At 30.8% G+C, this 144179-nt stretch overlaps 13 protein-coding genes and 1 long non-coding RNA gene across 25 annotated transcripts in view; 8 read left to right on the top strand and 6 right to left on the bottom strand.

The window, feature by feature from the left end:
* The window catches only part of LOC149883538 (lens fiber membrane intrinsic protein-like), a 6273-nt gene extending 4988 nt beyond the window's left edge, over positions 1-1285 (bottom strand). Inside the window, exons 1-2 of the mRNA XM_090098330.1 lie at positions 1006-1285; positions 780-929 (exon numbers count right to left, since the gene is read on the bottom strand). Of these exons, the coding sequence (XP_089954456.1) occupies positions 780-929; positions 1006-1246 (391 nt within the window). The 5' untranslated portion in view covers positions 1247-1285. The remainder of the gene's footprint in view (positions 1-779; positions 930-1005) is intronic.
* Positions 1286-5792: 4507 nt separating this feature from the next.
* On the top strand, positions 5793-7137 carry LOC149883537 (uncharacterized). Its single transcript, XM_090099268.1, has 5 exons — positions 5793-5964; positions 6248-6304; positions 6402-6549; positions 6681-6811; positions 6944-7137. The coding sequence occupies exons 1-5, from the start codon at positions 5809-5811 to the stop codon at positions 7025-7027; spliced, it is 576 nt and encodes a 191-aa protein (XP_089955394.1). The 5' UTR covers positions 5793-5808; the 3' UTR covers positions 7028-7137.
* A 4469-nt stretch (positions 7138-11606) lies between these two features.
* On the top strand, positions 11607-18922 carry LOC145186047 (mevalonate kinase-like). Of its 8 annotated transcripts, XR_016455869.1 has the most exons (11): positions 11607-11644; positions 12159-12244; positions 12515-12668; positions 12855-12990; positions 13405-13637; positions 13748-13793; positions 13923-14013; positions 15153-15234; positions 15461-15489; positions 18366-18696; positions 18873-18922. XR_016455869.1 is itself a non-coding variant. In XM_090098486.1 (10 exons), exons 2-10 carry the CDS (start codon positions 12170-12172, stop codon positions 18621-18623), a joined length of 1104 nt encoding a protein of 367 aa, XP_089954612.1. In that variant the 5' UTR covers positions 11607-11630; positions 12159-12169; the 3' UTR covers positions 18624-18922. The 8 variants fall into 8 exon arrangements, 7 of the variants coding, with proteins under 7 accessions (XP_089954612.1, XP_089954611.1, XP_089954613.1 ...); XM_090098486.1 differs by having other exon boundaries at positions 11607-11630; positions 18366-18922; XM_090098485.1 differs by having other exon boundaries at positions 18366-18922.
* A 5754-nt stretch (positions 18923-24676) lies between these two features.
* Positions 24677-25134, bottom strand: LOC145186105 (uncharacterized). The gene is made up of 2 exons (XM_090096774.1): positions 24926-25134; positions 24677-24808 (listed from the first exon to the last, which is right to left on the bottom strand). The coding sequence occupies exons 1-2, from the start codon at positions 25059-25061 to the stop codon at positions 24696-24698; spliced, it is 249 nt and encodes an 82-aa protein (XP_089952900.1). The 5' UTR covers positions 25062-25134; the 3' UTR covers positions 24677-24695.
* A 9786-nt stretch (positions 25135-34920) lies between these two features.
* On the top strand, positions 34921-37665 carry LOC149883536 (uncharacterized). Its single transcript, XM_090098963.1, has 2 exons — positions 34921-36782; positions 36867-37665. Exons 1-2 carry the CDS (start codon positions 35024-35026, stop codon positions 37520-37522), a joined length of 2415 nt encoding a protein of 804 aa, XP_089955089.1. The 5' UTR covers positions 34921-35023; the 3' UTR covers positions 37523-37665.
* Positions 37666-38944: 1279 nt separating this feature from the next.
* LOC145186025 (very-long-chain (3R)-3-hydroxyacyl-CoA dehydratase 2-like) lies at positions 38945-40156 on the top strand. Of its 2 annotated transcripts, none has more exons than XM_090096764.1 (2): positions 38945-39087; positions 39342-40156. In XM_090096764.1, exon 2 carries the CDS (start codon positions 39345-39347, stop codon positions 40056-40058), a length of 714 nt encoding a protein of 237 aa, XP_089952890.1. In that variant the 5' UTR covers positions 38945-39087; positions 39342-39344; the 3' UTR covers positions 40059-40156. The 2 variants fall into 2 exon arrangements, with proteins under 2 accessions (XP_089952890.1, XP_089952891.1); XM_090096765.1 differs by having other exon boundaries at positions 39011-39111.
* A 2277-nt stretch (positions 40157-42433) lies between these two features.
* On the top strand, positions 42434-51285 carry LOC149883535 (uncharacterized). 2 transcript variants are annotated; one of them, XR_016455807.1, is made up of 3 exons: positions 42434-42918; positions 48355-48608; positions 49318-51285. It is a non-coding gene; the product is annotated as an uncharacterized LOC149883535 (long non-coding RNA). The 2 variants fall into 2 exon arrangements; XR_016455806.1 differs by having other exon boundaries at positions 48355-51285.
* LOC145185485 (prolyl hydroxylase EGLN3-like) lies at positions 49007-55965 on the bottom strand. The gene is made up of 2 exons (XM_090098326.1): positions 52824-55965; positions 49007-51946 (listed from the first exon to the last, which is right to left on the bottom strand). Exon 2 carries the CDS (start codon positions 50407-50409, stop codon positions 49507-49509), a length of 903 nt encoding a protein of 300 aa, XP_089954452.1. The 5' UTR covers positions 50410-51946; positions 52824-55965; the 3' UTR covers positions 49007-49506.
* A 20541-nt stretch (positions 55966-76506) lies between these two features.
* On the bottom strand, positions 76507-78294 carry LOC145185864 (actin, non-muscle 6.2-like). Its single transcript, XM_080061900.2, has 2 exons — positions 77897-78294; positions 76507-77558 (listed from the first exon to the last, which is right to left on the bottom strand). Exons 1-2 carry the CDS (start codon positions 78149-78151, stop codon positions 76683-76685), a joined length of 1131 nt encoding a protein of 376 aa, XP_079918026.1. The 5' UTR covers positions 78152-78294; the 3' UTR covers positions 76507-76682.
* Positions 78295-82947: 4653 nt separating this feature from the next.
* LOC145185844 (ATP-dependent translocase ABCB1-like) lies at positions 82948-104058 on the top strand. 2 transcript variants are annotated; one of them, XM_090096777.1, is made up of 21 exons: positions 82948-83165; positions 83257-83465; positions 85365-85425; positions 85548-85909; positions 86196-86492; positions 87288-87404; positions 90629-90797; positions 90991-91101; positions 91423-91548; positions 92339-92545; positions 92837-93007; positions 98704-99243; positions 99357-99458; positions 99874-99951; positions 100442-100525; positions 100636-100940; positions 101031-101171; positions 102300-102456; positions 102610-103011; positions 103085-103231; positions 103590-104058. In XM_090096777.1, exons 2-21 carry the CDS (start codon positions 83278-83280, stop codon positions 103779-103781), a joined length of 3957 nt encoding a protein of 1318 aa, XP_089952903.1. In that variant the 5' UTR covers positions 82948-83165; positions 83257-83277; the 3' UTR covers positions 103782-104058. The 2 variants fall into 2 exon arrangements, 1 of the variants encoding a protein (XP_089952903.1); XR_016455284.1 differs by lacking the exons at positions 101031-101171; positions 102300-102456; positions 102610-103011; positions 103085-103231; positions 103590-104058 and having other exon boundaries at positions 99357-99463; positions 100636-100896.
* A 23878-nt stretch (positions 104059-127936) lies between these two features.
* Positions 127937-129962, bottom strand: LOC145186101 (zinc metalloproteinase nas-36-like). Its single transcript, XM_090099145.1, has 7 exons — positions 129807-129962; positions 129520-129663; positions 128967-129084; positions 128716-128834; positions 128506-128577; positions 128150-128370; positions 127937-128057 (listed from the first exon to the last, which is right to left on the bottom strand). Exons 1-7 carry the CDS (start codon positions 129871-129873, stop codon positions 128052-128054), a joined length of 747 nt encoding a protein of 248 aa, XP_089955271.1. The 5' UTR covers positions 129874-129962; the 3' UTR covers positions 127937-128051.
* Positions 129963-133502: 3540 nt separating this feature from the next.
* On the top strand, positions 133503-134923 carry LOC145185659 (uncharacterized). Its single transcript, XM_080061630.2, has 3 exons — positions 133503-133790; positions 133938-134239; positions 134349-134923. Exons 1-3 carry the CDS (start codon positions 133735-133737, stop codon positions 134711-134713), a joined length of 723 nt encoding a protein of 240 aa, XP_079917756.2. The 5' UTR covers positions 133503-133734; the 3' UTR covers positions 134714-134923.
* A 2759-nt stretch (positions 134924-137682) lies between these two features.
* LOC145184896 (uncharacterized) lies at positions 137683-140509 on the top strand. The gene is made up of 2 exons (XM_090098381.1): positions 137683-138051; positions 138305-140509. The coding sequence occupies exon 2, from the start codon at positions 138385-138387 to the stop codon at positions 140386-140388; it is 2004 nt and encodes a 667-aa protein (XP_089954507.1). The 5' UTR covers positions 137683-138051; positions 138305-138384; the 3' UTR covers positions 140389-140509.
* Positions 140510-140940: 431 nt separating this feature from the next.
* Positions 140941-144179, bottom strand: part of LOC145186139 (SOSS complex subunit B2-like) — a 9976-nt gene continuing 6737 nt past the window's right edge. For both annotated transcript variants that reach the window (XM_090098382.1, XM_090098383.1), the window contains 2 exons: positions 144121-144179; positions 140941-141440 (listed from right to left, as the gene is read on the bottom strand). The exon at positions 144121-144179 is cut by the window's right edge. In XM_090098382.1, the coding sequence (XP_089954508.1) occupies positions 141129-141440; positions 144121-144179 (371 nt within the window). In that variant the 3' untranslated portion in view covers positions 140941-141128. The remainder of the gene's footprint in view (positions 141441-144120) is intronic.

The raw sequence follows: 144179 nt of genomic DNA, 5'->3' as shown, positions 1-144179 counted from the left end.
ACAGATATTTTAAATTTTATTTTTAAAACTTATTCACTCTCCTGCAATATGCAAAACATTTTTCAAGGTTCTTGAAAAAGTTTGAAAATAGAGCTTTAGTTTAAAAAGAGATTTTAACAGTAATATCATTATAATTATTGTAATGTTATAATTATAGTATTAACAATACTGCAGTAAATAAAAATTTAGCAAACAAAATATCTATATATAAAAAAATATAAGAAAAAAAAACTTAAGTTGTTACATGAGCATTACTTTACTACTAGTTTCATGTATTTATGTTAAGGTAAATTTTATTCACAAGATATTTTTAAATAATTGCTTAAATTTTATTTTGCAACAAAAAGTCTTAAAGCCTTAAAAGAAAGATAAAAAAAAATTTCACATTTGTTAAACTGTTAAATACAAATTGCATCCTAAAAGTTATATTTAGCACTTGGTAGATTAACTTTTGCAAACATAATTAACCTTTATCATACGGATTAAATTTAAACTTGTTTATACATAATTACTAAAAAACACTAATTGCCACTTAAAACAACACTAAGTCTTATAAAATGCTGTAATTTCACAAAAATATGTTGTAATTTTTAAAAATAAGTATAGTAAGCAAATTATCATCAATATTTTTAATGATGCCATGTCAACTTTCGTTGGGCTAGGTATACCTGTAATGACATCATGTCAACTTTCAGATGATAAAGGTTAATGGACCAAAGTAAAAAAACTATTTTTAAATTAACTTTCAGCAAAAATAAAATATAACGTTAAACTTTTACCTCCAAAAAAAATTACTAGTGCAGAAGGCCAGTATTTGCTCCCAGTTTTCTTGGCATTATCTGTTATAAATGCCAGCAGAAAGAAAAAAATTCCGAAGCCAGTACCCATACATCCCAATACCATAAGGGCTCTAACTGCATTAAACCAGGCTAATAAAAAAAGTAGGGTTTAAACTATTGTATTATTTTAGAAGATAATTAATCTCTTAAAAAAAAAATTACTTACATGGTGGTTCGATCAAATAAGGACGAAGATAATCTTTGTCACAATTATAATATGATGGATAGCCAATTTCCTCCTTAGCTTCAACACTGATACATCCTCTCCATAAACCAAGATAAGCTCTAGTTCCTTTGTAAAAATCTATATCTTCTTTCCATCGAGTGGTACCAGAACTCACACATAAGAATATGAATCCCATTAACCCAAGCACCAGAGTTGATACCGCTAAACAATTTCTTAACATTTTTTTTGCTAGAGTATTTAAACAGCATCATAAGCTTCAGTTCAATAAAAGTAAAGATGGGGGTTTCTTTAAATAATTTTATATTGTAACTGTCAGGGCTTTTCGAATTTATTCAAAAACAAAAAACAAAAAAAAAAAACAAATAAAAAAAACAAATAAAAAAAAACAAATAAAAAAAAAATAAAAAAAACAAAAAAAAAAACAACACTAATTTGAGTTTTGAAAAGCTTTTATCAAGTTCATTAAAAAAGGTTTCCATCAAGTTCTTTAAGATATTTAAGGGGTCTGTAAAAATGAGAAACTTCAATTTAAACTTATTAAAACTTATTCTGTCTAAAAAACACAATTATATAAAGAAATTAGGGCAAATCCTTAGTAATTTATTACATTACATATGTAGAATTTTACAAGAACACACATAAGTACATTAGAAAAATGACTATTTTAAAATCTTTATGGCCATGTTTTACTGAAATGAGGTTTTATTTTTTTTACATTCAGAAAAAGTATAACACCACCTTTGGATCCCATGTTTACTGCAATTGTATTGCAAAGGATCACTCTGATAAAATCTTACAAATCAAAGTCATTCAGCAAACCACAAATACCAAATCTTTTTACAGTTTTTTAGAATTACAATTTGTATTTCTTTTCCTTCGACTCTTTTACCATCAAAGCAAATGGGCAAGAAATTTTCTTTCAAACCATTTTTTAAATTTTCTTTTATTATGTCTGCTTCTCTCCTTTGTAAATGACAAGTTAAGTTGAAGTTGTAATGCTAATAAATTTTTTTATAACTGTTGACACAACTTTTAACTTAATTGTGTGCTTAGATTCACTTTTTTTTTACCGGTGAAACAGCAACAACAGTAGGCTTCCTTTATTACTTATTTTTAATGGGGAACTGTCATCATCACTTTAAGAGTCTGAAAATTTGCAATTTCTTCTGGTGTATCATCACTTTATCTTTCAATAATTTTACATCTAACTACAGCTTTTTCTTTTAAGAATTGAAATTTTCCAAGAACAATAATTAGGTTAAGTTTTGAAATCTTCCAAGAACAACAGTTACTTTTGAAATTCTGACCAATTCATTTAATGACTTGTTTGTCTCAGGATAAGGTCTGCTTTGTTTCAATTTAGACTTTTTAAAAGGAATCAAATTATTAGTCCTATCTGAGCATTACTTTTTTTGGTGGCAGTGCTATTGCTTATTTTAAATTTCTGTCATGGTTTAAAAAATAGCCTAAAACTACAAGTTTTATGTAGTAAATGAAGTGAACTCCATTGTATTTTAGAAAATTTTGTTTATGGAAGATTTTTTTACCAAAGATACTAAATAATTATAACTTTTTTACATGTACCTCATCTTATGATTCCATGGCCATTTGAATGTAGTAAAAAAGAGAGAAAAAGTCATCAATCTAATGTATGTATATATTATGTTATTGCATGAACTAAACATATCCACATTACTTAAAACAGAAAGATTTCAGTTCTAATACTAGATTATACCAACAATTAGTTTATTTTGGACATTTGCTTTGAACTTTTTTGAGTATTCCCCTATTAAGCATTAAATCATTTAAATGTTTTCTATTTAGAGAGCTCAGATGCTCTCATGTGGCATTAAAAGTTAAGCAACTAAGTTTTAATCATCAAATAAATTAACATTAATACTTTAAAAAGGTTTCTCAACCAAAAAAAAACTTTTAGCAATTGGCTATTAAAACTACACCAAAAGACATGTTTGGCAGTTTAATCTTAAAATAACTTAAATGCATTATACTTAATTACTAATACTTTACTAAGCAAAAAATTAACAACTTTTCTAAAACCTATTACATTAACTGTTCTATTTTTATCAAGTTAGTTTTTTCTAGCTAAGTTAACTCTACATCATTAAATAAAACTGACGGTTTTTTAAGTGATACAGAGTTTATACATATATATATATATATATATATATATATATATATATATATATATATATATATATATATATATATATATATATATATATATATATATATATATATATATATATATATATATATATACATATACATACATATACATACATACATATACATACATACATATACATACATATAGATATACATACATATATGTATATACATGTATATATATCATTATCTAGGAAAAGCACTAACATACAATTTTTTATGGTATGAAAACTCACTGAACTTTGAACATACTTTAAATGATAGATGTACATTTTTTAAATACGTGCAACTCCATTTCTAAAAATGTCAAAGAGAAAAATCATTAACATAAACATCAATCTTTATAGCAACTATAGTAGCTAAGATCTATCGAACCCAATTTACAATAGCATAGCCAGTAAGAGTTTTCGTCATTCAAACACTACCGCCCCAGATTTTCATTAATGCAAATTTATCAAATGTTCCGAACTTCACAGCCATTAAAAGATATTTTTAAACAAAATAAAAAACTATTCTATTTTTTAATAATCTTTGATTATATTAACTTTTTTATCTATTTATGATATTTGAAAATGTTTTAAGTTTTATTTTTATGTTTATTAAAAAATATAAACAAAAAATAACGAAATTAATAACTCGTCTGTAAATTGTTCTTCAATACACATACTGACGAATATTGAATGACGAATGTTTATCGCGTCAGGTTTGCAAATCCTAATCGGAATTGGTATTTCTTAAAAAAACCGGATTTAACTATTATTTAAGGGTTGCATTACACGTTAAAAAGAAAATGACAAACCTCGTTTCCAGGTCTCTTATCTATTCGAACCTTTGTAAACATTTTTCAAGTGTTCCATTTTTTTTTTTTTTTTTTTGAAAAAGTCACATCTTATTAAAACCTATTTTTGTGCTAAAAATCAAAAAAATAAAATTTTTAACCATGCAAAATTTTAATGCTATTGCTAAACTTTAAAGTTTAGCAATAGCATTAAAGGTTTGGTTGGGGGGTGGGGATGGTATTTTACATTATGAATAAAGATGAAAAACAAGTACGGTAATAATTATTGGAAAAACTTCGGGAAAAGTGTGCTGAAGTAGATAAAGTGATAAATTTTGTTAAGCGCTGAAAAAAAAAAAGTTAATAACACGATCATCTGTGAAGGTCTCTATTATAAACTGTTGTGCATTTCTCTTTATGTGCTGCAGAGTGACATCTTGTTGGTATAGTGTTAATGCACGCTTTCGTTGGGCTTTCAAGTATGGAACCACATGATGCTGTAACATATACAGATAGCTGTCACCGTTAAGTGTCACGGTTTCAATGAAAAGTGATGGAATGATAATTTTTCTGTAAAAACCCATCCATGCGCACAATTTTTGGTGAATTAAGTGATTTTTTTTGCACAATAGTGCGGACTTGTTTCACACCAAACCAGAAGTATATGTTTTTATAGATTACATAGATTATGTTTTTGTAGCGAGTAATAGGACACACTGTATATATAAAATAGTTATTTCACGCTATTTTTTATATTAATTTGGTTTTCAAGTTTCAGTCTGTTTCGGTTTTAGTTACGGTTTTACTAAACCGAAATTTCGATACTTTCGGTTTCGGCTGAAATTTCGGTTTTGGTCGTTCATTAGCATTCATAAATCATGAAACTGGAAAAAAACGATTATTTAAAAAAAAATTAACGGTTTTTAAATTCATTTATCAAATACAATATTGTTTTCATATTTTTTGGAACTGAATAGAATTTATCATTTATATAAAAATGAAAAAGGGCAAATTAACGTTGCTAAAAATAATCAAAAGGGGTGTTTGGGTGTGAAAGACTCTCTACCCTTCCAGTTACGACAACCCTGTTTAAAAAATTTTTTTTAAATACGTAAGAGTTATAAAAGATGCATTTAGAAAATTAATCAAATTGTTAAATACAGTTTTTTAAGGACATTTGTAAAGTTCAAAGAAGAGACTCGAAGTATCTGGATTATTTCTAAAGTTTTTCAAGTTTTTTTTTTTCTTTAGGAAAGTCGCAATAGTTAATGACCCATTGTATAATGGCCCATTGTATAATGGCCCATTGTAGAAACGGAATTTATTGACAACGAAAGATGAGGTTTTAATTACTACTGAGAACTAATTATCCCATGAGAATTAATTAGTTTTTTTTTTTTTATACAGGATAAAGTGATCAGATTTACTTAACTTAAGAAAAGCAAACTTATAAAAATACACCAATTATTCAACTGAGAAAATTCTTTAATGCAGGCTCACATCAACTCAACAATTATAATAGTGTTGACTTAACATACTGTTTTTAACAAAAATTTTTATAACAGCATTTTTTTACAGGTTACTTTTGTTACGCTTTATTACTTTTATATAAAAATTAAAAAGAATTTATAAAGTTAAATCGTTGCTATAAAAGTTAAAATGATGCTATGCTGCGGTTAGAACATTTACCAATGCTTTTATTTAAGGCTTTAAATTTTACTGCCATACAGGTACAAAAATTTTTATAAAGGTTCAACAAAGATAGGAACTTGGCATTTTGATTACTTTTTTTGGCATTTAGAAATAAAACTTTGAAAATGTTGAACTTGATAAAGAGAAAACTCGCAATCGCTGTGTTAGTATTTGGTGTTCTAGAAGTGGTTTTTGGTCTAGTTATAACTATATGTTCCTTTGTGATTGTTGGGAAAGCATCCTCGGAGGTTCCCTTCGCTCCATATTGGGCAGGTCTTGCTGTAAGTTAAATAGTTTAAATACTTTTTGATGTAAAATATTTCACGTTGCACAAATACTATAACTTCGAATTTGTCTTAAGAAAACTATTTTATAAACAAATATTCGATCATGAAAGTGCTAATAGTAAGCTCTTCTTTTATGCATCTATGTATTTGAATACTGATTGGTTAACATCTTATCCCAAATATTTGCATGCTGAGACCTAAACTTCTATCTTGTAACATCAGACGATCTTAATATGATCCTCAAGTGTAAAACTTTTTATTTTACTATGATTTTTAGCTGATAATTCCAGGAATTCTTGGAATCGTAACAGGTAAAACGAAGAACCGATGCTTAGTAAGTTACATGTAAAACATATGCCATTGCACTTTTATTTTTTATTAAAATGAGGATTCCGATTTTTCATTTTAGGCGCTATACAATATATCTTTAGATGATTGCATTTATGATCCTAAACATGATCATATTTGTAGTTGAAGGGATGGGATCTATTTTAATTGCAATAGCGGTTTTACAGTGGAGAAATCACAAACCTTGGGAATCAAACTGCCTCTTTGATGGTAATCTACTCGAGATTCATGGTAAGTTTTTGATTTTTATCCCGGACAGAAGTAAACAAGCCGCCCTAAATTGTATCAAACTGACAAATCGTCCGACAGCCGGAAGAAAAGTTTCACTCTTAAGTAAATATTTTTTTATACTACGGCCGTAGGTATTGAAAGCTGTGATCAAATGAAAACGGTTTACATTTTACTACATGTTCTTATTGTATTTCTGGTACTAGCCGCATTGGTAACCCTTTCTTCATCCATTGTTGGTTGTGTGACAGTCTGCTGCACGAGTGTGAGTTAAAAATATGTAGCCAGCTGCTTCATTTTTTCCTGATTATTCTTATAAGTAAACCGATTTTTTTAAATAGTTAGAGTTTGAACAACACTATGATTCTAATTGTTAACAAGTTTTTTCACACCTTAGAAAATCCAACCTGGAGTGATTATTTGTCCACCAGTTGATACAACGATGATAAACCATTATTGCTCACCACCTCAATACCTGTGAGATGAACACATATTCAATGAAACCATCAAAAAAAGTTATAAACTTAAAATGCAGTGTTCTAATGAAAATTTACAGAAATAAAAGTGGTATGAATTCTTTAAGCAAGTATATAAAGCTTCTGACAATTTGTTGCTTGTAATAAAATACAAGCATTTTTTTATTTACAAATATTATTTCAATGTTTTTCATATAAGAAATTTAAAAAAAAGTATGTTGTGTCTTTTTGTTTGCTTTTCTTTCTAATTTCATATTAATTCTCGCTGCCTCCTCTATTCTTAGAGTGTAGGTCTTTATAAAAAACATAATAATTTATACATAGGCGCTACAGAATTAATTGCAAATCATGGTGCTTTTACTTTAAATAAAATCATTTTTCGATGAAAGTAGGGAAGAGTTGTACTAACTGCACCACAAACTTAGACTTTTTTTATAAACACGATTAATAGTTACATTGTGAAGAACTATGGCGGATTTATTATTTCAGAATACATGATTCATTTCTTATCTAACTATTCTTGAAAGCTATAAAACTTTGAGTAAATGCAATATTGTTAAAAAATGAGGTAAATATGACCCGTGCCAAATTGTTTAATGGTCCATTCAGTACAGTTGATTGTCCTAAATGGATCGATCTTGTTTTGAATAGATTAGCAGTAATTCGTTTTATGGAATGAATAAATTGTTAAATTATGCACAGCAGCTAAGGTACATTGGTGTTCCAATATTAAATGATCATATTGTTATTCTTGTAAAAAATGAATGAATCATGAAAAGCCATAATATTGAGGTTGGCCTTGAGTTTTTATTGTTTCTTATGGCAAAGGACTTTTTTTTAAACTTTTATATGCAAGAAAGTGTTTATAGATTTAAATCTATTCATCATCAGGATGATAAAAGGGAGCTTAAAAAAACAGTAGGCTTTTTTCTGACTACGAAAATAAAATAAGTTGAAATAATTATTCAACTTTAGACGTCTCAATTTGTTGGTCAAATTACAATAATCACAAACATATTGGTTTGTATTACCTGCACTTTAACATGTTTCTAAACGAGCTTTTGCAGTAGGGTAAGGACGTATATTTCTACTTCCAGGAAGTTCTTGCATTTTCGTTAACTTCGCAATTTCTTTTTATTTCTAATGAAATTGGATTGATGTTCAGTGTTACAGAACTTGATCTGTTAATTTCTACAGAAGCTGGATTGATATTGAGTGCCATAGGAATGGATCTGTTTGTAACCTGGAATAAAATAAAATCTTTATCCTTTTATCAAACTGGTTGAAATGGATTTATGCCAGATGCTGAAAAACTACTAATGATGTAAACTGGTGTTAATACTTTTGTTCAAGACTTTCAAGAAGTTCCTGCTATGTCAAAGATTTTTCTTGGAAATTATACCAACTAACTATCAATTTCACTGCTACGATAACATTTGAAAGGTCCATAAATTTTTTATATCCAGTGGATTTAGCTTGTGTGATGTACGGCATGAGGTTGTTAAAAAAAATGACACCATTCTTTGATGCTAAGTAAATGAAGTCAATTGAAATATGTTTCTCATGATTATCTAGCATTATAACTGCACATGGTTTGCCATAGATGATCTAATATTTTTTACAAAATGATTAAAACACTGCTTGATTTAATCATTTTATAAAAAAAGTTGGATCATATTATTGGATGCCAACCACTCTTTACTGCTGTTGCTTTCCTATGTCTCATAACGCTTCTGAAACAAAAAATTAATAAAATTTACATTTAATTTTACCATAAAAATTACTTTTTTGCGTTTTGTTTATATATAACATATATAAAAGCTTAAATGTAGAATAAGATGTATACTTTAAAATTTAATTTATTTTTTAACTACTTTAGTCATTTAAATCGAGTAAGTTACATTAAGTTATACTTTATTCGTAATTTTTACCCATTAGGTATAAGATCCATTCAGTACAAGGTCCATTTGGTACAACTTTCTCCTACAAGTCTTTTACAATAAAATAAACTCTATAAGTTGTCCCATCAACAACAAAAAAAGTCATAGAAATAAAAAATTAATAATAACATTTATAACAGCTAGATTTTTTGGTCCCACAGCCTTTTTAACTTTAAAAACTTTGAAAAAATCCAATTTTTATAAATATTGACCAGTCAAGTGGATGAAAGAGGCCCTGGCTAACTTACTCTTGCGGGAGAGATCTAGGACAAGATTTTTTTTTTCTCCCCTCTCAACGGGTCAGTTTAAAACTTACTGTTATACAGCTTAACAGTTAACTGAAAAATTACCGATAATAAATACTAATTAAATACCTAATTGCTAAACAAATTGTTTTAATATAAGTTCACTTTGCAAAACAACAAAAAAAAGACTTTTTCTTTAACTTTTACTAGTGTAACTTTCAGACCTGGCAAAACAGCTATAAAAAAAGCATTTTTAAAGGTTCATATACATGTTTATATATCACGCATAAATGATCATAAATTAGTATTTTAAAAGTAAATAAAAAGTAAACAAAAAACCTTTCATTCTTCAAAAAACTCAAAATATTACAAATTGCGATTATATGGTAACAGTGAACAGTAGTTATTGAGATGCGGAGAAGAAGAGATGAGAAGTGTGAAATGGTTAGTTTGGGAACTTGACATTGAAGTTTTTGTAATTCTAAAAAGTCTCCCCATTTACCAAAATCTGTTAAACAGATTTCTGTTTGGTTTTAAGTGCCATGTTTTTTGAAATGTTTTTTGAACCAAGTGTTTTGGTAATTTTCGCAAAAGAAAAACAAGTTATTAAGTGTGTTTTCATGTATAAAATGCATGAATGTGTGAAATCTAAACTTTTAGACTAATTTTAGAATATCATTTTAACAAAGGTTATTTTTCTGCCACAAAAATATTGGTACTGGAATATTGAAAAAAATAATATATGAGAAACTACCGTTTTGACACGAAAATTTGTTAGAATTGCAATAACAAACTTAACTGGCGTTGTGATAACATATAAATATGTCATACTGAATTTAAGTAAAAAAACTTCTTACTATGTATGGTTCATAAATAAAAATCTGTAATAGGTGTAAACCATTTTCTACTTTTTAAAGTCGCTTATTACAAGCTGTAAAAGTTATTGATTTCACATCTGGTAGTTGGTACTTCTAATAAGTTATTCCCTTTGGTTAAAGCAGTTGGTAATATACATATAACGCCGAATTGCACCCCTTTCTCTAATTTTTGGTTATGTAACATAATTGGGGTTTAAATAAACTTTGAAGGATTTACAGATGATGGCAATGGATGACAAAGTGATTTTTCAGCACAACAGCGCTCGTAACATTATTGTAAAAGTCATCAAGGACACTTTAGAGTTGTCCCACCCCAACCACCGTATTTACCAGATATTGCTCCTTTCAACTAACACTCATTCCAGTCAATAATTCATCGCCTAGCCGAGCAGCACTTCACTTCTTACAAAAAAGCCAAAAATTTGGTTGGTTCTTGAAACACCTCAAAAGATAAGTAATTTTTTAAAAACGCGGAATCTGTATGTTGCCTGACAGACGAGGAAAAGTCATAGCTATATAGTAAATAAATATACCCCCAGGGCCGGCGGTTGTTTATTAGACGCCCTAAGCAAAAATTTGTCAATACGTCCCTAAGGGACTACTTTTTAAACTTTAATATAGAGAAAATGCACTCTCACTTGCATACTGATACTAAAGTGCTCAAAAGTATTCTTAAAAATAGAGAGAAAAAAAAAAGAAATATATTACCAAGAAAACAAACAAATAAATAGGGATCAGAGTTGGAAAGATGGAGGGGTTGAATTAACTGATTATAAAAAGGTAATTAAAAAAAAAAAAAATTGAAGTGAACATTTAATAACAATTAATTATGTGCTTTTAAGTTTAGTTTAAGTTAGATTTAGTTACATTTAAATCATCGTGGTGGTTTTGCAATATTTCATATGAGATTTTAATTTCAAAAAGAATGTTGTACCATGAGACAAGGGACACCATAATCTTGAAATTGGATATAGAATTGGTACGTTCTTTAACTTCTATTCGATACATATTTCCTGTAGAGATATCTTCAAATATTTGCAGTAAAGCATCATAAATTTTACCAAGATGGTAACGAAACGGTTTTAAAGCACCAGTCATCCGGCTCTCCCATCTTTAATCACTTTATGGATTGACAGAAAAATTAGAAGTAAGTTTGGAATAAAGCTGGATGAAACTAGCCAATGAGCAAATTTATCTGTTGCTTCAAACCAAAAAAAACCACTGCATTTAAACAAGTTTTAATAGCATCATTAAATGTAAAATTAAATAAATGTGGACAAGTCAAAATTTACCATTACTGGGATTGTTAAGATTCTCTTTGGTACCATGGAATCCCTTGCTTTGTGTAGCAAGTATTATGACTAGATCTTGCGACTCTGATTATTTCGTGAGAAGATAGCGGTGCTACAATATTCTTATCTTTCAAGACTGAGCATTCTAAAATTGGCAAACTTTTTTTTTTTTCACTTTTCCCAAATTGTTTTGAACAATAACAAAAAAGCTGCATTTTTAGAAAATAAATCAACGGCGAGAGATTTCTTTTCAGTTCAGTACCGCTCGTAATATTTTGCTTAAAATCTTATTTTCAATTTGTTGTTTATTTTCTACCACAAATTGCTGAAAATTGTCACTAAAATGATTAGGCCAGTTTTTAGGACCGATATATTTCTTTTTTTTGCGCCCCAAACAGAATTGCGTCCAAATAGTTGCCTAATTCGCCTATAAACTAACGCCAGTCCTTGTGTCTCCTCAATATAAAAAAAATCAATTTGGGAATATTCTTACTATTTAATTCTATTTAAGAGAGAAATTATAAAATAAGGTCTGTCTTGTAATTTACTTAAGGCTTTAAGATAATATTTTTAAAACTCATTAAAGAAATACTTCGAGGTTTTAGAATTTGGTTGTTTGCTGAAAGAAATGCCTCAAATGCTTTGTTTTTATAAAGAATAGTATAATTATCAGCTAATTTGTTATGCTATGTTAGTCATGAAACAGTTTGAAAGTACACATTTACAAAAATGCTTAACAAACTTTTACATATTGTGTGTTTTTAACTTTTAAACTTTTTAGCTACAAAAGGTATGTTTAACAAAGTTGTCACAAGCGCACCTGGGAAACTTATTCTCTCTGGAGAGCATTCTGTGGTTTATGGAAAGGTAAGTCCACAATAGTTTATAACCATAAGTCTTTTGAGAATTATATATAAAAAGTCACTCATGTAAATACAAGAATCATGGAATTTTACTTGACCATGTAACAAAGTAAAACACCATTAAAAAAAAAAAAAAGTTAAAGAGTTGGATGTTTATTTTTAATTTAAGTTTGTATAACATCTTTTATTGCAATATAAAATGTTACACAAAAATTGTCTGATTGAACAGTAAAATTCCTTTTTTTTGTTGTTGTTGTAATTAAATTCTTATTAGGAAGCATTGGCATGTAGTTTAAATCTACGAACTGAATGTTCTATACAAGCTCTTAGAGAAAGCTGTGAGCTAAGTTTGGAGATTCCATCAGTTCACTTGACAGCTACTTTTAAAATAGAAGAAATTGCACAGCATGTATGTCAAAGTGATGTTGGTATATGTTAGATAAATATTACAAATGGCTCTACCTTGTAAATAATTGTCCTTTAGGATAGGTTTTTGTTTAATATTATTAACATATTTGATGAAGTAAAAACTGTCCCCTTCAGATCTAATGGTTCAATTGACACTGAAATGTTGAATGTATTACAACTAAATAATTTTATTGATTTCTTTATAGAACCTGTTTTCTCATCTACATGTGCAAGCCTTTTCTCAGAATTTCTAAATCATTTTGAAGATAAATTAAAGCAAACTGCTCTCCATATTGTGCTGTTCTTATTTTCTGGTATTGCTCTTCAGAGTGCTATGCAAAAGTAATTAGAGTAGCACTAAATTTTTTTTAATTCAAACTAAAGTTTTAATGCTAATTCTCCAATAATTTTTACTTCACAAGTTTCTATTAGTATTGTTAAGCATTTCCCCAAATGCAAGTCCTTCAAATCAGCTATTTTATAACTTTTATGTTTTATAATACAATTTTCGTCTTCAGAGTTACTTGCAATCTTAAGTATTTTCTGACAAGCTTTTAATTCTAATCAAATGCCACTGAAAAGCTTAAAAGTGACCTTCAGTTTAAAGAGTTTTTTTGCCAAATTTTTTAATGCTTTAAAACAAAATCAGCAAATACATTTTTAAAAAACACAGATTGTTTTTTCAAACGGCATTGTACTTTTGAAAACAACATTTTAAATAATTTAATACCTAAATTTTTTTCCTTGTGTATTTAGAAAAGTTGGGGTCAGCATTTGCATAACAACAGATCTGCCTGTAGCCTGTGGCCTGGGTTCTTCCGCTGCTTTAGCAGTTGCAATTGCTTCAGGCTTGTTAGTGTACTGCAATATCATTAGTGACAAAGGTTGGAATGAGGAAGATTACAAGTTAATCAATAAATGGGCATTTTTATGTGAAAAGATAGTTCATGGTAATCCATCTGGTGTTGATAATTCTGTTAGCACATATGGTGGGCTCTGTTTAATGTTTGTTTGTTGTTTTTTTTTTTACTTGTTTTGGTTTAAATTTTGTGCAAAAATTTTCTTAACATAACTTTGTTTAATAAATCTTTTGATACAGGTAACTGCATTAGTTTCAAATCTGGTGTCATTAGCAGGGCTCACTGGTAAGTATATTTATAGTATTTTAAAATAAATTTCTTTAAACATATTAAATGAATTCAGATCTTTTTATTTATACTGCATTCTTAGTTTAATTTCCCTTCAGAGTGAATGAAAAATCTGTGTTTTTCTAGTGAAAGTGGTTTGAATGTACTCATCATTAACACTAAAGTCACTCGCAACACAAAAGACATAGTTGCTTCAGTGCGAGAAAGAAGTGAAAAGGTAAGTTAGTGCATAATAAATAAACACAAAAAGTTTGAAATTCCAAACAGTTTAAGTTCTATAAGGTTGATTAAGTTGTAGACATTATCATGAGACTCCTGAAATTGTAATTAGCTTACAACACACAGTAAACCTACTGCATGCATCAAGCAAAATTTACCCATTAATAAAACAACAAAGTTTGAATAAAATTAAAGAATGCATAGTGAAAAAAAAAATTTTAATTACAATTACAGTATCAGGTATACTGTTCAAGATGTTTTTTCTTATTTGTCTGCTGAGAAATTATCTCCTGACTTCTTTATGGAAAGCTGGAGTTCAGTCAACTTTCGGTGTTGTTTAATACAAGCTCCTACTTTAGCCTATATAGAGAAGCATTATGGTAGAAACACAAAGGGTATATCCTGGTTTTTTCAGATGAAAAGTAATTTTTAAAAATTTTTTAACTGAACTTAGGCTCCAATATGATGTTTGACAGCCCTTCTGGCAGTCTTCTCTGACATATTTATGTTCCTGGTCATGGCCTTTATTGTCTTAAGGGAGTTTTTCTTGATGCAGGTCTTAAACTTGGCTTTAACAGCCTTGGTAGCAGCTAGAAAATTAACATGCTTCTAGGCTCTCTTTTGACATTAAATCACTCACCAGAAGTTTTTTTGGATGCATTAAATGTCTTCATTATGTCACAAGAAGTCATACCCATGTGAAGGGTCTTCACAATTTACAATTACACAGCTTACAATTTTTTACTTGTATTTTTAAATAGTAATTTTTATAGAAAAATTTTGTTTTCATGTAATAGAGATCAGTTAAATGAACCACATAAAAGTGAGATTTTCTGAATTTATTAGTATCAGTTGACCTAATTATACAAATTATGATGGGTAGATGGCGAGCTGCATGCACTATGTTTTGTAAAAATCATTAACAGAGATAATGTTTTGTCATATGATATTTTCATGAGAAATTCTAATTAATAAACTATTTATTTCATTGGAAGTTATAATCATCAATATTTTATTGCATTCAACTTGCATTTTTATATGAAAAAAATTGTTCCTTATTTTTCCATTCAGTGCATAAAACATTAATTTTTAAGATAAAAATGTTGTTTTCTTTTTTTCACTTTATTGATGTGAAAGCTGCCTAAGGTTTACCTTAGTTTGTTTGAAGCAATTGAACAAGTCACACTTGCTTTTAAAAGTTTGCTCATACTCAATGATGGTAAGTTTCAAATTAAGTTATTGCTATTTTGCAAGCATTTTGAAAGAAAAAGCTTTTTGCATAAATAACCTAAGAAATCAAATAATCTTCATAAGTAGTCTATGATGTATTAAAATGTTCCAGAAAAATAGTTGATTTATACTCATGTTTGATATAGAAGATAAATGATAGGAAACAATTTGTAGTTTTATATCAAAAAGTATTTTAAATTAAATATTATTTTTAGAAGAAAGCCACAAGTACGTTGATCTTGAGGTAATTTGATTTTGACTTAATTTGTTATTAAGTTTTTAGCTTTTGCATAATGAATTAGACTCTGATCAAAAGTAGAAATCCTCCTACCCCTCCCCCCTCCCCCCTCTATCTAATCTTTTAAAACAAATCTCTTTATTTATAGTATATTGTTAAGCCGATTCATAAACTATCAGAACTTGTCATATAGCTAAGCAAATTCTAAATTTTTCAATCTGTTCGGTTAAAATGATTTCAGCCATGGCCTACTTTATACATGGCCGGATATGTTGCATAAATAGGTCAAAAATTAGAAGGCCAGTTTTTCAGTAACTTAAGTTTCTGTGTTTTAAAACTTAAATAAAGTTTTAATAGTAAAGCTTAACGTTTCCTAAGTTTTTCCAATTTTAAAGTTTATTAAGCAGTCTTTATTTAAAATGTTTTAGGTTAATTCATCTGTGTTTTAAAATCTTATCAAATATTAAGTTAGTAAAACTATATTTCACAGTTCATTTCAAATAAATAATTTATAATATTTAAAGTATAACAGATGCACAGATGCTTTTACAAAATGGTATATATATTTACAGTTGATACACACACACACACACACACACACACACACACACACACACACACACACACACACACACACACACACACACACACACACACACACACACTACATTTCTTTTTTTCTTCTTTTTTCTCTTTGTCTGCTTTAAAAAGAGCAGCATCTTTGCGTTTACTGCCACTAACAATCCTTTGTTCATTGTTATAAAAAACATTTATTACTGTTTGATTGACAAGAAAAAGCTCCCACTCAAAATGATCATCACAAATAAAGTTTTGGTTCAAATTATATTCATATAAAATATTTTTTGCTAACTTTTCTGATGTCAAGAATTTCAAACGTAAGTAGACTTTGTTTCACTTCATCAAGCAAAGCAGCTAAACAACATGATATTCAATATATTCTCTGGATATTCAATATATTCTCTGGATATTCAATATATTCTGTATTTACGTCAATGACATCACTTTTTAGCAATAAAGTACATAATTCACATTTGAATTTTTTAAGTAACTTTCTGCATATATATCCAGCAACAAAAATAGCAACCTGACTACTGCCTTCATCTAACTCACATTCCTGAATATCATTATTAAAATGTTCTGAAATCAAATTCAGATTTACATCTGAATAAAAAAGTTTTAAATCGAATTCCCAAAAGTTCTCTTTTAATAATCATCTCATTTGTTATCCAACTAGAAACCTACCTCTACTTATTTGACGATATTTTGAAAAATGTCACCCTAATGGTCACATTGGAATCGTGAGGTTAGAACATAATTATATTCTTTAAATAGAAGATCTTCTATTAGACTAAAATTACTCTGCAATGTTATTACTATTGCTTTAGAAGTCTGAGTTGGGAGATAATATCTTTCAGTGGAACTGTACTGTAAGTTTTGTCACTTTTGAACCAAGTGAGCATGTGCACATAAAAATTGTGGCTCACCATTATCCATAACAGCTGCATTTCCTATAATATTATTAGAGTATTTCATTTTTGAGTTGGATACTACCCTTCATAAATTAATGAGTTTTAGAAATTTTGATTAGAAAAATATTTTTGAATTGCAGTTGAAGTTGTTTCATGAAATATATTTGATTTCAAGTTGGCATCTTGTTTGTTGTTGCCTGGGTATAGAATTTTTTCGCCTAATCTTTATGCCTTTCTTATGTTTGCTGAAAGAATTTCATTTTTTTTATTCAATTTCACATTTTTCATGTACTCTATGAAGCAAAGAGAAAAAGTCAAAAAGAAAAAAGTCCCTTGCAAACAGTTTCATGTTAAAACTGTAATCAGCAACTGTAAACACCAATTTATTTAAAAAAGATAAACTTGTAAGTTTACAATTGTTGATAGTTCTAAACCAATGAGGAATTAGAAGTGGACAACTTTTACAATGCAGTTTTACATGCAAGTTGTTATTAACACTTATTGATTCGACAAGAGGAGCGGAGTCTACAAAAAACAAACGATAATTTAAAACAAAACTTTCAACTCTTTGAAAACTAGTTTTATTTGGAGAGTTAGATTCACGAAGCATATCAATGCTTTTTATTTTATCCATTTCTTGAAATAAATGAATCTTATTTGGGATGGTAGAATCTCGCTCAGTTCGTGGTTTACGAAAGTTAAAAACTTTGGCATTATAGAAGATGGAATGCACATTTATTCGGAATAAATGAAACAAACTAAAAACAGCTTTTACTTGAAAAAAAAACTAGATTCACTTTTTTTAAATTTATAGCCAGTTTGACAATTAACCACTGTGCAATTGCTTACCATAATTCTCACAACTAATTTGGCAACTTGATTAACACGACGTCGCTGGCAAATGATTAAAACGCTGAAAACAGGCCTTCTAATTTTCAGCTAATTTATTCAACATATCACCCGTGTATAAAGTAGGCGATTATTCAGCTATTATTGAAATACTAAAAAAGGGTCTATCTCAAAAATATATCGAATTGAAATGAAGACCGCTAAAAGGTAAAAAAAACAGACTATTCAATAAAAGTTATATTTGCTTAAGTCAAACTAGCGGATTATGGAATATGCCCTTCTTATATCAATCAGTTACAAATAGCTTTTGTTGAGCAAAATAAATTTTGTTGTTCAGTTTAAAAAGAGTTTGTGAACAATTGTAAATCTAATTTGTATATCTTGTATAATCTAATAGGTTGGTTGCAGTTTAAATATTTTTTAACAAAATTCTTGAATGCAGCATATTACACCAAGCATAAATGTGGCTGTGACTTCTGCTTTTGGAGTTACAGCAAAAATAGAAAAAAAGTTCACTTTTGTAATCAGCTTTGCATATCTTAGCATTTAGTTGACATCAATCAGCATTTGTTGGAAGCAATCGGTGTCAGTCATCCTGTGATTAATGAAGTTATAGATAGATGCAAAAAATATGGACTACACTCTAAGTTAACAGGAGCAGGAGCTGGTGGTTGTGTTTATTCAATGTTGATTAATACTCCGCAATCTACTGTCGACACATTAGTTAATGATTTGCAAGAATTCGATTGGTGGGTGACAAAATTGGGAGGAGAAGGTGTTCAGCTTTTACTTGCTAAATAATTGCTATGTATCAGCAAAATCTTTTCAAAATGACTATTGTGCAAACATTACATTTTTTTTTTTTTCAATCATCGTAATAAATAAAAGAGCTGCGAAATTCGATCAACAAAGAAAGAATTTCTACATTAGTGTGCACTCTGAAATAAAACACTTAAAATGTATTTTTTCTAATAAAACTTCCTTGAGATCAAAACAAATTTTAATTAGTGATCTTAATCATTTATTTTATCTTATTATTTAATTCCATAGACGTTTTTTGCTCGAAAATTAAAAGTTATGAATAAATCTTTATTCGAGAACCCCCTCTCGTAATATTTCTTCTAAATTTCTTCGTTTGTTCAAATGTGAATGTGAAAAGCGAAATTACACGCAGAATTTTCATAGGTCTTATTCTTGCAATTGACCAATCTCAAAGTGTTATGCCAAATAAAGTATGGACGGTTCTCCGAATTTATTTTTATTGGATCTTCAAACCAGCTTTAAGAAAAACTCCCCTACTATTCCATTTGACGTCTGGCAAATGCATTTACTTTAATGTCAGAAAATTTTTGCAAGTTTTTCAAATTTCGCATTCCGCGAAATTAAATTCCTTCAAAAAAAAGCTTTCGATTCGGAAAAAAACTGTCTGCTTTCTGTGACTCAGTAATCTGCTAAATTTCGTGGTCAGCTCGATCCGCGAAAATTTCGTGGTCAGCTCGATCCGCGAAAATTTGATTAAAGTGATCTAATTGATTTCTTTAAATTGAAATATGAAAACAACAAGAATGGTCTCTTTAAAGCTGTGTTTAGAAATATTTACACTTGAATGACCCAAACAACGTGAAACTTTGTACAATAAAGAATTTTTGTTTGTCAAATAGCGTTTAGAAAGGCATTTGAATTCGTCAAAAGCGACTGGTGGTTGTGAGCATCAAGACAGTGCTGTTAGAGTCTTGTCTCGATCAGTTTCTGTCATGATTAAAAAATCATTTTTTTTCTTTTTTTTTTCTAGCTTTTTGTGTTTGAAAAAAAATTTTTTACTTTTTATAATTGTAGGTTGTTTTCACTTACTTCTTAGATCAGAATAAAACTAAAAAAACAACTTTGAAAACGAAAGTTAAAAATTTTTATCGAAAAAATGATTTTTAATTTTGCTTTCGTCTTTCTTCATGAACGCGTATTTTAATTAAAAATATATTTTAATTAAAAATATATTTAAATATATTTGGTGAGTAATGTTTTCAATGAGCATACTCTCTTCGATCTTTCTTAAAACCACAAAGATTATAACCAATAACCTACAGAAAAATGGCAAGTATTAAATATTAAAAAGCGATTGATAATTATAAGGATAAGTGATTGCTCCAAACAAACAAAAAAATATTCAAATTTTCTAAGCTGTAGATTCCAAAGTATATATCAAAATATAAATCATGTGGATTAATAAATAATATACATAAAGGTGGAAAACCGAGAAAAAGGAAATTGGCATTTAGACTGCAAGTTCGTTTTGCACCTGAAAAGTAATCTATTTGCCAGTGCAAAAAAGTATCTGTAGACGCAGTAAGATCGCTCAAATTGCCTGGAACTTTTGTGTTTGGAACTGCAAAGACGCCCCTCTGAAAAGAAAAACCCAGAGGAGTTTGTCAAAAAATACAAAAACTGGATGATTGATCTGGACGGTGTGTATTCTGGTCTGATGAATTAAAACTCAATATCAAGGGCTCAGTCAGTATAAGAAGACGTCTAGGAACCCAATCTTTGCACGGATGACGGTTAAGAAATTGAAAAGGAGTAAATTTTTTGTGATGTTTTTAGTGCTATTGCCAGTTTGTGGAATATCCATCATACAGTTGTGCACGTATTTATAGATGAGCTTAAACTTTTTTTATCAAATTAACTTACGTTTTCCATTAAAAAAAAAAAAAAAAAAAAAAAAACGATTTACTATCTTGGTTTTAATTTTTTATTTTTGTTAGAAGAAACACTTATAAAAAACATGAAAAAAATTTTTTTTTAGGTTAAACGAAAAAAAGAAAAAAAAAAAACAAATTTGGACTACAATTAAGCACTAAAAAAAACCACATTTTTTTGAAGACGAATGCTAAATCAGTACTTGAAGAAGCCATTTTTGGCAGCATAACAGGCTCTGAAGCAATTCGGCATCGAGTCGATTAACTTCATGCAGAGTTTTTTCGGAATTTCATACCTAACTCTCCCCAAATCTTGCTTAAGATACTCCACAGACGTTACCTTTGTTGATAACGTTTTGGTATTCATATATGACAAAATGTTCTCTATCGGGTTCAGATCTGGAGGCCTGAAGCGCACCATGGCAAAGTCTCAATTTGCTGCTTTTTGAATCAGAATTCTCACACTTGACTTCCACCATAAAAAAGTTCAACAGATCGTAAAAGCTAATTTTAAAGGGTGTCTTTGTAGGTAAAAATTGGTTAGTTCGGCCCGTACACACTTTGCAGCATCCAGTGCCCTTGTGGAACCCCATATACTACTTGAGCTTCCTCAGCCTTGTAACATTGGTATAACGAATCGGTTCACATATCGTTCGGAACTCAATCATTTTACCATAACTCTTGATTTTTGATTGAAAACCTCAAAATTCGATTCATCGCTGAAGATTACTTTTCACCAAAAAGGTCCAGTTAAGTCTTTCTTTATAAAATTCCTCCTTTTGAAGCGTGACTTTGAGCAATGGCTTTCTATTTTTTGAGCAATGGCTTTCCATCTGCTTTATAGAAATCGATTCCTTTTTTATCTAAAATCCTTCGTATTTTTAAACTTGCTATTAAACTCACTAGCTTACTGTTGTTAATTGTAGGATTTTTGACAAAATATTTACACGAAAGACTACTTACATCTCCACGTACCATATTTAACATGAGAGTTTTTAGAGTTCTTAAAATTCTTTTCAAGTCACTTAAAAATTATGGCTAGGGCAAGTTGCTTTAGATGTTTGTCAGTCATTACAATCAAAATAATTTTTTTTATTTATTTTAATTTTTTTTTTTATATATATATATATATATAATTTGAAAAGGATTGAGTTAATCTTATTAAGATTGAACAACGGTTTTAAATTTTCATTAGATTTTTTTATCTCCGTACAACAGGCTACCATGATGAGCCGTCTCCTGTCAGTTAAACTTTCTTCCTAGCGCCCATTCTTCTGAATAAAAAGAAATATTGCCCTCATTATTTTCAGGAATAATGCTTAGTTAACTTTTTTAAAGACCCTGTCAACTGCTCTCCACCATCCGCCATCTGCCTTAATTTGATACTTTTCATGATCTTTTAGGAACAATTTGATCCAAAATTTCTTAACAACCAGCAAATACAACAGTTTTGGGCATTTTACTTTCTTGCTTTCAATAAGCTTGATTTGAGCGTGGAAACATCTAAGAGTTTTAGGCTGTTTGATAGATGCTCTGGTAATGACAGGGTAGAGAAAATCTTCCCGCATTGGCACTTACCTTTTCTTTATTACACCTGTGAAACTGTCTGTATTCGTTTAAAGATTATTACAGATATTCTTTGTTTTTTTTTTACAGGTACTCATTTTATTTCTATATTTATTTAATAAGCTCTAAATATTTTTTTTATAATCCATCTAACAGTTATTAGATATAATGCATAGATATAATATGGCATCTGCGAAGCACTATTTGATGCAATTTAAGATGTCACCCTATTGGTTTGGCACTATATGAGGGCGGACCGATAGCATATGAAATAAAGGTTCGAACTACAGGTTCCATTTTGCAAATGGCTTAAATGAAAGAAGCTATGCTCGAAATATTATCATAAAACTGCTCTTGAGCCAAAAAATGACGGCAACAGTTAAACATGAAGAGGATTCCCTAATAGTTTGAGGGGGTTGAATGTTTGTTTTTTGTTGTAACAAAACTTCTTCGATGACGTCTTCATTAATGGAAACTGAACCAATCCACAAAATATCCTCGATTGAATTCTACTCTCAAAAGATGAAAATGGAATCAAATTTTGTTTGATTCAATTTTCATTATTCATGTTCATCATAAAAATGACCTTAAACACCTGATGCACGATGATGCACGATGATGCACCTGATGCATGAGATGCCAATGGTGGTTAGAAGATGGAAATTGCAAGTAAAGTTATCAAAAAAAAATAGGTAATTTGCTACAGAATTGACGAGCAGTCAGTTCCAGAAATAAGATGTTGGATTTTGCTACTTCTATGAACATTTTTGATTGTGAAATGTTGAATTGAGCACAAAATGCTCAAAAAGTCACGCTTTGTTGAATACTTTTTTAGCATTAAATTTGCACATTGTGGGTGTCATATTGATTAAAAATGCAATTATGCGTTAAAGTTGATTATGCGCTGTAGTTGATTTTTAAAAAATATATTTAGAACTTAATAAAATAAAATAAAAATTAATTTAACTGACTTTCTGTCAAAAGATAAGAAAAAAAAAAAAGAAAACTAAACTAGCGACCGAAAACATTTTGCGTTTCTTAATTCTTCATCAAGATTAACGCCAGTTTAGTTAGCCATCTTAGGGAGAATTTCCTTCTTGGTTCTTTTTTCCATGTTCAGAAAGCTGCAAAACTTTCAAATACCCTTTGGGTAAGCAGCATTTTAATTGTCTTAGTCAGGCGAATAGAGTATTATCGTGTTTTAAATTACTCTAGTGTATAACATTTTAAGATATAAAATTAATATAGAAAATGTTACGATTATTTAATAAAGAAGTTTACAGAAAATGGTAAAAAGTTAAAATTCAAATTATAATTTTGTAAGTAAATTCTAAAAATATATTGCATTACGATTTTATTTACAGTTATATATATATATATATATATATATATATATATATATATATATATATATATATATATATATATATATATATATATATATATATATATATATATATATATATATATATATATATATATATATATATATATATATATAATCGTAAATTAATGAATTAAAAAGATATTATCTGTAAATATTATCGTTTTATAAACTTTAACATTCTTGGTATGTTTTTTATGGTTCTGTATATTTTTTCGACTGTAAATATCTTAACCATAAGCGGGACTCACTGATAAGACAACCTTTTGTTTTACGGTTGCTCTGTCTGTCAATTTATTTTTGAATGTTATTTTGTAAATATCCTTTAACATTGAAATAAAAAAAAAATGATAAAATAAACAATATTTACCTATTATTTTAAATTCGAGGGTTTTTTAGTTGAAGTGCTTAAAAAATTTTTGGATGATTGGTTGGATGGGTAAGTAGACAAAACTGTATTTTAAAAATGTATAATATTGATATGTTTTAATTTTAAAATGTTTTGTAATAAGTTTAAACTTTTGACTTATTTAAACAATTTTGTATTTCTTCTTTAAAATGATCTCTAATGGCATGATAGGACTGAATAAAAAGAGGTTGAATGTCAGAAAACCATCAAATATCGTTAAATAACAATCATTATGTAAAAGGTGCTTAAAAGTGCTTCAAATATAAATTAGAGAATAAGAGGATGACAATGGAATGCTGTTATCATAATGAGTTAATCATGTAGTGAAAATTTAATGGTTATTTTTATATTAGTTTATCGTTTATCGGCCACAAAATCCGTATTTTCTTCCCTAACAAGAAATGTACATTTTAGACGAAAGGAAGTCTGATGTTTCTTATCCCCACTTTTGAGCTCATAGACCTGTAGAAAATATAGAAAATGGATACCAAAGCTTTTTTGGTGACGTTTTCATCAAACCTTTTTTTGGGTTCAAGAACACCGCGTGTGATTTTTAAACTTTGATAACCTTTGTTTTTATTAACAAATTATTTTAGAACTTTATATAAACAAAAAATTTTTTTTTTCTTTTTTTTTCCGTTTTTAAAATAATGTGTGCTTGCAAAATACAAAAGGTTTAACGTTAATATGTTTATACTATTTTATAGAACATATATATATATATATATTATTTAATTAAGCATTTTAGCTTCAACCTTTTCAATTTTGTTATTCTACCTAAAATATACATGTTGTTAAAAAACCGCCCGTTCTTGTTTATCTCAATCTTTTCTCTTTAATACTTGCTCTATTATCCATCTTTTAGACTTTCCATACATTCCGTGGTATCCACAACAACCCACCAGACATAAAGGTTCGCATCCTTTTCCAACACCTGCGCAATAAAGAGTAAAATGTTAAAGATGTAAAGTTTATAATTTATATGAGTAGAAATAGATGTTATAAGATAAAAAATAACAACATTTTGCACACAGACACACACACAGCTTACATTCATTTTGACATGGTGCTGGTTCTCCTGGGGGTCCAGGGGGACCTTGTATTCCGGGAGGGCCAGGTGGTCCTTGTTGAGCTTGAACTTGTGTGATTATTAGCAGAATTACTGTAGTGAAATAAACAATCTTCATCTCTGTAAATTCTTTTTTTTTTTTGTTTTTTTTTTTTTTTGCTTTTTTTTTTTTTGGGCTAAATATCAGATTTTTTATTAAATATGATGCAAATCTAACAAAGTATAAAACTTCTTCTACTATTATATATCACCAAATCTGTCAACTTCACAAAGTTAATGGAATAAAAATATATTTAAGATATTTAACAATAAACTAAATATTTTTTATTTAATTCCAACCCGACTCGTCTTGTCGAAGATGACTTGACAAGACGAGACGAGTCTTGAATGTAAAAAATATTTTACTGAAAACTTGACAAAAATGGTTTTAGTTTTTTTGTTAACAAACATTAACAAACATTGCACACATAAAAAACGGTTTTATGTCTAAAGTATTTCCCCTGGTAAATTGGTTTCAGATTTGGTGAGCAGAGAAATTATGTTCAGATCAAAAGATCAATGTAACGGTCGAGATCGCAAATTTAACACGGGTCACTGCAAAAAACAAGTGCCTCTTTGCATTACCGACGTGTCGAACAATATCATTTAGTCAAGTTTTGAAGTAAATTTTTTCTTTTTTCAAGCTCTGAAGTGTATTAATAAAAGTTGGTAGGAAATAATTGTAAAAATTTTTTAAAGGAGAAGAGGAGGAAAATAAAAATACTTAAAACTAAAATGATTTTTTCAGCTGCTGATCTCAAAAATACGTCTTTAAATGCACAATCATGTTCATTTTGCTCAGGCTCAGCATTTAACAAAGTGAAAAATGTAAAAATATAAAATATGTGCTAAAGACTGTAACGATGACAATTTACTAAATAAATTATTATTTATGATTTTAAAGGAGAGCGTTAAAACCCCGAGTTTCATAAATTGCCACAAGCTGTAAAAGAATCAAATCGCTTGAATATAAAAAATATTTTACTGAAATATTGATAAAAATTACAAATCGGCCAAAAAATATTTTACTGAACTTAGTAAATATTTTCTCGTAAGAAAAAAATTACGACCGAAAAGTATTGTCTCATTCTTCATACATCTGTACCTCTTTTGTTATATGTCTGTCTACCTTTTGTCTTATATCTGACGACTTTTCAATATTTACTCACGTTTGTTTGTATTTTTGTAGCAAAAATGTTATACCTTGTCTCGTGGATATTTCAAGAAGGCATAAAGAGAGTGACCTTATAATTTGTTACCAAATAATTTTCCAACAAACTATTTATACTTTTATAAACAATTGTTTAAAGTAAATCTAAACCTTAATTCTTATTTTATTTTTGCTTAGAAATTCAAATCTTTGATGTTATAAATGGTTGATCCGATGGTGATCAAAGAATAATGATGAATAGTTAGATTGTGTCAGAATTCATCAAATCTGGTGTTAAGATCAATCCTGAAGAGTATGAAAAAACATATAAAGTCATCAATTGAAGAAGACTAGATGCCTGAGAACAAAGCCGCTTCCCAGTTAAATGACTTATTTTCCCTGTCGATTTTCGATTTTCTTGTTGATGGGGCCACGCGTTCACATCAAAAAAAAATCAAAAAATAAGTTCAATGAAAATTTAATCTCGCGAGATCTTTGTATTCAATCGATTTTTCAAAATCTCCCATGTACTCACTCACTGCATTATTCATGCTAGTGTCATCATAGTTCAGTTTGTTTTAAGTGACTTTGTTTTATTTTTATGAAATATTTATAGTTTTATATACACATTTTTTTTAACAAATAAATTTTAAAGGGTTTAAATGTTCAAATAAACTTTTAATGCATTGAAAAAACGAAGCAAAAATATTTTTACGTTAACTGTGACATTTACGACACTAGTTGCAATTACGGCACCGGTTGGAATTTCGAGTGGTTGGAATTCACCATAATGTTTCAATTCAACGTTGTGAAATGAAATATTGTCTGACTTTTGTTAATCAATATTAAATGTTATTTGTATGTAATGCTGTAGCTGTAGCGTTAAGACGAACGTGGCACAAGGCAGATTAATCGGATTTTTTTTTTTTTTTTCAGCACTTTTTTATTCGCTTCACTTGCTCTTCCAAAAGCTGTCCAGGGGGGGAGGACTTGTGGGCAGGGGTGGATCGACTACAGGGATTTTGTTTTTTAAACTTCTTATAGTAAAAAAAGTTGCTTATTAGAAACTGCAACTTTTTTTAACGAAGCGCAAATTTTTTTAACGAATTTTTAAAAATTATACAAGAGTGCTTACTTGCTGGCCAAAAGTATTCTAGAAAATAATATTCATCGAACAAAAATATTAAAGAAAATGATAAAACCTTGATATAACCGAAACTTATCAAAGAAGAGTCATTTTCTCCCTCTCAAATTTATCACTCGGCTGAACAAGTTGCCTGTAAGAAAGATTGCAACCAAAATCTCACGTAAATTCATCTTCGAAGTAAAATCAACTTTTCACTTCGAAAATAAAACTTTCTTTTCTGATTATTTTATAATTGAACAATTTTTAAATTTTTATCTGGCGAGAATGTGACAAAAATTTACATAGAACATCTTATGAAGCAAATATTTTTAATTTAATTCAGAAACTTTAAATTTGCTTTAATGTAGTTTTAACCATTTCCAACATAAATCTGTTTTTAAGTTATTTATATATATATATTTATATATATATTTATATATATATATATATATAAATTTATATAAATATATATAAATATATATATATATATATATATATATATATATATATATATATATATATATATATAAAGCTGGTTTTTCTATATAAACCTTGTCTTTAAAATTGTTCCTCCCCCTTTATTTCCATATAATCACGTTGTAAAGACCTTGAACTAAAATATTTAAAATGAACGAAAATTTATGACATTATTAAACGTAAATGGATCCCTTTATTCTTGTATAGTAAAAAGCATCTCATGGCTATAAATATCGTAAACATGTGTTTAAGTTAACTATATAGTAAAAAGCTTTGATATTTTGATTGTAAAAAATAACGAACTCTTAATGGTGAGTGATCAGACGAAATGTCTTCTTCACTTCTCCACTTGTGCTTAATTTATTAATCTGAATCTGAAGAAAAACAACAAAAATTTATCCATCTAGAAATCATAAATTGATATTTTGGTTGTAGGTAAAGGTGAGGATATTCTGTTTATGATATTCGAACAATTAAAATAATTTTTTGATTAAATACTTTTTAAGTGTGTAATAAGTATTTAATTAAAAAATTATTTTAATTGACACTTAACATCATCTTTCTGTATAAAACATGTCCACCCGCCATTTTTTTAAACATTTCCAATTCAGCCCCAAGTTTGGAAGTGTAAACGGACCAAAATAGGCAGTCATAGGTGCAGGAGCTTTTTCCATTCTAACATTATAGAAAGGATCATCTTCTGGAGGTTGACCTTGGATTGCAGCATGTGGCCATTCATTAAGCAATCTTGTTGTAGCAACCCATTCCTAAAGAGATTTGGATTGAGTAATCAGAGTCTCTTAGGCTTCATTAAACCCACCCAGTTTTTTCAGAGCCCTTCTTTTGTTCAAGGGTTGAGCAAGTTGGCAACAGACTAGAAAAGGTTTTCGAAAAAACGAGCGTCAAGTTTTCACCAACCTTCGGTCAAACATTACTGCTGTGGGTGATGCCCCAACAGCTTTGATGAAATCCAAGAATTTCAGCCTCAGTGTGTGAATGTCTGAGATAACCCGGTGAAAGCTTTCTTCTTTTTCAGTCAGAATAGGCAAAATTTGGTCATAAAGACTGAATTCATCTTGTGAAAGAATGACTGGAACTAGTTTGGTGTCATCTTTTCCAGGATTGTCTCGAATTTTTATAATGTTTTCCAACATCATAAAAGTTGAATTCCAGCGTGTTTTCGCGTGAGTAATGATTTTCACAAATTTAAAATCATCCTTGTCAACAACATGGTTGTCATCAAGTAACATCTTTACCTAAAAAAAATATTAACTATTTATATGTTTTTACTTTTTAAGTTAACTTTCTATCAAATTTTAATGATAGATATCATTAAAACTATTTTGTCACATAAAGTGTACTGATAAGTTTATAGTGCGCTTGTATTGTATTAAGCTACAAACTAAACTGCTTTAAAAACTAAAAAGGATATTAAACTAAAAACTAGTGACTTTTTTTTTGAATTTTTTGCTCAGAAAAAGATAATTTGTGAAATCTTGAACTTAATTTAGTTGCTTTGGGTTGCTTCATGAAGATCCGAATTGTCAAGAATTTTTTGACTGCTGTTTCAACTGCCAAATTCAAAAGACGATTAGCACGCAAAAGAGATCCATTAACAAACTTGCACTTGTTGATTGCTGCCTTCATATTAGCGGCTAAATCATGGACACACACAACAGACGAAAATCCATTATTTCCGGCTCTGAGACTCTGAGAGCTCTGAAACATTCCTAAAAGAAAAGTAAAAATGAGTTGTTTGCTTTTTTCTTTTTAAAAATTCAAAGTAATTTTATTGTTATCTTAGATTACCTTTATTGTTATCTAAGATAACGACAAAAAATAATTACTTTGTGCCATTTGACAAATTAATTAAAATATTTATAAAAGTTAAAAAATATAATTTTAAAATAAATGGCGGGTTTTGCTTCTAAACAATTCATATGGTTAATTTAATTTACAGAAATTTTAACGTAATAAAAATAAAATACTAAAACATACTATCCAGACGAAGAGCAATGGCTTCAGCTGGATATCGTCCGGAAAATGGAAAAACTCCAATCACAAACATCTTCAGCCGGGAGTTGTTACTCACATTGTGCGATGCAATAGTTTGGTATTCATCATTGCTTCTGCTTTGCCAGAGGTCGGTTGAGAAGGCAAGTCTAGCGGTCTTTGGCGAATCCTCCTTAAAAATGTCATCCTCATAGGTTTTCACATTTGTGTACAACGACGGCAACCTAAAATTAAAATAAAAAGCTTGTTTTTATTGGTATTTCTCGTTATATATCGATAAGTATCGTTATTTATCGATATTGTCAGTTACCTACTAAGATATTAAAAAAGTTAGCGTGGACTGGTTTTAGAATAGTGGCTTTTAAAAATTTGGGTTATCTTAAATTTTAATTAAAAAATTTACCCAACCAAAAATGTCAATTACTTAATAAGGTAACAAAAAAAAAATGGATAAAAAATGGTGTGGATTGATCTTAAAAAAGTGGCATTTTTAAAATTTTTATTTCTCTTGGAAATCCCATTAAATTGACACCCCCGTCACAAAATTGAATTTACTTAAAACTATAAACATTTTGCATACTTGAACCAGGAGTATGTTGTTGCAGCCTTCATATTCTTTTTTGGATTCTAGTAGTGAACAAAATCTTTAAAAGCTTCATGTTCAATAAAAGAGAATGGAAAATTCAAACGGGCCAAAAACTTGACAATTTCAATGTCTCCTCTTAGCTGTACACGGTCTTTGGCATACATTTGACCAAATGCTCTATATTTTAGACCTTTTCTGCTGATGGTGGTGGTCCGGAAAGTCCGTCTTTGTTTAACTCTACTGCCCAAAACTATTGGCGCCTTGTCACCTCTGACGCGCTCACAAATCTCGTCTTCATTGTAGGTCTAAAAATTAATATGAAACCCATTAAAATGCTTGATATTAAAACATTCATCAGCATTTATTGATGTTTATCAAAAATTATCGTTATTTATCATTAAATCTCGTTAAGTCTTGGTACTTAAAGTCTGTAATAGTAAAAATAACTAATACTTATGCAAATAAAAGTCAACAGTTAAACTTAAAAAATTAAAAACATTTCAAGCTTTATTGTACTTGTTCTAACTCATCAAAAGCAATATCAGCATCAACATCAGTATCAGTTTCTTTCTTTCATGGTGGTCTTTCTCTAGGATGCTTCCTGGTCAAATTTGATCAACTTGTAAATTGCTGAACAATACCTGCATTTTGCAATAACAACTCGCTCTTCATCAGCTGTAGTACTGATTTGTTTCTAAAAGTGATTCCAAATTTTGGTCCTTGGCCTTACATGCTTCAAAATGTTGTTCAATTTCAATTTTAATACAAATACAAATTCAAACTAAAATTTTATTTCAAGATCTTAATAATGTACGTCAAAATACTTTGATGAGTATCAAAAACCTGGTTTTTTTAATATTTTACAAAAAAAGTAAAAATAACATTTTTAACTTAACACTTAGTTATATCTAATGCAAAATATCCTAAAATGTCCAAAAGTCTCGAGAAATATTGTCATATAACGGAAAAAAAAGTATCTTCAAACATTTTTAACGATAACTAAATCGATATTATCGTTAATACGATACAACAATTATATCGCTAATATTGAAACTCAAACGATATCTAACCGATTTCATATCGAGACGTATCGAATCATATCGAAATTCTTTATCAAAACCAGAAATCGATTAGCTTCGATATTTCGATAACGATACGCAGACGCTTAATAAATATTGGTTAATTTTTTTGGTAAATTTAAATATGCAAATTTATTAATACTCAACGCCGTTATTGCATGTTCTCAAACTTTTTTGTCTTGTTTGTTCTCGGTGATAACAATCATACTTTTTTTCCGGTCTGCAACATTTGTTTATAAACAATATGATATGTTAAGTTTTAAAAATTTATATTCTGCCTAGGGTTCATTATCGAAATTGCAAATTTCGAAAATTTTCGATTAAAACAGTACCGAAATACTTCTTTCTTTTCGAAATCTATAAAAACTTATGAAAATAATCGAACTAGCCAAATTAATTTCGAAAGAAAAAACGGAATTTCGAAATGTGAAATTAACTTCGAAAAAAAAAAGTGTATTTCGAAAAGTAAAATTAATTTCGAAAGAAAAAACAGAATTTCGAAATGTGAAATTAACTTCGAAAAAAAAAAGTGTATTTCGAAAAGTAAAATTAATTTCGAAAGAAAAAAACAGAATTTCGAAATGTGAAATTAACTTCGAAAAAAAAAAGTGTATTTCGAAAACTGATTTTAATTTCGAAAGAAAAAACAAAATTTCGAAATTTGAAATTACTTTCCAAAGAAAAAACAGAATTTCGAAAAGTGAAATTAATTACAAGAAGAAAAAAAAAGAATTTTGGAAAGTTAAATTTATTCCAAAAAGTAATTTTAATACCTTATATTTTATTTGCATAATAATATTAAAATAACCGGGTGCCTAAATAATTTACCGCGGGGTGTTTCGGCAAGTATACCTTTTATTATATATATATATATATATATATATATATATATATATATATATATATATATATATATATATATATATATATATATATTAATGTATATATATATTAATGTATATATATATTTATGTATGCATGTATGTATGTATGTATGTATGTATGTATGTATGTATGTATGTATGTATGTATGTATGTATGTATGTATGTATGTATGTATGTATGTATGTATGTATGTATGTATGTATGTATGTATGTATGTATGTATGTATGTATGTATGTATGTATGTATGTATGTATGTATTTATGTATGTATGTATGTATGTATGTATGTATGTATGTATGTATGTATGTATGTATGTATGTATGTATGTATGTATGTATGTATGTATGTATGTATGTATGTATGTATGTATGTATGTATGTATGTATGTATGTATGTATGTATGTATGTATGTATGTATGTATGTATGTATGTATGTATGTATGTATGTATGTATGTATGTATGTATGTATGTATGTATGTATGTATGTATGTATGTATGTATGTATGTATGTATGTATGTATGTATGTATGTATGTATGTATGTATGTATATATTATATATATATATATATAGTAATTTGCCATATATACATATATATGAATAATATATATAGATATATTATACATATATATGTATATATGGCAAAATAAATCTTGGTAAATTTAAGGTGGCACACAACTGAAAACAAGTTGTTTTTTTTAGTAATCAAAATTATGATTTTTTTTTTTTTGATGAGAATAAATTTATATTAAAATGAAATAAAAAACAGCTAATTTTTTTTTTTAATTTTACTATCCATAATGGCCAAAAATGTGTTGTAAAACACGTGTTTTTAGTAAATCTTTAAAACCTAATAACTTGATTTTGCCTCAACAACTCGAACTAAAATTTTGAATTATGTAACAAAAAGATTGCTAAGGTATAAATATAACTGTTTGAAATCGCTGTAAATCTCATCTAAATAATCCCAAGAGAGTAATTAGCCGTTTACGTTGCAACAATGGTTTCATACACGTGCGTTACAGGCCTTAAAGGAATTGCATATTATAACTTTTAAATTATATCATTTAGGAAAAGCGCACGAACTTTAATGTAAATTCTATAAAATTTTATAAAGTTCTATAAAATTTTATAAAAATTCTAAATCTAAAGTTTAAACTTACGTTATGCAAATTTAAAATTAAAAAGTGTTTAAATTGGTGTTGTTATCGACTTAGACTAAATCGACTAAAAGTCGAAATTAGTCGACTTTGAAAAATCTAAGGAGTCGATGTAATCGACTTTGGATTTTCTACTAATCGACTAAAAGTCGATTTAGTTAAATAGTAGTACTTATCCATGTATTTCTAATATCTTTTTATTTGATTGAACATTATAAATCTTTTTAATTTTATTTTGTTAACAAAAGCAAATATGACTGTTGAATAGAATGTAGTTTTTTCAGAGCCGGTGTCATGTTAATATTTTACTCCGTTGAAATTTTACTGCGCAGTAAATTTTTAACGCTATAATTTTACTGCGCAGTAAAATTTTAACGTTAAAAATTTACTGCGCAGTAAAATTATAGCGTTAAAAATTTACTGCGCTCGTTATTTTTTTACTGTCATCAAGAAAAGAAGAGATGTTAAAGTTTTTGGGAGGGGCGGGTAAAAATATACATGTTTTATAAAACTAAGGGTACTTCAATTTTTCTTTTAATGAAACTCTTATAATTTAATGCATACATTAAATGATAGTTTACTTTCCAGGCCAGATTTTGATTCACTTTTTTATGTAAAGCTATGCATTTTCCCTTATTTTTTTTTGCAATACATCAATTTGTTGTCTATAATTGCAAAGTTTTTACATTGCCTTTTAAAGTTTGCCTTTTTTCCTCTCTCATTTACACCTTCAGGAAACTTTTTGTCATTCAAGTATTTCCTGATATCATGAAAGTTAATATTTTTGTACATCTTGAAAACGCCAAAAAAATAAACGCCAGAAACTGTATATTAAAAAAGTCAGTAAAAAAATAACGATAGCAGTAAAATTCCAACGTTGAAATTTTACTGCGCAGTAAAATTTTTACGTTGGAATTTTGCTGCGCAGTAAAATTTTAATGGCAGTAAATTAAAAACGCTACACCGGAATAAAATATTTACCCCCTTTCCTTTCATATTAAATTAGAAATTAAAATATAGTATCTCCCTCCATCATATTAATTATTGAATGAAGATGCTTTTAAGCATCTTCATTCAATAGTTAATAAGTAAAAATTTGAATAGTAAAAATTTTAAAAATTCTACGTTCAAAATTTAAAATTTAAATTGTAAACAAAAACACTTAAGTAGCTTTTGCTATAGGTAGGTTTTATTCACTTTGAGAGGGCTAATATTTTATATGAAACATTTCACCGTGTAGACGTAAGTGGTCATTCGCAAATTATGTCACGCAAAAAACTTTTCAGATCCCCCTTCTCCCTTTTTCACAAAATGTCACAAAATATCAAACCCCTATCTTATCCTGAGCGTTCTAATCCCTGTAAAAGAACCTTTGGGGTTCTAATCCCTGCAAAAATATTTCGAAGCAAATTTTAGAATTTCGAAGGTAAAAAATCGTTTCGGTACAAGGCGATACTTATTACAGGCCTTCCCGTCGCGAATCCGTATTTTTGACTGGGGGCGGACAATGTTACGGAAAGTTTAGTCTTAAAACTTCGATTTGAGAGCAGTTGATAGTCACAAAATGGTTAAAAAGTGCTGTATTCCTGGATGTAGAGGAAACTATGACACTAAAAATAAAGTACGAGTTTATAGGCTTCCCTCGAATGAAGAAGAACGAAATCGTTGGATAAATTCAATTCCAAGAAGTAATTTTCCAAATAAGCCAGATACTGTTGTCTGTGAAAGACATTTTCCAGAAAATTTTTTAAAAGCTCGTGTCAATGGGAAAGATAGACCAATCGAACCTCCTTCAATTTTTCCTAATATTCCATCAAGTATTATACCAACTCAACCTTTAAAACCAAGGTCCACTACTAAAGTGTTGTCTTCTATCAGAAATGAAAAGTGTGATGAGTTGTCACAATATTTAAAAAGTGATTTGTTTACATTCATTTCTTTATGTGAAGATATTAAAAATCATAAATTTTTTTGTCCTGTAACAACTTTTGTTGTAAATGAAGTTTTGCACATCCAATCAAATTCCTTTTATGTTAACTGTATACCTATGTTTGCTGTTCATATCTCAAGCAATTTTAAATTTGAAAGTTTTCATGCTGGTGTTCGTTGCTTTATTTCTTCATTATCTAAAAACCATATTACCACTCTTGATTGTTGGTCAAGAGTGGAAGAAACAATTCGCTATCTGAACAACATTGAAGTTGATCATCAAAGATTGATATTACAAGATCATATTGCATCTATGAATGCATCAGAAGTAGGTAAAAAAATTTATAGTATAGAAACAATCATCAGATCGTATTCTTATTTTTCAACATCTCGAAGTCTATACAATCAGTTAAGAAAAGATTTTAAACTTCCGAGTGTAAAAACACTGACAAAAATTACATCTAGGACAAAGAATGTTTCAGATATTAGTTTTATCAGCACTGTATTTTCAAATATAGAGGAGAATCAGAGAAATTGTATAATACTGGTAGATGAGGTTTATGTAAAGTCTCTTCTTCTCTACCATGGTGGTTCTCTATTTGGAAAAGCTGAAAATAATCCTGAGTTGTTAGCAAATACTGTTTTGGGTATCATGGTTAAATGTTTAAAAGGTGGACCATCTTTTTTGTGCAAAATGATACCTGTCTGTCATTTGGATGCTTCTTTTTTGTTTGAGCAAGTATGCTATGTTATTAATTCAATCAAGTCTAGCAATGGAAAAGTTATTTCAGTTATTTGTGATGGAAATCGAACAAATCAAGCTTTTTTTAATTTATTTGAGAGAGTTGAAGAAAAACCTTGGTTAACAAAATGTGGGATTTTTCTACTTTTTGATTATGTTCATCTACTAAAAAGTATCAGAAATAACTGGATAACAGAAAAAACACAGGAATTGCATTTTGAAAAAAATCAAAATATGACTGCTAAATGGAGTGACCTTAAATGTTTATTTGATTTTGAGAAAGATCAGCTAATTAAATTATCTAGACTAAATTTTGTAGCTGTACATCCAAAACCTATTGAAAGACAAAATGTTTCACACTGTTTAAAAGTGTTTTGTGATGAAACTATAGCTGCTCTCAAAACTTATTCAAAAGTTATCCACCCTTGTAATATGAATGAAACCATTTGTTTTTTAGAAAAAGTTACTAAATTCTGGAAAATAGTTAGTGTAAAAGAAATTTATGGCGACACTCGATTTTTAGATTCTCGTAAAAGAGTTATTTCGGAAGAACTAGACATGAATTTGCAATATTTACTTGATTTCGGGGATATGGCTCTTAAAATGAGTGGTAAACAAGGGTGTAGAATAAAATCCTTAACTAGAGATACAGGTACTTCAATTTGGCATACTTGTTATGTGTTAGTAGAGATGTGTAAATATTTGTTAAAAAACAATTTCATTTATGTTATGTTAGGAGAGTTCTCAACAGATTATATTGAAAAAGCATTCAGTAAGTTTAGACAAGGTTCAGGCGGAACATATTTTATAACTGTTCAAAATGTTGTTGAAAAATTAAACATTGAAAAAGCTAAACTGTTATTGGAATTAAAAGTTGATGTTTCAGATTACACTACTGATATTGAGCATTTATGTCAAAAATGTGGCTATTTTAGAAGTGAAGAATCTTGTGATATAATTAATCAATTGCCTGAACTAGAAGCATCTTTGCCACTGAGTACAAAAATGGCTCTGTTTTATATTGCAGGCTATGTTACAAGAAAAGATGATGTCAGTGAAAATGAATTGTTGACTGACACTGCATTTTATTTTCAGTTGTATGGAGACTACACAAAAACTATGGACAGAGGTGGATTGAGGGTACCTCTGGATTGCTGTGTTCAGTGGGTTTTTTTTTGTTACATTATTTTTGAAATTGAGAAAAAAATGACATGCAGAAAGTCGTTGTGCGATATATTTATGATGATATCAGATATTTATAACTTAAACATGCTAAAGAAACATGGTGTTATATTGTCAAACATATTTCTTAAAAATTATTGTTTGTTTATTTCACCTAAATCCTCTAAAGAACCTGCATTAAAGGTTTTAAAATTATCTGTAAAACATTAAAAAGTATTGCTATGTACATTTTTCATAACAATTTCTAATATTTGATGATTATTTTAATAGCTTTTTTTGCATTATTTTAAAGGTTGTTTATTTTTCTTTTGTGATTTCGTTTTTAAATAAAACTCATTCATTATTCTGAAAAATGTTGTTTTTCATTACTTCTTGTTTTATTAAAATTTTATGACATTTAATAAAACTGCATTAGACACTTTGTGCATTGGAACAGTTCCTTTTAAATTTAATAAATTAACTGAAAATAATGTAGCTCGCATATTTTTTCAGCCATTTTTTATATTTTCCGTAAGATTGTCCGCCCCCAGTTAAAAATACGGATTCGCGACGGGAAGGCCTGTAATAAGTATCGCCATGTTTCGGTATTATTTTCAGAATTTCGAAATCGCAAAAACATTTCGAAGCAAATTTTAGAACTTCGAAGGTAAAAAATTGTTTCGGTAATATTTTTAGAATTTCGAAATCGCAAAAATATTTCGAAACAAATTTGACAATTTCGAAATGAAAAAATCGTTTCGATGCAAAATTAATCAGTTTGAAATTATTTCGAACTTACCGAAATAAAAATAGAGTTTCGAAAACTTTTTTTTTTTACCGAAATTTCAACTTTTGCTTCCGTGAAGAACCTTAATTCTGCCCGCTATTTTACATGTTTACATTAATAAATGGTAATTTAAAGACCGGAATTTTAGTTAAATAGTTTTATGGCATTATAAAATAGGGGTGGCACATATCACAGTAATGTTTAAATTTTAAGCTTAGACTTTTAAATAAACCTTAAGAGGTTTAACTTTAAAACTCTAACTAGTCGTATGTCAATTTGTGTGTTCTTCATACTCATATTAATAAAAACTTTCATATAAAATGGAAAAAACAGGTTTTAAACTTGAAATAACTAATTTTTTTCGACCTTTATTTTGTTTGCAGACATATGACTGGTTAGAAATTAAACATATAACTTAAAACTTGTTCGAAAAAGTTGTTTTCTCAATTTAATGTTTTATCTTCATTGAGAGCAGCACCATTTTAATACCAAAATATGGTTCATCAACTATAAAGCAAAATTTTATATCTAAACTTGAGTAATTTTAAAAAAATTTAACTTTGTTTGATTTTAGACAAACTAAAGCGCTAAGAGAGAAAAAAAAAAATAAAAAAAAAAAATTATTTGGGCTAAAAAAATACAGTGAAACCTTTTTATAAAAACGCAAAATTCGTGTATTTTCAAGAACATGCATTAACGGCGTTGAGTACTCTGTCTTTTTTTAAATTTCAACTTTTAGCAATATCTCAAAATAAAGTGAGCTTTAGCTCAAAACTAACAATACTTTTGATAACTACTTTAAAAAAAAAATTCACTATAGGACCACAACTGGATCTGATGGTTACTTTGGTCCACTTCGAGTGTTTATTTGAAAAACGTTTCGCTAGCGAAATTAAACCAATGTCTCTGCGATGGAAATTTTCCTATCTCCGGGAATTAATGCTTGAAGTTCCTAATCAGACGATATAAGAGGCGTTTGACATAAACTAGACTCTACATCTTATCTCAGGTGATCTTTTTACTGTTGTCTCAAGTATGATGGATATATTTTGATCTTTCTAAGTAGTTCTATCTTTATAATTTTTCATTACTTGTATAAGTTTTAATGCTGATTTTATATATATATATATATATATATATATATATATATATATATATATATATATATATATATATATATATATATATATATATATATATATATATAATCAGCATTAAAACATATATATGTATGTATTTATGTATATAATTTACATTTTTCAGTAAATGGCAATCAAAGATAATAGTGAGCTGGCTGCTCCTGTGGACAAAGCGTTTTTTAAGAGAAAAGTTTATCTTGTTGCTTATAACAGTATTTTAGTTGTGACGTGGACCTTGGTGCTACTAAAAACATTGGTTTATGTCAGTGAGAAAAAGAGTTTTTATGGTTTATATGATGATATCAAATTCTGGTTGAAATTATCTCAAGCTGCAGCTATTTTGGAGATAATCCATTCTGTGATTGGAATTGTTCATTCTTCTGCTCTTAATACCATACCACAAGTTTTTTCACGTCTTTTTATACTGTTTGTTGTTGTTGATGGTATATTAGTGAAGCATGCTGAAGGAAAAGATACATCCGGGTTTCCTCTGCTTCTTTTTGCATGGACAATAACAGAGATAGTTCGTTATTCATTTTACACTGGCTCTTTGTTGGATAATGTTGGACCTACATTGGTGTGGTGTCGATATTCATTTTTTATTGTTCTTTATCCAATAGGTGTTCTTGGTGAGATAATATGCATTATTGCTTCCCTCCCTCTAGCAAGGAAGACAGGTGTTTTTTCTATTACTCTTCCTAATGCATGGAATTTTAGTATTGATTATGTCTTTAGCTGTTATGCTATCATGCTTATTTATGTACCTGCCTTTTATCATTTGTACACACACATGTTCACACAGCGAAAGAAGGTGTTAGATAAGAGAATCAAAGAAGAATAGTAGTTAAAACAAAGAACTTTGATATTCATTTTTCATAACTTTAATTACATTTTATGGCTTGTAATTTGAAATGAATTTTTAAGATCATATTTAGGTATATATTAAATTCATATATATATATATATATATATATATATATATATATATATATATATATATATATATATATATATATATATATAAAATTCCTTAACATTTGATTTTAAAAGTTTCTTAAACTTTCATTAAAATACAAATTATGAATTAGTCAGCAAATTTATATATGCATTTCAAAACGTTTTGTGAGTTTTCATAAAATTATTTTAAAGAATGGGGCTTTAAAGTTATTTTGTTGTTGTTGTTGTTGTTTTTTGTTTTTTTTTTAATTCCTTTGAACAAAGCAGCAAGGTTGGCCACCAAACTGAAAATTAAGAAAAATTTGAGGAATAAATATTTTTTAAAACAAAGTCAAAAATTTTATTTAAAAATTCAGCAAGAAATGGGTTTATGAATTAGTCTAAAAGCATTTCACTTAAATCTCAATAGAGCATTGAAATGATCATTTAACAGAACAGCGAACATCAGAATGGTTTAAAATATTTTCCTGCAATCAAATAAAGTAACAAGAAAAAATCTCTTTATTTTATTTGCAGGAACTTCTAACCTTGTTTTGCCTTATCCCCCTCCTCCTTCCTACCTTTCTTTTTGTAGGTAGGATCTTTAAAGTTATGGCTTGGTGGTCTGATGAACGATCTGAATATCCGATCGTTGATATCGAACTATCGAACTTTTCAAATAAGCATTTTTTTCAAAAATATTTAAAGGTTCGGTATTTTCGGGAAATTTTTTGGACCTAGCGGAGTTCTTACGATTATCTTAAATTCAAAAATCATTATTAAAGAAAGTTATTTTAAAACAAAAAGTGATCCCAATTTTTTTAAGTTTTATTAATATTCTCCCTTAGTTTATGAAGATTAGCTTTTTTTAAATCCTCTCCTTAAAAATTCCTAAGATGTTGGTTAAAATAAATTTTAAACCCCACTTTTGAGCTACACAAATTACAGTTTGAAAGGCAGAAGAAATTAAAATAAGACGGTTTGGCCGGAAAACTTTTGTTGTTTAGCAAATTTTACGCAATTTTTACGTTAAATTTTAAAATATTGAAATTTAATAATGTGAAAACTTAACAATGGGTAAAATTAGCAGTAACAAAGTTTTCTAAATCATTGAACAGTTGCAACCAAACTAAATATTTATGTTACATTTTAAAACTTAAATATAGGTAATCAAAAAAGTAAAACAAATGTAAAATTCCTGAAAATATATAAGAAAGGTTTACCCCGCTGTTAAGGAACCATGGCGAACTATTTTTGAAAATGTTACTCTCACAGACAAAATGGTTTTCTTGTGGTTGGGTGTGGTTTCCTTTGAACGGGAAAGTTTTTCTTCTATGCTTGTAAATTTTACAAAAAATTAGCAATTTAAACACCATTCCATTCGCACAAACTAAAAGCGACAAATTATTTAGTTATAATGAATTGATTTAATGATTTCATAATATCACGAAAATTTAAGCAGCAAGACCTTTTTGAATATTCAGTTGTTGTCCTTAGATTTTATATAATTAGATAAAAAAAAAAGTATCAAGTTTGCAACCAGCGAACCATTTGCAATGCTGCTCAACTATTTGCAATAACTAATGCTTTTGAGTTTCATCTATGGTTGCAGGTTGTTAGTTATAGTTTATGGTCAGACTTTGAAACATTGAATTGAAAAAATGTCATTCATAGGTGCATCAACAGCATGCTAACAGTAACCCTGGGCTGAATGTAAGATCACAAGTCTGTTAAGATTTGATACTTTACAGCAGACGTCAACTCAAGTTCAATGTTGTCTCACAGCTCTCATACAGCAACTCTATATTCATTAAGTATATGCCCATTGAGAGTGCTCTATTCAGACCTTATGATTTTTTAAATTGTAGCCGTAATATTCAAATCAACCAGGTTAGGTTAAAAGTTCCTTGTAGTCCTCTTTTAAGGTAGTATCCAGTCATTATTTCTATTTTGTTATATTTTACACATAATAAATATCTTTGTAAATTACTAGTATAATAGATAAAAGTCTAAAATGTATTGCAAAAAATGTTTTAATTTGAAAAAAATAATTGCTGACTCAGCAAAAAAAGGTAAAAAAGTTAACGTTCCAAGAACATAAATATCTTAAGATTACATCATTATTGTGAGGAGGGAAAATGATAAAATTGTAAACATTATCTTTAAGTTTTACCCGACTCAAGCATATAATATTCGACAAAAAAGAGTGAGTCAACCAACAAAAAGTACGCACGGAGACTTATTGAATTTGTCATATGAATAAACGATAAAGCGAAAGAAAAAGAAAAAATAACAACAACCAAGAAAAGATGTACGCACGAAAACTTATTCAACCTGTCATATAAATAAATGATGAATAAGTAGCAAAACGGTAAACAACCGAAAACTATAAAAAGCTCAAAAAAAAGAAAAGAAGACAGTTTTTGGGAGGACAGTTTCTGAAGAGAGTTTTTAAGAGTTTTTGAAGAGGTTTTAATATGGCAAAGTAAGAGTTAAGAAGAGTAAGAGATTTAAAAGAGAATTTTATGAGAAAAGAGATTTAAAAGAAGATTTTATAAAAAAAGAGATTTAAAGGAGAATTTTATGAGAAAAGAGATTTAAAAGAGAATTTTATGAGAAAAGAGATTTAAAAGAAGATTTTATGAGAAAAGAGTTTTAAGAGATTTATAAGAGGAATTTATGAAAAAAGGATTTTTAAAGATTTAAAGAGAATTTTATGAGAAGTATTTACGAGGATTTTAAAGAGAAACATACGAGAAGAATTGGTAAGAAAAGATATTTGAGTAACTTTAAATAAGCGTTATTATCTGTATTGATTTATTGATATTTGCATGAGTTAGTTTTAAGAGAATATATATTGATGAGAATATTTGAGAATATTTATTAAGAAAAATAAGTAAGAGAAGAAGAACCAGTAGTAAGTACTTTTGTTTACATTTCGATTATTAATATTATTGTTGTTATTACTATATGCGTAAAATATTGTTATTGAAAAGTTTGATGCTTTACCGCGCACCTTAGTATATCCGCGCCATTACACTTACGTCACACAAATATAAGAGTGCTTACCATTACACATTAATAGAACAATTGTTGAGTTTTATATTATAGAATATACTGAGGACGGCGAATTTAAGTTAAGCCTTTTTGATTAGACCTTGCCCATTCCTAACCAAACTATTCCCAAACCTAGCCCTTTCCTAACCAAATACTACCCAGACCATCAACCTAGCTCCCAACCTCCATATACCTAATCCAACAATAACACTAAACCCAAACTTCCCCTTCCCCTTCCCATTCCCCTTCGCCTTTACTGCAAAAGAAGAAAATATAACAATAATAATAAAAATAAATAAATCCACCGCCCTCACATTATTAAAGGTTTAAATTTTACAAAATGCTAGTATACTAGTGCAGCTTGTGCCTAAACCAAAAATTTTTTGAAAAAATTTAAATGATCAAAAATGGCTTACTTAATTGGGTAAAAAACTATTTTTAGCAATAAAACACTCACTTGATATGGTATTTGTAGGTTACGTTTAACCTTTTTTTACTTTTTTTTTAGGTTCAGGCACTCAAAGCATTAATAATGAACATATCCTGAAAATTTGAAGCTAAAATAATGTTTTTTTCATTAAGATATCGTTGTTTTCTGACGACTTCTTATAAAAAAAAAAAAAATTGAGAAAAATCAATTTTAAAATTATAAATCACGTACACTACTCAGATAAATCATTAAAAACCACCAGAACAATAATCATTTGCAGTTTCTTATCTAACTTTTGTCCAACTTTGTTCAATTGTCTAAAAAACATTTTTTTTTTAATTTTTCTTTTTTTTTTTTTTTTTCACCAAAATAATCGGCTGGATACCACATTTAAACGGGTTTTAGTCTTCTTGAATGATGCATGATGGGTGTTTTTTCATTTTTCACCAAAATAATCGGCTGGATACCACATTTAAAAACGGGTTTTTTTCAGAAATTAATAGTTATAATCTTCTTGAACATGATGCATGATGGGTGTTTTCTACAGTTCGTTTTTATTATCAATAAAATATTAATGCGATATAACAGGCAAATTTTTTTCAGTATTTTGAATGGATAATTGTCAGGTCTGGGCTAGATGAATAAGCTCTAATTAGAACCCGATGGATAACCGCAGATAAGAATAATCTTCGATAAGAACCAAATGGAGTTTATTTCATTTTAAAGACCAGATTATTTGATAAGGATCAGATAGACGTCTTCTGATAAGAATCAGATGATTTTTAATCCATCAGATTGTAATGGGAAAGTATTAGTAAACTTTTGTTAAGCACCACGGTTACATTATTACTTCACGAACATAAAAAAAAGACTGAATCTAACAAAACAAAAGTTTTTTTTTTGTTTTGCTAGATCCAGTCTTTTTTACAGTCTTTTTTTCTATGTTTTTTCTAAGCGGCGCAGTATTCTCAAAATATTAGTAATTTCAAAAAGTAAGATTACTTTGTATAGTTAAATACACTACTTAATCTCTCGACGTTGACCAAATTGCGTTTAGATAAGAAATCTTGGATCACATGCCCACTCCATTCAAAGGCTTTTCCTCTTAGGTGACTCCCTCCATTGCTCAGTTGTTAAAAAAAGTGCTGGCATAAAGAACTTTTTACGAAAATGTTCAGTGTGTTCAAGCCCTAATCCTGTTTTCTGAAGTGTCAATAGTGTGAAAAAGGTTTTCAATAAATATATTGTAAATGTTTAATAACTCATTTTTGCAATTTTTACCCTTTGTCATGATCCAGAAATAAAAGCTGATATTCGCGGCGTAATTTTACGTTTTGAATGCGGATTCTTATTTTATTAAACTTTTTTTTTAAACAAAAATTGAATTATTTTTGAGAGTTTAAATCTCTATTTGATGGTTACTAAGTTACAATAACCTGAAAAAGAACCAAAACAATAGTAAAACAAAACTGTTTTAGAATTAATGACATCATGGGATATTTATAGCAATATTTATAACAAAAAGGAGTTATAAATATTGAGAGTTTTAAAATACGAACAAAAAGTTTAAAATAAAAAGTTTTGAGAATGGTTGCAATAAATATTTTTACTTTTTATTTTTATTTTTAAAATTTTTAATTTGATGGATCTTTCTATACTATAACTGATGCAATAAAAAAAATTCCGTTCATAAAGATAAACGTTGGAAACTTTGGCCAGTTTAACGCCAATTATCTTAAACTATTTGCTAAGGTATCCAAATAGTACCTTGTCAATTACTTTTTTGTATCTAACTTGATCAAGGAATACTGTAAATACGGCAAATTGGACCATTCTTTTTGCGACCGAAGCAGTCCTAAAGGATAGCGCTTACTCGGTCATTAGGAACAGCCGGAGGTTGATACTTGAAATTAAATCCTTGACCGAATAGTCTCAAAAGTGAGAAGTCAAACTTTACAACGTAAACTTTGACTCGTCACTTTTGAGACTATTAAAGCAATATTTTTAGTTCAGTGAAGTTGGCACTCGGCAATTCTTACAGGTGGCAATACGGTTCTACTAGGAAACCAATTGTTTCTTAACCGGAATATTTCCGAACAATCTTGAAGCATGCAAACGTTGTTTTACATTTCCAAAACGACGTTGATTCTGTAAACTTCTTACAATTCTGCGAGTAATTGAGTAGCTGGCTTACTAGAAACATCTTTTGAATGCTTTGTCTTCTCTTTTCTTTTTAACAAAATAACAGTTTTGATCGATATTTTTTTATTAATACACCATCTAGTGATAAAAAAAAAAAAATACAGTTTCCTTTTTTTTAGTCACTACTATAAAAAAATTACTTTTTATTACTTTAAGAAGTTTTAAGATGTTTTTTTTTTATTTTTAAATATGGAAGTTTTTTTGCTTCTCTCTTATGAACTTGTTTGAATTGAATAATTTTTATACTAATATACATATAAATTGTTATTGCATAATAGATATAAATTAAGTAATCTTAATTGTATTTTTAAACTATAAATAGAATTAAATAGGATTAAAGTTTTAAACACAGTTTCTCTTCAGATTTTCAATGAACTTTGATGGGTTAACTTTAGTGATCGACCGAAATTCGGTTCGGTTCCTATTCCGGTGTCATGTTAATATTTTACTCCGTTGAAATTTTACTGCGCAGTAAATTTTTAACGCTATAATTTTACTGCGCAGTAAAATTTTAACGTTAAAAATTTACTGCGCAGTAAAATTTTAACGTTAAAAATTTACTGCGCTCATTATTTTTTTACTGTCATCAAGAAAAGAAGAGATGTTAAAGTTTTTGGGAGGGGCGGGTAAAAATATACATGTTTTATAAAACTAAGGGTACTTCAATTTTTCTTTTAATGAAACTCTTATAATTTAATGCATACATTAAATGATAGTTTACTTTCCAGGCCAGATTTTGATTCACTTTTTTATGTAAAGCTATGCATTTTCCCTTATTTTTTTTTGCAATACATCAATTTGTTGTCTATAATTGCAAAGTTTTTACATTGCCTTTTAAAGTTTGCCTTTTTTCCTCTCTCATTTACACCTTCAGGAAACTTTTTGTCATTCAAGTATTTCCTGATATCATGAAAGTTAATATTTTTGTACATCTTGAAAACGCCAAAAAAATAAACGCCAGAAACTGTATATTAAAAAAGTCAGTAAAAAAATAACGATAGCAGTAAAATTCCAACGTTGAAATTTTACTGCGCAGTAAAATTTTTACGTTGGAATTTTGCTGCGCAGTAAAATTTTAATGGCAGTAAATTAAAAACGCTACACCGGCCCAAATTATTGCCGGAACCGAAATTCCTGTTTCGGCTCCTGATATATTCAAGATTTCGGTTCCAACCGAATTTTCGGTTCAAAATACTACCGAAAATAGATATTATAAATCTTTATTTAGCATTTTTGCGTTATTATAATTTTAACAAAAATAATTTTAAAATTTTTTTGTTTCACTAGATGTTTAACTTGAGAATTAATCTAAATAAGATTTAGTTCTGTTTGAAAACTAATTAATTTTCTTGTTTAAGTTAGTTTTAAACTAATATTCATATCTTGTAATGTCTTTCATCGTTATTTTTTTTCTAAACACTGTCAGCAACCAAACGGACAATTTTGAACTTTTTGAAGATGAATTAGCTCCTGAAACTCAAATTCTGTCTGGTGACAATGAAAAAAACCCATCTTTTTTGCACATTGTCAAAAGTTAATCTCAAACAGAGCCAAATGCGCTTTCATCTTCTAGAATGAAAGAAAAGTTAAACGATTTTTGAATTGTCAATACCTTGGGTTTTGGAAAAACTATGAAGAAAATGCAAATACCAAAATCAAGTAAGCATTTATTTAAGTCGCAAAAAAATACCTATCACCACCTCCAGCATCCACAAATGTTGAAAGACTATTTTCTATAGCTATACACTCTCTCAAACAAAAGAAACAGACTCCTTTAAAATTTGGAAAAACTTCTTTTTTGTCAAGAAAATCTTTCAGTTCTTGGATTTCGTTTTTAATTATTTTTATTAATTTGATGTTTTGTTTAAACTAGAGCTAACTTTTTTTAAAAAATTGTTGATTTTCGGATCCGGTTTTGGTTCCTGTTCCGGTTTGGGTTTATTTTCTGATCCGGTTCCAGTTAGGATTAATAAAAACTATTTTCGGGTTGGTTCCGGTTCTGGCGAAATACCAGTTCCGGTCGATCACTAGTTAACTTGCTCTAAATTACAAAAGTTTTAAGCAAAAAAAAAAAAAGAAAAAAACAATCATTAGACAACCAGTCGACTTTTTGACTTGAAAATTTGTCTTTGGTAGAGTAAATTTAACCCAATCAAATTTCAAAAAATCTGAAGATCTATTGGTTGAATGCTTAAAGTGGCTCGGTGTGGAAGTATATATTTTTTTAAAAAGTGCGATAAAACCAAACGCTTTTTATCAAAACACCCTTTTTTCAAATCTCTAGATCAATTCCTAAAATAGTTGCCAAATGAATGACAGGTTATAAGATAAGTGAATAGTGATAACCTTATATGAATTTTATTTATTTTCAAACATCTATTTATATCTGTATTCAATTGATTTTTTTATTTATTTTTTTATCATATATGCAATAATTGGATTGTTTATACAATGATTTCATATAAGATTTAAAAAAACAAAAAAACATGTTTGATAGCAAATTTAATTACAGTTCTAGGTATTGAAACATTTCTTGACGCAAAATTAAAAGTCTGCCAACATAAATGGTGACGTATCTAACATAAATGGTGACGTATCTAACATAAATGGTGACGTATCTAACATAAATGGTAAAGTATCTAACATAAATGGTAACGTATTTAACATAAATGGTAACCTATCTAACATAAATGGTGATGTGGTTTAACATGAATTGTAACGTGATCATAAGAATAATCTTGTAAATTTCAAATCACAGTTTCTCGTGTGAGGATTTTTTCCCATTTTATTGTTTTTGCTTTTTTACTCTGCTTCTATAAAAAAAATTTCTTTTCGTGATTTTTTAGTTTTTCTTGTTCTGAGGGGGAAAAGTTAGCTTTTGAGATTTAAATAAAAGAGAAATATTACTGAAAAGGCTGATGGGATTGAAATAAAACATCAAAATATTTTGGTTAATCAGACGGAAAAAGAAAAAAATCGAAAAAGGAAATAAGTGTCGGTAACCATGAGAACAAATTTTTATTTTCTAAACTTTTTCTGCGTCTGGAACTCTCCACTAGAGTTCTTTTTATTTATTTAAATTGAAGTCTACAGGAAGCTGGTTTAGGGGTATATTGCATAATTCATTCAGCAATAAAGGAAAAACGAAGAGAAAAGAAGTATTCAGCAAGAAATTTTTCGCCTTCTTTAAAAGTTATTATTAGTTGATAGGATTTTTAGGCAAATAAGATAAAATTAAAATGAATTTTATGTTGCCAATTTAGAACTAGTTACCAATATAATTCTTAGGATGTTTTCCGACATTTTCTTGAGTTATTTACCTTTATAAATCTTGGGTTATTTCCCGTCATAATCCTTGGGTTGTTTGCCTAGGTCTTAAGTGTTACATTTATAAGGTGTACACGTCATAAGGTGTTTTATTTAAAAATTATAAGTTTTTTGTGCTTGATGTAGTTTCATCTTCCAATTCCCTTAGGATCAAGAATATGTTGCTCTGAGCATTGTTCATATGTCGAAAAAGATTGCCGAAGAAAAAGAACTTATCTCAGTGTATCTTTTTTTTAGATTCCCTCAATTTCATGAGCATCATCTTCAAATGATGCTTTTTTTTTTGTTGCAATTTAAATTGTGACAAAACATTAGTGTAAATGTAATTGTTTTTTTACTAAAAAACATTCGTTTGTTTATTGATGAGAGCCCTCGTGCGAGGATGAGAATCTTCCAGCAGAGGAGAGTTGAAATACCACATTGTTATTGAGAAAAGAGGTATTTTTGAAGGAAAACATTCATGAATAATGCGGCTGTCGGACCAAAATATAACAGCTCGGTTGAACACTGGCTCTACGTCAATAACCTTGGTGTTGGTTTCAACGTAAAACCTATAGACGCCCTCATGTAACTTTCTGACATAATTTATGTTAGAAAAAAACGTGCAGGTTAAAAGTCGCCCGTTGTTGCAGGGGTTGTCAATGTGTTTTTTGTAACCAATGTTACCAGGAAAACTGCAAGATAATTGCATTTTTGATTTTTGATAAATTTTATAGTTAACAACCGGAAAACTTTTATGCGTCGTCAAGTTATGTATTAACATATCAAATGATCTTTCTACTTCCAAAAGTGAAGAACGTGAATGATTGACGTTATCCATCCACGCAATATAGTCACTTCTGTAGGAAAGTGTATTTTTATCCACTACTGGCAATTGAAACGCGTCAGGGCGTAAATACAATGACTCCAACTCAACAAGAATGCAGTGTGCTAAGTCAGTATGAAAATAGTTATCAATTACACAAACGCCAACTTTCACAAGAGAGTTTAAAATATGGCATATTTTTTCGTCGTAGTGTTTTAAATTCAATAAGTTAATGAAACAATCCTTCGGTCCTAATGCGCCGTTGCTTTTGAAGGATTTTATAATAATACACTCGTATTTGTGGGTATTCCAATGAAGGATCTGATGGGGTCGACTGCAATAAAAGATTTCTTTGCATCTGCTACATTTAAATACCGTAAAGCTCTCGCAAATAGCACAAGATGGCGACTGTTTCACAACACACGTTTTTGACATTATTTTCAAGCTAAAAGTTAATAACTTTTAATTCTCGATCAAATACTATTTACGACAATTCTTTAGAAAAATTTAATAACGTCAAATAAGCATGCACGTTCAGGCTATCTAAGATATATTCCGTTTTACTTATTTAAAAAAGAACTCAGCTATGCGTGAAGTTTATTGAAAGGCTGTTAAGCCAATCACTAGGATATTTAAAAGCCAATCACCAATGATCAATCGGTATTACTTTACATAATTTAAGCACCTTAAACTTCAGTTGTATTTTGTCCAGCGAAATTGTTTAAAACTTTTAATAGTCTAAAAGTATTTGAAAACTTTGTACTTGGGGCATTTTAAACAACTCGACTAGCATTTTTATGATGGGATTTTTCTTGATATACTCATAAGTTTTTACAGCTGAATAGGTTCACTTAAGTTAACGCCTATTTGTAAAGAATCTTGTTAGAGTGAAAGAAAATCAAAGAAACATAAAGAAATACAACACGAATTGAAATTCTCTAATTTCAAAATTTATCTTCCTTGAAATTGATTTCGAGGGTAAGCATTTATTACAAATCAAAAATTTCAATGGTTAACACTTTCTCAATAAATAAATACCAGCTCTTTAAAATTAACGTAAATCTAGTGAAAATGCTATAGAAATTTAAAGGAACATAGAAATAGTTGCAGAACTTAGAATATAAAACGGTTGTCACTGTATTAAATTGGTGAATATGAAAAAAGGTTGATGATGGTTACGGTTAATCATAACTTGGACTGTGTTATATAATCACAAGGCAGGATTATAGCATTTTGTGTTGGATTACTTTTACTTTTTTTTTTTTTTATGTGTGTGTGAAAAGATGATTATAAAAATCTCTATTATGTGAGGAATTTAATCTCTTGTGACTGCAAAATAAAATGTTAAAAACAAAAAGATTTAACGGTCATGTTAAATTGCAAGGTGATAGGTTATGAATTTTCAAATGAGGGTCATTTACTACAAGTTTCACAATAGGTTTTCTAAGGTTTATAAAAAACAATTTAAAAAGATTAAATCAAAAAATGTTAAACTTTAGGCTGATTATTGAAGTATTAAAAAACTTCAAAGGTGGATTTGCTGCTTAAATATTAGAATTTCAACTAGAGTAAATTAATTGATACATTCAAATAATAAAAATAATTTTAAAAGGTGAAATAAACAAAGCACATAATCATGGAATGGCTTTAATCTTTATCATAATGCTGCAAAACTTTAGTACAAAAAAAAGATAAATTGTTACAAAATATGTAAATTAATAAAAAATGATACTGTTTATCATTGTTAACAATTAAAAAAACCATCTGATAATGATATTTTAAATTATCAAAAGCTATTGCTAATTCTTCAGAAAAAAGTTCTAATTTTTAAAAATATCTAAATTTTCACAAAAAACTGTTGATTCTGCACAAAAATCTGCTAATCGTGATTTTTCACATTTTGACTTAAATATCAACATTAAAATCTAGAAATAACTTCAAAATTATCCACGTCATTTTCAGAAAATGTGACCTAAATTTGATGAAATAAATACAGAAATAAAGTAAACTAAAAAATGTATAAAAATAAAGTTTACTTACAAAAGCTAACATTGATTAAGTGTCAAATAAAATTTTGGAGAGATAAGTCACAAAACAAAGTGGGTGTTCTTAGTTGGCTCAAAACTGAACATGAGTTAAAATCCGATTATGGATTTCATTCAGTACAAGATTAATGTTCAGCAAAGTGTGTATTTTTAAACTAACCTACTAATAATGTGTATGATCAGCTTTCAAATGGAGATACTTAAACAATTCAACATTATTGCTAATTTTAAATTAATGTTGAAAAGATTTATTGTTTTTGGCAAAGACAAAAATATCCCTTAACATTCGGAGATAAGTTTCTGAGTTTGTAAAATTAATTTTTTACAAAAAAATTATAATACGTCCTATAAAAAACATTCTTTTTGATCAGAAAATTGTTTGCGAGACTGATTTTAGGTGATAGGAACAATAACAGTCAGCCTCAGGGAATATATTTATAATTTTTAACAATCTATTACTTTTCAAAGATATCTTGCTGAAACTTTGAACTTTCAGGATCAACAATAACTTTAATTTACTATATAATAACTATATAAAATACAATATATAATAGTAACTATATAACTACTACTTCTTTGAACTTTTCTTTTTTTTTTTTAAATGCAAGTCATGTGGAAGTTAATTCCATATTTCTAAATTGTATCATAGAAATGGATTGCTTTTACCTTTGTCAATATCATACTTCCCGAAATTTCTTGGTACAAATTATAGAAAATATCTTTTATTTGGTCTCATAAATCATGTTTCAAAAATTAAGAGTGTAAAAATACGATAGCATAAAATAAATGTCAAGAGAAGCTCACATTAATATTGTTGATAGACATTATGAAATGTTTTTTGTTGTTCTTTCCTTTTTTGGATGAAAGTTGGAAATAATGCATCTTCACTCTTTCTTTTACTAAATCTGTTTAGTCTAAAAAGGATTTGATTATAAAACAGTTTTCATCTTTCTTTTTCTGCTTTTGTGTGGAAAGTCATAAAAGTGATTTACTCTCATCAGCAGTTCCTCTAATTTAACATTAGACGACTCATCCTGTCAATCACTTTATAGAATCGCTTTTATTATCTAAAAGAGTATGCAAATTTTATATTTTAAAAAAAGTATAAAAAATTTTAAAACCACGAGACTTAATTTGCTCAACTTTATTCTCAGAGCTCAATGTCATTCTTATTTATTTCTTACATTAAATATATTTTTAAATGCTCAATGTTATTTCTTTTCATAATACTCTCCTCCGCTTAAATTCTAAAATTTATACACCAAAACTATCCTCAATGAAATTGCGTAATTAAAGGAAAGTAAAAATTAAATTTAACGTTTAAAAATGCAATAAAAAATTCTCATTCAATAAAATAAAATAAAATACAATAAAAATACAATAAAAAAAACAATTAAAAAAAAATCTGAAAATGCTTTTTAGAACATAAAATTAGGACTCAGCCTATTTGAAGATTTTTCTTTTTCTCTAAGAAAAAAAGCTTTAGTCTTTAGCTGTAGTTTTTTTAAAAGAAATGTGCAGAACAAAGGTATTTGTTACACTCGTACATATTATATTTATATAGATTAGTTATTTCATTAGTTCTGGTGAAAATGCATACCTTAAGCACAAATGTTGATTTGTAATCAACAGACATAAACTTTGTTATGTGATGTAATGTCATCAAATATTGAAGATTATGATTTGAACATTATTAGAATACTTATATTAGGGCCATGTTTAGATTGACTTTTAGATAGATAGATTCACTAGAAAGTAAATTATTTGTTTAATAGATATGGCGGCAAGGTTTTTTGGTTTAGCTACTGAACATCTTGGGTAAATGGTATTCGAAGTAGTTTAAAAGTATATATATATGAAGCATAATTTTTATCAAGGTTTTAGAATACTAGGCAGTGAAATGTGAGCGGATATTTAAAATGTAACTTTGAATGTGATTGATAATTTCTGAAATTATGTTATTTACTCGTGCACAGGTAACTAAAAAATAGTCAGCTGTTATTTTATCACACCAACTGTAATAAAGTGACATGACATGTGTACTGTGCAAAAAAGTTCACCAAAAATGTTGGCAACTAAAGTGCAAAATTAAATAGGGGAACTCAGTGCTGATTATATGGCTTGCATTTGATTATGGTACGTGTTTTGAATGCAATAAGAATATTCGTGGCATAAGATTTTATTTTTTCTCTAATAAGATTTAAAAAAGATTTGATGGATCCAATAGACAGTAAAGCAGATTAAGATTTTCTTAAAACAGAAACAAAAGCTTGGCAGTTATGGAATGTTCAAAAGCCATTTTACTGTTTTGTAAGAAAAAAAAAAAAAAGAAAAAGCTACGAATAGTGATAAAATACAAGAATTCGACCAACACATTTGGAGAATTTTTTTTTGGATAATCATTAAAAAAAGTTTCCTCATTCAAAAAATATAAAAAATAAATTTTTGTACTGGGAACAACAAAGAAAAATGACATACTTTTGGGGAGTGTTTAAGAATTTTATAGTTCAAGATAGATAATTAACAGGCATGGATTCAAGTTTTAATTATGATGATACTGGTGTCGGATGAGAATGACTTGGGTAATTGGAGCTAACTAAACCCCGCCCGGCCAAGTGCCTAGAACTACGACTAGAATTCCTTCAAAGGAAATGTAGCCCTTAGATTTCAACAGCTCGTAAGGAGCTGATCTAAATAATTGAGATATGTTGAGTTTAATGATTTTCCTAAATAACCATGGACTATTTTTTAAAAATCTCTAAGCTCTTGATGTATTAGACAGCGGGAATTTCAAGACACGACTCCTGAAAAAATAGCTCAAAGTTATCTGGGTTTTTAAGCAACTTTTTGCAAGAATTGCCTTCCAAACAAAGCTCCCCTTGGTTGGATAACAATATATATTGGCTAACAAATTGTAACCTACATTACTTGTTTTTAAAGCAATTTTTTAAAATCTCTTTTGAAACTTTGTCTACAACACCAAACAGAGTTTTATTACTTTTTTAATTTTTGTCTTTAAAATGAGTACTGTTTGTTTTTTTTAATTTAACACCATCAGCCACCTATCGTTCGTACAATCTGCACTAAGACATTCTGAGCATTCTGATCCGCTTTTTGAACTTTAGGAGATGAGGCCATGCAAAACAGATGAGGTCATGCAAAACAGATAAGGGTGCTTTGATGTTGCAGTTTGTTTTTCAACAAGCTGAATCTTCAGTGCTGTGTAATCTAAAGAAGAAATGTTCAATTTATCCAAAATTATCCGCAAATTATGGTATCATTTGCTCAATAAAGGCAAAAACCCCAATATAATAGTTTTGTGGACACTTGAACCTTTGAAATCTTTGCACACATCTGTGTCACACTTGCTCAGTTTCTTTGGAATTTTAGGATGGTGGAAAGGTCTGGATTATTTGCTAAATAATCTTTCCAAAATATAATTTTGATAAGGTTTTAGCAGTCTTTCATAAATCATTGATCTTAAATCCTTGCCTTTCCTAAAGCAGCAAATGTAAAAAATTTAACGAAGTCACCATGTTCTTTCGCATGATTAGGCATTTTAAACGAATGCTTCAAATAAAAACTTATAATATGGAATTGATAATATCAGCATGATATATCAGCCGCATCAATCAAACGTTAGTACAATGACCGAAAACATGCTTTTAGTTCGAACGTCAACGCGTGTGAGGAGTTATTATTTCAATTACTAATAATTAGCAATAAATTGAGTTATAAATCTTGACGTTTTTTATTTCAAACAACGGAGAATTTTAGGAGATGTTTCAAATAAAAGATCAGATTTTCTCTTTTTGGAGAATGCTACAGAATAGTTCTTGACGAAAATTTTTTTATTAATATATTTTTCAGCGTCAACAGCACGTTTTGATGAAATTATAAAAATTTTTTGTAAGTAATTTTGAAATAATAATAGTAAAAAAAAAGTTTCATCATACTCTTATCGAGGATTTATGTTTATAATTTCTTGTGTTTTCCCCCCTCACAATATAAAATCATCATGCTGATCGTTGTTCAATTTTCTTCTGAAAAAATCCACCTATTCTTTTTTTTTATTTTGTGTACGGGGGGTTGTATTTTTTTAAATTTTGTTTACGGGTGGCTGTATTTTAAATTATTGTTTCGTCGGGGAGTTGTTAATTTCTCAAGGGCTTATAATTTTTAGGGGCATATTATAATTTTTTAAGGGATTCATTTGCGAAGAATAAATTTGCAAAGGGGATTTTTCTTGGGTGAATTCTGATATGAATAAATAAAAGACGAATAAAAAAAATATTTAGTGAGCAAATGAACATTTATAATGAGTATTATGTTATGTTTTTTTTCTTTCTTCTTTTTCGCTTTAAAGAAATTTAAAAGTTTAAAACTTTATGAACGAAGTTTTATTATTAAATGCAGTTAACGCAGGAGTCCATTCTGGTATTACAACTTGTAACAGTTCTTACATTTTCAAAGTTTCCTCTGCAAAATGATTATAAAATATGAGCTACAATGTTTAGAAAAACCTGTAATATTTTTTATTCTTTCCATGGGATCAGTTCAATTTTTTTTTTAATTTGCTTTTGATATTAATGAAATCATTTTTTTTTTTTTTTTGTTTGTTTTTTATTTAAAAATATATATAATTGTTAATAACGAGTTACGTTCGTAAATAATTCCAGTGAAATATTAAATAAATATTTCTATTCATATTTTGAGGATTTCTTCCTTACCATATCTTCATAAATACAATTCCGTATTACTATTAAAGCCTAGTATTATTGACAAACGTAAATTCCCAGACATATTTATAGATGTTTAACATTTATTATGAGCAAATATCATTCAGTCAAGGAAAGCAGCTTCAAAATACAGCCGGTTATTAACATCCGCAAGCTTTCTTGCGTTTGATCCTGTTGTACCAAATTTAAGATTTTTTTTCTAGGATTCCGTATATCTTTTCTAGGATTCCATATATCTTTGAAAATTTTTTAATAACTTCTTTTTTGTAAAAAAAAGGCAAAAAAAAAGATATTTTGGAGACCCTTTGGCTTAATGTGATCCGGATTTTTTTAAAAAAAACTTCTTTTACAATCGTGTCTTGGTACAGCTTATGCCGAGATGATCCTGTCAAAATATCTTCATGGTAAGAATGTTGAAAAAAAGATATGGGTAGCTCCAAGAAAAATTGACGTAATAGGCGCAGAAAAATCGTGCTATATCTCAGAACCAAACCACTAAACAACAAAATTATAAGCATTGTGTAATGCACTAAAATAATCTTGCCTAGTTCTAAAAATTTAATTTAATCATATTAGAAGGTTTGTTATATATAGTCAAAAGGCGGTTCCAGGACATCGACCCCTTCCCATACTTAAGGATGCATAAAAAATGGTGAACACTTCATATCATGACAAAACCAATACTTAAGAGTCGTCTTTAAAAATCAAGAAGAAGTATAAAAATAATCATGTTATTTCTATACCAGTTCTTCAAGATGCCTGTTCTTCTTTATTGCCTTGTTTTGTAATGTCCGATAGCCAAGGTGTGAATTCCGTCTTCTAAGATGAATCTTTTGTCGTCGTTAGCACTGAGTGCGACTTTGTTGATTTCTTCGGTGTAGACATCGTGATGACGTGATCGGAAGACGTTCATGGTGGTGAGTTTTTCTGTCTTGTTCATTAAGCAGTCGTAGTAGTCTTGATGAGTGATGTGATTTTTAACAATGCACTTCTTAACACCTTTGCATTTTTTATGTTCTTGATCATCTATTTCTTCAGGGATGTAGTAAGAGTAGAGTTTGGGTCGAAGACCAACAAACTGCGTGATTTGCTTTCCACCGGTTTCATCTTTAAACTTGCCAATGATCTTTTTATTTTCGCCTACTTTGAATCCAGCGTTTTGAATGGCGGGATGATCTTTAGGAAAGTCGCTCGTGTCAAATTTTTCAAGTACATCGCCAGCAATGTCTTCGTAAAAATCATCTGTTTTGATTTCGTAAATGAGCGAGTCAGTGTCGGTCATGAGTAGTTTTGCACGATCGTCGTATTTAGGCTTGATGTAGTCATAGTGGTGTTCAAACATGAGAGTTTTGCTGATGTCTAGGATGCTCATTCCCAAGTAAACGGGTTTGTCGTAAAAGCATTGTGTTTTCTTCATATGAATTGCGATGAGTTTTTCATCAAAAAAGGTGTACCGATTATATCGAGGTTTTTTGGATAGTTTTAAGGCTTCTTTTCTTGTGGTGACCAGTTTAATATCGACATGCTTTAGAATATTCTCCATTGTTTTTCCAAACACGGAGTTGTTCATGAGTTTAAAGAATTCTTTTTCAAAGTCGTTTTTAGCGACTTTTCTTTTATTGGTGTTGAGGTCGATGTATTTTTTCATGAAAGGTTCTTCCTCAAAGGTGATACCACGATGAATTTTGGTGATGACTAAACCCAATCGTTCATAGAGTTTTAGGTTTTTGTGATGAACGACGTATTTTTCTTTGTTGTTTAAATTGGGAACGAGCTTATTCACTTTTCCAATGGTTAGTCTTTCAGGAGCCAAAGGATAGTCGTTGTGTAAATCGTGAAGCTCTTCAGGATAATCTAAATCAACTTCGAGAATGCAAGGCATGGATTTCCAATTTAAAAGTTCCTCTTCAGTCATCCATCTAAATCCTCTAACGGGAAGAGGTTTGCTCATGGCCCACCCATAAAGGTTATTAGCGTCTAAGTACTGAATGAATTTGGATGGTTGTGAAGGATCATAGTTTTTCATGTATTTGTTATTAGCGTTTCCAAGTCGGTTTGAGATCATGCATATTCCGCCGCGTATTCCTTTTTGGATCATGTTGAGCATATCAACATCGGTTATTAAGTCCAATTTAATTTTAGTTTCCTTTAACATGGCGTCCCAAGCCAAACCAGGAGAGGTGTAATACCAAAGAGGGTCTAGACCGTAATTTTCTATGCAAGTGTCTCTGAAATTTTCAAAGACATCAGCTAAAATGAGCACGTCTGAGATGTTGTACAGCTCGTGGTAATCTTTAAACGTTTCACATCCAAATACCTTCCAAACGTTTTGAGCATGTGCATAGTCTTCATCGCTGATGTGTTTATCGTCTAGTTTAGAGTAAAAGGCTTCTTTGGGTGGCAATTGTGTTTCAGAGAATTTTTCAATGGAGTCCACCCATTCGTAAGGGTAAACACCTTTTCTTAATAGCAAATCTCGTTTTGCTCCGCTGTGGAATGAATTTAAGTTTTTGCACATGATGTCTCCTTTTTTAGATCTTCTATGAGCGCAATCTTCACAATTGTCTTTACATTTGCATTTTTTACCTTTCTTAACCATACAGTCCTTTTTGCATGTTTTTGGATCTAATTTTGAGCACTCCTCGCACAAATCTTTAACAAGGTTGTCAGTTAAATTTTTTAAAGGGCTTGACATGAACCTGTAGCTGTCAACGAACCGTAAATCTCTATACACTATTTTTGGTTTACCTTTCTTATCAATAGAATCTCTCACTTTGATGCTTTTTGTGAAGCTGATATATTTTTCTTCGTTATTAGGTATACAAGTGATCTTTCCTTTTTTTCCACCTAATCTCTTGATGAAAAAATGGCTGTCATAGCCAGACAAGTTATGAAAGACAACGGGAATAAATTTTGGAAGTTTATAATCCAAGTTGCATTTGTTATGAGCAGCACCACGGTACTTTCCAGTCAAATGGCAGTGATCCCATACTTTGTCACCGTTAAGATCTTTTTTGCAAATATGGCATTGGGTAGCAGCCTCAAAATTCTTTTTATCCTCATTAGTCTCTATTCTCTTATTTTTCCATTGTTCTTGCCGTGAATAACTATCGTAACAAATCTTTATAAAGTTAGCTTCAAGCATGGTAACAAATTTTTGAGCCACGTCGTCATCATCACTTTCTGCTGTATACGTTTCAAGCTTTCCCTTGTAAATGGTTTCGTCGTAGCATTTGATATAATAGACGATGGAGCTTGGAACATGCTTTTGACATTTTTTGGTATATGACTCTTTATTATTATACTCAGCGTTGTCATCGATAGGCTTGACGAAACTTTCAAAGTCGGCATAGACGCAGTACGGAACTCTCATACTATTGTTGTAGTTTTTAAACTCAAGGGTCGACCCTTCTTTTGGAAGATCGATTCTCATAGGCGCGTTTTCATAGCAGTATTTTCGATGAATTTGGAGCTTTTCTTCTTGGTCATAGCCGTGCATGCACCTTCTGCAAAAATATCTTTTATGTTGATGTTTTGATGCTGAAGAACGAGCAAACCGACTGAAATTTTTAATGAGGCAATAATGGCTGTTTTCTTCGTTTGAAATATACAACAAATCAACACAGTGTTTTCGATCATGAAATTTGGATATTTGCATAGGTTGAGGTTTATTCATTTCGTAGTGAAAGACGTTCACGCTGATGTCAGGATTATTTTTCTCAAACTTTTTGACTTGAGTCACCTTTAAAGGAAACTCCATTCCTTCCCAATTCAACTCTTCTGATTTTAGAATCAAGTCATCATCAATTCGTTCGTTATGCGTATTTTTCATGTTAAGCGCTCTGGTGACGCACCACTTGAAACATTGATCGTCATCGTTTTTCATGTTGATGATCGCCTTTTTGTCTTTTAGCTCTTTAGACAGCTCCATGTAGGAAGAGCCCTTAAAAGGTTCATAATCGATAAATCCGATATCCATTTTTAAAATCTTAGACAAGACGCAATTGGATCCCATCTTGTTGTAATTAGCGCTTCGCTCCAAGATTTTTTCTTCCATTTGACTCACAACCGTTCTTACATCTGTACCCTCCAATATAATTTTCAAGTTGGATGAAAAGTGAGCCATCTGAGTAGTCTCTTCACCTGTTAAGATGCTTACGCGAGTCATTTCACAGATTAAAACAATTCTTACCTTTGTGTTTCTTTCTCCTTCTATGGTTTGAATGACCGACTCTCTCACCAAGTTAAAAAAAGTAACAATGTCTTGGTATTGAGAAGAAGGTGTGTAAGAAAATAGTCTAACAGTACGCTCTGCAGAATGTTCAGTCATATTAAACTTTACTGTAAAAGGTTTTGACACTGGCTGTTTATACACTGTTCTTAATACAAGTGATTTGATAGACTTTACCTTTTCATTGATTTGATCCATTGATTCGCTTACCTTCTTCTTGACTACTTCAGGAATGTAAGGATCTATCCATTCTTTAATATCATTAAACTTATTTGCAACATAGGACGTCACACTTTTTGCAACTGCTTTCAGACTTGAAAATAAAGGTCTTGGTGCTGGAACCGGTCTAGGTGTAATGACGTTTGTTGAATCGATAACCGGTGTGTTAAGAATAGAATGTTCATCTCTTGTCATCCTATTTTGCAAGAGAGCAGAAGGTTCGAATGAAATCAAGTCGTTAGTCCTTAACCTTGGAGGAGGCACAGGTCTTCCAATATTAGGATTTTGCAAATGAATTGGTTTCGGAGCAATAGGAGGTTTTACCACAGGTCTTGGTGGAATGAACAATGGTTTAGGAGCAATGACAGGTTTCGGAGCGATGGGTGGTTTTATCGCTGTGGAAGGTTTGACAACAAACCTTACTTTTGTCGGTTTTACAGAAACTTTTGTCGGTTTTACAGAAACTTTTACAGCTGGTCGAACAAACCTAACCACGGTAGGTCTTTCATTAACAGGCAAAGGTCTCGCCTCAGTCGTTCGTCTACGAGGAGCAGACCCATAACCAATGACAGGTCCTATAGCTTCAATGAGCTCAGCTTTTTTCATTTTATAGATACCTTTGATATCACCACGGTCTTTAGCCATCTCTCTTAATTCTTTCACAGTCATTTTATTTCGATCATTAACAGGCTCTTTGACAACAATGACAGGTATTGTTGTTTTAATAGCCTCAACAAGCTCTTCCCTGGTCATTCTGGTATAGCCTTTTATAGCTCTTTCTTTAGCATCCCTTCTTAATGATGCCATTGATACTTTTCGATCTTTAACAGTTTTACTTTCCATTTTTATTACGGAAAGATTTTTCTTTATGTCACTTTCAATTTTTCGCTCTTTGGCGGTAGTTTTTGCTTTTTGCTTTTTAGCATCAGTTTTATCACCCATTTTATTAATGGAAAGAAAATTTTTTTCGATGCATTCAAGTTTTCGCTCTTTAGCAATTAATTCCGGTTTTGAAGAATAGATACTCATTTTTATTATACTAAGATTTTCTTTAAGTCAATTCAATTTTTTAAATCTTGGCACACTTTCAGCATATTTTCTTCTTCGAAAAGTTTTTACCGTTTTTTTTAATTCTCCCGTGAAAAGAATTAAAAAATTATTTAGAAAGACGTGAATACATATTTTTAATCTCTCTAATATGTTCAGTGATTTTACGACAATTATTACGTCCGCTAGCATTTAGTTTCCAATTTGTTCCTATCAGGAATTTATTACGCAGATTAATGTCTTCTTTTATATTTCTGATCACTTCTTCAAAAGGTGCTACTTCAACCATTTCTTTGAAAATGATTCGATGTTCCTTTGGAAGTTTTCTTATGTTTTTTAGAAATTTAAGCAAACTTTTTGATTTAGCCGTATCAGAAGTTGACTCAAAGCTATCATCAAGGGCATTTAAAAGATCATCCTTTTGCATGCTTTCCATCTTTTTATTTATGCCAAGAATTTTATTTAAGTCAATTTTTTAACATGTTAAAAGTTAAAAAATCAATTTTGCTGCTTTTTACGTTTTTCAAGCTTTTCAGAATTTAAAAATTCAATCTTGATTCCATCATCCACCTTTCCATCTCGACGCTCTAAATATCTCCATCCACGTCCAGTCCCTTCCATCGCTTTGTAAAGAGACTTGTATTCAGTCACCTCACCCGTTTCAATGTTGGTTATTCTCACAGTGATGGGTTTTTTCTTAACAAAACTAAGCCATTCCCATTTTGGATCAAATGGTTTTTTTTCTTTTGGAGGAGGCTTTACTTTTTTTTCTTTTGCTCTTTCTAAAATCTCATCTTTACTGATCAAATTATTTTCAACCGCAAGCATCATCAACGTTATTAAATCATCTGCTGTTTTACTAACTCCGTTTTCATTCAACAAATTTTTCAAATACGATGTTGTCTATCTCATTTTATTATAACAAGATTTTTTTTAAGTCAATTCAATTTTTCCTGAAAAGACATCTTAATAAACTTAATAAACAGCAGTCATGTTGGTTCCGTCTGAAACAAATTTAAGCAGTTTGTCAGAGATCACCACTGCAAAAATAACGGTATTTGCAATAGTTGAAGTTCGAAATTTAAGGTTTACCACTAATTCAGCTGTTTCCGACGTCATTCTTTCTTTTTGCTTGCTGATATCTACAAAGAACAACGGATATAATTTTATATATTCAAGCAAGCTTAACCCAGATTGACAAACAAGTTCATTTGTACCATAATACTTTTCATCAAAAGAGAACGCATCTGAATAAGCCATAACCACTCTCTTTTCTCCAAAATTCAAGTCGTAATTGTAATTTGGATACTTTATTCCATTAACAGTAACGTAAAAATTGCTAACATCACAATGGTCGAATAGTGATGGATTAACTGTTTGACTGGAATTTCTGTTTGTCTGAAGTCCGAACAGGATAAATCTTGGAATGCTTTTGTCAGTGACTCTTCCAAGCGACCAGGTAAATTCTGTCTGACCAGCTGGAATAAGTTGCCTTTCACATTTGTTTGATTTATAAGCCACTTGAATGGGAATTTTTTGAGCCATTAAATTCATGAAATCAGTCTTTTTCGAAATATCCAATTCAACGCGAGGCATATAAAGTCTGAATTTTTTAAGGTTGATCATTCCTGCACTAACGCTCTCCGCTCTATAAATCGCATCATCACATTCTTTCTTTGTAAAGGTGATGGTATGCCTAAACCCATAAACAACTTTGTCATAGGTTTCGCAAAATCCAAAAATGTGCTTCAACGGAATTTTAAACGAAAAAGCGCCAACGGATGTAGTGTCTGCAAACAAGTGGTCTCGTCTAACATTGAATCCTGAATTTCCAACAAGATTTGACGTATCCATATACCACATTTTCTTTAATCCATCAGCAAACTGAAATCCATAAGGATATTTCATCAATCCAAGTATGGTGGTGGCTGGACCTGGATACATCACTCTTTCCACTTGCTCTCCCGACAAGTCATAAGTCACATCATTAAACAAATACATCAAAGCGTTGTTCACCAGTGCAATGTTGTCTTTAGCATCGTAAAAGGTTCCATCGCTCTTTTTCAACACTCCTTCAATAAGAATGTAAGCCTCTGATGGTACTGTTTGAATCGATTGACAGTCAATCTCAAAAGTAATCGTGCCTGAAGAATTTAAATCGAGATTGGTTGGAAGATACTCAAAAAAATCAACTTTTTCAATACCAATATCATACTCTGGGTTCTGAGTAACTCTTAATCGCTCAGTACTTATCATTTTTTTATATAATAAAAAAATTATTTAATTCATTTAAATGTCTCTCATTGCAAGTCATCGCAACAAAATGCTATCTTCATACTATTTTCATGCCCTGTCCCATTTTCACCAGGTCTTGGATTCGAATCGCGTTCTTTTTAGACATTTTCTTAATTTGAATAGATGAACCAGTCTTTAATTTCTCAATGGTCTTTTTACCTTTATCAATAGCTACATCTTTAGCAGCGGAAATGGCTGAAAGGGCTAACTCTGTCCCAGCAGATTTTGCAGCTGTAATCGCTTCTTGTCCAATTTTACTTGTTGCAGCATTTTTAAGCAAATTCACTGTTGCTTTTGACACACTTGACGCAGCTGCTCTTTTTATGAAATTTTTAATGATGTCTACAATACCACCTCCTCCAACAACGTTCTTTTTCACATATCTTCTTTTGTTCACAATGAGCATTTTTTAAATAAAACACTTTTTTTAAATAATTTTATCAATAGTGCTCATTAACGATTTATATTCCTCTTTATTAATCTCCCCCTGTCTCAACAGCTCATCGCAAATAGCAACAGCCACATTTCTTGAATCTTTATTCCCAGCATGCCATGCAGCTATACTCAATTCAAGCTTTTCCACCAACGCATTAGGATCGCTTGGAAGAATAATGACACCGCGACCTTTTTTACCTTTTTCAATACGCATCATTTTTTCCCAAATAGGAGCAATAAGTTGCTGATACTTTGGTCTTCTTGATGATTTCGGTTTATGCGGTTGCGAATCAGATCTTATAGCATCACTATCCATTAAAATTTTTTCATAATTTTGCAAATCTTCATCGGTATAGCTCTTTGGTATTGTTAATTCACTCATCAGCTCCCAAAGACCTTTTGTCCCTTCATACCTTTCACTACCGACAATGATATCATCTCCATCTATTTCAACCTCCATTTTTCCAATATACATTTTATCTCCAACTTTGTTCACTTCGAAAAGCCTTTTCTTTTTTTGATCGACTGACAGGCTCTTGATCATCTTTTCATTGCTTTCAATCAGAGGCTTGAACAGCTTGCTCAAATCAGTCTGAAGATTAGCATCTGAAATGTTGCCGTTTCTTCTGTCATTAATTTCTTTCACAATTTCATCCCTTTTATTCATGTCTTGTATTTTAAAGAAAAACATCTTTTTAAAATACGTGGAAAAAAACATAAATTGGTTTTACGACTACGTTGATCCTTTTTTAAACAAATTGTTAAACGTTTGAATCGCGTCTTCTCGACCTTTTTGGATCAAGTTTTCTTTAGTAACTTCATCTATTCCCTTTTTGGTTTTGGTTCGTATTTCCACCGTCAAGGATTTAAATTTTTGAAGCTCCCCAAGAATCAATTGAAACTCTGAATCGCTTATTTTTCCGTCTATCAACGCTTTGGAAATGTGCTCGCTGATGGTGTTCAATTTCGACTCAGCCAACACTTTGATCTTCTCATGCTTTTCCGCTTTTAATACCATCTTTTTATTCACTTGACCTCCAACAATCGATAAAAACCCCATGCCAATAGCCACACCTTCACACGCAATCGCTACTGGACTGGCAATAATGGTTGATAAAAGACCAATTCCAGTCGCACCCAATGCTATACATAATCCTTGCATCACATTGTCCACATTCGAAATGATCCTAAAGACACGATGGTACTTTTTGCTCAGATGAACTCGCTTTGCTTTTTCACTCTCTATCTCTTTCTGAATTTCGCTTATTTTATGAAGACGGTAAACATGCCCTCCTTCTTCTATAGGAGCTGATGGAAGAACTGGATAAAGTTTTTCATTCAATATTTCCATTTTTATTAAGCGAAAAAAACTATTTTAAATCAATGTAGTTAATCTTACAAAGTTTTTCTCCTTTTTTAACAATCACGTCCTGTTTGCTGTTACTATTCACGTCCATAATAACATCATCTACAGACTCTGAAATAATAACTTCGTTTTTTCTATAATTCAATTGATCAGTAATTTTATTCATTAATGTTATCACTGCAACACCTTTCTCCAAATTCAGCCCAATGGATAAAGCTATCATTGTATGTGAGAGAGCAGCAAATTTAATGTCTTTCTGGGCAAAAATCTCATATTGTTCGTTAACGTTGAAATAAGGTGGATGATCTAACGTTTTCGTAGACACAATAATGTTGTTTGGTCTTCTTTCCTCCAACTCTCTAACCCTATCTTCCAAAATTTTTAATTGCAAATCCAAACTATGAACTTCTGCTGAGGCAACATTTCTAAAAAACTTGTGAGGAGCATGCATTTTACATATTAAAAATAAATTTTTAGATCATTTTTGCAAACTTAACAATTCATTATTATCTACCCATGAATTAAACGAGTCTGGATATCCCAACCATTTGACTAACGACTTGCTCTTGGTTTTGCGAATGATTTTTTCAATTCTGAATATGTCTTGATGCGTCTTTTGCATCTCCTGCTCGTAAAAGGTGCCTTGAATTTCTTCACCGTTAGCGTCAGCGATTTTATACGTGGGTGGATTCGTATGCTGAACATTTGACACTGTAAAAACCTCTTCAGTCCATCTCGGCGTATACCCTTTTTCAAAATGAGACTTCTTTTTTACGATCCTCACTTGATCACCTATGAAAAATTTTGGTTTTGCTGGTAATGTTTGATCCTTTCCATACAGATTCCACCATACCCTACCTTTATTCTTTTCATCGCTAGCTTCCACTGGTGTCATTTTGATAGAAGAATGCTTTGTGTTGTTGTAATTTTTCACCATCTCATCCAATACGTCAATGTATTTATTGGTATTGTTGGCTGAAAAATATTTAAACATTCTCTCTTTCATCGTTCTGTTCCATCGCTCGACAAAAGAACTTTTTTCCTCGTTTTCAGTGGAATACAGTTGCACACCCAACGCTCTCACGTGCTTGTTGTAAAACTCTTTTCCTTTATCTACCCACAATTTAATGCATTTTCTTTCACCAAAAATCTTTTTCAACGCTTCAGCTACTTCAAGACCTGTTTTGCTTTTTAACGGAATAATCCATCCATACTTTGAAAACACGTCGATCACCATGAGCAAATATTTTACGCCATTGTTGAATTTTGAAAACGATTGCATGTCCACCAAATCAGCTGCCCATATCTCATCAATGTCGTTCACAATCACTTTTCTTTTTTTAAAATGATGAATCACCGGTTTATGAAGCTCCTCTGCAAGTTGATCCGTCCATTTCAAATCACTCACACCCAATCCGAATTTAGCTTTGGCTTTGATGATGGGTTCGATGATTTTTCGCTCGCTTATTTCTCTCTGAGTAGGATTTTGTATAGAATCCATTTCTTCAAGCATCATTCGATCTGCTAAATTTCTGTTTTGCTTGTCGTTAAAATACTTGTAAGCTAAATCGTGGTGATATGCTGCATTGTCCACTCTATCCACCGGTTTGCTCCACTCTTGATACATGTCTGTGGATGTGAGTCTTTTGTCTAAATTGGTTCCAGGTCCCGCAAAATTCATCCCTGGAACGTGCATTTCTCCTGGAAACTTTGACCATGGAAGTTTTATTTTTTTCGAAAAATTGTTGATCGATTCCACCAAGTCTCCTCCTTTTGCAGCTGAAACAAACTTGCATTTTGTTATCCCACAAGAGTTGCAAGTCCCTTTCAACATAGGTCTGTTGTTTTTTGTGATCTCGTTTTTCAAGTGAATGGTTTCAGTCTCTCTTCTACACTTAACGCAGTACATTTTAACATATATAAAAACTTTTTAAATATAAAAAATGGAAGTGATGAAATTGTCGTGTAAAATTGGGAAAACCAAAAGAAACAACAGCAAGCTTTTACCAAGAAGCATTCGAGGAATCATCGTTGGAAAGTCTGGATATGGAAAAACAACGTTGCTGCTCAATCTACTTCTCAGACCGGGATGGCTAGATTACAACCGATTGTATGTCTTTGGAAAATCCCTTTTTCAACCTGAATACAAAATACTCAAAAGATCCTTCGAAAATAAACTTCCTAAAAAGGATATTGTTGATTTGTTAACGGATGATGTACAAGACGAAATGGAAAAATTGAATTTAAACCCTGAAGATGTTATTAACAACCTTTCAAAAAAATATTCCGACAATGATGATATGGAGTGTCAATTTTTTGAAACAGCGGACGATGTGCCTGAACCTGAATCCTTAGACTCGACCTAAAACAATTTGATGATCTTTGACGATTTGCAATTAACTAATCAAAACAAGTGCGAAAAATATTACATCCGAGGAAGACACTCTAACGTCGACTGCTTTTACCTCGCTCAAAACTATTTCGAGATTCCAAGACATACCATCAGAGAAAATGCTAACTTTATTTGTCTCTTTAAACAAGACCAAAAAAGTGTTAATCACATTTATCAAGACCACGTTTCGTGCGATATGAAAATAGAAGATTTTAAAGCCTTTTGCAATCATTGCTGGAATGAACCTCACGGATTTGCCGTTATTGATCTCTCTTCTAAAAAGAACGAGGGAAAGTACCGAAGCGGGTTTGACAATTTTTTATTTTTCTAAAACAATTTAAAAAATAATTCTTATTTAAAAAAATGACAGGTATAATCATCGATGTAGATGGAAAATCAAGTGTTATCACCACTGATTTTTTGGATAAAATCGTTTTTGACGAAGGAAAAAGTTATGAAATGGCTTTTCTCGGTCTTGAGACTTACAACAGCATTCCAAATGTAAACAGTAAAAACAATTCTTTCAAATACAGCATGAACAATGGAGCTAATTGGGAGAACATTATCATTCCATCAGGAAGCTATGACATTAAAGACATCAATGAGTATTTGCAAAGGTCTATTTTAAGCACAATAAAATCAGCTCAACGTGGAAGTTATATTATTGCAAATAAAATTAATTACTCACCAAGCAACCTTCAAATTGGAATCAATCTTAATACTTTAAAATCAACCATTAAACTTGGCTTGAATTATTTGATTGACTTTAACGTGGAGAACAGCATCTCTTCAGTTTTAGGGTTTACTAAAAGAAAATTAAATTCCAATTCCGAATACGAGTCGGATCATATCGTTAGAATTTCAAGCATTAACACCATCAGAATCGTTAACAACGTTATCGGATCATCCTATATTAATGGAACCCAACTCAATTGCATCTACTCCTTTTATCCAAATGTTAGTCCAGGCTATAAAATCATCGAGAGACCAATGCATTTGATTTATCTTCCTGTTAAACTGTTTGAAATTTCAACAATGGTTACTCGCATCATTGATCAGAATGGAGATTTGGTTGATTTTCGTGGAGAGGATATTACAATACGATATCATATTCGAGAAGTGAAATAAATAATTTTTAATACATAAAAAAATGAGCAATTATCAAAATATCAAAATTAACATCTCGCAGAGCCAATCTGATAAAATTAAAAAAGCCATTCAAGACAAAACTGATACTAGCATTAAGCTTTCTCATCAAGACTTGAACGGTAAACATGTTCTAGCTATCACTAATGTGCAATTGAACAAAATTAAAAAAGCGTATGAAACTGGTAAAGGAGTCACTCTTAAATTGAGTAAAAGACAATTATCGCACAACTCAACAATTGAAGGTGGATTTATCGGCGCTCTTTTACCGTTATTGGGTATGATAGGAAGTACACTTGCAACAAAAGTAGTTCCAGCTCTAGCCACCGGATTGTTAGCAGGTGTAGGTTCTTCTGCTGGCTCCGCTATGGTTGATAAAATTGCAGGAAGAGGTGTTGTTTACTTGAGCAAAAATGGAAAAGGAATGAAGATAAAAACTTTAGGTGGAGAAGGATTGTTTATTACCCCATGGACTAAAAATGTTCACGGTGATGGACTCTTCATTAAAACTGGGAAAGGTTATAAATATGCTGGAGCCGGCTTATTGCTCGGACCTAACTCACCCTTCTCAAGCATTCCTTTTTTAGGCGCCATTCTATGAAAAGCTCTTGTTAAAAAATTCGGATAAACTTTTTAAGAAATTAAAAAAATGATCGACTTTCAATGGATTGACGTTGAAGGAATTGTTTTACCTAATGAAGCTTTGACTAACTTTCAATTGATAAAGGTTGCTAAACAGTTAAAATTAAAAAACTTTCAAGGTGTGTTTGTCAGGGATGAGTTACCGAAAAAGACAATGAAAAAAGAATGTGGGATCGTGAATACGGGCGATTCAAGCACTGGTGGGTTTCATTGGGTGTGTTGGTTTAAAGACGGTGACAAAAAGTATAGTTTTGATTCTTACGCTCAGCCTCCTCTTGTCGAACTTGTCGATTATTTGAAAAGTCCGGTTTATTACAACAGCGAGAGAGTTCAGTTTGGTAATACCTCTTATTGCGGTCACTTGTGTCTTTACGTTTTAAAAAAATTGAATGAAGGTCTTGACTTTCAAGAAGTTATTAATACCTTGTGGTGACTGCTTAATGACTAAACAAGAAAAACTCACCACCATGAACGTCTTCCGATCACGTCATCACGATGTCTACACCGAAGAAATCAACAAAGTCGCACTCAGCGCTAACGACGACAAAAGATTCATCTTAGAAGACGGAATTCACACCTTGGCTATCGGACATTACAAAACAAGGCAATAAAGAAGAACAGGCATCTTGAAGAACTGGTATAGAAATAACATGATTATTTTTATACTTCTTCTTGATTTTTAAAGACGACTCTTAAGTATTGGTTTTGTCATGATATGAAGTGTTCACCATTTTTTATGCATCCTTAAGTATGGGAAGGGGTCGATGTCCTGGAACCGCCTTTTGACTATATATGTTGTTCGTATAAAATTCACTTCATTGACGATATATCGCGAGCTTAGAATTATTTTGTTTTATCTTCCATTTTAAAAATTGGGAGAAAATGAGTTATTAATTTTAGTTAGTAATAATAACTTTTAAAAAACGCATTATTTTATAAATTTTTTTCTAAATAATTTGCTTAAACATAAATTATTTAAAGCATAAGTTATTATTTCTTTAAAAATAAAAGCTAAAACTTTAAACAATTTTTTTAAAAAAAAAATCAAAAACCTTCTCCCAACGTGTAAACTTGGAGGTAGAGCAAAATAATTCTAACCTCGCGATTATCTGAGAAAAAAACAAATTTAGAATTTAAAATAAAATTTTTCCGAAAGTACTTGATGGATTCGAATGGAGTTTTAGTTACTCTAAAAAAGTTGTCGGTTTTTCAAAATATATCTATACATTTCTTTAAATGGAGCAAAGTTAGTTAAAAATAAAAAAAGTATGAGAGGGTTTTGTAATTCACTGACGTAACATCACTGACGCAACACCATTGACATAATATCACTGACGCAACATGTGATTTTGAGAAGAAAAACATTCATTTTAAAATTTCATTTCTGTTCTAAAAGCTTAGGGAACAATCACTGAATTTCAACAGTAGCATTGATAAAGCAAAAGTAATGGTTTTTTTATATGCTCTTCAATCTTTTTGATGCCGGAATAAGTTTTTTCAAGCCAATATTATTATTACTCTGAACTTTCTCGTCCTCAGGAAACTACAAAGCACACACTTCACACGAATCGAAAACTTTTGAAAAAGTCTCTGCATCAGTTATCTATGCATTTTTCAGTTCTGACTTTGTTGCTTGTTTTCAAATCTTTTTCCATGGTTTATTGCGATATAGTGCCAAAATATTTTCATGTCGTATTTCTTTCCCAGTGGAACAATCGATGCCGTTGTGCTTTTGTTCTTAAACTGATTGCGTTCTCGCTATAAAAAGAAATTGATTTTACAGTCGCGGGAAAATATCTAAGAACCGTGTTAATATCAGCAAAGACTGACATTTTCGTGCGATAAAACGAATCCGAAACGATAGTGAACGTTTGAAATTGTTGTTGATACCATAATGTAACTGTAAAGATGGATACTTGATTTTAACTCAAATGAGCTGTTTGAGTTTTATTTTGTGTGAAGCGTTTGTAGTTCTTTGCCCGATTAATCTGAAGCACTGCAACGGATGAGTCAACTTTGGATTTCTCAAGGTTTCCTATAAATGTCTTCGACTGGTTTTATTTAATTTCGGAATGCGAACCTCTCGTGCAAATTTGAAATGCGATTAATTAAATCTGCAACGGTTCCTTTTGCGTAGATATTTCGATATTAAACTAACAGTTTTTATTAGGCTTTTTCCATTCCCATTACTCTGTTAACTTTGAAAATAATTGGATGCTCTTGCATGTATCGCATTGATTACACAAGTTAGACTGCGATTTACTAACAAAATTTTTCTGTTTCCAACATGATGATTCTAAAGTAAAGTTAGGTTTAATTTTTTTAGTAACTCGATAAAAAGTAGCACATTTTCATTTATCAAACAACAGCAAATATCATGTGCAATTTTAATTGAAGATCGGACGTGAGAAGGCTTCAACTTTGCAAATTTTGAGAATCCAATCTGATTGCCTTGATTATGATTTTAAAAATCTTGATAAGCTTCCTTAACAGTAATTACATATAGCGGAGCTTTAGTTTTTTTCGTCGCAACATATAGTAACAAATCCTTCAACAATTGGTGGTACATGAAATTTAAACTGTGTTGGGAATTTAAAGGTTGACAAGCATGTCTTCAAATAGTGTTTTAGTATAAATAGTGATAGAGGTCCACGACGTTGATCAGCATTCGTTGGTTTTTAACTTTCTTCGTTTCGATTTTAAAACTTTTAAGTTTCTTTATTAATTTTCCTTTTAGTTGCGCCGTGAAAAATGCTGACATATCGAGTACTGTATAACAAGAAAACCCCGCCCCTCACATTACCGAATTAAACCAAGTTCAAAAATCCGGCGCGAAAATTCAAAACATAGCAAATGTAACAAGAACATAATAAAGATTTTACAATATCCTTTCTTCAGAAATTAATTGAAACGACATCCTAGGTACCATAATCAGAGAACAGTCATCTTCTCATTAGTTGACGAGGAATTATTGCCTGAAGTTAGAAAAAATGTTGCTAAAAAGCTGTTTGACTCTGAATGTCAAAGATATATTTGTAAGCCAAAAGTCCTAGAGCAAGTCAAAGATTCAAATTCAAATAACTAGGCGTCATTCGTAGGAGGAATGAGTAGGTTAGTTTTTGAGAATCTTGGATTTACGAAGAAAAATCTTGAATGGTGTCAAGTTAGTCGTGAGAACTGGGAAAAGTTTGATTCATACAGAAGATTTAAAGACTGGGTTTATAAATTTTATTTAGAAAATGACCTGCCGAAAGAGCTGAAAGACTTATATAAGACTACTCGAAAGTGTGTGTAAATGAAGTGTTGAAGCAAAGCAATCTATTTTTTAAAAACGGAGCACAGAGCAAAACATTCAATCAACAACAACAAACAAAAAAAATGAACTTTTAAATCTACACTCTACTCAATGTGATATCAAGATTACACCTAAGTGATTGATTATACTTTTAAAACATTTTTAAATTCTATATTTGTGATTGAATATGTAAACTATTTAACAAAAACAACGTTTTGTTTTATTTTAAATAAATGAAAAAACAGTTAAAAGAAAATAAATTGTCAGTTTTTTCCAACTACCCCTATAAATAAAGCAAATATAATTTATTGACGAAACTTGTAAAATGTAGAGGTTTCCTGCCTATTTTTAACATGTTATGAGTTGCTGCGCAAATCGATAAAAAAAAATTACGTAGACTAAGGTTACGCGAAACGAGTAAATTTAGAAAAGTCTGAAAATAAAAACTTAGAAAAACTGGCGGAAATAGGGAAAACAAAATTTATAAAAGAAACTTCACTTTGTGTACTCATTTAAAGAAGCAAACAAGAAATTAAAATAAAAAAACAAAAAGTTTCATTATTAATCAAGAAGTCATTTTCTTGACAGCTTTGCACTTTCCAGAACTCGTCAATATACGAATGATGCTTTTTCTTTCTTTTGAAAATAGTTTTTTGAAAAAAACCTTTTTATTTCATTACTGATTTTCCTCAAAGTAATTGATATAAGTTGTAGGAAGAGCCGAAAGACTTATTTTGTAGGAAGAACTGGAAGAGATACTGGAAGTTTTTTTTGGCCATGTTTTCTCTGTTGATGACAAAAAAAATCCTTTCATTAAGATTAACTTTCATTAAGATGACAAACGAAATCAATAAAAAATGCTTCAAGATTTGTTCTTTTTAAGCTGGTAGTTAAATCTCTACACCGTGTTTTTAAAACGTGTTGTAACTGGTCGTTTTACTTCATTAGCTTCTAAAACTTTAAAATCTTTAATTCATTTCCTAAAAAAAAATTTCAAACTGTAGTAACATCTTCTTTGTTATTTACCTCAAAAAGAAAGTTAAGTAATACCTCTTCAACTTCGATATGTATATGCAAAAACATGACCAAAATCTTTGGTAAGTTTTTTTAACCCCAGTCCTTACTTTACATCTTTTCAAATCTTTAGTGCTATCACGGTTTTAAATAAATTCTTACGACACCCATCAGTAGTATTATAACATCAACAACATTACATCGCTTTATGGGTTTCGTCGAGATAATCAGATCACTTATCTGTGAAAATTTAATAAGCTTTGCTTCCAAAATCAATCAACTTTTTTTAACTAAAATACACTTAGCAATTTTATTTCTTAAGCTGTCTGAATCTCTAATTCTTGCATTACTTTAGTCAATCAACTTTTAATTAGTCAATCAACTTATTTATTTTGAAAATAAGTACTTTAACGGTACACTGATTGTACTTTGCACAAATATTTCTTTAATAATAGCATAAAATAGCTAAAGCTAACAAATACAAATAAAATTATGATATACAAATAGTAATATAAACATAAATAGAATATTAGTAATAAGCAAATAGCACTATGAATACAAACAGTGGTCGCAAAATGTTGAGTACAACTTATCGCTTTTCCAAATACTTCACAACATTGATATGTTTGTGATGGCGTTGCATGAACTTCGCCAAGATCATGAACGTTTGTATCAATGTTCAGGAAATTGATTTCCTTTAGCTTACCACTACGATGCAAATTCGTTAAGAGTTACAATGATAGGCATTTTGTAATCATCACTAATTCGACTGTAAAGTGATCTTAAATTTTTTCTAACATTAAGTTTCATAATGGAAGATTATACAAGAATTATAAAGAACACGGCGTAAAAATTATCTAAAAAAGGTTTGATTTTAACCAGCACATCTTCTTTGATATGCTTCCTATAACTTTTCAGCTTTAAAATATAAGGAGCGTGAGTTAGTGCAAGGGAATTCTTTTAAAGGTTTTTTTTTAGTGTTTTACTAGATTTATACCTGAATTACAAGGTCAGATATATTATTTTTGACAGCGGAAGTTAATGCAAGTAAAGTTAATTGCACTTCAGACGAGAAAACTTTCTTTTTTTAATCGAATTTACTCGAATTTACTAAAGTAAAAATGATTAAGATGGGAAAACAAGGCAAATTTGTCTTGCTTTTCTGTCTCTAACGAGTTCCGTCATGTATTCTAGTAACGTCCGCTTTTTGAAATTCACACTATTTCCCACCATTCAACTAAAACGTTTTTGCAATTATATCAGAAAATTTTGATTTTAGTTCTACATTCAATTTGACCCTAACGGTGTTTTACTAGATTTATACCCGAATTACAAGGTCAGATATATTATTTTTGACAGCGGAAGTTAATGCAAGTAAAGTTAATTGCACTTCAGACGAGAAAACTTTCTTTTTTTAATCGAATTTACTCGAATTTACTAAAGTAAAAATGATTAAGATGGGAAAACAAGGCAAATTTGTCTTGCTTTTCTGTCTCTAACGAGTTCCGTCATGTATTCTAGTAACGTCCGCTTTTTGAAATTCACACTATTTCCCACCATTCAACTAAAACGTTTTTGCAATTATATCAGAAAATTTTGATTTTAGTTCTACATTCAATTTGATACATTTGAAGAGAAAACGTCCCCGCAACTAAAAAGCATTTAATTGATATTTCTCATCTTTTCGTTTTATTTACAATGTGTTACAAAAAAAACTATGTAACTCAAATTTATGAGATCTTTTAACAAAAAATTCACAAGATATATATATATAAAGAAAAATAATTGTTAAAATAACTGAACAGAAGTGATGGTAATCTTAGTCCAGAAGGTTCGTAGAATTTAAAAGCATTTTCGGTGAACAATAGATGGGCCAGATTCATCATACTCTTGTTTTGAGATCCACATCTGCTGGAAAGTAGAAAGAGAAGCCAAGATTGATCCTCCAATCCAGACTGAGTATTTCCTTTCAGGTGGAGCAATAATTTTGATTTTCATTGTTGGTGGAGCAAGAGCAGATATTTCTTTTTGCATACGGTCAGCAATTCCAGGGAACATTGTGGTACCACCTGATAGAACAGTGTTGGCATAAAGATCTTTACGAATATCAACATCGCATTTCATGATTGAATTGTAAGTAGTTTCATGGATGCCAGCAGATTCCATACCAATAAATGAGGGCTGGAAGAGTGTTTCTGGGCATCGGAAACGCTCATTACCAATAGTGATGACTTGACCATCAGGCAATTCATAAGATTTCTCAAGGCTGGAGCTTGAGGCTGCAGTTGTCATTTCCTGTTCAAAGTCTAAGGCTACATAACAAAGCTTCTCCTTTATATCTCTAACAATTTCACGCTCAGCTGTAGTGGTGAAAGAATAACCACGTTCAGTTAGGATTTTCATTAAGTAGTCAGTTAAATCTCGTCCAGCTAAATCTAAACGAATGATAGCATGGGGAAGAGCATAACCTTCATAAATTGGTACTGTGTGAGAGACACCATCTCCAGAGTCAAGTACAATACCAGTGGTACGACCAGAGGCATACAAGGATAACACAGCTTGAATAGCAACATACATTGCAGGCGAGTTAAATGTTTCAAACATGATTTGGGTCATTTTTTCACGATTGGCTTTGGGATTAAGAGGAGCCTCAGTGAGGAGTACAGGATGCTCTTCTGGAGCTACACGGAGTTCATTGTAGAAAGTGTGATGCCAAATCTAAATTATAAGGATAATTTTATAACTTAATTTTTAAAACCTTTTTTTTGTAAAATGATGATGAAACTTAGACTTGATAATTGTCTGGCAAAACTTCACAATTAAACTTTTCCCTGATTATGTTAACAAAATTCTTTTAAGACTTTACTTAAAATAATAAAAATTTTTAATTTAAAAAAACTGAGACATGAAACATAGAAAATAAAATTGGCATTCTTTGTTGCTGTATCATGGAACAGATAAAAATTAGCTTTATACATTGTCAGCTATGAAAAATGAAAATACTTTAATTTTACATAGAGCTAACCCAACTATAAAGATTGAGGTTAAAACTTTACCTTTTCCATATCATCCCAGTTGGTTACGATTCCATGCTCAATTGGGTATTTCAGAGTTAAGATACCACGTTTGCTTTGAGCTTCATCACCGACGTATGAATCTTTCTGTCCCATACCGACCATTACTCCTTGATGACGAGGACGTCCAACTATGGAAGGGAAGACAGCTCTTGGAGCATCATCGCCTGCAAATCCAGCTTTGCACATACCAGATCCATTGTCTACAACAAGGGCAGCAACATCTTCGTCAGCCATTTTGATTTAGTGTTTTATTCAATGTGTTGAAGAACTCAAGTGTTAAGCTTGTATGTAGCGTTTGAGTGTGGGAGTTGAGCTGATTGCCCTTTTTATGGTCGTTCGCAACAGCGATTCTCTTGACCATATAAGAAAAAAATGCGTACGTAAAACGTTATTGTTCAAAAAGAGCTTTATATGGACAAAAAAATTAATGCTTTATTTTCAAAATAAACGGGGGATTTTTAAACAACTTAGTAACATTAAATTGATTAAAAAGAATCTAAATAGTTTTAAAAAATATAAGAGAGTAATATCTAACTTATTTAAGGTAGTTTATATTTTATAAAAAAGTTTTTTTTAGATTAACTTATATGTTTACACTTCTTTAAAAAGCAATTTAAGCGCCCATCTTTTATTAAAATCTGCCTTCAATTTTTAATCTTGAAGTAAAAACAAGTTTTTGACGGTTTTTACACACGTTTCTAAATATGCGTGTGTCGAAGCAGGCTGCATAGAAACCAAACTTTTCGTTATTTACTTGTTTGGACAAATGCGTAATTAGATAGGAGTGGCTGTAATTATAACACAAACCCATCGATCACAGCATAATGGGAAAACCTTTTTGTCACAGACATGACATAAAACACAATTTGCTGTTTATTCAAAAATAAAACTGTGTGAATACAGAAATCGAAAAGCTTCTTCAAAATCAAACTAAAAGTTTTACATAAATACAGGATTGTAGTTTTTATATAAATAACTCGCATGTATTTTTTTGAAAAGTAATTTGGTTTTACATTACAAATCGAGTGCATATTTTAACGTGGATACAATTTGAGATAATTGGTCATTTATAAGTTTTAACGTTACGTATTTTAAAAGATAATAAATAACTGCTCTCAACTTGGTAGTAATAATTATTTGAAGAATGTATTCTTTTAAGACTTTAAATTGAACGATTGAACGATAAAAAATTAACACTTTTGTTTTTATTTTCTTCTTATGATTAAATAAAAGTTATGATATGTAATTGTTCTTGTGCATGGGGTGTGTTTGTCGGTGTTTTAAAATAAATATTTAATTTTACAAATAAGAGCATATTAAAAACGAACGGTTTGCAAGACGCTTTAAAAAAACACACACGTGAACAGCAGTCAAAGATTTATGTGCGAATTTGGGAAATACATGCCTCTGTAAGTGTGCGGTTCAGTTTTAATTGCACAACAAAGGCTCTCCACACAGGCACTTCGCTTAGTGAAAACATTGGCTAACAATCAATAACTATTTCAAATTGAATCTGCCCAAATCTATGAACCCAATATACAGGGTTCTGAAGATTCTTCTTTGAGTAGCCCTCTGCACCCCTTGCTATGATATTGTTTATATAAGAGTTATTAAATATTATTATAACTTATTAAATAATTTAACATTTAAACTTGTTCATTAAGTCTTTGTTTAAATATTTCCTTCTAACAATTATTTTCCAGATTACAAATCATCTGAATCTTAGGATTACACTTGCGGTGTTATCATTGTTACTTTCTTTCATAATTTAGGACAATAAAGTTACGCCTTTACCATATGTACATAACAAGAAGTCCACAAGCTTAATAAGCTCCGGGTTTTTTCTATTAGTGCGGATAATTCTTTTTTTAAATAAATGGTTTTCTTCCTTTTAAGTCGTCAATCTACATGATCTTAATACCTTCAATAGAATTAAGATTTTTGACTTTAAAATAACGATACAAAAATGTTCTTTTATTGCAACAATCTTTTGCTGATTTGTTATCTGGTTTTTTAGCGTATATTTGATTATTATCTTGTCAATGACATCCATTTGCTTAACATAATCAAGGATATTGTCAATAGGGAGAAAAGAACCAATCATGTTTTGACTAAAGTAGTCCCAAATCATTGCGCCACCGTACTTAACTGGAAGTTAATAATTTGAATTAAATACTTGACCGACGGGTGTTAAATGTAGTTTATTACTGCAGACCCAACAGAATTAACTTTGACTCTTGCTTAAGAGAACATAAGCCCGATTTTTTTTTGCCCAAGGAAGAGAGCACTTTTGCCATTTTTGAATATGGCAATATGATTCCAAAAAATCCTTAACAGTTTCAACACAGTTGATTCTTAATTTTTCGCATTTGGTTTTTTTGGATTATTAGTTGAGAGCTTTGTGATGACCCAGTCTCCTCCCTCGTTAGAAAAACACAACGTTTTCTCTGCTTCATTGTAGATTAATGTCTTCTTTTTTTTTTTTTTTTTTTGCTCTTTCTTACTTTTAATGGCATTACAAGCTCCAAAAATATAAAGACACTGGAAACTCCAAATCGAGCTGCAATTTGAGGTTGAGAAAAATTTATGGAAATTTCTTGAAAAACTAGTTCCTCTTTCTCCTACCAAAAATCGTTTGAACTTCACATTCTTCAGATTGATAATTATAATTTAAATAATGGTTTAAAATTATTAAAATAATAAAAAAGGGTGCATTAGTTTTTTAAGTATTACAAAAAAAGGATGGTTGGAATGAATGGTTCTTTGTTGTAATATATTTAGCAGTAAATTTTAAACTTAAAAAGCAAAAAGAAAATCTTTTAAAAGTTAGAATATTAAATTTTTTCATTTTTTTATTTTAACAACTTTTCAAAATTAGCAAGGATGTCGATCAAATGAAGTTGCATACTATATGTTCATATGCACAAGTTTGCACTTCGTTAATTTAGCTTTTGCTTGAGGCACCATTTTTATTACTTTCTTAAAAAAAAAAAAATGTCAAGTATGAGAACCGAATAATTAACAAGGAAATTGTTAATTACTTAGATAACAAGAAGCAATAGGAGATCATTCATCATTTCTAATTTACAAAATATTTTTCGGCAAAGTGCAGTAAATCTAGCAAAGGATGAATCCTATTCTATTAACATAAAAGAGAAGAATTCAAAGTGTTTAATAACAAGTTGTTTAAAAAACATCATTACAACTCATCATAAAGATCATTATATTAGATTAAAAGTTATCATCCAGCACATCATAAAGATTTTATTTACCGGAAATAGAGAAAATACTTATTTTGCATTTTACAAGATATTTTCAAAATCAACAGATCTTTTTAAAAATCTTAATCAGTCTGCTTCTTTCATTTATGACGTTGCCAATCATCTTTTAACTCACCTTACTGGTACTTTTAAAAGCTGACAGAAAGACAAATAAACTGTCATTACTTATCAGTGTGGTTGGGATCAACAAATTTCATTAAAATCAAACACATCAACCTTTTATCATGAACAATTTTTTTCTTTTTTTTTTCTAGAATATAAACAGGTGAATTTATTTGTTTCTTCTTAAAAAAGTATGCACGTGTTGAAATATTTTCTTTTGTGAAAGGTACGTCACTAGAGTTCATTAATCTTCAAATGTAAAACTAGATCCTATTAACTAAGAGATCATCATCTCAACGAATCTTAAACGAAGATGACAACTCTTAGAATTTTCATCGGCACATAAAGATCCAAATAATTTTTTTTTTTCAAATCAAGTTTTTTAAAAACCAATTTTTGTAGGTTTTATTTAAGCGCCGTTTTTTATTCTTAAAAATTTGCAAGACTGCGAAAAAAGTTTTAATATTTCATACAACTGCCTCAACATTCAAAATTATACAAAATGAAAACAAGAAGCAGATCTAAAATGATAAACACTCAGTTTTGTTAGCCTTAAGATTAAGTTTTTGAATTTTTTTCTTTTTCAAAAATATTTTCTTGCGAACCATTTAAGCTTATGTGCCAAGCTATTACCCGTTTAAGGTGTTTTATTCCCTCAGTGAACTCGTTGAATTCTTTGTAATATTTAACTCAATTGGGGTTGTTTCAGCATTCATATTATATTTCTTTCATCTTGTTTCTTCTGCTAAGGTATGCAATAATATTGTTATGGTAAAACCAAGAGTTTCAGTTATTTACTTGAAGATAAATGCATAAATAGTTTAGATTTTAAACACTTCGTTGAAAACTTTTCTAATGTTGTGAAAAGAAGAAATATGGAATTCAGTATTCATTTGTCCATGCGTAACTTTACATACACTATAAATTTATGTTGGCTCTCTTAGCTAAACGTTGTAAATAGCTTTACATAAGATAGTAGGTATGCGGGTAGTTACATACCAGAGCAATTATTGTTGTTATGACAACATTCGCTAACTTACTCCTGCTTTTGATTTGATTTTTTAATTCTTTCTGAATCTCTTTAATACGTCAGCATTAATTATGTTAATTTGAGATAAACTAATGCAAAATGTAGACGGTCCAATAGAATTTCTAGGATAACCTAAAACGGCTTAATTTGCTCTATGCAAATTAAAGGTAAATTTACAGCTAAGTGCAGTTACGATGTTTAATTGCTTTAAAAATGCTCTTTTATAGTAGTCTGAGTAAGAGAAGGACGTAAGTTTAGTCATAAAAATGTTTAAGACTGTTGGATACTACAGCTATGACTGAATTCAAACGTAACTTGAATTTAATACCTCTCCGTATCAATAATATACTTATAGTTACTGGTCAACAAAATGCCGATAGTAAAATAAATGATCCATTGTTTTCCAGCTCCTTAAAACAAACAGGAAATTAGTTAAAGATTGTAACTTTTATGTTAACTTTTTTTTTTTTTTTTTACTATTTTGTTAAAATTGTCATATTAATAAACAGCAATTACAAATAAAGTAAAACGTGTTATTTCAAATTAAACAAAAACAAGACAAATTAAATTGAAAGTTTAACCCTCTAGTTCTCTAAATCTTCTGAAAGAAATCGATTGAAAAGAAATCAAAATGGCTTAAAATTCTGTTAACTACAAATCGTAAATTCATGATCCCAACTGACCTTTTTAAGAAATATTGTCATGGAGATCGCTGGTTGCAAAAAAAAACTGTCATAAATGACGTAATACATTTTTTTGATGACTGCGCTTGTAACTTTAATGTGCCTGTGATTGTTATAAGTCTGCAGTTTCATAACTTAAGTTTACTTGTAAGGTATCGTACAACTAATCTAAAATGATATATACATAAATCCATACATACTTTATTATACACGGTTATTAATATTTCTTTATGTTTATCATAGTCTATGCAAAAGTAAATTTAAATGGGGTTAGAGTCAGAAGTTTATTTTGATAAGAAGGATCGAGTTACAGACGACACTGGGGCTAATATTGATCAACACTATAAAAATGGAAAAGATTGTGAGGAAAACAACGAAGAGACAACACTTAAAGACTTGCCTGATGTAGATATTCTCAATAATGGGACAAATAGAAATGATGATGAAAATAAGTATGTATTTGAATTTCTATAACCATATATACTGTATGTTTTCATGTTTTTTTAAATAAATTATTATATGGTTTCTGTCAGGAAAACTTATGATTTTAAAGCTTGAGTTATCATCGATGAAAATATCAACATATACTGTAAATCTGTTATGTAAACATGATGCATATAGTGTAAATGTGCATGGTGTTAACGTTTTTTGTATGTGTGTGTTTAGATATTACACCTCTTTTATTTATGTCAGTATTCTGTTTTTCAAATGAAAAATAACATGTTAAAAATTATTTTTTAAAAATTTTTTAAAAGTTAACTTAGTTAACAGCAGCAATCTCTTTCACTTGGATTATACCAAACCAAACAAACAAAAATTTACCTGGCCATAAATATCTTTAAACTTGTTTAGCTGATCTTTTCTTCATCTAAAAAAATACATATTATAATAACTGGTCAATAGATAATATTTTGTGATACATTAATCTTCAGTTTTTTATTGTCAGTTTGCATGTAGTACATATGTTATCCAATACTTTCAAAGATCATTCTAAACATTTGAGTAAGTACCTGTACTTAACACTTTATACTCCTCATTGGATTATTTTTAAAGAAATATTTTAATCCAAACCCCAAAAGCAATTTTGCTAGTTATTTTCACAGGAAACAAAATTAAGGTTTTAAATTTATATTGTTATACACTAAAATGATGATTAGCATCAGGTAGCTTGTGTAAAGTAATGTAAATGTACTACTTACCTAATAATTTATCAATGTATAGTTTATCAGCTAATGATTTATTTTATTGATGCAAATTAAATTAAAATTCAAGATGTTGTGTTACGACCTGAGTAATTAAACTAGTAGACCAGAGATATGTAACAAGTCAAGTAGAGAAAGCTTAACGTTTTTAATATCACATTTATCACATTTATCTTTGAACTGATTCAAGCTTTTACAACACAAATTTTAATCAGACACAAGTTGTGAAGAGCTTCAAGAACTAAAATATTCTAATGTGGCTACATATAAGTATAATAATATACTTCTTGTTCAAAATTTTCATCACCATCTTTACATCATTTTAAAACTTTTTTACTTTTGGAAAATGTTTCTGAAACTTTAAATAGTCCCATGCAGGGCAATTTCTACAGGAGATGATGATTGAAGGTTGAGCATGAGAAGTTTTTTGGGCAAATTTTAGAGAGCATGGTTGATTGAATGTAGCAATTAGTGTGAGTGTCTTGTTTCAAAAGTGTCTTTTGGTGCTTACCTAGTTTGTAATAGTGAAAAATGCTTCTCTAATGTTATTCTTGGGTTTATACAAATTATGGATGTATCTCAAATGGACTTAGTGCAGAAGCTATTGGATTTAACTGCTTTTAAAATCTTTTTAAAAGACCTCAGAGAGCCTCTATTAATTTGTCTGGAGTTTCACTAAGTTTTTTTTTACATGTTGTTAAGTGGAGCAATTTGAGTATCCTATTTTTCAGTTTCTTACTCATTTAACAAGGTGTAATCATCAATATCTCCTGGTTTTGCTTCCCCAAAAAACATCTCCAATAAGATAAGCATGTGTGCATTAGACAAGGATGGAGGTTGTTTGGTTGTTATAACAAACCTTTTTATTGTTGTTGTTGTTATTATTATTACTATTATTACTATTATCATTATTATTATTATTATTATTATTATTATTATTATTATTATTATTATTATTATTATTATTATTATTATTATCATCATCATCACTACTACTACTACTACTACTACTACTACTACTACTACTACTACTACTACTACTACTACTACTACTACTACTACTACTACTACTACTACTACTACTACTACTACTACTACTACTTCTACTTCTACTTCTACTTCTACTAGTACTAATTATTGTTTTTTTAGGCTGGTTGAAGATGATGACAAAAAGAAGGAAGATATTGGAAGTGTTTCTATGCTCTCTCTGGTAACTTTGGATTTTTTTTCCTACTTTTTTTTCTTTACTACTATTCATTCTACATCTTTGATTTAGAACTTTATTTTACTAATTTATAATAATTTATGATGTTCCTTTTTTTTTTCTTTTAGTTTAAATATGCTGATGGCTATGATTATGTATTAATTTTTTTTGCAACCTTTGCATCCATTGGAAATGGGATCGCTCAGCCTGCATCATTTATTGTGTTTGGAAAGTTAATACAAGAGTTTATTAGTTTTGGTGCAGATCAAACAGTCAGCATATATCAGATCATGAGAAGATTTGCTGTGTATTATTGTATAATTGCTGTTGCCATGTTTGTTTGCTCTTTTTTTCAAGCTGCACTCTGGTCTCTTTCTGCTTCACGTCAAGTTCATAAAATTCGTCAGCAATTTTATGCATCAATATTACAGCAAGATGTTGGGTGGTTCGATGTTAATGAACCTGGAACGTTGACCACAAGACTTTCTGAGTGAGAATTTTTTAATGGTCAATATATTTTTGTATCAGTTTTTTTTATCTTTAAAAATTTTTCTTTTAAAAAAAAATATATATAAATAAAAAAAGTTCATAATATTTTCTGCCATTGAGCAAAAGTGCACTTGGAGTAAGTAAAAAAAAAAAATTAATAACACAGCTGCATTATAAATATTTATTCTTTTAAATTTGTCTTTGATTTTTCTAAAGGTTTTTAAATTAGTAAAAAAAAAAGTTACATCATGATGGAATGCCTTTTTTTTTTCTATTTTTGTTTTTAGTGACCTTATTAAAATTCAGGCTGGCATTGGAGATAAAATTGGAATGACCCTACAAGCTTTGGCAATGTTTTTTGGGGGTTTTGGTGTAGGGTTTTTTTTTAGTTGGAAATTAACCCTTGTAATTTTAGCAACATCACCAGCTTTAATGATTTGTGGTGCAATTATGGGTAAAATTATTGGAAGTTTTTCTACTCGAGAGCAAACAGCATATGCTGAAGCAGGCTCTGTTGCAGAGGAGGTTATTAGCTCTATAAGAACTGTAGTGGCATTTGGAGGTGAACTGGATGAAATAAAAAGGTACAATACCTTTTCCACTTTTATTCTTTCATTTAACATATTAAATTTTATTGTAAAGCTTTACTAACTTATTTAGAGAATTTAATTATTATTTGAAGCATTTGTAAAGTATTTCTACATATACATCTATTACCTTTTCTAAGAAACTTTATCTTGTTTCTTTATTTAGCTTCTTATTGAGGATTAATGTTGAGTAATAAAAACTCTTCACAATAATATATTAAAGTGATACACCTATTCAAAATTTGTCCCAACCTCAACTTTGAGGACCAAAAAAATTATCTATAGGGCATTAATCTATAAAGTCTCAGGTATCACCAGATGTAAAAGTTAAAATCTAATCTCTACAGTCTAAGAAGAAAAACACATTTAGATACTAATTGCAAATGCTATTTCATAAAACTAATAATTTTTGACCTATTTAGCTTTATATTTAAGTTCCTAAAACTAAGAACCAGAAACCTCAATATAAAACTTAGGTCAAAAAACATTAATTTAATGTGACTTTATATGTCTAGCTTACTCCCTCATAAGGCCTGCAGTGAAAGATAGGTAAAAAAACAGTTTAACAAATTGAACAAGTATTCATGCATTCAAAAGTTTTAATAATTAGATTTTTTGAGCAACTTTATGCATTAAAATTGTTTAGCATCAAGTTGTAACCTGTGAAAATATTTTTTTAAAAAAGAAATCAGTTCTTTTCATTACTGATGAATGATGCTCCAGCATCAGTTATTCAAGCTTGATGCTATAATACTGCACATATGTGTATTTCTGTCAATCTTTTTTTTTTAGATACAATGAAAAGTTAGGAGGAGCACAAAAAGCTGGTATTAGAAAATCAATGTTAGTCGGGGCTTCCATGGGATTTTTTCACATTGTTATTTTTGCTTGTTATGCATTAGCATTTTGGTAAGTTTACTAAATATGTTGATTGTACTAAATTTAACTGAAGTAGTAAAATGTGTACTCCATTAATAATAATTACTAAATAATTATATTATTCCTTCGTTAAAAAAAAAATTACTTCTAATTAATGGTGCTAATGATACAGAACACCCAAATAAAGAATTCTCTATAAAAAAAAAATCCTCATGAAAAAATGTTCTAATAAAGTGCATAAATAATTTTGCTTTGAAAAATGTTTTCTACTGCGTTTAAAAGATTGTTGTGCTCCAGTTATTTAAAACATATTTTCCATAATTTTAACTTTTTAATGAGTGCAAACAAATATGTTTAGTCATGGCCTTCTATATTCAGGGCCATATATCTTACACTTTTAAGGGGAAAATTAAGAGGCCGATTTTTGTTCGAAAAATTAGCTGCACTAAATATTTAATTTTTAAAAAACAACTCAAACCTTAATTATTTACTTATATTTCTTCTATATAAAAGTGGCAGTTGCTATTTATCATTATATATTTATTCAATATATATTAGTTATCAAAGTTTTGAAGACATTTGTGTAATATTTGTTGGAAATTTGTAGTAATTGCTAAAATACCAAAGTTAATTGCTTGTCACAAAAATTATTCAAATCAAAGTACATTTATATCTATCTATAATATATATCTATAATATATATCTATATTCATGTATATTCTAAAAAAATAAGAACTCAGAAGGTAAATTTTTATGAATTATACAAACAAACGCTATACAGCTTGCAAAACATACAACTTATATTTGCAAATTTGACTTTATTTTTTTCTTTGACTCTTTATAAATGTTTTTAAGTTATCATTGGAAAAGAAATCCTTTGATAGTTTTTGCTGTTAAAAAAAATTGACAAGAATTTTTGCTAATGCTAGTGGCATGTTTTGTTTATTATTTCCAGGATTTAATACTTCAGATGTAAGTTTCAGATCTTTTCTAAGTTTACCTTTTAGCCTATTATCATTATGGTAAATCTTGCATAAATCATCCCAACAAATATATCCTAATGGACAATCAATATTGATATTTGCATTATGATATTTAAAATCTGGAAAATAAACTTTTTGCCATTTAGTAAGTTATTTCTAAAGTTAAGACTAAATGCACACTGTTTTTTGTGATAGCCATTTTCCAGAAAATGTGGCTTCTGGAAATGCTTGAATAATATAAGGAATTGATTCTTTTAGTCCTATTATCATGAATGCAACTATTCCTTTGTACAAGTTGCCTTCTTCTTCAGCACTAACATACTCTCCTCCCTGTTATTGTGCTGCTTTTTGTAAATAAACTTCATCATAATACAATCCAAAGAAAATTTTCCTTTCCCACACAGAGGTTTTAAAGCCTTTAAAGAATCAACACCTCCTTGTTGAACTTTATTTATAAAGATAATGATGGGAAAGGAAATGTTACCTTTTTAAGGTAACAGTTTGTACGCCTGCAAAGAAGTATATCTTAAAAGTAATGCATACCGAATCATCTCTGCAGAATATGGTGGCCTGCCTTGTGGCTTAATAAGTTCTCTATCTTTGATTTCATGTAAAATTGTGTTACAATTTTCTAATGTAATGATTCTAATATAAAGAGGAAAATTTTCAAGCATACTAATTTTTTCAAGTTTTGCATTATACCCTTTAACAAACCCACTTGGTAATGGAAGTGGTGTCCCCTTGCAGTGCAAATGCACATTCAGAAAAATTGCATTGCATTTGCACTGTAAGGGGACACCACTTACATTACCAAGTGGAAAATGAAATGATGTAATTCGCTTGTGTCTGTTGCTTAAATATCCGAATGTACATTTTGGTGCAGCACATTTGTTGACAATTTTAGATAAAATTTTCTTTAAATTTAGTAAATTCTTCTAGAAGAATAGATTTTAAAATAATACATTAGCTCTTTTTTGTGTCAGAAACATTAAAAATGGCCTCTTAATTTCACTCTCAAAAATGTAAGATATATGGCTGTGAATATAGTAGCCCATGGTTTAGTATCAATTGGTTTATTACTTTACACTAAAAAATTATAAATGTACAGGAGACCGGGGCTTGTTAGGTACAGTTTTAGTTTTTTAGCTCTGTGCATTTCTGGGTGAACTTTTTTGAGGATATCAAGCTGCAGTTCAAAAGAATATGAATTTGGCAAGCATGTTCAAGTATCAAACATTAAAAAAATAAACTATTGTAGGCCCAAAAAAGGGCCTCCAAAAAAGAAAATAATATATGTGCCAACTTACCTGGGCCCGGGGTAAGTTGCCTATACTCTCATGGTAAGTTGGCACACCGTATAAAATGAGACAAGTTTAGCAACATTAAGTGCATCTTTCATATGAAAACTCTTGATAATTTTTATCCATCAATATTTTTTGACATAAACTTTTATTGCCCTTAAGTCAATCGAATACTCTTTTGTTCTGTAAAAATAGCATCAGCAGCATTTTTTGTAACATTTTTAGAATTTACAGGCTTCTCTACTTTTCTTTTATAATTTCTCATGTCTGTAGATCTGTAGTGTTATATAACTTAAGTAAATTTACGGCTAATGCGAAAAGTTGTAAGTTTGCACATGTTGCCAACTAGCCCCACGATCATTGTGCCAACTAACCTCTAAAGCTTTTTGCTCACAAAATGGCTTATAAATCCCTAAAAATGTAAAATATAGAGAAACACAAAATGTGACGGGTTAGAGTAAACAATACAACACCTACATCTATTTGAGTTTACTTGTAGCTAATGATGTTGCTTTTTAAAATTGAAAAAGTAATATAGTTACAAAAGTTACATTAGTAAAAGAAAAAACACAAAAATCGCTATAACTTCTTTGTGCATGTGCTTACAGCCCTGATTCTAAACTGAAAGATGAATTTGTTAAGTGGGATGGTTCCATGTGAATTTTGGAAATTTCTGGTGGAAAATTCCAAAGTTTAATGCAGTGTGTCAACTTACCCCTGTAGCAAACTAGCTTCGGTCTCCCCTATGCTCTACTTAACTGACATTAGAGATAAAAGCCTCTATAATTCCAGATACACATTAGAAGTCAACTAGAATAATAAAAAAAAACATTGAATTTTTGGGAAATCTGAGGAAAATAATATTCTATTACTTGTTGAAAATAGATCTTTTACAGTGTAAATTAATTTATAAATTTCTTAGATAATTTAGCAAGACTTTAATTTCTAAAGAGTTCTTATTTTACTTTAGGTATGGTTCTAAGTTAGTTTCAGAATCAAGTTTAAAAGCTGGAGATTTGATGGTTGTATTTTTCTGTGTTATGGTTGGTGCTGCTCAAATTGGACAAGTAGCTCCAAATTTTGAAGCTGTCACGAGTGCTAGAGGTGCCGCATATATTGTATATAAAATCTGTGCCAGAGTAAGATGTCTTAATTTGATTTATTATGTTTTTAATTTTCATTTATTTATCAATAGTATAAACAATACAAGGAAACATACTTTTTATCAACAGTACAAACAATACAGGCTAACATATTTTAAGTGCTGGCCTAAATCTATGAAGTGATTATGAGCCCTCTGGATGGTATTATAATGTTTTACAACATTTTTAGGTGCCAGTTATTAACTGTTTGTCAAGCGAAGGGCATGTTGTAACTGATTGTGTTGGAGAAATTTTGTTTAAAGATGTTCACTTTAATTATCCTTCAAGGCCAGATATAAAAGTAAGTTTATTTTACTAAAGAGAGAGGGAAGAGAATCCTTACTCTGCTTAATATAAAGTTCGTACTTGAGAAATTGTACATTAACATTTCAGACCATTATTTAGCATGTTGGACCATTACTTAGCATCAAATGCATAAAGTTTAGATGTTTAGTACTTAAGATTGAGTTTTTGAAAGAATGTAATTTTTTTGAGAGAAAGCAATATATATGTATTTGCATGATTAAAATGAAACAAAGTTGGTAAGGGACAAATAAATTGTAAGGTTGGTAAGTTTTTAAAACGAAGTTTGGGGCAATTACTTATTTCTTTTGTGCTATAGATTCTCAAAGGTTTTGATTTGAAAATAAAACCTGGAACTACTGTTGCATTAGTTGGAGAATCAGGATGTGGTAAGAGCACCATTGTCAAACTTTTGCAAAGGTTCTATGATACAACAGAAGGATCAGTAAGTAATATTCTCTCAACATTTACTTGCTTAAATATTTTTCAATTGCATTTTCAATATTTTATTTTCTTAGTGAAGAATAATTTGAATTAACAAGGTACTAAATATTCTGCAAGCTCCAAAACATTTGCAATCTGTTTTACTTCTAAAGTATTTTATATTCACCTCCTAAAATATCATATAGCATTTTCCTCATAATTTATTTTATGATCTCATCCTCCTAAAACTAATGCTGTCATGTTGAAAATTACATTACTCCTTAATGCTAAATATTCAAAAATTTGAGAGTTTTATGTTGGTATTTGATCTGATTTTATGTGAATGGTATGATCTGATTTTATATGAATGACATATGAGCAGAGATGACACATGAGCAGAGATGATACATGAGCAGAGATGCTTACTAAAAACGATAGTAAACCTACTTTTCAGAGTTAGAAAATAATTTTGCATTTTGTAAATAATAAAAACTATAAGAAAGCTGCAAATCAAACCACCTTCATTGGGCTCCAGAAGGCTAGAGTTTAACAGCTAAAATTAAGGCCAGTGTCCTTTAGGCTAAGCACTACATTAGAAATGATTGTAAATAAACTTATTATCATAAAATACAAAACAACAATTATTGTGAAATTTGTAATTAGAAATATTGCAAATTATCTTTCACTTTTTGTTGATCTGAAGTTTTTGTTAATTACGGTTTTTAAACACAGTAAGATGGTGTCAAAGATTAAAAAAGTATTTCATTTTTATAAAGTTGTTATTTAAATTAAAATGCTGTTTTACTTTTAAGATTGTGTTTGATGGTGTAGATATCAAAAGTTTAAACTTGAAAAGCATGCGTACAAATATTGGCGTTGTGAGTCAGGAACCTATTCTCTTTGATATGACTATTGGAGAAAACATTAAATTTGGAGCTGTGCACGAAGTATCACAAGAAGATATAGAAAATGCAGCAAGAAATGCAAATGCACATGATTTTATCTGTTCTTTACCTCAGGTATTAAGGTTTGAAATGATTTTTTCCATTAATATAGCTGCAATTAAATTGCATTAAAAAATGCAATTAAGCTGCATCCAAACTGCAATAATATTTGAATCTAAATGTCATAATTGCCGTAACCATACTGAAAGCAAACTACAACCATTATGACTTGAGACACTGATGGATTACTATAATAGCAATATTCAAACACCATTATTGTAGCCATGTTAATTGCTAAAATTGAATTAAAACTATGGTAATCATTTCTACAGTGATCATGCAGATATAAGTTTTTTTTGTTTTTAGGGTTATAATACCAGAGTTGGTGAAAGAGGAGCTCAGCTATCGGGTGGACAGAAACAAAGAATTGCTATCGCTCGTGCACTGATTAGAAATCCAAGGGTTTTATTGTTTGATGAAGCCACTTCAGCATTAGATACAGAAAGTGAAAAAATTGTCCAAGAAGCCCTTGATCAGGTTGTAATTTTTTAGTTTAAATGTTTTGATTCAAGTTAAGGGTTCTATGAGTGCACTATCAGTGCACTGCAGCCTATCTTAAAACTCTTGTGATCAGCTTTATAGCACACAAGGAAAGTAGAAGAATGATCTTTAAACAAATTATCATACCATTTACTCACTGCAACTCTGTTTCTCTTTGGAGCCTAGATTTCTCCAGAATCTCAGTGTATGTAGCTGTGTTACCTTTTGCTCTATTATTCTTAGATTTTACTTTAAATTGTTCTTTGAGAAGATGGCAGACGCCAGAATAAAATTCTCTTCACTGAAAATTTCATTTTTACAAGGCAATACTCCTATACCTGAAAATTCTATCATATTAGATAGTATTATAGCAGATAAAAGTACAGCTTTAACAAGTTGATTGAAATCATACTTGAATCCCTCATTCTTGTGAAGTTATGAACCCAACCTGTTTTTTGCTTGGCTTATGTGTTGTGCTGATAATGTTTCATATATATATATATATATATATATATATATATATATATATATATATATATATATATATATATATATATATATATATATATATATATATATATAGTATTGTAGAAATTATGTAAACATTTCCAGTAAGAGTGCTATATAGTTATGTGTTTCAATTTGTATAATATGTATTTTAAGGTTAGATTTTCCAATAATCTGGAATTTCATCAATTTATAATAAAATTTTTCAATATTTGGTTTGTTGAAACCTAAACCAAGGCTTAAACCCTCAGGTTGTCTTACAAATTTAAATGTCATTACATAAAAAGCTTTGTGCTAATTATCACTTGCTGTCTGATTGTGACTGTAATAAACAATTTTGTTTGCTATTTTTGAATGCATAGAGTAGTGTTGTTGGAGGGACTCAAAGCATTGTGTCATGAATATAACAACTTTAAATATCTTGAATTTTTATAAGTTTTATTCTCTTTCATAATAGATTTCAAGTTCAATATTAAGTGCTTTAGGTTCAAATGGCCAGACAGACAGTTTTTAGTTGTCAAAATTTTAATTAAAAAAAGAATAGTAATCTATTTGAATTTATTGAGTTTAAACGATTCAGTGATTTGCGTTCTTGCTAAAACTTTCTACTATGTTTAATATTTATGTATTATTTATACAGACCGCCGATCCGTTACTGTTTATCAGATTGTCAGATTGTGCACTGAACTATCTATGCTGAACGGTTCAAATTACTTACAGATTGATTTGATCTGAAAATAATGTATCGGAAAAAATTTCATTAAAATTTTTTCGGATTATTTTTTTGGACTGCAATCCAATTCAAAAAATTTTTTTTCGAATTGGAATCCGAATCAATATTATTTTTACAGATTTATACGGATTCAGAATAAGAAATGCTTTTGAAATAAGATTCATTTTTATTTATAATATTCAAGTATACAATGAAACGAAATAATTTCCATAATAAGAAATAAAAAAAGTCAAAATCACACGGAAAGTTAATCATTTTCCAAATTCATTTTCTGACCACACAATGTCTTGAATTTTGCTGAGTTGCTTAGTACTTTCTTCCATATATACCAACATCTCAACCTTTGAGATTGAAAGATTGGTTCTTCTATAGCTGTATATATTCCCTGCTATTGAGAAAACTCTTTCAGATGTTGATGATGCAGCAGGCATACAGAAGTTTTTTCTGGCCAACCTTGACATTATTGGGTAAATATACTGGTTTTGTTTCCAGAATTCCAGTACATTTGTACTTGCTGGAACTGGTTTTGCATTTAAATACCCCTCAATTCCAGCTGAAATGGCTTTCTTGGTGCTTGTTTCACCTCCAGGATTAATGTAACCTGCACCAAACACTTTCTTTCTCAGTTGTTCAGTGAAATCAAAGTTGTCATCATCTTCATCATGCAACAATGAAGGGGAAGGAGTGCTTCGGCTAACCAAAATTTCATTTTTTTGACAGTTCTTCCATAGCTTTATTTACTGCAGGTTTGACTACTTCAAATTTTTCCCCCTCACCTACAAAGCACATTCCCTTGCTGTTAGAATCTAAAAGATGAGCAATAGAGAATTCAATATTCTTCAGCTCCCCTTCGAATCTTTTGTTTGGATTTTCATTGAATTAGTGAGAAAGCTCTGAAGACACCTCGGTTTTTTGCTTGACACAGGCCTTACATTTTGCTTTGTTTTCCTCTACCTTGTTGAAGAATTTTCAAATATTAGATAGCTTAGGCATCTGAAAAGAAAAAAAAAAAAAAATGAAATAACATAAAAATGGAATAAATCGGATTATTTGAATTTTTCCTTAACATTTTTCCTAACAAAAAATTATATTTTTGAGGCATGCATAAAGTTCTCAATAAAAGAACTCATTATTTGCCTTAAATGAACGTAACAATTTTTCAAACTAGTTTTTATCTCTATTTCTATTTTTATTTCTATTTGTATTTAAGTAGAAGAAATATAACAATATAAATTTTATCGGACCAATCCACTAATTAAAGCAAACCGCAAAGTGAATTCGCAAACGAATTCGATCCACTAAAAAGATAAAAAAATCCGCAAAAACTCAGTTCGAAAAATTCTTAACTTTTAAATCAAAATAATATAATAATGGCTTACCGTAATAGATGTAAGTGAAGAATAGAAGACTTGTTGATTTGTTGAACGAATTGTTGTAGGTTAAGATTTTCAAATAGGACTGATTGAAAATTTAAAAAAAACTCTACTATTCATATGACGCGCAAATAAAAATGTAATTTTCTTGGACCGCACCATTTAATGGTGACGCGAACGGAACGCGGTTCTTATAATTCGCTAAGCGAATTAAAGTTAAATTGATTCGTAAAAATTTTTCGGATTAATAATCCGAACAGCAAAGAGAATTCGCAAAAAAAAAAAACAACTCGCTAGTAGTTCGTAAATTAATTTTCGGATTATGGTTTGTAAAATATTTAACGATTGGACTGTTTTAATACGCAAAATAAGTCGGATTGACTTTTTGCGGATTTTACGAACCGAATCGCCGGTGTCTAATTATTTAAAAGTATTAAGGATCTGTTATTTAAAAGGTGTTTTTCCTATAATGTTTCGTCTTCTTCACAATGTTTCATTATTAAAAATTATTTCAAGAAAGTTTATTCACACTCGTTAATTTTTAACATTTAGTAAAAGATAAAGTTGCATGAAATGAAAATTAAAGCATTAAAAAAATTTTTTTTTTCTTTTAAATTGCTTATTTAGAAAATATATTTACAATTGAGGCAAAATAATATTTAAAAAGTACACCAATAATGGTTATGGTAATGATAAACTGGTACAACATTGCAAATAAAAGAAATTACAAATGACAACTAAATTTAAGTGCACTATTTTCAAAGATAAAAAAAGTAAACTAGTAAAGAAAACATCCTACATTTGCTTTTAAACATGATCTCATTCTCATTGGTATTGACTCAACTAACTTCATAAAAAGTTCCATCGATACTGAATTCCAGACTTCCACTAAAACTTTTTAAATGCTCCACAGATGTTTTTTTTACTTTTGATCATTTGAACATCTATCCAAGCCCAAATGTTTTCAATTGGATTGAGATCCCGTGATCAGCACACCAGTCATCACATTTATCTTTTTTTTCAAGTCATTGTATAAAAGTAAAAGACTTGAAGGTTTTATTGCAAACTAAATGTTAATAAAATCTTTTCTGCAGTTTGATTATAAAATACAATTTAATAAAAAGCTAATAAATACAATTTAATAAAAAACTATATGTATATATATACTTATATTTTTGTTTTAATGTAATTTTTTTTTAGCATACATATGCATATATGTATGTATATATATATATATATATATATATATATATATATATATATATATATATATATATATATATATATATATATATCAAGACCACACTGGAAAAACGATCAAGCTTTTTGCTTTTTTTGGGTTTTTGCCCCTGTTATATTCAGCTGCAGTTTAACTGTATAATAATTGACTATATAATTAGAAAACCGATCAAATTAGACAGATATTTAGCTTAACATATGGTGTGAGTTATGGTGTTTTGAAGTTTAAAATCTAATTTACTCAAAACAATAAAAATGTAGCTTGATCGTTTTTCCAGTGTGGTCTTCATATATATATATATGTATGTATATATATATATATATATATATATATATATATATATATATATATATATATATATATATATATATATATATATATATACATACATACATACATACATACATACATACATACATACATACATACATACATACATACATACATACATACATACATACATACATACATACATACATACATACATACATACATGTATATATATGTATATATGTATGCATATATATATATGTATATATATGTATATATATGTATATATATATACATGTATATATATATGTATATGTATGTATGTATATGTATATATATGTTTGTATATATACACTGTGTGACAAAAGTTATCGTACGCTAAGAAAAAAAAAAAAAATTCAATATAGACACAATTTTTCTGCTATATTTGATGAAAATTATTTATAATTTTTTTTTAATAGTATTTATTTTGTTAATTTATGAATTTTTTGGAATTTATATTGAAATAACATTAAAATTAGGCTCAAAATTTGAAAAAAGTACATTAAAGATGATGACAAAAGTTATCGTACACTTGGCGTACACTAATACTTATTTAACTTCTGGAATAAAGTGTTATGGACAGATGAGTCTAAATTTAATGTAAAAAGATCTGATGGTAGAATTCGTGTATGGCGTTCATAAAAAAATTGCTTAGAAAATTTAACATTTAAACACGGAAATGGATCAGTAATGGTTTGGGGATGTATGTCGGCAGCAGGTGTTGGAAAGTTAGTATTTATTGAAGGAAGTATGGATAAACATTACTATAAATGTATTATTAAAGAAAATGTTGAACAATCAGCACGTAATCTTGGTATTGGTGATGACTTCGTTTTTCTTCAAGATAACGATCCCAAACATAAGGCCAAAGATGTGATGGAATTTATGGAAAAAAAAGGTTGGGACACAAAATCATCCACCTCAAAGCCCTGATTTGAATGTAATAGAACATTTATGGGATGAAATCGATAGACGAATAGATAGAACAGGTGTAAACACCATTGAACAATTAAAAGTCCAAATTGTAAAGACGTGGGAATCAATAGATCCGTCTATTACAAAAAAACTCGTTGAATCGATGCCAAGACGTCTTGCTGCTGTTGTAAAAGCTAAAGGACAAAATACACGATACTAAAATATAAGTTTAGTTCCCATAATATTTATCAAAGTGTACTATTTTGAAAGCGTACAATAACTTTTGTCACCTTCTTTTTGTTACTTTTCTTGCTTTTTCATCAAGATATTAAAATAAAATTTTTTTCTTGTTCTGTTTTTTCAATTTTTGTTTAAATAATTATAAATCAAATAGTTTTTATTCAGTTTTTAACTTGTTTCTTGCATTTCTTTTATTCTAAATTAAGAGTTAGTAATTTTTTTAAAGTGTACAATAACTTTTGTCACACAGTGTATGTTTGTATATATATGTTTGTATATATATGTATGTATATATGTATATATATGTATGTATATATGTATATATATATATAGTAAAACAATAATATAATATCATTATGTTTTACTTGTTTAGGTCAGCAAAGGGCGAACAACAATAATTATTGCTCATCGCTTATCTACAGTAAAAAATGCTGATGTCATAGTGGTTGTTAAAGAAGGTAAGGTGGCTGAATTTGGAACACATAGTGAATTAATGTCTAAAAATGGTCTGTACCATCAGCTAGTTTTACTCCAGACTGTGATTGAAGAAACTGATCCTGAACTTTTGGATGAATTCAATGATCAAGAAAAGTTAAATGAAATGCTAGAGAAAATGAAGAGTACTCACTCTTTGAAAAATGATGAAGAAATTATTCAAAGTTTTCATCGACAGATTTCAAGTCAGTTATCAATGAGACACAGCAAATTGAATACACCTGTTAAACATGATTCAAAAAAGGATGATAAAAACAAAAAGAAGGAGGAGGAGGAAAAAATTGAGCCTGCACCCATCACTCGAGTCTTAAAATTGAATGCCACTGAGTGGCCGTATCTAATTTCAGGCATGTTTTTTGCTGCTTTAATTGGAGCTTTTCCTGTGTTGTTTGCCGTAATTCTCAGTAATTTAATAGAGGTGATTTTTTTATTCAATTTTTTTTGCATGTGCACAATTTTTTTTTTTATTTATAATAAACATCAATAGAAATGTATTTGCATTTATACATAAAATATTATGATTTTTTTTAGGTATTTGCAAAATCATCTGAAGTGATCAGCAAAGAATCAGTTAAATGGGCACTCTACTTCTTAGGATTGGGATTTCTTGATTGCATTGGTTTTTTCTTTTCTGTAAAGTATTTCATTTTTTCTTTTCTGTAAAGTATTTCATTTTTTGTATTGCTAGTTGTTTTTGTCATTAATTTCCTGTTTATTTTTCTGTTGCTGTGTGGGGTTATTTTTTTCCATTTGATTTGAATAATTTTTGGTATTCAGCTACAAATTTAATTGGATTTGGAAAAACTTATTTTCAAGAAATATTTCCTGACTTTTTGAAAAGCCACAAGCTCCTTTTTTTGTGTTTTTGTATGTTTTTTCCTATGGCTATGAAATCTATCCATGATTAAATTTCTGTACTAGTTACTGCAGCAATTAAAGTTTTCAGTGTAGTTGGTTCCATTCTAAAGCAGTTTAAAATAGGTTTTTTACAAACAAAAAATTTTACAGTTTCATACTAAAGTTTTTTACATTTTGTCTATTGATTTAGAGTCTTCTGTTTGGTATTGCTGGCGAAATACTAACTCGCAGGCTAAGGAAGGCAGCTTTTACTGCAGTTCTTCGTCAAGTAATCATTTTCTTTAACAAATTGTTATGCACTTTAACCCTTGTTGATTTCTTCCAATTTTGTATTAATTTCTTATCCAATACTATTTGCTTTACTTTTTGTTTTTCAGAGTGCTTTTGTTTTTTGAGAGGATTTTTTAAAATTACTCATCAAAAAAAAAATTTATAAATAATCTTCAGAAAGTTAACAATGCAAAATTAATTCAATAATTCAATATTCAAATACTGTTGAGATAGAGCGCCAGGCCATGTCTATGACAGCCAACACAATAAAAATTTAGTAGTTTTCTAAAAATTTAGCTGCAACCTGTTTTTCTTGTTCAATATTAACTGCAAGTCAATCAGCTTAAGTCTGGATTTACAAATGAAATACAAAGTGTAATAAATGATCTGTTTTTAAAAGTTGTTTTGTTAGTGTATTTATTTTTTTAACATCTCAAGGTTAATTAAAAATTAATTTTAATAGGTGATTTATTATAAAATGATTTTAGGATATTTCATTTTTTGATGATCCAATGAACACAACAGGTGCTTTGACCGCAAGACTTGCCTCAGATGCATCTGCGGTTAATGGAGTAAGCTATTGAAATTTAAGTAATTTGAAAGTTTGAATGCTTTATTTCATTGATTTTTAGCTAAAAATTAAACACTGGAATCACAAATTTATGTGTTTTTATCTTTTCAGGCCACCTCATCTCGATTGAACACAATGACACAGGTAGTTGTGATGGGAATTACAGCTCTTGTTATAGCATTTTATTATAGCTGGCAACTAACCCTTTTGGTCATTGGATTTGCTCCAGTTCTCTTAATAGCAGGTGCTGCACACATGAAAGTATTTTCAAATTTTGCTCTTGAGCAGGCCAGCCATTTAGTAAATGCAAGTGCCTCAGCTCAGCAGGCTATAATGAATATAAGAACTGTTGCCTCACTTGGAAAAGAAGAGTATTTTATTACTCAATTTAATCAAATGTTGTTAGGTCCGTACAGGTATGAAAATTTCTTTGTTTATAATTAGATAATAGAATTTTTGAATACTTTCTGAGTGAAATCGGTATTGATTTTTATGTTCATTTCTAGAAAATCCATTAGAAATGCTGTAATATTTGGAATAACATTTGGTCTATCCAGTTCTATAATTATGCTTGCAAATGCTGCTGCATTTACGCTTGGTGGATATCTTGTTCAATATAAAGGATTAGCATTCCAAGATATGTTCAAGTGAGTTTAAAATTGGATGCTTAAAAAAAAACATGAAGTTTAAAAAAAAAATTAGCATGTGATTTAAGATGCTTTAAGATACTTGACAAATAGTATTTATTTATGTTGAGCATATCATGACTGTAATTGGAAATACCCACCAGCAGATAACTGTAGATATTATTATTGTATTAAATTCTTTATGAAGTTTATAACTTACTGTTGACAAATACTTGCACAGATTTCCAATACATCAGCAGCTAACCAAATTTTAACTAAACTCTTAACTTAAAATTAACATAATGTTGTGAAGAAAGCCAATACATCATGAATAATGTGCTTTTATAATTGCTTTCAATCAGAAGGTTATTCAATGTGTCAGATTGCAAATAAGATGCATGTGAATAAATGAAGTTTTAGTGATATTGTTCAGCAATATCTTTTCCAAGCCCTGATATCACCCAAAATCACTGCATCACCTCACTCCCAAACATTTGGGACAGTGGAAGACCTGAACTTCTGTTAGTATTATAAAGTAATTAAAGTTGCATAATCTTCACAGCCGCATCGCTGTGCATCTCAAAGTTATTGTCTGTAAAGGTAGTGAAATTGTCTTACAACATGCTGTTATTAGTTACTAAATGATCTCTCTGCATCCACTAAAATACTAATGCATGTTTAAATATGTCTATGTGTTAGTAAATTTGTATTAAACATTCCTTTTATCTTCATACCTTGCTCCAAAAACTTTCTTTGACCTTTCCATTTCAGTATTATTGGTGTTTCGTTAGATCAATTAGTTTACATTAAGTTACATTTCCAAAAAGAAGGGTTCGAATAGAGAAGTAGTAAAATCGAAAAAAAGTTTGCGTTAAAAACATAAATTACGTAACTCTAATAAAAATTGCATAACTCGTGGGCATTTTTTTTGTCGGAAAAACTGTAACAAACAAACAAACAAACAAATTTTTTAATCTCAATAAAAGTTTCATTAAACATTTGGTTGCAAATTGTAATTCACGTGTAAAACGTTCATCTCAATATCTTTTGAGTTAATCTGTTTTATTTTGACTTAATCTGTTTTATTTTAATTTAATCTATTTTTATATGAATCTTAATCTATTTTTTATATGAATATCTGCTCTGTAGAGTAGTTTTAGCTACTGTTTTCGGTGCAATGATTGCCGGACAAATTGCTTCAATGGCACCTAATTATGTGGCTGCAAAGGTTTCAGCTGCTCGCTTGTTCCAACTTCTTGATCGAGTTCCATCGATTGATACTTTTAGTACTAATGGAAACACGCTTGTATGTAATGTTTATATTTGAAACCTTCCTTCTACGTGTATTTGTTAAAAGCGTTTCATTTTTGCTAAATTATCTCATTTCTTCAAATATTATGGTTTAAAATGATTTTAAACATCAGTTATAAAAAAATACAAAGTAGTTTAATTTTTACAGAATTTTGTGAGCGGAGACATCGAGTTCAATGATATCAAGTTTAACTATCCAACACGTCCTGATGTTCAAGTCTTAAACAATTTTTCGATTAAAATTGACTGCGGTAAAAAGGTTGCTTTAGTTGGCTCCTCTGGGTGCGGCAAAAGCACAAGTATAGGCCTTCTTGAGAGATTTTATGATCCTATAAGTGGCAGTGTGACAATCGATGGATACGACATTAAGGATTTCAACTTGAGATGGTTACGCTCATGTTTGGGGCTTGTTTCACAAGAACCAGTGCTGTTTGCGAGAAGCATTAAAGATAATATCACTTATGGCTTACAAAGAGAAGTGAGCATGGATGAGATTGAGCAAGCCGCCAAAAAAGCTAATATTCATGGATTTGTTTCCAACCTGCCGCAGGTAATTAACTATACTGACTTTTAGATACTTTGATATACTTCTTCATTCTCTATAAATGTTTCAAAATTGATAGGGATACGAAACACAAGTTGGTGATAAAGGTACACTAATTTCCGGCGGACAAAAACAGAGAATCGCTATTGCACGTGCCTTAATTCGAAACCCTAAGATTATGCTGCTTGACGAAGCTACTTCAGCACTGGATTCTGAGAGTGAAAAGGTTTGAACATCGATTTTTTTTTTTTTGCTATAAAAATCTTTTGATTCTCATTATGGAAAGTTAAAATGAATTTTTGATTACTCAACATTTTAGTATTAAAATCACAAGTTGTTCTACAACGGATCTTTTTTTTTTTCATGTTTTTTTTTTCTCGTGTCTTGGTCTGCAAACCAACATTTTTTTGGTCTGCAAACCAACATTTAGTCCCTTAATTTTGTTGAGACAATTGCTAACTTTAAAACGTCTTTGTCAAATAATATAAGTTGTGAGCTGCTTCGTATTTTTCAGTAGGAGTTTTTTTGTTTTGTTTTTTATCAACTTTTTAACTGACAAATAATATGATCTTTTCATTTTATAGATTGTTCAAGAGGCATTAGACGCTGCGATGGATGGACGTACTTCTATCATCATCGCTCACAGGCTTTCTACTATTCAAAACGCCGATTTGATTATCGTAATACAAGATGGTCATGTTGTTGAGGTAGGCACGCATCAGGAACTTATATTCCGGAAAGGTGCCTACTATCAATTAAATCAAGCCCAGCTCTGAACAGAAACAAAATAAGTTTTTTCAGGGACTTTTAACTATTTATTTTGTTTTTTAATAAAGAAAGATTTTTTAACTTTTTTTTTTTTTTTTTTTTTTTTTGCGCCGTTGTACTTAAAAATATTTACTTTTTATTTTAATTGTCAACGATTATTTATTGCAATATTTATTTTTTTTTTAACATTCAATAATGTTTTTGTAATAACATTTGAAGGTAGGTGTATGCTTAATGTATTATAAGTATTTTTTTATCTGTTAACAGTAAAAGATTTGTACAAAATCTTCACGTGCATTTCTAACTAAAAGGGTAGAAAATATCAGGATGAACGTTCCTACCTATATTTTAAGGTCTTAATCCGCTTCAATAAAAGTAGTGTTGGAACGTTAGGATATTGCTTTTTGTCTGATATAACAAAAGCTGCTTGCAAAAAGCTCAATTGACAATGCGCATTGGATCCTCTAGATGCATCCAATGAATTTGGTAATCTACGTACAATAATTAGAAATATGCATTAAAAAATTTCCACAATTTGAAAGATAAACTCCAGATGGTATTGTATTAGCAATAGAGCAGCCAGGACTTGGTATATGATCTTCGAGCCCATTTTCTATACAATCGAATATTCCAATATTGACAATAATAACTGTCCAAATAAAACTAACAGAAAACGCTCTCAAATATGTTTGGGACGCATGAACGCTGAATTAGATCAATCAATTAAATTCTTTTATTAGTTTTATTTGTTACTCGTATTGAAAAAAATGAGTTTTTCACAGTTTTGGTTAAAGCTTTTTTGTATGTTCTCTATAAACTTATCTCCATAACATAATGTATATCGTAACTTACCGCGATTGACAAAATGTAAGAGTTCTACTCGCGTTTGACCTTCTTTTTTCTTCTTTTTGGCCATCCAGACCTAGGATTACGTTTGTGCCTTCCGATTTGTGACGAGTTTTTAGATTGGTTTTTAATGCAGTCTCAAATTAATAATCTTCTTTGTATTTTCTCAGTAATACTATTCGTACCCTTCAAACATTTACTTCATTCATACTTCATCCGTACCCTTCATACTTATTGACTGCTACTGTTCGTACTCTCCATACTTTCCATATTATCTCCATAATCGCTCCCACTTTTTTTTTTTTTTTGTATCTTAACTTTCATATCTCAAAATAAACTAAAAAAATAAAAACAAAAAATGAATATTAAAAATATTAGATTTAAACTCTCAAAAACGTGTAGAAGTTTGAATGATGGAAAATTTATTATAAAACACTACTATGAAATGCGGGTTCTGGGACAAAATGATTTTTTCATGATCGTTGCGTAAATTTTTGAAAATCGCGGGACAAAATGATTTTTTCATGATCGTTGCGTAAATTTTTGAAAATCGCGGGTTGAAAACATTTTTGATAATGGAGGAGGACGAGAAAAGATATTTTTTCATGACGATCACGTAATGAAAAAAAAAAGGTTTAATTTTTGCAAAGGTGTTTGAATCTTGCGCGAAAAATTTCTTTTTTTATTTGTTCTTGTTTTTGTTCTTGTTTTTCTTCAAGTTTTTGTTTGAGAATTGATTTGTAAATTCCAATTTCGTGCCATCCAACTCCTTTGCTCCTTAAATATTCAATGGGGTCAAGTGTTTTTATGCTTTTGATTTTTCCGTCCTCATTTCTCAAGATCCTTGTTTTTCCGTTCATTTTATTATGTCAAGAAAAAAAAAATTTTTTTTAAAGGATTTTTGAGAATGGGTCCGAGAAGCAATCAAGATAAGATGGGCACATATTTTCTGTCTCTTTTGAAGTATAATCCATCTTTGAGTGAGCTTCCTGTGACCCAGGGTGTTAAAAACAGTCCGTCTCCTTTGTATGTGGCAATTTTCATTCCTTTTCCATTGCTTTTGAGGTAAGCAATACCATTTCCAACAATTTTTTCGATCAAAGTGGGCGCAAGAGCTCCCAATAAAGGTAAAAGAAGAGGAAGAAACCCTCCTTCTGATTTTATTCCATTTCCTAAAATTTTGTCGATCATATTGGAACCAAGAGAAGAGGCAACACCGCCCAAAGCGGCCTTAACTGGGCCAAAAACTGGGACGGCTTTAGCCGCAACCCTTCCTAATAAAGGCAAAAGAGCACCGATGAATCCTCCTTCAACTTTTGCGTTGTGTTCCACTTGAGTTTTGCTCATTTTAATGGTGACCCCAACTCCTTGATGGAGAGCGTCCACAATTTTTTGATGTTGAGTTTTTGTCAGAAGCAAAACGTCGTTTCCGTGAAAATCATCTTTTGAAATCCGGATGCTGACGGGTTTTCCTTCCATCATTGATTTTTTTTATTTTTTCGATCTGTCCCTGAGACACATTTAATTTGACACGAATGTAATTGCTCATTTTTAAAGTGCCGGAAAAAATTTATTTCACTTCTCGAATGTGATAACGGATCGTGATGTCCTCGCCGCGAAAGTCGATTAGATTTCCGTTTTGATCGACGATGCGTGTGGTTAACGTGGAAATTTCGGAAACATTGATATTTAGGTAAAACAAATGGGCAGGTCTTTCTATGATCTTAAAGCCAGGACCGACCGGAGGGTAAAAGGAGTAAATGCAATTTACTTGCAATCCGTTGATGTATGCTGGCTCGATGACGTTGTTGATGATTCTGATTGTGTTGACGTCCGAGATTCTGACAATGTCGTCGGACTCGTATTCGGAATTGGAGTCTAATTGTCTTTTTGTGAAGCCCAAAAGGGATGCGATGCTGTTTTCAACGTTCAAATCCATCAAATAATTTAATCCAAGTTTGATGGTTGATTTTAAAGTGTTTGAATTGGATCCAATCTTGATGTTTTCTGGTGAGTAACTGATTTTATTTGTGGTAACGTAACTTGCGCTTTGAGACGCATAATTTTTGATTGTGTTTGAGACGGTTTTTTGCAAATAATTGTTGATGTCGATGATGTCGTAGCTTCCTTTTGGAATGGCAACGTTTTCCCAATTGCCTCCGTTGTTCATGCTGTACCGGAAAGAATTGTTTTTTTCGGTGATGTTTGGAAAGCTGTTGTACGTCTCAAGACCGATAAAAGCCATCTCATATTTTTTTCCTTTTGGAAAAACGATTTTGTCCGTAAAATCTTTTGATATTATGTTGGATTTTCCATCCACTTCGATGATTATGCCTGACATTTTTTAAATGGGTAAATTTTTTTTAAATGGGTTTTTTTGTTGCACCAAAAATGTCAAGTCCGATTCGATATTTTCCCTTGTTTTTTTTTTGACGATAAATCGATAACAGCAAATCCGTGATCCTCCTTCCAGCATTTTTTGCAAAAATCTTTGAAAACTTCTATTGGCATGTCGCTCGAAACGTGATCTTCATAAATGTGGTTAATATTTTTATTGGATTGATAAAATAAACAAATAAAGTTGGCATTTTCTCTGATGGTTTGTCTGGGGATCTTGAAATAATTTTGAGCTAGGTAAAAGCAGTCGACGTTGGAGTGTCTTCCTTGGACGTAATATTCTTCACACTTGTTTTGTTTAGCCAATTGCAAATCGTCAAAGATCATTAAATTGTTTTTTGTTGAATCGAGATCTCCAGGTTTAGGCACATCGTCATCCGTTTCGAAAAATTGACAATCTATGTCCTCGGAATAATATTTTGAAAGGTCGTCAATGACGCATTCAGGGTTTAAATTTAATTTTTCAATTTGTTTTTGTACCTTGAACAAATCGAGAATAATTTCTTTTGGTAGTTTCTTCTCAAAGGCGCTTTTGAGTATTTTGTATTCGGGTTGGAAAAGAGATTTGCCAAAGACTTGCAAATGGTTATAATCCAACCATCCAGGTTTGAGCAGTAAATTGAGAAGCAAGGTTGTTTTTCCGCAACCGGACTTTCCAACGATGATTCCTCGAATGCTTCTTGGTAAAAGCTCGTTGTTGTTCCTTTTGTTTTTTCCAATATTCCATGACAAATCGGTCACTTCCATTTTTTTTTTGTTTAAAAAAAATATTTTAAATAAAAAATGTATTGTGTCAAATGCAAAAGGAAAACAGAAACGATCCATTTGAGAAACGAGAGGACAAAAAACAACAGAAACATGATCAAAGGAACATGTGATTCTTGTGGAACGACCAAATGCCAGTTTGTTTCTTCGCATGCAACAAAAGGGGGTGACTTGGTCGAATCGATCAACAATTTTTCAAAAAAAATAAAGCTTCCGTGGGCAAAATTTTCAGGAGAAATGCATATTCCAGGAATGAATTTTGCAGGACCTGGAACAAATCTTGACAAAAGGCTCACGTTAACCGACATGTATCAGGAGTGGAGCAAACCGGTGGACAGAGTGGACAATGCAGCATATCACCACGATTTGGCATATAAATATTTAAACGACGTTCAAAGCAGAAATTTGGCAGATCAAATAATGCTTGAAGAAATGAACTCCATTCCAAACCCCACTCAAAAAGAAATAAACGAAAGAAAGCTTATCGCGCCCATCATCAAAGCCAAAGCCAAATTCGGACTGGGTGTCTCAAAAAAAAAAAAATTCCCTTGAAATGGACGGATCAGCTTGCAGAGGAGCTTCACAAACCGGTCATTCGCCATTTTAAAAAAAGAAAAGTGTTTGTGAACGACATCGATGAAATATGGGCTGTCGATTTGGTTGACATGCAATCGTTTTCAAAGTTCAACAAGGGTGTAAAATATTTGCTCATGGTGATCGACGTGTTTTCAAAGTATGGGTGGATCGTTCCGTTGAAAAGCAAAACGGGACTTGAAGTGGCTGAAGCGTTGAAAAAGATTTTTGGTGAAAGAAAGTGTGCCAAAGTGTGGGTGGACAAAGGAAAAGAGTTTTACAACAAGCACGTGAAAGCGCTGGGTGTTCAATTATATTCCACTGAAAACGAGGAAAAAAGCTGTGTCGTCGAGAGATGGAACAGAACGATGAAAGAAAAAATGTTTAAATATTTTTCAGCCAACAACACCAATCGATACATTGACGTTTTGAACGAAATGGTGAAAAATTACAACAGCACAAAGCACTCATTCATCAAAATGACACCGATTGAAGCCAGCGAGAAAAAGAATAAAAATATGGTCTGGATGAATCTGAATGGAAAGATGCCAAAAGAAAGACCAGAGCCGAAATTTTTAATGGGAGACAAAGTGAGGATCACAAAAAAGAAGCCCCATTTTGAAAAAGGGTACACGCCGAGATGGGCTGAAGAGGTTTTCACAGTGTCCAAAGTTCAGCGAACGGATCCATCCACGTACAAGATTGCCGACGCCAACGGTGAAGACATTCAAGGCACTTTTTACGAGCAGGAGATGCAAAAGACGGATCAGAGCATATTCAGGATTGAAAAAATCGTTCGCAGAACAAAAAGCAAATCACTGGTCAAATTGAAAGGATATCCAGACTCGTTCAACTCATGGGTGGACAATAATGAATTGATCCGTTTGAAAAAATGAGTTAAAAAAATTTTCTTTTCATATAAAAAAGATGAATTTCGTGACGATTGAGAATTTTGATGACAGCAAATTTCAGTTGGAGAGATTTATTCAGCAACCAGGCCCATTCAGTACCAAAAGATTCCGCTTTTTTATGAGTACCCATCTGGAAAAGGTCCTTTTGTTTTGAGAACACCCGTTTTGTTTTCTCTGGGTGTGTTTGAGAACTGCAATTTTGGAACGAAAGAGCTGGAGGGATATTCGATGTCCTTTCTCGGTTTCAATGAAAAAAATGGAATGAGCGAAAAAGAAAAAAAGTTCATCGAGGTGACTGAAAAAATATCAGAATTTCTTCGCGAAAAAGTCAAGGAAATGATTCCCACTTTGAAAAAAGGAGGAAGAACAAAAAAAATAATGACAGAGGATTTGTCCATTTTCAAAAACAAAGAAGATAATCCAAACGCAGCACCCATTTTTTTCGGAAAATTGTTCGCAAATAAAAGTGAAAAAAACATTGAGGTTTCTTCTTTGTTTTTCAAAAATGAGAACAAAAAGCTGGTAAAAACAGATCCTTTGGAATATGTTCGTCAAAGGTGTTTTGCCGTTGCGTCTTTGAGAATCGAAGGTGTTTTTGTTGGAGCGCAGATCGAGTCCATTCAGGTTAGGATTCCCGAAGTGGTCATCACAAAAAACGCGACTTTTGTTCAAAGCATCATGGGTGGTGATTTGGATTTGGGGGAAATTGAATCTGACGACGAAGAAGAAATGTGAAAAACACTATGAAAAAAATGAAAATAAAATGAGTTAAAACATTTTCTTTTCATATTAAAAAAATGCATGCCCCTCACAAGTTTTTTAAAAACGTCTCCTCGGCAGAAAGACATGTTGATTCGAGTTTGGAGATCTCGAAAATGTATTTGGGACACATGGATGACAGGATCAAAGAGTTGGAAAAATTCAGAGTCGGATCGAGCCAAAAATTTGGAAAACTTGATTGAAAGGATTAAAGAGCTTGAAAATTTGGTGGAGACAATCAAAAAATTGCAAAAAAAGACATCTCAAAATATTATTGTGACAAAAAAAGATTTGGTTCACCCAAACTGTTTCAACATAAACGGTCATCATGAGATTTTTGCTCAAAAAGACATTAAATTTGCTGCTCTTGCTCACACGTCAATATCGTTGTCTGTTGGATTGAGTTTTGAAAGAGGAATCGCAGTCGTCACTTTGATGAACAAAATTTTTAAAAACGATGCCATTTTTTCTGAGCCTGTGGAAGACATCGTTTTGGATATAACCAACAACAGCGGAAATGACGTCATTGTCAAAAAAGGCGAAAAGCTTTGCAAAATAAATCACATCGATTCGAATTAAAAAATCTGTCTTTGTTAAAAAGATGGAGATAATGAAAAATACTGAAAAAAATTATCCAGTTCTTCCAACAGCACCATCCGATGACGCTTATCGTCTTCAAAAGATCAGTGAGATCCAAAAAGAAATGGAGGATGAAAAAGTGAAAAGAATGGCTTTGAGCAAAAAGTACCATCGAGTGGCCAAAATTATTCGTTTCGCAGACGATGGGTTGCAAACGTTGTGCATTGGTTTGGGGATTACAGGCATTGCACTTTTGTCGACCGTTGTTGCCACTCCAGTTTCGATTGCATGCGAGGGGGTTGCAATTGGATTGGGGGCTTTGTCCATTTTCGGAAATCACCAAAACAAAAAATTAATGCTGAAGGCTGAAAAGCACGAAAAAATAAATGTTCTTTCCGAGTCAAAATTGAACATGATTAACGATCACATTTCAAAATCGCTCATGGACGGGTTTGTGAGCGATTCCGAATACGAATTGGTTCTCAGCGAGCTTCAAAAATTTAAAAACATGACCGAAGAAATCCGAACAAAAGCAAAAAGCAGCATTGACGAATTGACAAAAGAGTCGTTGATCCAAAAAGGAAGAGAAGAAGCCATTCAAGCATTTAACAATCTTTACAAAAAGTGAACGCAAACGCAAACGCAAACGCAAACGCAAACTCGTTTGTGTTTAAGTTTTTTTTCTCAGTATTTTAAAAATGGAGTACTTTAAAATACATGACCCGAAAAAGAGAGATGAGATTGTGAAAAATTACATGGCCAACAGGGAAAAGATTTACAATGAGAGCCTCAACCGGAATGTTTCAGATGCAAATTATCAGACTGATTTGTCCAAGTTTTTCAAACCGCTCATCGAGAGCAACGAAAAAGTGAAAAACGAGCTGAAAAGCATCGCATACAGAGAGGTTGGCAACAGTCCACTGGCTTTGACTTATCCAGAAAGTGAGACGTCTTTTGAAAGTTCAAAAAGTGTTGAAAAAACAATTGGAAAAATGAATGTTGGAAATACAGCATTAGAATATTTGTCAAAATACGCTGCCAAAAAATTTTCTGCAGACAGAGTTTTTGGAATTCACGCAAAAGAACGAGGAAAAATGTTTATTGGGAACAAAGAAATTACCATCAATGAAAACGACGTCATTATTGATGGAGAAAAGTTCGAGGGGACTTTAGGTTTTTGGGAGTTGATCACAAGATCAAGACCTGATATGACAAAGGTGACAGACGAGGACTTGAAAAATTATGAAAAAATACTTGTCGAAACGCATGCAATGGAAAGAGAAGGGAAACCAACCGTACCAAAAGCTTCGAGAAGCGAAAAGTGGGAAACAATTGTTTCAAAAATTTGGGAAAAAAATTACACAAAAACGAGGGGAAAAAAAGGTCACGGAGTGATCATTCTTCCGAGCGATCCAAATGCTCTTGTGCAACGACTCAGTTTGAGCATCGCTGCTGGTCATGCTGGAAATATCGCATCGAGAAACGAAGCTGTTGCTATTTGCGACGAGCTTTTGAGGCAGGGGGAAATCAACAAAGAGGAATATCGATCGATCCAAAAATACATTGCGTCGTGAAACACGAATTTAAAAAAAAAATTTCTTATTTTAAAAATGCTCATTGTGAACAATAGAAGATATTTAAAAAAGAACGTCGGAGGAGGAGGAGGGATCGTTGACACGTTTAAAAATTTTTTGAGGAGAATGATCGCTTCAAACGCATCAAAGTCATCTCTTCATTTATTGAGGAAAGCAGCAGCAAGCGAAATTGGAAGAGAAGCGATCACCGCCGCCAGATCTGCCGGAAAAGAATTAGCCTCTTCGGCCATATCCACCGCCAGAGACGTTGCCATCGACAAAGGAAAAAAAGCGATTGAAAAAGTTTACGCCAAGATAGGAACGCCAAACCCAAGCATGATTTTAAACGATGTGGCAAAGCAATATGAGTCTGTTAATCCGATGGAAGAGCTGCACAAAAAAATGTTTGGTTCGTCCATTAAAAAGAAAATGACAAAAAAGAACGCAGCAAGAATCCAAGATCTGGTCAAAATGGGGAGAGGGATTTTGATTGCGTGATTTGATAATTTGACATAAATTTTTTTTCTCATTTTAAAAAAATGATAAACACCGACAGATTAATAATTGACGAAAAGCCTCTCTCCGACACAGGCATTGAAAAAGTTGATTTTTTCGAGTACCTTCCAACAAACTTCGATTTGAATTCTTCAGGATCGATCGTTTTTGAGATTGATTGTCAGTCTGTGCTGACACTTCCGTCTGAGGCTTACATCCTCGTCGAAGGGGTTCTGAAAAAAAATGACGGAACCCTTTACACAGCAGCAGACAACATTGCTCTGGTGAATAACGCCATTATGTATTTGTTCAGTGACATCACTTATGACTTATCAGGACAGCAAGTGGAAAGAGTCATGTATCCAGGTCAGGGAACAACCATGCTTGGATTGTTGAAATATCCTTTCGGTTTTCAGCTTGCCGATGGTTTGAAGCAAATGTGGTATAAAGACACCTCAAACGCGACTGGAAGCACGGGGTTCAACGTCAGGCGAGACCACTTGTTTGCAGACACCACATCCATTGGTGCATTTTCGTTCAGGATCCCTTTAAAGCACATTTTTGGTTTTTGCGAAACTTACGACAAAGTCGTTTACGGATTCAGACACACGATCACCTTTACAAAAAAAGAATACGATGACGCCATTTACAGAGCCGGAGCTGTTACTGCAGGAATGATCGACATAAAAAAATTTCGACTTTTCATGCCAAGGATTGAGCTGGATGTTTTGAAAAAATCCGAATTTGTGAACATGATGGCAAAGAAAATCTCAGTTCCAGTAGCTTACAAAGCAAACAAAGTCGAAAGGCAAATCATTCCAGCGGGTCTCACAGAATTCACTTGGACCCTTGGAAGGATCACGGACAAAAGCGTTCCTAGATATATCGTGTTTGGTCTTCAGACAAACAAAGGTTCCAGTCAAACCGCAAATCCAGCCGTGTTCGATCATTGTGACGTCAGCAATTTTTTCGTGACCGTCAATGGGATAAAATATCCAAATTACAATTACGACTTGAACTTTGGAGAAAAGAAAATAACCATGGCCCATTCCGATGCGTTCACTTTTGACGAAAAATATTATGGCACAAACGAGCTTGTTTGCCTATCAGGCTTGTCTCTGCTTGAATACAAAAATTTGTTTCCGTTGTTTTTTGTCGACATCAGCAAGCAAAAGGAAAGAGTTGTTTCCGAAACGGCTGAATTGGTTGTCAACCTAAAATTCAGAACGGCTGTTCCAGACAACACCGTTATTTTTGCGTGATCATTTCAGACAAATTGATCCAATTTTCTTCAGACGGAAACAACATGAATGCTGTTTATTAGGGATTCTTGACAAAAAATTGATTAAAAAAAAAATTTTTTCTTTTCAAAATAAAACATGAGATTGACAAAAAATTATCTGAAAAATTTGCTGAGAGAAAATGGTGTCACAAAAACCTCAAACAATTTGTTGACTTTGATGATGATTGCGGTTGAAAACAATCTCGTAAGCAAAGATTCGCTTTTGGAAGGTGCAAAAGAATGCAGACAAGTGGGTCGACCGAAAAAAGAAAATGTGAAAACGGAAAATGTGAAAAGACCGATCGACCCAAAATACGAGAGGCTTGGTTCGATTCGAAAAAAACCTGTGTCTGTGAAAACGACCAACATCGAAACAGGGGATGTGGTTGAATACGGATCCCTTTACGAAGCGATGAAAAAGACGGGTCATGGTTGGAGATATTTGGAGCGTCGTGATGGAAAAGTGGATAATGGAATCAAGATTGAGATCTTCAATTCTGAAAAACTCGAAAACAGAAAAAAAACTCCAAGTCAGAAAAAATGAAAAGTCTGAAAAAAAAATTTTCAATTCTCGGAAAAAAAGAATTGAAAAAACCGGCACCGAAAAAACATGCAATCCTGAAAAAACCGGCACCGAAAAACCGAAAAAAATTTTCTTGGCGTATTAAAAATGGAAAGCAAAATGCGAAAAATCGACAAAACCAAAAAAATTGAATTTGAGTTAAATAATTTTCTTGGCAACAAAAAAATGGAAAACAAAACTGTCAAAGAATTGCGAGAAATCGCCAAAGCTCAAAAATTGAAAAATTATTCAAAAATGAGAAAGAATGAGCTCGTTGAAGCAATAAAAAACGCGAGACCTGTCATTGCTCCTCGTCCTGATCTTAGTTCGATCGCCCCACATCTAAAGCCTGTCATCGCTCCGAAACCAGCTCTTCCTCAAAAACCAGCTCTTCCTCAAAAACCAGCTCTTCCTCAAAAACCAGCTCTTCCTCAAAAACTAGCTCTTCCTCAAAAACCAGCTCTTCCTCAAAAACCAGCTCTTCCTCCAAAGCCGTCATCACAATATATCTTTGACACCCCTGTTCCAGATTCGTCTCCTGTGATGACTCCTGGAGTTTTTTCAAGGTTTACGACATCTGTGACAAATGCAGTCGTCAACAGTTTCAACAGCTTGCTTGAGCTTGTCGATCCTTACGTTCCAAAGGCGGTGAAAAGAACAGTGAGCAATATGGGGAACGAAGTGAAAAAAAAAGTAGACTCACTCAAAACAACAGTCCTCAAATCAATTGTGCGAAATGCAGTTTACAAACCCCTCATTCATTTTCAATTGACAAATCACGCGCTTAGACATGTTGCCAAACAATTTTCGCATCAAGTCAAAGGAAACCAAAAGGATGCTTCTGCATTTTTAAATTTGGCAAAAGACGGAGTGATAAAAATTCTTCAAGAGAATAAAAACAAAAAAGCGAGCCTTGTTTTGACAATCGATATGGAGAGCGTCAGCCTTACTACCGGAGAGGAGGTGCATCGAATCGTTCCTTTTTTGTCAAAAGCTGGGATTATTTTGGAGTCGACGGACTTGGGAGAATTTTATGAAAAAGCAAAAGAGGAGATCCTGGAAAACATGGAAAAATACAACAAAATGGGCTCGAATGGCACAGTGTCCGCCATCTTGAAAATGGACATCAATTTAATTGACTACAAGCCCATCGGTGGTCGGTCGTATATCCCTCTCGACGATTTTCTGTCTAGCAAAAAAGCAATCATCAACATGGTGAATGAAGACAATGAATGCTTCAAGTGGAGCGTCACCAGGGCGTTGAACATGAAAGAAAAACATGGAGAAAGGATTGACAAAGACTTGATCGAACAATCAAAAAAAATAAATTGGGAAGGGATTGAATTTCCTGTCAAACTCGATCAAATCAAAAAATTTGAAAAAAATAATTCTGACATCAGCGTGAACGTTTTCGGGTATGAAAAATTCATTTATCCTTTGAAAATATCGAAATGCTTGAACAGAAAGCATGAAATAAATTTGCTGTTTATCTCAGACGGAAAAACAAATCATTACTGTCTCGTTAAAAATTTCAGTCGGTTTGCTGGATCCTCAGTAACCAAAGGAAAACGAAAACAATACTTTTGCAGAAATTGCTTGCAGGGGATGAAAAGCGAAGAGGATCTTTCAAAACATTCGACCTATTGCAGAGAACACAGCGCGACACGAATGGATCTTCCTCCAAAAAATTCGTTCTTGAAATTTGGGCACATGGAAAGGTCGATGAGGGTTCCATTCATCGTTTACGCGGATTTTGAAAGCTTTGTCAAACCGATTGACTCGTGCGAACAAAATCCAGACCAGTCTTACACCAAAAAGTTTCAAAGTCACGTTCCGAGCTCCTTTGCCTTTCACATCAAATGTTTTGACGAAACCGTTTACAGCAGTGGTCCAACAATATCTGTGTCGGAAAGCGAGGATGAGGACATTGGAGAATATTTTGTCTGCGAGTTGGAAAAAGAAATAAAAGAAATTTTTGGAAAAAACTTGAAAAAAAATATGGTCTTCACAAATGAGGATGAAAATAATTTCAAATCAGCGACGGTTTGCCACATTTGCGAAGAAAAAATTCTCGATGCAGAAAAGGTGCGTGATCACTGCCATTTTACTGGAAAATATCGAGGAGCGGCTCACAACGAATGTAATTTAAAATACAAAGTCCCAAAATTTGTTCCTGTCGTTTTTCACAATCTGTCGGGTTACGACAGCCATTTGTTTATCAAGAAATTGGGTGGAGAAATAACCTGCATCCCATGCAACGAGGAAAAATACATCAGCTTCTCGAAAAAAATCACGGTTGGAGAGTACATTGGGAAAGACGGAAAACTCAAAGAAAAAAAAATTGAATTGAGGTTCATCGACAGTTTTAAATTCATGGCCTTCAGTTTGGACACTTTGTCGAAAAATTTAAAGCCTGAAGAGTTCAAAAACCTCTCAAAATATTTTAAAGGAGAAAAATTCGATTTGCTTCGAAAAAAAGGAGTTTACCCTTACGGTTGGGTGGATGGATTCGATAAATTTCAAGAAACGCAATTGCCTCCAAAAGAAGCGTTTTTCTCAGAACTCAATCACGAGGGGATAAAAGACGAAAATTACGAGCATGCGAAGAAGGTTTGGAACGTGTTTGGATGCAAAACGTTCAGAAATTATTATGATTTGTACAACGTGTCGGACGTTTTGATTCTGGCTGATGTCTTTGAAAATTTCAGGGACGTTTGCATTAAAAATTACAAGCTCGATCACGCCTGGTATTACACGTCTGCCGGGTTGGCATGGGACGCTTGTTTGAAACTGGCAAAAATAAAATTGGAATTGTTGAGCGACCCAGACATGCTTCGAATGATCCAAAAAGGAACACGTGGAGGGATCAGCATGATCTCCAATCGGCATGGAAAATCAAACAACAAATACATGGGCGACTCATACGATCCAAGCCAACCATCAAAATTCATTCAATATTTGGACGCCAACAACCTGTATGAATGGGCCATGTGCAAGCCTCTTCCAGTTGGAGGATTCGAATGGATGACAGAAGACGAACTGTCCGATTGGAGAAAGGTTCCGTGCATTTTGGAGGTTGATTTGGATCATCCTGAAAGCCTTCACGATGAACACAACGATTATCCGTTGGCCCCCGAGAGAATGAAAATTGGAAAAGTGGATAAACTCGTTCCAAATTTAAACGACAAAAAAAATTATGTCCTTCACTGTGAAAACCTGAAATTGTATGAACGATTGGGAATGAAAATTTCAAAGGTGCACTGAGGAATAAAATTTGAGCAACGGGATTGGATGAAACCATACATTGACCTCAACACAGAATTGAGAACAAAAGCAACCAGCGAATTTGAGAAGGAATTTTTCAAGCTGATGAACAATTCGGTGTTTGGAAAAACAATGGAGAACATTGAAAAAAGAGTGGACGTGAGACTGGTGACAGAAAAGGAAAAGGCAATAAAATTGTCGGCCAAACCAAATTACGACCGGCAAACGATTTTCGACGAAAAGTTGATTGCCGTTCACATGAAAAGGACATCAATTTTTTACAACAAACCAATTTTTTTGGGCATGTCCATTTTGGATTTGAGCAAAACCTTAATGTTCGAGTTCCATTATGATTTCATCAAAAAAAAATATCCTGGTGACGCAAAGCTGTTGATGACAGACACAGACTCGCTGGTTTATGAAATAAAAACGGACGATTTTTACAAGGACATTGCCGACGATGTTGAAAAAAAATTCGACACGAGCGATTTCAGCAAAAGCCATCCAGCAATTCAAAACGTTGGGTTCAAAGTGGGTTTAAACAAAAAGGTCATTGGGATGTTCAAAGACGAAACCGGAGGAAAACAGATTGAAGAGTTTGTCGGTCTCAGGTCAAAATTGTACTCTTACAAAATACATCAAGAAGAGCACAAAAAATGCAAAGGAGTCAAAAAATATGTCGTCCAAAAATACATCACACACGACGATTACAAAAAATGCCTCGAAACCAAAAAAGAAAAGGTGAACAAAATGAATGTCATCCGATCCCATTTGCATGACGTTTACACGGAGGAAATCAACAAAACCTCTCTCAGCTCTGACGACGACAAGAGGATCATTTTGGAAGATGGGATCCACACGTTGGCTTATGGTCACCACAAATTAAAAGAAAAGGAACAAAAGGTAAGTGACAAAAATGGGGAAGCAAATTAAAAAAAGAAAAAAATGAACAAAATAAAAAAATGAACAAAATGATCAATGTGGAAGGAGTTATTTTGCCAAACGAGGCTTTGACCAATTTTCAATTGATAGAAGCAGCAATAAAATTAAAAATAAAAAACTTTCGAGGGGTTTTTGTCAGAGACACATTGCCAAAAAAACCGAGAAAAAAAGAATGCGGGATTATCAACACGGGGGATTCGAGCACCGGAGGGTTTCATTGGGTGTGTTGGTTCAAAGACGGAGACGAAAAGTTCAGCTTTGACTCTTAAGCTCAACCCCCTCTCGTTGAATTGGTTCAATATCTGAAAAGCCCTGTCTTTTACAACAGCGAAAGGGTCCAATTTGGAAACACGTCTTATTGCGGTCAATTGTGTCTTTATGTCTTGAAAAAATGTGAAGAGGGAAACAGCTTTCAAGACGTTGTCAACACCCTTTGGTGATCACTTGCGAATTAAAAAAAATTTTCACCCTTTTAAAAAACGATTGACAAATTCAACAGAAACGAGTTCAGCGCTTATTTAGAAAATCTTACAGCAGACTCAACAAGCAACGTTTATATCAAAACGGATGGATCCAGCACCATCACTTCAGACATTGATTTTAACTCTCAAAAAATCATCAACCTGGCAGAACCAACCAACTCGCACGACGCCGCCACAAAAAATTACGTGGACACGCATTCGACAGGAGGAGTAGGAACTTCAGTTGGCACAGCGGACTTGGATTTGAATTCGCATAAATTGATCAATGTGCTCGACCCTTCAAACGCGCAAGACGCCGCGACAAAAAGTTACGCAGACGTTTTGTTGCAAAAATCCAACTTTTTAGGGCTTGTTCCCAATTCAGGATTTTCGTCCTTGGGATTAAAATTGCAAACAATAGCATCAGCCGCCACGACAACAGTTTTCACTTACTCGGACGGACCTGGAGTTCTGAGAAGGTTGTGGTTGGCTCTCAGTGGAACTTTTCCTGGAAATGTTTTCATTCGAATATTTACAGATGGTGAGATTAACGTTGGAAATTATTCAGAAACCACAGAAGGAATAGGAGTGGACAACACTGGACTTGCTTGCGACTTGCTTTTTTCACCCATCGGCGGACCTTTTTACGCCAATTCTTTGCAAGGATGCAACGTTTTGAGCAACACTTCGTTGGAAGGATATTTTACTCTTGACATGCCGTTCAGGACAAACATCAGCATCCAATTGGTCAACAAAAATACCTCCACAATCACTTACTGGATTCAACCGTTCATTTCCACTCTTGCCTCCATTCCTGCCTCCATCCCTCTTTTCAAACTTTACTGCAAAACCTTCAGATATTTAAACACCACTTACGGAAACGAATATGTTTTGCTTGACACAAATGGAAAAGGAAATGGAGTTTTTCTAAAATACATCAGGATGCACATCATCGGTGCTTCTGGAAGCTGGTGGGAATCGAGAGTCAGAATGTACGACGGCAATTTGCCTCCTGGAAACGGAACCGTTCTCAGTCCTTGGACACCATACAACACCAACAATTACACCACTTTTTCTGGATATGACGGTAACAGCAAATGCATCTTTTCCTCGTCTGGATTGGAAGATTTTTATTTGTCTTTTTGGAACGGATCAAACGTATCCTCATTCAACAACATATCGACTGGACTGCTGTTACAATCCAACTCCACCATCGAATCCACCACCACCATCTCCTTTTACAGAAATTTTGCAAATGCAGACTCCATGCCCAGCGTCGCAGCCGGAAGAAGGCTCGTCGTCACTCTAAACTCCGGCGACGCTCAAGTCGGTCAATTCGGAAGCTTTAACCTTCTTCTCGGACAAGCATATTATTACGCATAACTTCGCGCAAGATTCAAACACCTTTGCAAAAATTAAACCTTTTTTTTTTTCATAACGTGATCGTCATGAAAAAATATCTTTTCTCGTCCTCCTCCATTATCAAAAATGTTTTCAACCCGCGATTTTCAAAAATTTACGCAACGATCATGAAAAAATCATTTTGTCCCGCGATTTTCAAAAATTTACGCAACGATCATGAAAAAATCATTTTGTCCCAGAACCCGCATTTCATAGTAGTTAAAACTTTATGCGTTTTTTTATTATTAAATCTGTTCTTTCAACCAATTTAATCGCTTGTATTTTAGTCAATATTGTGAGGGCGGGGATTTTTTTAAATAAATTTTATTTAAATGTTTTATCTTAGTGTGATTTAGAGAGTAATGCTGAAGTGTGATGCCGGTAGCTGGACGGAGGTAGTGTGGGCAACAGCGATATTAGTATGGGACAGAGGTATTGTGGGAGTAGCGCAAATATTGAATGTGTAGGTTTGTCAGTGTGTTACGCAGATAGTGTAGACGCGCGGTTGGAGCATCAGACTTTTTAATAACAATTGTTAACGCATAAAGTAATAATAATAATAATGCCTTAACAAAAATAAAAATACCACTGGTTTTTCTTTTCTTACTTATCTTTCTTAATATTCTCAATTATTTCTCATCAATATATATATATTCTCTTAATATCAACTTAAACAAACTACAATACATAAGTACAGATAATAACGCATATTTAAAATCATTCAAATATCTTTTCATACCAACTTCTCTTTAAAATTTCCATAAACTCTTCTCATAAAATCCCCTTTAAAATCCCTTAAAACTCTTTTCTCATTAAATCCTTTTTAAATCTCTTAAAATTCTTTTCCCCTTCTATCCATCTCCTACTCTCTCTCTTCTCTTCCTCCTCTTTCTTCTTCCTTCCCTTTATCGTCTCTTTTTTTGAGCTTTTTATAGTTATTGGTTGTTTACGGTTGCGTTACTTATTCATCATTTATTTATATGACGGATTGAATAAGTCTCCGTGTGTACAACTTTTCTTAGTTGTTGGTTTTTGACTTTTCTTTTTTTCGCTTTATCATTTATTTATATGACAGGTTGATGAATCATCGTGTCTACGGTCACTTTTCGTTTTTTTCGCTTTATCATTTATTTGTATGAAGGGTTGACGAGTCATCTTGTGTGCGTTTTTTCTGATCTTTGTTTTTTTTTTGTTTTTTTTTAACTTATTTCTCCTTCCTCACAACATAAAATTTGTTTGAACTTTGAGCAATGTTTTAAAGATTTGATTTTAGTGAAAATAAGTTTTTTAAACTTAAATTTCTGTTACAAATTTTTCTTATATTTTTACGAAACGCTTTTTTAATCTTTAATTATTTTTTATATAAAAAAGTTCAAATAATTGTCTTGAATTAAAACGAGATTTAAAACAAATTAGTGCATTCGCTTGTCAATCAGCCTTATATCTTTAAAATCAAATAAAAATATTTGAAATACATTATAATCAATTTATAAAATATTCGTGTAATTGAAACCGCTTTTATGACATGTGGTGGTCCTGCGTAGCCAGTACAAAGTCGTTTAGCTTAAGACTGTGGTTCCTAAACGTTTTTGTTCAATTCCCCCATTTAACTTTGTTTAGAAAAATATAAATGTCGTTCCCCCTTGACACTTGTAGTTTAAAGTTAGAAGAAAAATATTCCATGTTTAAAAAAACCTTTTTCTTGCACACAAGGTCAGTAGGCTCAGTTATAGATAGTGCGATGCGAGCATCTGGTATCACGTCTATTTCTTTGTTCGATTTTAATAACACCAATTTTGTACTTTATTTAAAAAACTTACAATCAAGTATAAATTCCCCACTGGGGAATTTCTCCCCGTTTTGAAAACACTGTTTTAAGAGAAACAGCGCTGTTATCATGCGCATGCTCTGGGAATAGAAATTGAAAACGACGTAAACATCAAAAAAATTATGATTTATCAATAGCTACCCTCCTAACATTTTCTCAAACAATTTTAAAAATAAAAATTTTCTGAAAAAAGGAATCTGAGTTTGTTTTGTAACCAAGGTGTATATATCTTTAAAAAAAACCTTGAAATTTAATTGCGCATGAATTTAAACAACCGAAAAAGCAGCTTGTTGAAAACTAAGAATTTTTAAGACAGAATAAAATCAAATCTGATCGTAGAATTTCTAAATTTTTTTTAACACTGAAGTTTAGTCCATTTTATTGAGTATTCAATTTTTTTTACTTTACTTTAGTGGCTTACAAGTGTGACCATGGCCAAACTGATTGCCTGGTTCTAAACTGATAGTGCTACAACTCAAGCTGTTAAAATTATTTACAAATTTGTGTTCTCTAAATAGGTCTAATATATATATATTTTTGTCTTTAGATGAAATTAAACGACATAAGTTTGAAATTCATGTGCAGAGTTTGTGGCAAATGGTTTGGAAAAAAAACAAAACCCTATAGTAGTAGCCTAAAAAACAAAACAGACGAATTTTTTTTCATCAAACTGACAGACATAGAGAATGTTCACCCTAAAAGAATATGACATATCATATTGTTATCATACTATTCATATTAATTTATGAATATTATTATCATTATCATTTAAATTAATTTATGTAAGTAAATCATAATTTTCTTTTCTTTTTCTTTAACTTACAGCTAAAACTCCAAGTAAACTTTCGTTACTTAATAATTCCTTTTTCAATTCAAAAAATTTATTACTGCACAATTGAGAATGTTAACCAAGGACAAAAATATCAAATTTAACCCTTACTTAGAGCTGTATGTGTAGCAAAATACCAAAATTATTTGAAATATCTAAATACCTGTTATATAAGATGTTAAAATATGTTTGCCAAAAAATTAATAAACAAGCTTATTGTTATAATTAAAGAAAACGAGTTTATAAGTATGCTGTTAATATGCAAAACTGAGTTTGGGCCTTAAAACCACCTACTTTTGGTGAGATTTTAAATGCAAATTTCTTTGGTATAAGATTCTTTGACATATTTTAATGGCTAATTTCAAGATTTACATTTTTGTAAACTACAAAGTATACTTTTTCAACTATCAAAAGGATTTTCTCGGGTCAGAAGGTTAGGCCTAAATACAATTTTGAGGAACAGTGGATTGTATTTAAGTTGTTGCTGAGTGACGTTGCGTGAAATTTAAATCATGTCCGACTGTAGTTACATAATGGATATTGACAAAGAAAATAAAAAAGGGAAAAGACGTGATTAAATCAAACAAATTAAGAGTATTCGCACGTAAAAACCACGTCAATATAAATGTTCTAGAACAATCTACAGGTCCTGACTGCAGCTGTATACTTTAAGCATGGAGATGGAAAAGTAGTTATTAATAATTATTATCATAAACAATATTGTTATTTTTATTATCATTATTTACTTTTAATATTACTATTGTTGTTTTTATTACTATTACTATTGTTATTATTATTGTTATTACTATTATTATTATTTTTAATATTGTTATTATTATTATCATAGCAGATTTCGTTATTATCATTGCAGATTTCGTTGTTACAGCTAAGTGCCATTGCAATCAATATTATTGAATAAATAAATATGATTTACTCTAAAATTGAACAAGATGTATATTTAATTGGATTGTTGTCTGCTAAGAAAAGCTTCCGAAGAAATTTAAACACGATAAGTTCCATAGACGATCTTTAAGAAAAAAATCTTTCTCCTAAAAAAAAAAGATCATAATATTGAAATCCTGGGAGGAAGTGAAGATCTGCAAAATAGCGTCTATATCATTACATGGAACAACACCAAACTGACTTTGAATCTTGATAGATTTGAAGGTTTGGGATAAAACACCAGTAGATATGATAGGGAAAAAATGAAGTTCTAATGCAATACCAAGAGAAGTTTGTATAAAAATATTTGACTATATTAGCTCGTATAATGTGAAGACATTATACGAGCTAATAAATAGTCATTATTTAATCAATAAGAAGTCGTTATTTCGGAAAAACAATAAAGGATTTGAATGCACAGTTGAATGTAAAGATGTTGTACGATACTTATTTTCCAATAAACATCCAGGAATAAAAGTTTCATATGTTTCCTTCAGGAGGTATTTTAAAGAAAATTTTAAAAAGGCTGCTGTCGCAGAATTAATGGTGCGCAGAAGGAGAGCTCAAAAATTTTACCAAGAAATAAAAGCATTAAAAGAAAACACAGATGATTCAACTGCTTTATTGTCTTTCGACTGTATGAAAAATTTGCCACTTCCAAACATTCCTGTTCAGGTTACATTTTACATGAGGTAGCTATGGATTTTTTTTTTTTTTTTTTTTGCATCCGTAAAATTAAAAACGATAGAGCAAAGTTCTACATATAACATGAAGGACACAGGAGAAAGTCTCCCGACGAAGTACATTTTTGTTTGATTTTATGAAAACGAATTGCCACCACCAACAGTAAAGAATCTTATTTTATTTAGTGATTCATGTGGCGGAAAGAACAAAAAACCATTCATTAATATGGTTCTTAAGGAATTTATCAGATGAAAAGGTCTTCGAAAACATCACGCATTATTTTTCAATCAGGAGTCATTCATTTTTATCTTGCGATCAAGACTTTGGAAATATAAAAAGGTAGCTCCGTCGATTTGATCGAATTTACACTCCTAAAGAATACGCAGAGTTCATCACGAGAGCAATTAAATTGAATGACTTTTCTGTTAAGATGATCGATGCCACAGATAATCTCACCTTTTGGTGGCCAAAAAAAGTATTAAAAAAAAAAATGGATAAATGGTTTTACCATAAATAGTTTTAGCATGCCTAATTTTACGAAAATTCCACCTGCTTTGCCAACAGAAAAGGCACATCCATCAGACAAAGAGCCTATAAATAGAAAACAAATTGCTGATTTAAAAAAAAACTAGAAAAATGTGATTGGGTATTAAGACTTTTATGGTAATATTTTTCAATTGACCAATTACCGAAGCAGATGACTGTCCTAAAGATCTTGAAGAGTAGAATTTGTATATTTTATTTTTTTTATTAATTTTTTGTTACCATTTGCATACTTTAATTTTCAATAATAAACTTGTTAGGTGCAAAATATTGTTGTATTTTTAAATAAAAACATTAACTACAAAAATTAACTTATGTTGAAGAATATGCAATTGTTTGGTTTCTAAATAAAATTTTATGCAATTAAAGTTGTTGTTTCTTCAGTTTTTTTTCATTTTGTTTAGTAAATCCTTTCATAATCTTAATTTATCCACCCCAAATCCACGTATATTCGCGGTAAGAAATCCACGTATATTCGCGGTAAGAATTAATCTTTTGATTGTCATTATTTTTAACGATCGCCAATATAATAAAAAGTTTCAATACATAACTTTTCACTTTTTCACGGTTGAATAATTTTTGACAACTATCCTATTAGATTTCCTATAACCATACTACATTAATGTTTTAGTAGATAATGTTACTTGTATATTACAGGAAATACTGAAGTCGTCAAGTAAAGCGATTTCAAGTATGTTTATTATCAATTTTGAACAATAATTTATTATTCGATATTTAAGTTCTTATCGAATAATAAATCATTATTCAAAATTGACAATAAACATTTAAACAAGCTTCTATTAGTATATGATGGCAAAACTGTGTTTCTTAAACCTATATTTGATATACTAAAACAAGTTATACAAGTTAAAAAATATATATAGTTTTAAACTTCCCACGATTCTACTTTGTTTCGATATAAACTGCTGTTAAAAAATGACGGAAAGTAAGGTTTTTATGGATTCATTAACATTTGTATTTCTAAATAACTCCCTATACGGCAGCATACATGTTACATGTTAACTAACTGAAGAAAAAAAAACTCATTGGAACTCGGTGGAACCTTTTTAAGATGATATTTAAACCAAAAAAATATGCATATATTCTTTTTTATTTAAGGAAATGCTTTTAATTTGAATAAGAAAATGAGATTTAAACTTTTTTTTTAAGTTTATATTTGAAATATATTAAGTTAAAAGATTATCTTAAAAGTAAATATAGACTTTTATTTAGATTAAAAAGTCGCCATTCTAACCAAATAAAAATCTCTCATTTTTAAAATTTTTTTGAAAATGAATATATAAATTATATATAAATAAATATATAAATATATTAAATTTTTAAACTTCTTTTAACTATAAAATATATATTAAAAAAATAAGTTTTATGAAAAAAAAGTTTTTACGTTTTAAATAAAAAATTATTGTAATTTAATATATTTACAAAAACGTTGTGAGGGGTTTAATGCCATTTTTTTGTTGCCGTTTTGAGTCACTGTGCGTCGTCGTGTTATACAGTGCTTTGGGTTCTGCCAATTAATTACTTTTAGTCACTAAATTCCTTTTTTGTCGGAGTCGTTTTTTTTAAAAAAATTCCGACAGAATAATTCCGATATGTCAAAATTGAGCTAAAAAAACGTCCATTTAATGCAATAAAGCTCGGATTCTGTAAAATTTTCTCACGGATTTTAAATTTTCCGACTGAATCTCTATGTTTCTTCAGAATTTACAAAAAGTATCGGAATTCCGTCTACATTTCGGAATAATGTTCGGAATTTTTTCGAATAGAAATTATTTTGGTAAGAAAGTTCAATCTTGTGAAAATAACAACTTGTGTCAAATATTGAACTTTCGCAGTTTCGATTTTTCACGAATCGAATAAAAATTTAATTCGAATTTTAAAAGTTCGACTCATTTTTGAATTTCTTCAAATTTCGGTCGAATCTGTACTGCCAATCTTGCTTCAACTGTTTTCATCGATAACATAATATAAAAAACTGCAAATTTGATAAAAAAAAAAACAAACTATAAAATATGACGATTATAGCAAAAAGGTACAACCTCTTACTGCTAAGATATCTAAGATGAGTGAGATTGCTCATAAGTTAATTAGATTTTAAACAAAAGCAAATGGTTTTTCAAAACAAATGTGATTGATAAAACTTCAAAGTTTGACAGACATCTAAAAAGTTGACAATGATTGAAAATACTGAAAAAACCATCAAAAAATAATCTATGCTAAAAAATTCGAATTTCCTACTGATTGTATTTCTTCGCGGAATTCCAAAGGCAAAGTAATTTTTTTAAAATTCCAATTATCAAATTCCGATCCAACGGAATTCGGAATTTCGGGAACCAAAGCACATTTTTTTGTTTTTCGTACAAAGTATTTACATATCAATTTAAATAATATAATTCTGTTTGATAATGCAAAGTAATAGATAATTGCTCACTCCTGTTTACGGTCCGCACAAATCCCTACGCCCCTCCCTTCCCTCCTTAATTCCTCTCGAAAAAATTCTAAAAATTTTAGACATATTTTCATTTTTTATTAATGAAAAGATTTACAGAAACTTTTATTTCAACCATTTTTAATTTTGATGATTGTTAACCAATGATCTTTTTTGGAGCAGCACTTTTCTTTACGACTGAAAAAAAAAAAGTGAAGACATCGAAGTCAATCAAATCAATGCAGATTCTAAAGTTAGTAAAATCAGATTATTAAATAGAAAATACTTACACAATACATTAAATTGATTTGCTTTATATCCCAGTCGCTAAAGTTATTTACATCATCATTGTGGTCAATGAGATATTGCAACTTTGGGTCCTTTGTTATCATAGTTCTGTAACGTCTATCAATGGCAAAAGCAGTTGATCCGTAGTGCATAATTGATTTCAAGTCATAAGGAGTATTCAAAGAGTTGATATCATACTCAAGTTGGAAATTAAAGTACATATCTATAAGAAATTACATATCTATAACAAAGTAGATATCTACAACAAAGTAAGTTTATTTATATCTACGGCTTTAATTTGTCTTTTTATTTGTTTAAATGCGTTTCTACGTGATTACTAAAAGTTCGTATTTCGTACCTTTGTCGATGTTACTTTTTACAATAGTGATGTATCTGTCTCTATCTGGCCGATTTTGTTCGTGGTACAATCCTTTTAAAGAAAGAAGAAGAATTTTGCATACCTTTGCTAGACACTTTATATATCACCAACCATCAATAACTTTCTTTCAAAAGTAGTCATTTTTTAGAGTATTGACAAGTTTCTCATTTAAAAAAATTACACAGTTACCAATACTATGCCCCATCTCATGAAGAGCAGTCCCGACTGATTCACAACCTGTTCCAATTGAAATATCATTTCTTTGATTCAAAAAGGGGTTAGATTCGTAGCCAACTGGGGAAAAGCATCTTTAAAGATATTTTTTTTTTGAATTAGGCATTTTAAGTATTTTTTTAAAACTCTCTTATGATGTTAATATAATTAAAGAAATATAAAAAAATTATGGAGATTTAAAAGTCATTAAAAAAAAAACAACTTACCCGTCTCCTTTGAAGAAGCTAATGTAAGCTCGTTCAGTTGTTCGGGGGAAAAACCTCAAGCATGAAACTGAGTGGTATACTTTTATGGCAGCTAAAATTGCATTTCTTGCTTGTGGACCTTTTAAAAAAATTTTTTGCATAAAAATCTCAAAATTTTTCAAAAAAATTAGAAGAGTAACACCGCACAAAACACTGAACAAAAGTACAAAACACAGAACAAAAGTACAAAATACAGAACAAAAGTAAAAAATACAGAACAAAAGTACAAAATACAGAACAAAAGTACAAAATACAGAACAAAAGTAAAAAATACAGAACAAAAGTAAAAAATACAGAACAAAAGTAAAAAATACAGAACAAAAGTAAAAAATACAGAACAAAAGTAAAAAATACAGAACAAAAGTAAAAAATACAGAACAAAAGTACAAAATACAGAACAAAAGTAAAAAACGCAAAACAAAAGTACAAAATACAGAACTTAAACATTAAAAGAAAGTAAAAACAATAGAAAAGTAACAAAATACGATACTAAAAGTAACGCTTAACTTTCTACCTAATGAACTTTGAATGACGTAAGGAATCCTTCCATTGGGCCACCTTCTACTTTTATGCGATCCATACGATAGTGTATTGTTACTTGTTAGAGCAGCAATGTGATCTGGTGACAAAACCATATCTCCTCCGTACAAATTTCGGTCTAATATAAAATTCTCCATACTTTAAGTAGTAATCAAGATAAAATAAAAATCAAGCAAACAAAAGAAAGTGAAAAATATTTTATGATTTTGGGAGAAACGGGGTTTTGGGAGAAGCGGGGTTTTTTAACTCGAATTAACATACTCTCCATGGCTTTGTTCCATGCTGATACCAACCCAAGGAAAAAAAACAATAGTCCTCCTGTTAACATTTTAAAATCCCTCCTTAAGAAACGATATTTATGTCGGTTACTAATGCTGTGTTACTGTTATGTCGGTTACTGGTGCATATATACTTTGAATTATTTGATCAGGTTCGTTGACTTGTGCACATCGACGCAGGTGGATAAATAGAATCGTAAAATAAAAGTAACTAAATTTGCCCAGTTGGTTTAACAAAATATTTCCATGTGTTGGATGTTCCTTAAAATGCGTCGGATGTTCCTTAAAATGTATGACAGCAAAAAGTCGACTGTTTTAAAAATAAAAGTCGAAAGCAGCTGCAAAAACGCATTATATAAAAGATTATGATTGCATTTTGATGAGGATAGTACTTAATATTCTTCTGAGAACCAAATAAGCTAAATTCATGGACATGACTAGTGACCATGGACTACATTATATTCAAATAAACCTCAAGTCTTCATTAAAATGGCAAAAGTAAATTGCGATAAAATTAAATGAGCTTAATGTTCTTTCTGTAAATTACCATCCCACTGCCACATTATCACTTGCATTTGCTATTGTGGCCTTAGTTATAGCTTTAAATATTACCACAAAATCTTTCTTACGAGTTCTCTAAAGCGTTAAGAGAAGTAGGTAACCTTGTTTAATGGCACCTCATTGTCAAATCTTTATACTTTAATCAACTAACCACATGCAAATTACGAAAATGGTCAAGTATATTCTTTAGCAATTAATTAAAGTGTTTCTCAGATTGTTAAACAAAATATTTGAACCCGAAAGAAACAACTTCGGGTATTGAAAAAATGGAATCGTTTAAAATGGTTTTTCGTTTTGTTTTTGGGTAATTTAAAAAGTTAATTAATCCGTGCAAGAACTAAAAATAAATTTACACATTTCCAAGACATAAAAAAAGGGTTTACAAAAACAACTCTAAAAGATATTTAAAAACAACTTCAATTAAAACTTAAAGGTTTGTTTTTTAATTTAAAAAGAAGGCTAAGTAAATGAATAAGTTAATAAATAAACAAAACACAATATCAAAGAAAAAAGTGTTTATGCGGATAAACTTTCTTGAAGTAACGTCGAAGTTACTTCACAGATTGCCGCCATAAGAAGACTTAAGAAATTAATTATTAAAAATAAAAAAACGCCAACCTTTTTTACGATAAGTCGTTGACATATTCTCTTTATATAAGAAGAGCTACCGCATGCTTGACCAAAGCTAAACATTTGTTTCGGGTCAAATGTGACAATATGCAAAAACAACGGTTTGGATTGTTATAAAGTAAAAGTCGCGTTTCAAACGCTTCAAAAGCCTTCTACTTAAAAAACCGATGACAGGTCAACTTCATGTTGCCTGAATTGAATGACTTCATATCGGTTAAACACAATACCCTTTTTAACAGTTTCAAACAAATACCCTTTTTTTACAGTTTCAACAATTTTCAAGAATTTATATTTGTACGTAAATCTACATTCATGCATAAATTTATATTCATACATAAATTGTACTCTTAAATAAATATATATTTATGCATAAAATTATATTTATGCATAAGTTTTGTTGGTTATTTAAAAAAAAAAAAGAATTTAATTGAATGGTATTGTTGCGCAACATTTGAAAAAATTTTAAAAATTACAGAGGTAACCGATGTCATCGCAAATATTTTATTGAAATTCAAAACTTTGTTAAAACGCAAACGGCTTGATGTTGTTGCATGTGTTTGGATTGATAAATCCTTTTCTGGCAAACAGCCGATATAAAAAATCGAAAACTGTTACTAACAATAAAAAGCCCTTAAGGGTTTAAAGTCGGCGTTTGAGGTGGTCCGTAAACATTGTTTTCATGTTACCGACAGACGGTGCAAAAACCTGCCCAATAAAACTGTTACACAATATTTAATCTATTTGCTATGCAGAAAAAATTTTCATTAACTTAAACAGATTAATGTTTGCTTCATTGAATCTTGTACGCGATGATAACTGTTAAATCTGCTATCAATATCAAGTTACCAGTGTTTTAAACAAATCTCTTATGGCATTACATCGGCATTTCTTTAATCAATGTCACAATAAGAAGAGGAGCGTGCTAACATTAAAAAAAAAACAAAGAAAGGAATTTGATTGCTATCAGCGGCTGCCTCTGAAGTTTTGCTGGATTTCATTCGAAGAGTTTGAATGTACAAAGCAGATGGTTGTTTTTGCATATTCACCTATTATACAACCCATAACTCATAATTCTCATTTATAAAAAATTAAACTCAACATTGATGCATACATATGCGTTCATAAAAACTACCTAAGATTTGTAACCCTTGCTCTCTTTGTTTTAAAATTTTCGAAAATTAACCGAAAAACAACTTTCAATTAGAAATGAATGAAAAGACAAAGAAAAATGAATGGTTCAGTATTCCGATGCCGTAGAAAAAAAAGTGTCAAAAGCTACGAACATTAAAAAGTATATTAATCTCATTAAACAAAAATATTTTTAAATGCCCGTTTTGTTCCTTATCTGTTTTGCATACTACAACGGAGAATTGAAAACATCGTGTGTTGGTGAACAACAGAAAAAAACGAATGATAACTTGGGCTTCAAATAGGGGTTGATGTATACAAACAACAAAGAGACAAAATGCACATAAAAAAAAAAGAAAAAAAAAAAAGAATTAGAACTGGATTCTAGAGAAACTATTTTATTGTATCGGGAGTTCAGTTGGCAACAGTCGATCGAAGTTATAAAAAAATTCCGAGCGTTTCTATTTTATTTTTAACAACGTGTGGAAACACACGGTGCACAACTTTGAATTTTTATTTGACTGTTTCATCTCGTCAAATATTTTTTTGCATGGTGATTCTCTTTGCATCAGACATATAAATACGATTCCGGAAACTCTTTGTTTTCGCATGCGGGTATTAAAACCTTTGCTGTACACATTGTCTCCAATATCGATACATCGCTATTGTAATGGCTGTACAATTAATACTGGAGACTATGATACTTATAAAACAATGCGGTATCTCCATAACGAAAAAAAGAAAAAAAAAAAAAAACCAGATAAAAATTTAATCTAAACCTAAGTCAAGTTGTTTTTTTAAATTCGTTTGTTTATTAATTAATGTTGAAATCTTTCTTTTAAATTCCTAAAGTTGTCTAGTCGCTGATAATGTCAAAACGATTGAAAAACCTTTTCATAGCAATAAATCTTTTAAGTCTTTGATAAAAAAAAATAATGTCCAATTTTTAATCAAAGAACATTTTTAAATTTTACATATATATATATATATATATATATATATATATATATATATATATATATATATATATATATATATATATATATATATATATATATATATATATATATATATATATATATAATATACATATGTGCGTATGTATATATACATACACACATGCACATATATATCCAGATTGTTTAATTTTGCTTCGATGTCCACAACTTTTCTGAAACTAGTTTTATCCAACAGAATTGTAAGCAATTACCTTAATTCAAGCGACGATAACACTAATATTTACTGCTTACAACGATTGCGTTGCACGTGTCTTGTTTAAATAATACCAAAAAACTATCTGCGTAAAGAAATAAGCTGATTATTGATTACATCTGTGGAAAAATGTAAATTTTCGATTGATGTCCAAAAATAAACACACTTAAGGATTTTTTTGGTTTGTTTTATTGGTCGAGAACAATTAGTTTTGCTGGCACGTAAGAGAATGCTCATTCAAATGTATGACGATAATCAATTTGATTGTCTCCAGTGTATGCCGTACATAAATAAGCCGCCATAAAAGTTACAAGTGGAACCAAATGTCATAGTTCACTGATAAGACAAGATCGAATTAAGAAACTAATGAAGTAGCTGAAATGGAGAAAGGAGTTCGCAATTTTCTTTACTGGGTCGATAAACAAAGCAAAGACATGTAAGTAATTTATTATATAAGTTATTCGATTTTTGTTTTTGAGTTTAAGTTTTTTGCGGTTAACATAAAATCGTTTGAGAAACAAAGACGTGTAGTAAGTTTAACCATTTATAGTGCAGTTGTTTTAACCATTTATACCTATTTAAGGTTACAGCAAAGTCGAGAGTTGTGCGCCGACTCCTGTGAAAAATCTAATTCAACAAAATCGAATCGTTTTCCAAAATGCGCGAGATGCCGTAACCATGGTATGGTAAACGATTTAAAAGGTCACAAATATGTTTGTCGTTGGAGAAACTGCACCTGTCAAAATTGTTCTGTAGTGAAAGATAAGCAGCGTATAACGGCTTCCAGAGTGGCCAAGCTCAGGAAAATGCGTAAAGTCTACTCTGATAAAACGGAGAAAAGTGCTGAGTTGGCGGATAGCAAAAATGAAAGTTACTCAAACAATGGTAAATTTTATTTCTAGTTCCATAGTTATTAAGTTTTTCTGATTTTTCTTTCTCATAACTTACCAATGAAACAAGAATTTCAAAATTAAATTGTAACGTTTTATTTAAGGCTCCTATAATGGAGATTATGATGAAAGATCCACCGGGTCACCTGCATCAATATCAACTACTTCGACAAACTCTGAAACATATGCTCCGTTAGATGTAATGATCGAAATGGATATCAATAATCGCTACAGAGAACAATCTGCTTCGCCCCAATTTCAACCGCAGTTTTTAAAACGCCCCCCTGTCTTAGTGAAAAATCCATGTGTAGATTGCAAAATATGCGTTCAGCACGAGCACGAAAAACGATTTCATTCAAACTTACGATACCTTGCAGATCTTTTCCCCATGTGCTCAATAAAGACCCTCGGAGAAGCACTGCTTAGAGCAAAAGGGGACGTCGGAATGGCTTTAGATCTTATGAGATAAACTTATAACAAAAAGCGATTTTTTATTCTTTGTGTTAAAAACACATTTCTTCAAGAAATCTATTTTTAAAAAAGTGTTTAAATATTCGTTTGTTTTCTTTATTTTTTTATTTTTGAAGTTGCATCAGAAATTTCCCATGTAAATATGTTGTGAATATCTTGTTTGAAACAAATTGTAAATATGTATTTATAAAACTGTCAAAGAAATAATTTTATATAAAATCTTTATGCGTCACATTGTTTTTCGTGTTGTCGTTCGATGAATGTTTTTTGGAAAGAGAAGATCAGGTTTCCTTTTTGGAAGGTCAAGAGAAGATCAAGTTTCTTTCTTGGATTTTAAATTAATCTTGTTAAAATATTGTCTGTTCTACAAATAGAACTTGCTCGTCTGTATGTCACATAAAAGACACGCCCATATTCCTAATGCAAATAAAAGAGTTTTTGGACAAAACAAGAGGACACTTGTGGCATGTTGTAAAAATAAAACATTTCTGCCAATAAAAGCGCTTTTATTTTGTACATTCTTGTGCAAAATGGGCAAAGCTCATCAAATGTGCTCTGTCAGTAAATTTTCCAAAAAAAAAACATTTCTGGCGAACAAAATTAGACGAATACTAATTATAAAGTTTTGTTTTTTGAAACGTTACAATTTTAGGACGAGTGCGTCAAAGGATATGGTTTGTTATTTCACATGTAGTTTTTGGATTTCTTGTAACCGTTTTTACAGTCACAAGCTAATTAAATGACCTTATTTCAATTGCAAATAATTGTTATGCAATAAAACTACGGTATACTTTGTTTTTGTTAAGTTCTCTCTAGCAGTTTTCTCTCATGATTTTTCAAAATTTAAAAGTAAACGTTTCTTAAAAAACTTAATTCTTCCATACGAAATTCACAGCATTTTAATATAACTTTGTCCGTATTTTATCTAACATCGAATTCACTCCAACTATATCAACTCTTCCAGCCCGAGCTGAGTAAAAACAATTTTTGTAACTTTAGCTGTGTACAACCAACTCTGGAAGAATTTAAAGATATAAATTTTCTTTTACTTTCATTTAAAAGATATATTAACTTTTCGTAAAAAGTGCTACTCTTAAGGGAGCAATTACACGATACAAATTTTTTCAGTTAGCGCAATTTCCCGTACGCATGTACATTTTCGAACTAATAACTCTTTGACGTTATTGCGACTTTAGTACGTTACTGCGACTTTAGTACGAGTTTTAATACATAATGAGTTCAATTTCATTTCGTATTATTTGCGTTTTCATCGAAGTTGCTCTGCTAATTGAAATTTATGTTACAGCAGCATGTACATTTATGTACGCACAACCATTCTTTTTTCCCAGTCAGATCCTAAAACAAAACTGTAAAGGGCTTAGAAAATTATCAAAATTAATTTCAAATATTTTGCTTCTTGTTTTAATACTAAGCAATTTTATATATGTAAACAAAAAAAAAAGTTGGATGAAAATATTACTTTAAATAAAGTAATTTTAATGGATGGAGGTTGTGATGTATTTGGATGGAGGTTTTTAGTATTGTGAAGCATTTTATGTCATTTTTGCTAAGGAATGTGAACTACTTTATTCCTTGTAATAAGAAATGAAATTATTTCGTTCAGATTTTTTTTAGATTAAATTGGAGTCGAACAATTTTTGACCGAACAGGAAATGATACAATTAAAAGTGCGTATTTTCTCAAAAGCTAATTATTTAGCCCATTCCTAATGATGACGATTTTAGATAGCTTCATTCGTCATCTTCCGTTTATGATAATAGCTCCTTTAAGTTCTCGTTGAAAAACAACAAAAAAAGTTGTTTTATCAAAGTTGATGCATCAAATGAGCGCTGGAAAAGTAAACAAAAAATGTTTTGAAAACAAAAGAAAACTATTTTTGCCCATCTCGGCTTCCGTCTAAAACCACCAGATAACATAATGTTGCTCAATTACTTAATTTTGTAAAACATTTTTCTTCTCTCAAAATGTTTCGTTTCATAATTCATTTTGCACTCGAAAATTTTTATTTCAGATAAGGATGAAAATAAAAAAAAAAAAAAAAAAAAAAAAAAAGACTAACATGAATATTTAGATCAGTTCGCGTGATTTGGTGCACATTTAGGAAATGGAGGGCGGGAGGACAAATGCGTTCTTGCCATCCCCCCCCCCCAACTCTGAAAATTGTTTAGAATGCGTTTAGTATGGCACTGGAGCTTTAATAAATTACTCTTTCGCCATCATCGAATATAAATAACGTACAAAACTAATGGGGAATGGTTTATCAAATTAAATGAATTTGTTAATAAAATTATTTATGATTTATTGGCACACTAATCGAAAGGAGTTGTAGATTTAACTAGCGTTGTTTGCCACATTTTTGGCTTAAATCTTCTCAATCAACTTCTTTCGCTAATAAATTTTTTGATCATATTTAGTTCAATATAGTTATCCTGTGCTTTAAAAAGTTTTCCCAACAACTCTTTTTCATTTACTAAAGTAAATGCAATAAACGTTTTATTGACATTTAAAGATGACACAAAGTTTAGACATCCGAAACTTAAAACATTTTAGGAATCGTCGTTGTTGTTATAGCACAACTTTTTACTGCAATATTTAAACTCTCAGCATCAGTAAAATACCTCGTGGTCAACTCGGTAATCAAAGAAAATCTGTGAGACACCTCGTGGTAATCAAAGAAAATTCAGTGAGTTTTTGAGGGTACTTGTAATTTTTAAACTTACATAAAATTTTTTAAGAAAAAACAAATAAATAAAAAACAAAACAAAAAAACAAGACAAAACAAAAAACAGCATAATAATCAAATGAAGGATTAAAAAAGGAAGTTTTTTTTACTGGCGTAGTTGACGTTTCTTTATAAAATAAAAATTTATCGTCAAATTTGGTCTCAGTTCTCTGACGAAATATAAACAAGCGTACCGCTTAACATGCAAATAACTGTCAACTGAAGAAATGCAAATAATTGTCAGTGATAATGGAGTTAATTGAAGCGGTTGTAGAAAAACAGATAGAAACGCTTACATAATACTGGGCGTTGCACAGTGTATCGCTTCATTCAAGCTAGGTGGACAAAAGTCATATCAAGAAATCAACTAATTGATAATATTTTCACAATAACAGTCCTATATTAGTAATAACTTGCGATGTTAATTATGAAAAACATTACAGAGCAATGAGTCATAAGCAATTAAAGAGGCGTTAAAATGTAATTTCATTTTTGAAAAAAATTAAATAAAAATTTACAATCGTTGCATTAACATTTAGCAAGAATTAAAGAAAGCAATCATTTTAATGCAGCGATGGATTTTACTTTTGAGGGTAAGTACTATTTACTTACATTAAATATTTTATTTAAAAGTTAAGCAATATGTGTTAAAGTATGGTTTAAAAAACTGGGTTAAAATTGTAAAATATTTTTTGGTTTTTAATTTTTAAACTTATACAACTTTTTGTATCCACATGTATCCAAGCTAATTTATTAACAGTGTATAGCTAAAGTCCTAAGGTGTACAACAAAGAAAAAATTTTCACCACATAAATCCACAATTTTTTGTTATTAAATTTCATTTAGATCATGTGCGCTCTTTTTCAAAAATGGAGTTATTTGAAAAATGGCGAAGACATAATCAAGAAGAAAGAAATTCTCGTTGAATGGATTTTATTTTGCAAAGATTTTGTGTTACTGATGTAACTGATGTGACTAGAGATTCTGAGAGGTCTTTGCAGTTAAAAATTTCATGTATGGCTTCAAAATTCGCAAAAAAATGGTCTGCAGCACATATGATGATGGACCGTTTTTTAAACAAAAATAAAATTTGGTTAGAGGGGGCAAATGTAGAATTTAAAATAAGTATATACCAGCAATGTACTTTTTCATCATCTGGAGAAATTCAAGGACGACCAAAAAAGAACTTTGAAGACTCGTCCTTTAAAACCAAAAAACGAAGAGTTGAAAACTTAGTAAAATTGCAAAGTGCAACTGAGTTGACCACAGCTGCTGAAGTAGCATGCCGTGCGTTGGAGCACAGAAACCAAGCTACTTTAATCAGAAAAAGTCTGGAATCATCAGAAAAAATTAAATCAAAAGACTTTATTTGTGGGGGCAGGCAGTTAAATCGTGACGAGGCATTAGCTTATTATATTGACTCTAAATGTACAAGTCATTCTTATAAACAGACGAGAAAGTGGTCTTTAAAGGCAGGGCATATATTATTTCCATCTTATTATAGTCTATGCAAGTCGAAAAAGTTATGTTATCCATTAGATGAACATATTTCTGTTACAGAAACACGTGCCGAAATTAGCCTACAAGCTATACTTGATAAAACTACTGAACGCTTAATTGAAGCCCAATGCGAAGTTCTTAAAAGTATTACTTTTACTACGCCATTCACACTAATTAGCAAATGGGGATGTGATGGGAGCTCCGGTCACAGCACATACAAACAGAAATTTAAAAACTCTGATGCTACTGATGAGTTTCTGTTTGTATTTTCATTTGTTCCGTTGAGACTGAGTGACGGTCAAAATATTATTTGGCAAAATCCACGACCTTCATCCACGCTTTATTGCCGACCAATTAAATTTATTTTTTCAAAAGAAACAAATCTTTTAACTACAACAGAAACTAACCAAGTTTTAACAGACGTTTCTCAACTTGTTCCAACATCTGTAAGACTCAACGAATCTCAAATTACTGTTAAACACGACCTAATACTATCAATGGTAGATGGAAAAGTTTGCAATGCCTTGGCTGACACAAGTTCCCAACAAAAATGTTACATATGTGGTGCGACTCTTAAAATGATGAACGGTGAACTAAAAGACTTAGTTGTTAAAAAAGAACATTATGGTTTTGGTCTGTCTACTTTGCATGCGTGGATTCGTTTTTTTGAGTGCATGCTACACATTAGCTATCGTTTAGATATAAAAAAGTGGCAAGTTAGAAGCGATGAAGATAAATCTAGTGTCCAAAAACGTTCAGAAGATATTAAACAAAAATTTAAAAAGCATATGGGTCTTATTGTAGATAAACCAAAACCTGGCTTTGGGAATACAAATGATGGGAACACTGCTCGCAGGTTTTTTATGAAGCCAGAGTTAAGCGGCAAGATTACGGGTTTAGACATCAATCTCATTAAAAATTTTAGTATTTTATTAAGAACACTTTCCTCTGGCTATGATATTAACTATTATGAATTTGAAAAGTTTTGTTCTGAAACCAAAACTCTTTATATTAATCTGTATCCGTGGTACTATATGCCTGTTACTGTGCACAAAATACTTGTACATAGCACGGAAGTTATAAAAACATGCCTTCTTCCAATAGGACAACTGTCGGAAGAGTCTCAAGAAGCCCGCAATAAAGATTTTCGTCGATTCCGCGAACACCATACAAGAAAAAATTCACGTATTTGCACAAATATAGATTTGCTCAATATGCTTTTGGTAACATCAGATCCTGTCATCAACTCACACAGAGAAGTGTCAAGTAAGAAAACTGGCAAACTACCGTTAGAAGTTTTGAATTTAATTATCCCACCTATTATACCACCACAGCTTGTTGAAAATAGAATTATGTGTGACGATGAAGATTATTTAGAGTCCGATTCATCGGCTACTGAAGATAACAATGATTCATCCGATAATGATTAATTATTAATAAAATATTTTTTTATTTTACGTAGTGTAGTGAGTTTATTATTATATTTTGTATATTTGTAGTGAGTATATTTTTATTTTAGGCAAAATTTTATTACATTATTAATGTGTTGAAATTTAGTATTTATTTTTATTACTTTTTTAAAGTTATTTTTATAACTTTTTCAAGATAAAAACTTTTAAAATCTTAAAAGTAATTAAAATATCTCCTTTTTTACAATAAAATTAAAAAAAAAAAAAACTTTTTATAGTAAAATTGACTTTTAGGCGCCCCCTAAAGCTTAAACGCGCGGGGTAATTGCCCCCCTGCCTCCCCCAGGCTACCCTACTGCATAACTAATCAATAAAACACCAAAATATTGTTAACTACATTCTTAGGAATGAAATTACTAAACAAAATATTTTTGTCCACCTAGCTTGTATGAAGCGATACACTGTGCGTTGAGATGATTTTGTATGATGTGGTTATCAAAGAACTAACTAAGCGGTGGCTTAGATAACCATATTAGAGAATTAGGTTAGAAATACACTAAGCAAGAACTTAAGTCAATTAGAAAACTGAGATAAACATGCATAAAATGTCAACACTTTAGTAAAATATCGTTTTCAAATTGTAGCGTAAAAAATGTCTGTGAACTGTTTCAATCTATTCTTTTTAACCCGAAAACTAACATTAGAAAACAGGTGTAGATTTCTGATGAGAAAATTCAGCTGTTGCAAGCACGGCCAACGTATTACCTTCGTCGCGGGTCTCTACTTACATTCAGTTGTGGTTGCTTTATGTTCGTACTTAAGGTAGGGGTTTGAGTTGTTGAAATAGGGCTCATTGTTTGAGCAACACGTTGCCTAGGATCACTAGGTGAATGTAGTTTTACATCATTGTTTTGATGCTTCAGTAAACGAGGATCATTTTTTTCAGAAAAGTTCGTCCTCTGAGGAGGTGTGAATCTAGCTGGCAAAGGCGCAGGTGTTTTGACAGTTTCTCCAGATGGCGGAGGTGGTGGTGGGGGTACAGCTTGACTTCCTTCTAGCTTTTTATCTGAGAGCTAAAGAAATATCATCAAAAGAATTAAGCAACCTGATAAAAAACGACGAAGCGCTACTGAAAAACGAAAAATATAAGTTACAAAACAAAAAAGTTTGTTATTAAAGAACCTCTTAAGACGATTTTTAATTAAATTTGGTATAATACTTCCTAACAATTGCTTTTACTACTGAAAGTGTAAAATCTAGAGGAGGCAAATTCTCCAGAGGTGACATTTATTCGAGAAATTTATTTTCATGAAAAAAAAGTAATTAAGTAAAACAAGAACTAGGAAATCTTCAAAAAAGCAAAGTTTGATCCAAAAAATTAACCAAATATTAATTAAAGCAATAATACATGAAAAAACATTAAAAATCAAGAGATATTTTCTACCATTCAATATTTCCCAACATGTCCCGAATTCTAAAGTAATGCTTTATCAATAGCAGATGAAGAGTTTTTAAACTTAGATATATATAAAAGGACATAAATTAGTATATATATACTTTTAGTATATACAGTATTGAACAAAACATTTGCAACCAACATCGAACAATGCTAAAAAGTGTTCCTAATTTTACATGTCTTAAAAACGAAACGAACTATACTACCACAGAAAACAGTTCAGGAGTCTGGAGTCATAGCATGCCATGACATGAGCAATCAGCTGACAGGTGACAGCACACAGGCAGAATTTCGTTGACAAGTGCCATTTTGCAGCGGACAAAACAAGTGCAACTTTTTTGGTTTGTTTCATTTTCTTAAGTCTGGTCCGTGTCAACGTCACGGAAGTTTTTTAATAATTAAAGGAAGTATCCAGAAGTTTCCAGAAGCATGCAGAAGCTTCCAGAAGTTTCCAGAAGAAGCATCTGGAAGCATCCAGTAGCATTCAGAAATATCCAGAAACATTCAGAAGCATCCAGACGCATCCAGAAGCATTGAAAAGAAGCATCTAGATTCTTCCAGAACAGGTTCACACAGGTTCATTTTACTATATAAGAGACATGTAAATCGACATGTAATTCAGTCAGTATATGGAAGTCAATCAGTCAGTATTATCAAGGCAGTTTATCGAAGTAAGTTTTATCAAAGTGTTTTATGGAAGAACATCAATACAAGAAGTGAAATACAACAAGTGTTTCATTACATCAATACAGTCCACATCCAACCAAGACGTTGTGTTCCACAGAGCATTATTGTATCATCACAAGGTAAATGTAACACGGTAAGCCTTGAGAAGCGTGATTATTTATTTTTATTATTTTTATGACTTCAAGTGCAAAAATGGCTCCCGACAGTCTTGGATCGGAACTAAGAAAGAAAATTATTGGCAATTACGTAAGTGGAATGTCACAAAAAAATTTTGTGATAAATATCGCGTGAAAAAATGGACCGTATCAAGACTATGTTCCAAATATCGTTCTATGGGGAAGTTGGCAGCAGATAACAAAGGTGGAAGACCGCGTTCCACCACTTCTAGGGAGGATTCTATGATCGTCAGATCCGTCAAGAAGGATCCCTGGATATCATCAGTCGAGATACAAAAGCAATTAGAGCTGCCTGTATCGGACCGAACAATCAGACGACGTGCTGTTGAAGCCGGATTGTTTTCTCGACGCCCTGCAAAGAAACCGCTGATTTCACTAAAAAACCAGAAGAAAAGACTCCTGTTTGCTACATCTCATATTGACTGGAATGTGCAGAAATGGCAAACTATCCTGTTCAGTGATGAATCGAAGTTCAACATCATTGGGAGCGATGGCATTTGCCGTGTACGTCGACCGGCCGGAAAACGCCTCGATTTACGTTACTGCCATAAGACCATGAAGCATGGTGGAGGCAATGTAACGGTCTAGGTCCAATACATCGAAACGATGGAATAATGGACCGTTTCATGTATAAAAATATCCTGAAAGATGTTATGTTACCTCATGCTGAATGGAATATGCCAATAAAAAGGGGTTTTTCAGCAAGACAACAATCCGAAACACACTGCACAAGTAGTCAAGCAGTCGCTTCAAGACAACCACCTATCAGTGATGGATTGGCCGCCTCAATCTCCGGATCTCAACCCTATCGAGAACCTGTGGGAGATTGTCAACCGCAGAATTAATCGTGAAGGTGTTCGTAATAAGGATCAACTGTTTGAACAAATCCAAAAGGCCTGGGTAGCGATTCCACAAAGTTTCATTGATCACCTGATCAAATCTATGCCTCGAAGATGCAAGGCTGTGATCGACAACAAAGGTTCACCACGAAATATTGATAGCAAAATACAGCTTGGTCAACATTTTGTCGAGTTGCACTTGTTTTGTCCAGAAGGAAATCAACTTTTTTTGATACTTTTGATTAATTTATTAATTTTCGTGTACAAATAATGAACTTTGTGATGAATAAAACTTGAAGAACTTCGTCTCTAAACAGTTACATAGTTATTTCTCTAAATTAAAAAAATGCAGCACTTTTATATAAAGAAACTAAATTAGCATTATTTGGTTGGAAATGTTTTGTCCAATACTGTATATACTTTTATATGTACCTTTTTTTATATCTTTATATATTTTTTGTAAATTTAACAGAACTTCTTTCTTTGCAAAACTTGAATTTTTACATTTTTTTTTTTTTTTCTGTATCAAATTTAAATATTTAATTAATATTTTTATTACATAAATATTTATTAGATTATAGCAAAAATAGCAGACCTGTTTATTTTGTTGTGGGACAAACTCTTGATTGAAATCACTGATGTTTGGGAGCTCAG

The sequence above is a fragment of the Hydra viridissima genome, unplaced genomic scaffold (assembly GCF_058129835.1).
Source record: "Hydra viridissima isolate aposymbiotic clone 2 unplaced genomic scaffold, HvirCarnegie_v1 scaffold_9, whole genome shotgun sequence".
In the NCBI taxonomy this organism is placed as follows: Eukaryota; Metazoa; Cnidaria; class Hydrozoa; order Anthoathecata; family Hydridae; genus Hydra; species Hydra viridissima.
Note: the sequence above shows the minus strand (reverse complement) of the source record. Positions and strands in the feature narration are given on the sequence as shown.

Excerpts from the sequence above, each read along its gene's own strand:
- LOC149883537 (XM_090099268.1), top strand. The coding sequence starts at position 5,809 with ATGTTGAACTTGATAAAGAGAAAACTCGCAATCGCTGTGTTAGTATTT. Across the intron at positions 5,965-6,247 it reads CATATTGGGCAGGTCTTGCT|CTGATAATTCCAGGAATTCT; the intron begins GTAAGTTAAATA and ends TATGATTTTTAG. Across the intron at positions 6,550-6,680 it reads TAATCTACTCGAGATTCATG|GTATTGAAAGCTGTGATCAA; the intron begins GTAAGTTTTTGA and ends CTACGGCCGTAG.
- LOC145186047 (XM_090098486.1), top strand. The coding sequence starts at position 12,170 with ATGTTTAACAAAGTTGTCACAAGCGCACCTGGGAAACTTATTCTCTCT. Across the intron at positions 14,014-15,152 it reads TGCGAGAAAGAAGTGAAAAG|CTGCCTAAGGTTTACCTTAG; the intron begins GTAAGTTAGTGC and ends TTGATGTGAAAG. Across the intron at positions 15,490-18,365 it reads ACAAGTACGTTGATCTTGAG|CATTTAGTTGACATCAATCA; the intron begins GTAATTTGATTT and ends TGCATATCTTAG.
- LOC145186105 (XM_090096774.1), bottom strand. The coding sequence starts at position 25,061 with ATGAAGATTGTTTATTTCACTACAGTAATTCTGCTAATAATCACACAA. Across the intron at positions 24,809-24,925 it reads AGCACCATGTCAAAATGAAT|GTGTTGGAAAAGGATGCGAA; the intron begins GTAAGCTGTGTG and ends TTTATTGCGCAG.
- LOC149883536 (XM_090098963.1), top strand. The coding sequence starts at position 35,024 with ATGGTTAAAAAGTGCTGTATTCCTGGATGTAGAGGAAACTATGACACT. Across the intron at positions 36,783-36,866 it reads ATCCTTAACTAGAGATACAG|GAGAGTTCTCAACAGATTAT; the intron begins GTACTTCAATTT and ends ATGTTATGTTAG.
- LOC145186025 (XM_090096764.1), top strand. The coding sequence starts at position 39,345 with ATGGCAATCAAAGATAATAGTGAGCTGGCTGCTCCTGTGGACAAAGCG.
- LOC145185485 (XM_090098326.1), bottom strand. The coding sequence starts at position 50,409 with ATGTCAAAAACGTGTGTTGTGAAACAGTCGCCATCTTGTGCTATTTGC.
- LOC145185864 (XM_080061900.2), bottom strand. The coding sequence starts at position 78,151 with ATGGCTGACGAAGATGTTGCTGCCCTTGTTGTAGACAATGGATCTGGT. Across the intron at positions 77,559-77,896 it reads ACTGGGATGATATGGAAAAG|ATTTGGCATCACACTTTCTA; the intron begins GTAAAGTTTTAA and ends CTTATAATTTAG.
- LOC145185844 (XM_090096777.1), top strand. The coding sequence starts at position 83,278 with ATGGGGTTAGAGTCAGAAGTTTATTTTGATAAGAAGGATCGAGTTACA. Across the intron at positions 85,910-86,195 it reads TTGACCACAAGACTTTCTGA|TGACCTTATTAAAATTCAGG; the intron begins GTGAGAATTTTT and ends TTTTGTTTTTAG. Across the intron at positions 99,244-99,356 it reads TTCTCAGTAATTTAATAGAG|GTATTTGCAAAATCATCTGA; the intron begins GTGATTTTTTTA and ends GATTTTTTTTAG.
- LOC145186101 (XM_090099145.1), bottom strand. The coding sequence starts at position 129,873 with ATGTTAACAGGAGGACTATTGTTTTTTTTCCTTGGGTTGGTATCAGCA. Across the intron at positions 129,664-129,806 it reads ATGGAACAAAGCCATGGAGA|ACCGAAATTTGTACGGAGGA; the intron begins GTATGTTAATTC and ends ATTTTATATTAG. Across the intron at positions 128,835-128,966 it reads AGCTTCTTCAAAGGAGACGG|ATGCTTTTCCCCAGTTGGCT; the intron begins GTAAGTTGTTTT and ends ATATCTTTAAAG.
- LOC145185659 (XM_080061630.2), top strand. The coding sequence starts at position 133,735 with ATGGAGAAAGGAGTTCGCAATTTTCTTTACTGGGTCGATAAACAAAGC. Across the intron at positions 133,791-133,937 it reads GATAAACAAAGCAAAGACAT|GTTACAGCAAAGTCGAGAGT; the intron begins GTAAGTAATTTA and ends TACCTATTTAAG. Across the intron at positions 134,240-134,348 it reads TGAAAGTTACTCAAACAATG|GCTCCTATAATGGAGATTAT; the intron begins GTAAATTTTATT and ends GTTTTATTTAAG.
- LOC145184896 (XM_090098381.1), top strand. The coding sequence starts at position 138,385 with ATGGATTTTATTTTGCAAAGATTTTGTGTTACTGATGTAACTGATGTG.